At 38.8% G+C, this 144,179-nt stretch overlaps 1 protein-coding gene and 1 long non-coding RNA gene across 3 annotated transcripts; one reads left to right on the top strand and one right to left on the bottom strand.

The window, feature by feature from the left end:
* The first annotated feature begins 955 nt into the window (after nucleotides 1-955).
* Nucleotides 956-2,216, top strand: LOC130612399 (uncharacterized). Its single transcript, XR_008975450.1, has 2 exons — nucleotides 956-1,376; nucleotides 1,478-2,216. It is a non-coding gene; the product is annotated as an uncharacterized LOC130612399 (long non-coding RNA).
* A 3,595-nt stretch (nucleotides 2,217-5,811) lies between these two features.
* LOC130612442 (NADH dehydrogenase [ubiquinone] 1 alpha subcomplex subunit 9, mitochondrial-like) lies at nucleotides 5,812-74,594 on the bottom strand. Of its 2 annotated transcripts, XM_057433753.1 has the most exons (12): nucleotides 74,437-74,593; nucleotides 59,731-59,780; nucleotides 42,506-42,632; nucleotides 42,257-42,354; nucleotides 42,084-42,175; nucleotides 8,934-9,075; nucleotides 8,366-8,468; nucleotides 8,224-8,294; nucleotides 7,805-7,881; nucleotides 7,129-7,224; nucleotides 6,751-6,817; nucleotides 5,812-6,054 (listed from the first exon to the last, which is right to left on the bottom strand). In XM_057433753.1, the coding sequence occupies exons 1-12, from the start codon at nucleotides 74,471-74,473 to the stop codon at nucleotides 5,878-5,880; spliced, it is 1,137 nt and encodes a 378-aa protein (XP_057289736.1). In that variant the 5' UTR covers nucleotides 74,474-74,593; the 3' UTR covers nucleotides 5,812-5,877. The 2 variants fall into 2 exon arrangements, with proteins under 2 accessions (XP_057289736.1, XP_057289737.1); XM_057433754.1 differs by lacking the exons at nucleotides 5,812-6,054; nucleotides 6,751-6,817; nucleotides 7,129-7,224; ... (2 more) ...; nucleotides 8,366-8,468; nucleotides 8,934-9,075 and adding an exon at nucleotides 9,082-14,560 and having other exon boundaries at nucleotides 74,437-74,594.
* Between the last annotated feature and the right edge of the window lie 69,585 nt (nucleotides 74,595-144,179).

Below are 144,179 nucleotides of genomic sequence, written 5' to 3' on the forward strand. Positions count from 1 at the left end.
TAATTTATGGATATGCTTGAAATAAATCGGTTATTATTATAATTATTATTATGTGTAACATTAAATTTGCTTAGGTCAGTCATTTTTTACCGCGCTGGAAACTATGGATGGGTAAGTTTCCCAAACCTGGGTCTCCGAATCTGTTTTGGAATGGACGGGTTTATGACGTCATCAAAAAAATCTATAAACCACAATATTTCCGTAACCGTTTGTCATAAGTACATGATCCTCCTATACATTTTCTTGACCAGCGTTTCAAGCTCTATACAATAAAGGCAACGTAAATACACATTTAAAAACTTTTTTTCTAGTTTTGGTAAGGATTTGCTGACGTCAGCAAAATTTCTAAACCTGTATATCTTCTTAACCGTTTGTCAATAGCACATGATACTGTACAATTTTCTGATCAGCGTTTTAATCTCTGCACATTTTTTCCGCCAAATTTTTTTATATGCACTGCTCACGTCAGTAAAACACCTATTTTTCTTTCTACCGTAATGCTACCGTAACCCCTCCTTTTCAGTCATTTTTTAAATAAACACCCCTCTCGAATAGACGCTCCCCTCGAAAAGACTCCCCTCCCTCATAAGGGGAGTTTATGCGAGACAATAGTAAAAGTATAATTACTTACTTACTTTTTCCTAAACCTTAGGTTTAAGGTTGGAAATTCAGCTTTTCGCTTTTGAAGTTCATTCTCTAAAACATGTGAATCTATATATTAGTACGCCTTGTGTGTGTGTGCGCACGGTGAGGCACACAAATCACGGGTCACTTTCTTACGACATGGCGTTACACTAAAATTTACCAAGTTAAAGGAACCCCAACTAGGGGGTTACTATTTAAATATTTAATTCTCTTTTGTTATTACTTTAAAAAATAAAATAAATAAAAATAAATAAATAAATAAATAAAATATTTTATTAAAGCTAATTTTTATTTTATTTTTAAGTGTCTTTATTTGTTTTTTTGTTTTAAAAGCCCCGTTGGTCGTTATAGATAGAATGATTTAATTTCACCCCCGGTTTACCATGTGCGCGCCGTATCACACGGAAACAAAGTTTATCAACTGAAAAATGAAAACCGAAGCGAAGAAGGTTTTCTCTTTTTCAAAGTAATCCTGAAAAAAGTTATTTCAAACAATGTTTACTCATCATGAGGTTAGATTAAAGCTTATTTGTTTCTTCTATCATTTTTGTGTTCTGGGACCGAGGTTGGTTTCTTTTTTAAAAAAACTATCGAATTCGAATGATAATTCAAATCTAAAATGTAAATAACAAAACTGTTGTTGTAGAGCTTGTACTTTTAATTTCTTTTTGTACAATAAAGGCAACTTAATATATCCTAGGCTGTAATTAGTAATTAATGCTTGGTTAAAGGTAATTTCATTTTATATTTAAATATTTAAAATTGTGTAGCTGCTTTGTGAATTATAAAGATATTGGCATTGGATTTTAAACTTGGATTATACTTACTTTAGTGAGAAATTTTTGATTTTGGAAATACCTTACTGGATTTGGATTTGGACTTGAACTTTGTTTTTGGAGTTGTAAAGAAATGTTTAGATTGTAATATTTGTGAAGATCTAGAGAGTTATAATCCATTGTCAAAATACTTGTCAAAACTCTACAATGTTATCTATTCCTAAAGTGAAACTTAAGCTCGCAAAATAATCTGGCTTTTTCTCTATAATGGGTGTAAAAATTTTCAATACACTGCCCATAGAGATACGGTGAGCAGATTCAGTCGCAGATTTTAGGAATAGAGTCAGTAGTCATTTTAATTGCAAAAAAATTTTATTATTTTGATATTTTTATAATTTTGTTTTTCGGTGATAATTAAACTAATCTGTATGTATGTTTGTCCCTTGATTCGTCTTAAACACTCCTATCTTTGAGTCTTTCAAGAGTGGTATTAGAAAGAATACCTGTCTCTCTTCCCTGCTTTTGCTATTGCCCTATAATTTTTTTGTACGCTTCCCTTATTGAAAAATATGAAAAAGGGAAAAATGATGAGTTTAGTTTACTAGACTAAAGTGGTATTCGATTTTTTGTTTTTCTGTGTTATTTCTTTCAGTCACAATGTATATTTTACATGATTTTTTGTTATATTTTGTTATATATGTCTTTATCGGTTTCTTTATCAGGACACGCAATTATAGCAGTAATTTATTACTAAAGTGTAAATCTTTATGATGAATAAATAAATTACTCTGTGAAGCTTGTTTGAATTATTGGCATAATAAGTTCCATTGCAGAAAAAGCTCTGGCGATTAACTCGACTATTACTCAGTCCACAAGAAGTCAGTCAGCTGCCTCACACTAAGTTCTAAAAAATCCTCATACGTTGTAAGAGGCATAATTCGATCGTAAAAATATGTTTAAATTTGAATAAATATCCACTTTAGCGTTAAATAATAATAAAACACACTCAGTATCCCTACGTCCTACACGTGTATTTAATTGCTATTTATAATTCATTAATAAATCAAAGCAATACGCTTAAATAAATGTTACTTAGATAGAAAACATTACGAAGACCTAAACACGCTAAGAGTGTATACAAAACTCGTTTCTTTTTGTGTGTTTTAAGAGAGTTTTCTACTACGGCATATAGGGTTCAAAGTTCAACTTGCACTACCGGCTTCGAAAATCCATAATGGCGCATAATCTCCGAAATGGTCTATAACTTTGGTAAAAAAGTAAAGTTATTGACTTGAAACTTGTTATGGAGTACTTTTAGGCCAATCCGATAAAAGATAATTTTACATGAGGCATAAAAAAATTACACAGCCATTTTAAGGAAGAGAAAAGGTAGGAAGATTTTCTTAAAGCTTACCTCCCGTGATACTTTCTGAGTTTCAGAATTTAACCCTTTTCAGAGACACCGATAAGCCGTTTTTGACAACATATCAATTTTGACTAAGATACAGGTTCAGAAAATTTTAAAAGCTATTCTAACCTCAGAAATAGGTCAGATAAGATTTAACCTAAAATTATGCCAGTAAACGAAAAATTAAGTTGCAAAGAATTTCTTTTTGCTAATATATTTTGTGATAGGATGCTCTTATGAGAATACTGAATTAATCTTCACGGTTAGCTAGTTTAGCATTTTAAATATTTCCCAAGCAGAATGATACAAATAGATGTATATATCAATTAAAAATCGTTTTTTGAACAAGAGCAAAATTTTAATGAGCTCTAAAAAGCTTTATGGAACTAATTTTGGTCCAAAATCCCCGAAATAATTTCCTCAAATATATAATTATTCCCCAAACATTTTATTCTTTTCCGGTAACAATGCTTTGCTGTTGGTAAAGTTGTATACCAATTGTTTCTAAACTATTAAGGCAGTGATACATTGCATCGACATAACATATCACATGCGGACTTGTTGATTTCAATTTTTGATAAACTTTTTGGATTATTTATATATGTCATAAAGAAAAAAAACCTTGTTTTAGTATATCTGTGTGTGCAATAAAATGTGAGCTTGTTGAGTAAAAAATAAAAAGGCTGTAAGGCGTTTTATAAACATCTCATTAGGAAATGAAAAAGCAGAATTTATAAGTAATGGGTGGCTTTTTGGAAATGTTAAGGCCACAAAATGTAAAAGCAAAAAAGACTTCTAAAGTAAATACTTTTTTGAAACCTTTTTCACACAATATAACTGCAAGCAGTGAGTCCACCATATACGAATTCAGTTTCAGTTAACTATTGTTTAAATAAACTTTGTGCAAAAAATTAATAAAAAGCAACTTTGGGATTTGTACAGCAAAATCTTGATCATCATAAAAGCAGTAATGCAGACACAAATATGAACTTACAGTAAATGAGAATTCTAAAGTTCAGCCAAAATGAATAAAAAATGTAAATGTTAATATGAAGTTAAATTTCTGCCTAGCTACTTTCAGTCAGGCACCTAGAATGACACGACCATTTGAAAATTATGTAGCCGTATTTGCACCTTAGAGGACCAACGAAGTGCTATGGTCAGGTGGGTAAATCATTGACCAATTTCCAAGTTTCCCCTAGCTACAAGTTTTGCAACCCAGTGCTTGCTAGCCAACCAATTCAGTAAAATATACATAACTAAATTGCTTGCATTTCTTCAAGCAGCCTAAATAACATGGTTGTATATTTATACATTTAGAAAACAATCAAGGGCAATATGCTTGTAGTTTGTGTGTTTCGTATGAGAGGAATCAAAACAAACTCACCGCACGTATCTGTTACGTAAAACGCCGAGCTCAAGGGTATATATAAAACTTTGGTTAATTGAGACAAATCTCATTAAATATTACACACAGAAAAACTGTGTATTTAAGGGTCACGTGACGAGGCCTCCTCCAGGGCCATATTCGTATCGCCGTCCCAGGGTCAGAAAAGATACAAGATGCCCTGGGGACGAGGTTGGGTTTTACTGACAGTTTAACTGACTTTGTTTTGACCGCTCGCACGTGTATACCAATTAAAACACCTGATTCTTTGAAAAACCAATCCAAGACTTTCGCGGACTAGACATGCCAACGAAGAAACATGATGGCCATTTTAGTTTTTAAAAAGTAATGGTGGTCAGTGTTGTTTCTAAGTCTGTTTCCCCTTTTGTCTTCTATTAGCTTTTTATATTTGTAATTTTTGTTTTTTTATGTTCTAAAATGTGAAGATAAATATATTGTCACGTTTTTTAGCTACGTACAGATCTTAAACGCACAAGTTTTAGGATTTTTGGCTAGAAACGAATATTTTGAAGGCTAGCTAGCTAATAGCCTTACTTTTTGCTAATTTTGTTTGGTATAAGAGGTTTTTCTCCAACCCAACATTTATTTTTATGTCGAGGATGTAGCCATTTAGCTAGCTAATATATTTACCTAAAAATTGAGAGTATAAAAATTCAATTTGGCTATCAATATGGCAATATTCTCAGCAATAAATCTTATGCTAAATGCAGTTTAGCTAGGTAGCTACATCTATAATTATTTTCCTTAAAACTTTTTTTGCAAATAAAATGGCTAAGCAATTGCTTTAGCTGGAGGGGTAACGACAGGCTGTTTCCTGTGTTTTCATTTAAATCGAAGTTGTGATAAAGTTTTTTTGGAAAAGGGTACTGTTCAAGTCTGTTTAACTGTACTAAGCGGTTAGCTCAATGTTAACAATAGACTGTTTTTTGGAAAAGGCTGCTACGCCTATAATGGTGTGTGCGCTTCACTTGATTTACGACATACTGCATACCTGTACTAAAGCGCTCCACCTGACTGTGTCGCACAGTTTGCAGTTCTTTTTAAGCGCTCCTTAGGGCGTTCAAAAACAGTTACTTGTGGCTCATCCCGGCTCGTCTATATAATAATACGCCAGTTCTGTCTGTCACTTTTGCAAAGTCGATTATATTTTACCGGTTGGTTACCTCATAAAAGGAGCTAAAAAAATGGCCGCCCTTTCTTTCATATCATATTTACAAAGTTTTTGAAGAGGAGGTCTCGAAAGGCTGTTTACTTTAAATATCACCTCCTTCTGGGGAAAAGGATGTATTAAAAGCTGGTTGTATTTCTTTTTTTTTCAATTTCGCGATTTTTTTGTATTTCGTGCCTCACTGTTTCTAAGCTCTACTATAAGAATACATTTTTATCGTTACTACTCAGCAGACAGCAGCAAGATTGTATTATTTCCTCTTTAAATTAACGGGTTAGCGAGAACAGACAGAATTGAAAAACAGCTTCTACTCAGACCAACATTCATCTGAAGGGTTCTTCTATGCCTATGATATGCTGGCGGGCGGCAGACTTTGGTAAAAAGTTGCACACAGAAGGAACAACGATTTAAAGTATACAAGCATTTATCATCATATATATTTACACATATCTCAGAAAAAAATGTTACAATTTTATTCATACGCTGAGACAGGTTTGCAATATTCAGATTCTTCAACGATTTGGTCAAAGTGATAATAATCGCGGTGTCGACGTAGAATTTCTGGTGCTACAACATTCATATTTGCTGGTGTTATACCAAGATCTTCGAACGTGTACGCATCGTCATTTACCTCCTCACTTAAAAATTGCTAAAAAAGCGGAAAATAAATACTTCTTACAAAAATCTTAACCTAGCCGAGCTGAAAAAGAAGGGATTTCGCTCACTCCTTCATCTTTTTTTTGCTAAAGGCTATCTAAGCTAAACGGAATATTTCGAGCATGACGATTTTGAGCATTTTTATCAATTGTCAGAAATTTCCGCCGTTAAAAAATAGAATTGATTTTTACTTCCGAACGGTGGAAACTTTCGCCAATCAATCAGAATCATGGATCATCTCGCTCTGCGCGTATATTGCGCCTAGTGATGAGCCTTTACATTTAAATTGTTTGAATTCTTAACTGTGGTAGACTCAAAAATGAAAGGTTGTTTTTTCGTGGTGATCAACTAAAATGATAAATCTTAATTGAATTGAAATCTCAATTGTAGCTCTTGCTATCTCTAAAATTATAGCAGCATTTGTTTGTTTGCCCTTACCGACACATAAAATAGATACTATGATATTTTTATCGACTTTACTGAATTCCCGTGGATTATTCTAGATCGAAAGGCTAGTAAAAATTTAACATACGACATTGACCGAAAGGAAGGGTATTGTATACAGCGTGTCAGGGCAAGGGATCACTAAGAAAAAGAGAGTGGTCGTGAAGCACTACAATCAACACACAATAAGTCAACACCAGTCCTTTAGCAAATTAAAATCTCGAGTAACCTAAACAAAACGTACTCTGACAACCATATCGCGAGTTAACTTTGGACTAAAAAAAGTCATTTCACCGGCCCAACCAGCCAAACTAAAATAAAGAAATAAATATAGATTGGTATTTGTAAGGTTGATAAGCTATAAGCTGTTGCGAAACTATGCTTAGCATAGTAATTTCCATGTGTAGATAATTTGGTCATGATAATTTGGTCTTAGAAATCTTTGTCTAAATCCGCGAAAATGATTGTAGTTTTGTTTTACTTTCCGTCGACTAATTCATTACAATGCCAAACTTCGATAAGCAATCACCGAAACGTATTCACTCAATTCCAACCGTTTTCACCACTTACAAAATATTAAACACACGCAAAAACTTTAAAAGGAAGTCATTTATAAACCAACCTAAACGCTTGCTCGGGTACTGGAATAACTCGCAACGGTTTTCTGATCATACGGAAGATATAGCTTAGTATATCATGGAGATAATACTCTTCAGGTCTAAAATATATAAGATTTTACAAATAGAATAATTTCTATTAAAAACTGAATTTGTTAGAGTTAACTAAAATTCAACTTAATCGGGGTGCTCGATAACTAAAAGGTTAAGTGATTTCAAGACGAACGTGCTTGGAGTATGAGAACAGAACATAATTTAAGGGCTTTTTGTATGTCCTTATCCATTGGTATCAATTTAGGGGTCGTATTTAAAGGCAAAACACGAGATTTATCGACCTCAGATCGTTAATAGGATGTTACGAGCGGACAATTCTAGTAATAACATTGAAAAAGTTATCAAAAGAAACCTACTTAAAAGAGATAAGAATTTGAAGTAACAAGATGTTCCAGTCATACAGTATTTTAATTAACCGGAGCTTATATAAGAAGTTTTAAAGGCTGAATACATATGCTAATATTTTTACTAAACCCAAGCTTAAATTTGCTAATAAGTCTTAACCTGATAACAAAACAAGTCTTTTACACGAAAATAAACCGAATGAGTAATGGAGCCGCATGTTAAAGCTTCGTACAAATGCGGCTTTATTTTGGGTTTATGTATCTTGAAAACCGTATGGCCTACCCATAGAGTTCATATGTTTTTCCTTTAGTTGTCCAATCTCCAGTTGCTTTCACAACGCCTCGAGCCACATCACTCACCTAAGCACAGAAAGTCATCACCGATAATGTACTAATGCTTTATTGAGAGAAAACAATGCAAAAGAAATTTACGCGCGAGTTTAAAGAAACTTTCATACGCATGGAGAAAAAAAAATTTAACTAGATAAAAATTAAAGTCAAGGTTATTCGGAAATATAGAAACAAAAACATAAAATCCCTGACTGGCTATTTTTCACAGAATGGGATTTTGCAAAAAACTGCACGGATTACTTTCGCAAATCAAATTTAAAATTATCGCGAGATTTATTTTTGGGAAAAAGGTTAAAAATTTCACTTTGATTTCAATGTAGGGAAACAGGCGAAAAAGTGATAAAAGCGTACAAAAACAGGTCTTCTAGTTGTCTGCCAGCCACCTTTCACTAGCGGAACACCGAGTGGAAGCTTTCTCAAATCTAAACAATAAACAGGCTATACATATAGGAATTAAAAAAAAAAAAAATTGGCAGGAAAAAGAGGGACTTACATGCGTATTTGTTAAAGTATCGATCTTCGTGCCCGTAAAATTCAGCTGGTCGCATGATAGTGGCATCATGAAACTGCTCAGCTACCTTTCTTTCACTTCGCGCCTGAAGTTAAAATGTGAAAATAAATGACGGGTTTATTACTTAAATATAAACGGAATGCATTTTAATAAAAAAAACTCTCCATGGCGGTGTGTACTGTGCTAAAAATTCTTGAAAATAAGTCCCTTAAAAAGTAACGTCTGCCTAACAGCGAAAATAAATCCTCGCTAAAATATTTTTTACCGCCAACCACCAAAAGAAAATGTTGAAGGTACATCCTACTTTGTTTTGATGCGATGTTTTAGGTAGAATATTTGTGAAAGGGGTTAAACATGTCAAATCAATCCACCTCGAGTTCTGCTTTAAATTTAAAACCAGATAAACAATCGCGGGCTCCAGCCGCAATAATTTTCCTTCATAAAGTATAATTATTAAAAAAAAAATGTCAAACATTTCAATACTCTAATTACAAGCTTACTGCAACACTTCTGCTAATTCAACAAGCATATCACATAAACAAGGTCAAACCTTCGCTTGTAGAAATGTTGAAGGTGAGCTCCCTTTAGCATTCAGTGCAGACATATGAATAAGTTGTTTCACTTCGCTCTCTGCTGCAGCATTCGCAATTCTTTCCGCTCCATATACTAAACATTCTTCCATAGAGAAATTTCTTAAAAAAATAAAGAGACACATGCTTTTAAAAATTATAATATAAAAGAATTATTCTCGTGTGAATATAATACTAAATGCTAATACGATGTTAATCAACCTCTTTATTTGTACTAATCTTCACGCGTATTAGCCGAAAGTCCACTTTTATCTTTTAGCAAGTCGGTTCAAGGCGCACGCACTGAAGTGCTCAATATTGCGCGATATTAAAGAGCATTTTTGCACGCGCTGACCGTTTCGTAATTTAAAATCATTTTGACATTTTTAAGAGCGCTTATTTTACATGAAATTCTTGCTAGGGAATTTCCAAAAAAAAATTATCAAACTTCGCTTCTTTAGCATATTAATATTTGCACATATCCCTATCGCACGTATAGGCCTACTACCCCTGCACTTTATCATAATATAAAATTTGGCTCAAAATTATGAAAGGTTGTAATGAAATCCATATATTTGTTTAAAAAATTATAAGATAAAGTTTCTTTTATAATGTGAAATTTGCCAAGTTGATTATATTTTTCATAATCTTCTTAAACAGAATCTTTAAAACATCACCTATAAAATTGTTCTGTAATTTACCAAACAAAAACCCTAGCCCAATATCTCTTCAAACGTTCGTTAAAAAAACATGATCCTATAATTTTCTTGATCAGCGTTTTAAGGTCTATACCATGGAAGTTGGAAGTAACTGTGAATCAAATTTATAAATTTTTTTTAGTACTTTGGTGGGTCTTTGCTGACGTCAGCAAAAGTTTAAAACCCTCAGATCTCCTTAGTCGTTCGTCAAAAGCACATGATTCTCTACATTATTTTGATCAGCGTTTTAACCTCTGCACATTAGAGGTAACGGGTATACAAATTTCCGAAACTTTCAAGTGATGGTTTTCTTTTCCATTGTTCTCCTGCCTAAGTGGATTTTTTCACAGGCCTTATCTCTTATAATATTCCGACTGTGTCTGTGTGTCTGTGACAGGCAAAGTGGGTTTGTTCACTATTCTTTAAAGTCGCCCAAATTTTCTTGAAGTCGCCGATAAAATATGTCTATTTTGCCAGAATTAACACCGCGGGTTTACTTTATGTCACGCGATTAAAACGACTCAAAATTCAATTTGCTGAATAAATTTTAACAGCTGACTTTCAAACACACAAAAAAAAACAGTCCCTTCATTTTCAAAAAAGTGCAAACAGTGAAAAAGTCCAAGTGAAGAATTAGAAGTAGAAAAGTGAAGTTGAAAGCCACGAAAAGTTACTTCGGAAGCAAAGAGTGGAGCTGGAAGTAGTAATGAAGGCTGGAGTTTGAAGGCTGGAGTTTGAAGGCTGGAGTTTGAAGTGAATTGGAATTCTATAAAAAGTAAGAACTTTGTTATTTGACATTCGGTTTCTATGTCGCTACAGCTACGTGCTACTTTTTTATGTAGCACACTTAAAATTGTCAAGGAAAATCGCATTCTCAGAAAATAGTCATTAAAGCTTCAAATTCTTAAAGTTTTATATTCTACCGAGTTTTTTATAAAATAAAAAAGCTAGCGTATTAGTTTTCATTTTTTTGCATAATTAAAGTGACCCCTGGTGCGTAACTAATGTTTTTTACCTAAAATTTAAAATGATACACTAGGCTGTTAGCTGGCTACCAAAACAAAAAAAATTTTGGTTTGGTGAACTCTGCAACTTCATAATTTTTACATTACTATTGTTCTCTTTATATGTGGTTTACTACGCATAAACAGCTGCCTAGCTGTATACGTCTCCCAAGTTTACCTATATTAAACTGTGTGTCTTAGCTGCTGTAGTTAATGTTAGCGTTAAGCTCCATAGCTAACTAGCTAACCCATGAGTTATGTTGTTATTCAATGTTTTATAGAGGTTAAGTTGGTCATGTGTTATCGTCTGCACTGCCAGCTCGGACACCATGGGCACTTTTTAACATTGAATGTCATAGAGGGGGTGGAAGCCATATTTTTGTGGACGATTGTAGCTATATATAATGTGAGAATAATTCCTAATAAATGCACCACGTTCTAAAAAAATATATCACTGGTCCATGGAATACTGCTACACCTTTTATTACTGTTATGAAAACTTATTCTATAAAATAAAATTGCTGAGTGATTTTTTTAGCTGGACAGTGTAACAACGGGCTCTTTCCAGTATTTTTATTTAAACAGAAGTTAGGATAGTTTTTTAAAACAGGGCATAATGACTAAGGCTATTAAACCTATATGGTTGTACGGCATTGTTTATCTGTAATAAGCGCTCACCCTGGATTAAAATTCATTTTTGACCAGGAAAATTTTGTGAAAAATAAAAAAGTTTTCCGACTGTTTTCTATACAGAAGCAGAACATGTGAACTGTATTTTTATTTTAGGTAAAGTTGCATTTGAAAAATATATTCACCCGAAACACGTTAATGTTGCTACCCTTGATTTACGACATACTGCATACCTGTACTTAAGCGCCGTGTGGACAGCGCCGTGTGGTTTATTTTACCTGAAAGTTTTGTATTTACATTCAAGCCCTGTTGGTCTAATGGTTATGAGACGCAGCTAGAGTAGGGAGTGATTATATACACAACGAGGAGTCACGTTGAGCAAAACCCTTACTCAAGCAATGCTCCTTTCACATCCTTAAAAATCTGTAGCGACACAACTGTATCATCCAGCAAATGAGTAAAATTCGCGCATGCGCAGCAACGCGGAACAAGTTCCAAAAAAAAAAAATCCGACAAATCCGCCGGCATCCGACATAATTCGACGACGTCATCATGTTGAGTAAAGGTAGGTTTCCATACGACTGCATTTTCCGCTCGAGCGTAGAAAGCTCGGGAGCATTTTTCTCTTGAGTTTAAACTTAATGGAAATCAATTTCCCGCCTGAGAGAAAAGATGTTTAGAATAAAATGGCTGCCGGAAACAGAAAAACCTTTGGCTACGAAATTTAAAAAAAATAACAACACTCTTTTTATGGCAGCGAATTAAAAGAAAACATAACAGGAAACAGCAACTAAGAAAGACTTCTTCATGAAAAAGGGGAAAGGTATTATTTATTGTTAGTTTATGAATTTAACTTCCAATGGCCCCCAACAAGCAGTTGATTTTTGTGGTTGTTAAGCCGAATTTCCACTAGGCGTTCCAGAACGCGCTGAGCGTGGCGGCTATTGTTTTTTCAGACCCAAACCCGCTAAAAGCGGTCCGCTCAGCGCGGTTTCAAAAGTTGAATTTATTTTCGTATGTATGGCCAAGGCCGGTCACGTGGTTTTTTAAGTGTTTAAAGGCACGTTCAAGGCATGGAAGCGCTCAAATGTCAATTAGTTCTTGAACCGTACACGTTAAAACTGTTTGATTACCTATAAGATAAGCACTTTAATTTTTAATAGTTTATGTTGTTGTTAATAACAGTGTAATTTTTTAATGATACCCTTAACCTTGGAGGGTTAGTGGCTGTAGCACTGGGGTCTAAGGATATGTTTCCCCATAGATTTGGTTTTTTCGCATCCGGCTTAGCCACGATTTCGGAAACGTTTCGAATGTAAATTAGTGGTTGTAATTTACGTAGGAGATGTAGATGTATTATATTGTGTTATGACAACCGATAGCACACGGTTCCTAACTAAGATGACACTACTCAAAGTTCTTTGAGTCTTCCCTGTCACAAAAAAAAAAAGAAAATAAATAAGGTTATTTTCGGTTGAGCGCGGCGAATTAGAAAATAATCGACTCTGCTTCGACTTTTACGTGCGTTTTCATAGCGCTATCCAATTAAACTGCTCCAAGGCCACGTGATATAAACAACTTTTTGCGATAGCCATCAAAAACATCACCTGTGACTAGATATCTCATCGTGACATAAGGCCTTTCATTTGCACTTATCGGCTCTCTCATCTTTGTTTCGCTTTTCGTAATTAAGGGCGCAACCAAAGATAAAAGAGTTTCAAGTTTATTGGGTGAAAAAAAAGTTGACTGTCATACAATTTCATATCTTGAACGAGAAGATTGAATTCTCCTTTTAGTTTTCCTTCTTGATACCGTTAAAACCGTTTTGCATACTTCTTTGTTTTGTTTTCTTTTTTTTCATTCAGCAACAACAATAGTTTGAGAAGATTTATTTTCTTAAACAGCAATAATTCTCTACGTAGAAACGTTCATGTTTACAATTTTTTGTCGTTTAAAAGTTTACACGCTCTTTTTGTTGCTTTTAACCAGTGGAAATCATAAAAAACATTCGAAGCGGATTTACAAGCGTCTATTGTTTTAAAACAATAGCCGCCTACGCTCAGCGCGTTTTAGACCGCCTAGTGGAAAATCGCCTTTAGGAAGATTTGAAAAGAATTTGTGAATCCATAACTTTTGTTCACAAATTCAATGCTAACAGGTCTCTGCTGTACTTAACACCAAACACTTTTTTAAAAGGTGTTTTTATTTTGTGAATAAAGAAGTGCAGAAGAAATTGTTTTTTATATTTTTCCTGCATAAAATGGATTGCACAATTGTTTACATTTTCTTGAATTTCATTTTCTTGAATTTTCGTTAAAAAGCTCGAGAGAAAAAATACGCGCTGAAAAAGTTGAATGAGTTCAACTTTTTGAGAAAAGCTCGGGAGCATCTTTTTACGTCAAGTCTGCGGTCATTCTACTTCATTGCGCATGCTTGTGGGAAAAGCTCTCAAGATTTTTCCGATGGAGCGGAAAATGCAGTCGTATGGAAACCTACCTTAAGAGGAAATTACCTTAAGGGAAATCCCCTAATTCAAAATTTTCTGTCTATCTAAAAAAAAAAAAAAAATAAATAAATAAATGAATGTCTTAGAATTGCATGAAGCACATAGCCTCTTTAGGTCTACCGTCATTAGCATCAGAGCTGTTATTGAAGATAATCCTTATGTGTTATGGTTATATTAGATAAATTTAAGACACAGGAAATGTGCAATAAAGCAGTTGAGGAAAAGCCCTATATACTCACATATGTTCCGGATCAATTCAAGACCCAAGAAATCTGTATCGGAGCCGTTCAAGGGGATTCCCATGTGCCATGTGCTCCAATATGTTCCAGATCGATTCAAGACCCAGGAAATGTGTAGCAGGGTCGTTAAAGAGAAACCTCGTATGATCGTGGTTGTTCCAGTTCGATTCAAGATGCAGGACATGTGTAGTAGAGTTGTTGAATATGACCCCTACATTAACGCGGCTGTTCTTAATCATCTCATGACTCAGTAAATGTGCAATAAGGTAGTTGAGGAGGATCCCTGTTGCCTCAAATATGTTCCAGATCAATTCAAGACCCAAGTGTTGTGTGCTAAAGCCGTTGAAAAGAACCCATGGATGCTCGAGTATGTTCCAGGTATATTCAAGACCGAAGGTATGTGCAACAAAGCTGTGGAAAAATGCATGATAAATGAGCACCAAACAGAAATCACCATTCGAAATATTTGAAGATATTGTGGAAATATTTTTTACCAGCATTGGGATCTCTCCCGATGATGGCCACGGCATGCTAGAAAATAAAAGAGAGGAGTTGATTGAAGAACTAAAGGCTAGGGTCCGTGATTTAGAAAAGCAGAAGATTGAAACATAAGATAAAACGACGAAAGAACAATGCGATGATTGAAATGTATACTTGATGTATATGATAGGTGTAAATGTGGTAGAAAACTTGTGGTGGAAGGAAAAATTTTATGTTGGCGTTGTTATCAGGAATACCTTATTTAATGGTGGTATTTGTACGGGCAAATAGAATTTATTGATAAAATATTTTCGTATAAATAAAATAGCATGTTGAAATTTGGAGACAAAATTGTTAAATCAAAAGAATTTTACAGTAATATAACACCGTACAATATCGAAGATGTAAATATCGAAAACCTGGTGCTGAGTGATTCAATCCCCGCAAACTAAGGCAAAGACGAAAGACTCGTGATTGGATATCATGACCAAGACAGCCTATCACCATTACTGATAAAAACCCCTAAAAATATCTACTCCCAGGGTGTCTCTCAATACAGTGGGAATTCCGCGTTCGCCATGTCGTTTGATCTTGGTGATTCTGAGTGGTTAGAAAAATATACTGAAATCCTGAAGAAAGTGGAGGTTTTGGAGGAACATTGCTTCACCAACATAAAGTGTGAAGAAAGATCGATATATAAATCCAAAATTGAAGGAGTGGGAAGGTAAAATTAGAACAACTTCCATAAGAAAAAGATACCCCGGGAATCTTGTGAATGTACGGCAATCATTAATTTGGGAAGCATTTATAAACAAGGGCCCAACTATTACGTACAGACTTACCTGGAAGAGTGTAAGTATAAGGAGGTTGAAAGGTATGGCGCTAGTTATCTTTCTGAGGATGATCTCGACGACGAGTTTTACAGAGTACTAGTTTTTATTGCATCACCTGGATGTAAAGGTTCGTATAGTTGATAAGAACTATATAAATAAAATAAATGAACGTTCGAAAGAAAGCCAAATTAATGAAAATTCCTCGCTATTCTACAATGAATAAGGACGATCTTGCTGAAGCAATCCGAAAAATAAAATATAAGGATGCTTCAATTCAAACAGATGGTCCTTATTGCAAGTCCTGTGTTGAAATTGCATACAAAAAAATCTTGAAAAATATTTGCAACAACTCGCTAAAAAATCGCGATGTATAGTACGTGATGGAGATCTACTGATCGATGTAGAGACTGGAGTTGTGAGTTGCGACATTGATGAGCAACGCATGCAGTTTCGTGGGATTATTTTCCTATAAAATTTATGCTCCTGCGGAGCCGCTAGGTGATATCGATTTCATACCATCAAGGAAGCAATCATCCTCATCCAGCTGAGGGCAAACAAGTGATAGACGTCAGTCCTGTAGTATCCATTATAGTCACCCTTTATATAGTACTTTCCACCTGGAGGATCAGGTAAACCCATGAGATATTTCAGTGCCCTGTGAATGACAATTGTAAAACCATCCGGCACACGGAGCCTGCAGAGCCCATCTTTCAGCACAAAGACCATAGCACTTCCCCCAGCTTGCTCGTTGATAAAAGCTGCCAGATCCTCGATCTTATACAAACCGTTCATGATCTCAATCCGGGTAACCTTCTGGTCAGGTTCCACTTTCCGAATGGTGAAATCATTATTACTGTAAATGTTCAACCACGTGGGTCGAATGCTGGTCGACTTTAGAGCGATCCTCGTACACTGCCCTAGGTAATCGTCAAAAATGGTAGCCTTGTCGATATCTGTGATATACAATTGCTTCATCTTTTATTGTAGAAGAAAAGATGAATATTTACTCATACAACCCGAAGGGAAAATACAAATCAAACAGTAGAGAATGGCCTATGGGTATAACAAATCTTGAACATCAGGATTTGTATCTATGAGCAACGCATGCAGTTTCGTGGGATTATTTTCCTATAAAATTTATGCTCCTGCGGAGCCGCTAGGTGATATCGATTTCATACCATCAAGGAAGCAATCATCCTCATCCAGCTGAGGGCAAACAAGTGATAGACGTCAGTCCTGTAGTATCCATTATAGTCACCCTTTATATAGTACTTTCCACCTGGAGGATCAGGTAAACCCATGAGATATTTCAGTGCCCTGTGAATGACAATTGTAAAACCATCCGGCACACGGAGCCTGCAGAGCCCATCTTTCAGCACAAAGACCATAGCACTTCCCCCAGCTTGCTCGTTGATAAAAGCTGCCAGATCCTCGATCTTATACAAACCGTTCATGATCTCAATCCGGGTAACCTTCTGGTCAGGTTCCACTTTCCGAATGGTGAAATCATTATTACTGTAAATGTTCAACCACGTGGGTCGAATGCTGGTCGACTTTAGAGCGATCCTCGTACACTGCCCTAGGTAATCGTCAAAAATGGTAGCCTTGTCGATATCTGTGATATACAATTGCTTCATCTTTTATTGTAGAAGAAAAGATGAATATTTACTCATACAACCCGAAGGGAAAATACAAATCAAACAGTAGAGAATGGCCTCTGGGTATAACAAATCTTGAACATCAGGATTTGTATCTATGAGCAACGCATGCAGTTTCGTGGGATTATTTTCCTATAAAATTTATGCTCCTGCGGAGCCGCTAGGTGATATCGATTTCATACCATCAAGGAAGCAATCATCCTCATCCAGCTGAGGGCAAACAAGTGATAGACGTCAGTCCTGTAGTATCCATTATAGTCACCCTTTATATAGTACTTTCCACCTGGAGGATCAGGTAAACCCATGAGATATTTCAGTGCCCTGTGAATGACAATTGTAAAACCATCCGGCACACGGAGCCTGCAGAGCCCATCTTTCAGCACAAAGACCATAGCACTTCCCCCAGCTTGCTCGTTGATAAAAGCTGCCAGATCCTCGATCTTATACAAACCGTTCATGATCTCAATCCGGGTAACCTTCTGGTCAGGTTCCACTTTCCGAATGGTGAAATCATTATTACTGTAAATGTTCAACCACGTGGGTCGAATGCTGGTCGACTTTAGAGCGATCCTCGTACACTGCCCTAGGTAATCGTCAAAAATGGTAGCCTTGTCGATATCTGTGATATACAATTGCTTCATCTTTTATTGTAGAAGAAAAGATGAATATTTACTCATACAACCCGAAGGGAAAATACAAATCAAACAGTAGAGAATGGCCTCTGGGTATAACAAATCTTGAACATCAGGATTTGTATCTATAAACAGAATCACATATCCCTGTAGTATTCCACGAGTTTAGCAAGTATCCCATTAAAGTTCCAACGACTTACCTTAAAGACAATTAATTCTGATATATATCACAACCAAATCCCGGTCGGAAAATAGCAAAGTACGGTTTTTTTAGGATTTACGTACAGGGCGCTTTTGTTACACTCATAAGCGCAATAAATGCACACATAAAATTTGGTACTTATTGCAAAATACCACTGGGTTTATTTACAAATGAGAACAGCCTCGACGTTGTTTGAAGTTGTTCTTACAGGTAGCTTAGCTACCCTATAGCTAGATTTAGGATTATTCTAGCATTTATTACTTAATACTCAGTAAAATAGGTCAAGTTTGAATATTAAACTTTTTGGCCCTAGCTAGCTAGACTAAGTATGAAAGGACAAGGCTAAGCTTTTTAGCTTGGTTAAAATTCAAAGCTTAAGAGGAAAATTACATCACAGTTTTTAAAATTATATTACGCATATTTCAGAACACCTACAGGAAAATTCAATGATCACCAATTTACCCCATATAGGTAATATGGAAGATTTCTTCATAAAAAACATCAGAAACTTTTTTATGTGGATTACTTTCACATTAACAAAAATTAAAATTTTTAATATAAACTTTTGCGATTTTGTTATTTATTAGTTTTCAAATTTCTCGCTGGAAATTGTTAAGGTTTAAAACCCATGTCCAACAGTAACTTTTTCATTCTTTTCCTAATGTCATATACGTAAGCTATGCAAAAACTTTTGAAGGAAAATAAAAACACATCAAGAAAAAAAGGTTGGTATAAAATAATATAAATTAATTTCAAACCGATTAGTCCCTGCAGCCATTTTGGTGTCAGCGGTTTGAAAAGCTATACTAAGTAAAAGTCCTATTACTTCAGTAAAAATTGAAATAATGACTTGAAACTTTTAGACCAGTTTTTAGACCAGTTTGATGAAATGAACGCAAAATTTTTTTTTAACTACCATCATAGTTTCTGAGTTCCTGAATTTAGCCATTTTTGGAGACGCCGATAAACTGTTTTTGACAGCATATCAATTTTGACAAGCCATGTGTACAGAAAACATTGAAAGTAATTCTCAGGATTAAAAATAATTCAAACAGATAAAATGTGTCCCAGGTTTAGGAACAAATACCTTATCCAGCTCAAAGAAAGTGGGAACAGTGCCAAATACATAATCTAAATTTTATGCCGTATAAATACAAAGTGGTTAGAAAGTTCTTTTTTGTCCACCTGGATCTGCAACACGTTTACTTGCACTAATCACTCAGCCTAGTGCCACTCAAAATTAATTTTTGAATATCCACAGTAACTTATTATGCAAAATGAAAAATGCTGCAACAACTGTATTTGCTTTGCAGAAGTATCAATAGGCTTCATCATAAGTCCTGTGAATGTTGGTTTATGAAAAATATACTGTATCTTTAATGCGATAAGCGTTTCACTGGATTTGTAACACCTTACACTAAGTATCCTCTGTGTGACACAGTTTACCCTTTACTAAGTCTTAACCTGGACAGAGACTTTAGGTCTTCCCGCTCTAAGCGAATATTACTTCTGGCTATTACTACTTTCCCAAATTTTGTTATTTTATAAAAGTAACCTAAAAATCTTCAAAAATTTATTTATGAAAAATAGGTTCCCGTTCGATAAAAGAAACCTGAACATTTGCAGAAATTTGTTTATGAAATACAGGTTTCTGTTTGTTGCGACAACATATTTAACCAACATGCAATGCCTTACATACCTAACTAGCAATATACTCAAGTCTTGTTCACTGTTATGGGAGGTCCAAATAGCTAGCTAGCTATCTTTAATTAAAATAACAGGATGCCTTAAAAAATCTTTTGTGTAGCTAGCTACATAAAAATAATATATTTAGCTTGTACTTTATCACGTCATTGTTTAATAACAAATGTGCCCCTGGAGTGCTGACATGGTATTAGCTAGGTAGCTTAAAATCACAAAATAAACACTATCCAGATGCGACCATCAGACATCAGAAAGGCGTTTCTGTTCTTTACTTATCATTGTGGGTACCTCAAATTCTTATAAATCCAATGAAAAAAAATTACTTAAGACTTCCTTAGTTACAACTACGTCTCGTTCACAAGTTTCAGCGCTGGCCAATATGATGGGCAACGTCGAGAAACCCTGGGTAATTTTGAAAAAATGTGGTTCTGTCTTATGATTTTCAGATTTTTGCTGCTGATATCAGCATATTTTAGCCTTCGAGTGCCACACCTCGGTATACATAGAAGTTAATTATCTTTAACGATCCTGTTAGAATTGGATGGGGTGGGAAAGCGTCGGATTATTGGAACATTCAGGTGAATTTTGCAGCCCATTGCGCGACAACAGCGCTAGGCATATCTGCCAAACATACGACAGGATCTTTAACCCTTGTCAACTCTATCTTTCGATTTTATGTATACTATCACAGGCGTCGTATACTTGGAAGAATGAAAGTGCCTATGCCCTTTGATGATGGGTTTAGTGAGTACAATAATCCTTATTCGATATCTGCATTTGTACAGTGTGTCGTGAGGATGGTACAGAACCCCACGGTATGTATAAATTCAAGGCAGTAGGTGCTATACTAACCAACGGTCAATGGTAGCCACAGGTTGATGAGGATTACGCAAAGTTTATCATGCCAACAAGCCAGGGTCTTTACCAGCCAAGTAGTTTAAAAATTTACCAAGCTGTTTTCGTATGAACCCTTTACTAGCACTACCACCAGTTCCCGCTGCAGCACCAGCTGCGCCACCTCCTGCCAATGCTAGCACAATGGCACTTGCTATAATAATTCCTTGTTCCTCAAACAAGATCTTGAGTTTTTCAGTGAGCGATGTATCATCTTCTACCATCTTTATTAGCGTTTCCTTAATAGCGGTGAGCTGCCCTTGGGCTTGGAATGATAGTAGGCCATGAGCCGCCCGTGCTGCTTTTTTTTTGATCCTGTAGCTGTTCAATGGCTTTGTTCCAAGTCTCTTGCTGTTCTTCAGATACTCCAGGCTGTGCTTTCTTTACCTCAAGTTTATCTATCTCACCATCATAAAAAATTATTTTACTTTTCAATAGTTACAAGTTCCCCCTCACTGTTTGAAATTCGAGGTTGAGCCCTCTTCTTTCACGTTCGCCACCAAAGGAAGTCTCTGACAGGAGGCTCTCCGTTTTATCTAAAACATCCTCTAGCCACCGTGGTATCATTTCTATATTATTGTCTGCATCATTCTCAATATGAACTAGATAATTCAGGATTTTCTGAGCCTCAGCCTTGCTTCCCTTTTTAGGTGTAGTATAGTTGGGAAACCCCATGCGTATCGGACGCTTTTTGCCTAATTTAGTCTTCATCTGGTCGATTGTACGAAATGTATGTTCCTTTGTCATGATAGCATCATCTATACCATCTGTACCATCTATACCCTTATAAACAAGTTCCTTTCCATGTCGTTCAAATACATCATAGTGTCTCCCATTTGATGGTATAAGCCCCTCCGTGCTAAGATGGTCATAAAAAGAGTCGATCATTAATTTTGTGGTCTCTTTCCCCAGGTCGTCTAGATTTGAAATACTCTCCTGTTTTCTTCAGGTATTTGCGTTGAGCTGGTGCCAGGCTGGGCAAGGTCCTCGGGTCTACTAAAAAATACATCATCAGTATCATCTAGAATATTTTCCTCAGGAGTAAAATCGTCCCCTGGATCTAAACTGGATTAAGAGGCATTTATTTCAACAAAAAAAGTAGTAATGACTAACATATTTGGAAAGACACTTGACCCATACGCAGAAATTAAAACAAAATTAAAGCAGAGTGTAAAGGTGAGCCATGTGCCGAGTACGATCAATCACAACGGGGACTTGTATGTGGATGTCCCAAACATGGGACAGAACGATGTAATTTCTCCTGGAGACTTGTGGTTGCCTAAATTTGAATGCGAAAACAATCTGATCCTGGAGGGCATCAACCCAAATGATGGTACTATCCGCGCCTTGCAAGTGAAAGCTAGCGATTATGGGGTACTCTCGAAGAAAAGGCGATCGTAGCACGCTACGGGAACACCTTTTGTATCTACCATTTTACCAACCTGGTATACACGACATTTTGCAATTCGTTCTCCATTTTGCATCGTATGGAGATGTCATCAAAGATGCAGGTACAGCGGCCTCGGGATCTATGCGGCAAAGCCTGCGAATGCTGCTTACAAGATTAGCCACATTGCACTAGAATTTGATAAAGTAAACCACGACGGGCTTGCAAGTGCTATGGTATCCCCGTACAGTTGTTTCCCTTTGAGAGAGTACTTCAAAGCAAAGTTTTTATGATGAAGAAGGTGAGGTGATGTTGAAGGTGAGCCTAATGAACTCTACTCGCCCGCAATGCTTGGGAAAGATCAGTACGAGCAAATTGTGAAGCTCTTTGGTAGCCAAGACTCGACAGTCACGATAGCGCAATTCGCGACCTGAAAGATAGCGCTTTTTGTCGATTTTCGACCATCTCATGATCATAGTCTGCGTAGAGACCTCTCCAACGCTTGAGTGACGGTATCACGCTACACATGACAAAAGAAGGCTGACAGCATGGAATGTTGAATGCTATGTCTATTTGCTAAGTGACGCCCAGCTGAACATCTCAGACGGGCGATTTCATAGCGTGGAGTATTTAATCCGGTAGGAAGAGTCGTAGATCGCTTTCAAAGAAATGAGCTTAGACGTTGTTTTAGAGACCTATACTGCAATATTTTCAGAACCTACAAGTTGTGGGAAGACTAAGCGTGTCCTTGATCTTCTAGAAGGTGAATACAAAATTTTTTTTCACAATATAGTTATCCTCTGTCTAACAATACGGTTAAATAATACCACCTACCTAGAGAGATCCTCGCTTTGGCGAGATGATTATATATTTTTGATCAACTTAAAGAATCAGCTTTTTGAATGGATGAATAATTTATCATCGCTGATAGCTGGTGAGGAGACACTGTTCATTATCGACGACTGTATAGCAGACGAGAATCTCGATAAAAAAACACAGTCTTTGCTTGAATTAGCGGTTTCGGGTAGACATCGAAAGCATAACCTATGGCTGTTAACACAATCCTATACCGCTTTACCAAAAAATCTTCGAAGGCAAAAAAAGCAGCCGTTTGTGTGGTATCTGCACGTTCAGATATGAAATTGATTGATGAAGAAACCAATATGATCAGCGACTGGGAAAGTATCAAGACTCAACTGAAAAAATCAAAACATGCCTGTTTGTATGTGAGGCTAGAGCACACTAGGAGCTATAGAATTTGGGAGTGATCCGCTAGGCGATTTTAAGGATCAATTTGGTCCACAAAACACAAAGACTGCTCGCGTCGTCAGATAACATTGTAGCGCAGAAAACTACGCTTCTAGGTGTCAATTGACCAACGTGCTTGCGGCAAGCAAGTTGGGTTCTTAAGCTCTTTTTCTAACTTTATGTAAAAGATTGGAGCGATCGAGACTCTGTTCGATGAGCACTCGCAGCCTCGTTTCAAGCGTGCTGAAGATTCTTAGAGATTGAAAATGTTAAAAATATGGCGATAACTTTAATGTTTCTAGCTACCAGGTCCGAAATAGTAGGAGCATATCGGATGGGCCTTCTTGGAAGAGGCAGAAACCCGCACGATGTCTTCATCTCCTTGGATGGTGCTCTGGAGATTACGCACTGCTCGAGAAAACCCAGAGCTGTAGGGTTGATGCAATGGCTTGTAGGGAAGGGTGTAGAAAAGCTGCAGAATGAGGTGAGGGAGCAGCGCCAGCTAAACGAAGAAAAAGACGTAGCCATTGCGATCCTTAAAGATGATCTCGAAGACAGAGATAGTCAAGCTGCAGCCCTGCGCCAGGAGATCGAACACCTCCAACCGCGCTATGTTCCACACCGGGTTCTTATTGACACTGTGCTATGTGAGGTGCCTGTGGTAAAATGTTGTATCCTCTATAAAATTTAAATCACACAACTCACCATGAACCTTTATTCTTATAACACCATTTCGAATATTGTTCACCTAGCTCCAACTTGTTGATATTGCGATTTGTGTTAATTCTGTTGTTATCTTTCAATAACCAATACAATAGTATTAGAGACTGGTGAAGCCTTCAAGTTACCTCATCAAGGTAAGAATCAATTAACAATGGTAGCAGAGTTAAAAGGTACAGATCAACTGGCCTGGTATTTATGATCATTGTGCGAGTGACATTTGAGTTGAAAGAAAGCAATTGAGGGCACACACCCAGATGTGTTCTTGGCGTAAGAGAGATAACTTTCCCTTTTGTTGGCTATTTGTTGACACGTATGTGTGCAAACCAATTGGTGAAGTGGTTTGTGAACAATGGCAACAACAACATTGAAGGCTCCACCAGCGCTTAAAGAGGATGATTACTATAGCAGTTGGAAGAACGATTTGGATATCTGGCAGATGTTTACAGAACTATCAAAGAAAAAGCAAGGTCCCTGACTGGTCGGGCACGGGAGGCAGTACGCGACCTGACACCTGCAGAAGTTGGATCAGATGATGGTTTGGGCAAGATTATATCTAAGCTAGATTCAATATATTTGAAAGATGAAAGCACAAGAGCATTTATTGCTTTTAAAGAGTTTTATGACTATAAAAGGAATAGTGGAGACAAATTTCCTAATTTTATTGTGCAGTTTGAGAAACTCTACAATAAGATATCCAAATATGATATGGCATTGCCTGAAGCTGTCAGGGCATATTTTCTTCTCACAACTGCGAATATGTCTGAAGAAAATGAAAAACTGGTTCGTACAACTTGTGCAGAACTCAAGTATAAGAATATGAAGGACACAATCATGAAGATATTTGGAGAACTGAACACAGCAGAAGACGCTGCACATTTGGGAGCTCTTCCTGTGAAACAGGAATGCTTTTATGGAAATCTTCATGCTGATACCAAGGACCGCTTGTCAAGGAATACACGTTCAAGAATGAATCCTGTTGATAAGGATGGGAAACTCATGAGGTGCCATGAATGTGAATCAACAAGACATTTTGCTGACAAATGTCCTCATAGAAATCAAGAGCAAAAAGGTTTCAGATCACGGAACAATAGACCTACAGAAAAGAAACAAGATGTAAATGAGATCCATATCACCCTTTTTTCAGCCTCTCCAGACCAAAGGCAATATTGTCTTGTTGGAGAATCCTTTGGCAGAGGTGTCTTGGATTCTGGCTGTACAAAGACAGTGGCTGGGGAGAAATGGATGGATGAATATCTTGCGACTCTCTCTGAATCAGATAAAAATGCTGTAGTTTCAAATAGTACTGATTCTATATATAGATTTGGTGATGGAAAGGAAGTGAAAGCTAAGAAATCTAATAATACCAGTTATTCTAGGTGGCAACTAGTATAAATTGTCTGTTGACATAGTAGAGATTGAAATACCACTACTGATTAGTCGTAATACCATGAAGACTCTCAGTATGAAATTATATTTTACCAGTGACTTGGCCATTATTGGGAAGAAAAGTTGACTTAATATGTACCACAACAGGACATTATTGTCTTCCACTAACACATTGTGATCTTGATGCTCAAAAAGGAACAAAAATCATTCTACATGGAGAAAATTTGAAAGATATTAGTAAGACAGAGAAAATGAAGAAAGCTATGAAACTTCACCGCCAATTCGCTCATGCTGGCAAAGATAAGTTACTCAAACTTGTAAAGGATAGTAATTTGTACGACAAGGAATTTTGGTCATGCATCGAAAAATGTTGCAATGATTGTGAAATATGTCACAAATATAAAAGGCAATACAGTAGAGAAGTTGTGGGTATACCTCTGGCAAACACTTTTAATCAAGTAATATGTATGGATTTAAAAGTTTATGAACATAATAAACAACACATCTTACATATCATTGATGCTGCAACTCGTTACTCTGCTGGATGTCTTATCAAATCGAAACATAAAGATGTCATTGTCAGTAAAGTGTTTAGATTTTGGATTGCATACTTCGGATCACCAAGTACAATCTTGACTGACAATGGTGGTGAATTTTCGAATGAGGTTTTACAAGAAATGAATGAAAAGCTCAATATTGAGACAAAAACAACAGCAGGCGAATCTCCTTTCAGCAATGGTATTGTGGAAAGACATAATAAAATTCTGGCAGAGACCATGTTCAAGACAATTGAAGATAAAAAGTGTGAACCAGACGTAGCACTAGCATGGGCCATCAGCGCAAAGAATTCTTTACAGAATCATGGTGGCTACAGCCCAAACCAATTGGTATTTGGCCATAATGTGAACACACCCACTATTCTGACAGATCATTTACCAGCATTGGAGCCAACTACGTCAAGTGAAATAGTGAGAAAAAATCTATCAGCTCTGCATAAGGCAAGGGAGAATTTCATTAAAGCAGAATCTAGTGAGAGAATTAAAAGAGCGCTTAGACATAATGTTAGAACATATTCTGATGAGACGTATTTGAATGGGGAAAAAGTCTTCTACAAGCGCAAAAACACCAAGGGTTGGAAAGGTCCAGGTGTGGTTTTGGGACAAGATGGTTAAATGGTGCTTGTCAGACATAACTCAGACGTAACTTTTACCGTCAGACGTAACTTTTACCGAGTGCATCCATGTCAGTTGATCAAACATAGCCAAAATTATAAAGTTAGTGAATTCAAGTCAGATCATGTCAAGAGGAAGGAAGGCCATTTGAATAAGTTTTATGATATGAACGATAGTGTCAATGATTGTGATAATGATGATGATGGTGATTGTGATGGTGATGATTATGATAATGATGATGATGACACGGCTGATAAGAATGTGAAAGATGTTTATGATGATTCTGAAGATGTAGAGCAATATCATCAAGAACAAGCCAGAAATGTAGACGAAAATGACCAAGAAGATTCTGGCACAAGTGAAAATGATGTTGAGGAAAACAGGGATACTCATAACAATAATAAAACTGAAGAAGACGAAGGTAGTGGTTGTACAAGTGACATTTTCAGAAGACCATCTACATAATCCAAGAAAGTTGAATCGAAACCAAAAGCAAAATCATACATCAAATACAATCTAAATGGAAGATGGTATCGTGCAAGAGTTCTCTCAGCTCAAAGCCAAAAAGCATCAATTGGAATGATGTGTCCAAATGGGTCAAGCTGGAAATACCGGAATTCCCCGTCTATTAGTGTGATGTCGATATGTTTTCACAGGAAGTAGATGATGCGAAGGAGAGAGAATTGCAGAACTTAAAAGAAAATGATGTCTTCGAAGAAATTCCAGACACTGGTCAAACGACTGTATCAATCAAATGGGTCATAACTGAGAAATTTAAAGGTGAAAAAAGGGTTGTGAAAGCTAGATTGGTGGCTAGAGGCTTTGAGGAAAATTCACATTCGTTGAGAACAAATTCTCCAACTTGTGGCAAACAAAGTCTTCGACTTGCTATGGCTATCATAGTTAGCAATGATTGGCAGATCAATTCACTTGATATCACTGCAGCTTTTCTTCAGGGAGATGCTATTGAAAGAGAACTGTTTCTACAACCACCAAAAGACACATTGTCATTGGGAACAGTGTGGAAACTAAAGAGATGTTTGTATGGGTTAAACGATGCATCTAGAGCATGGTACAAACGAGTGAGAAGTGAAATGTTGAAACTTGGTGGTGAAATGTGTACCTACGACCCTGCTGTGTTTTACTGGTATAGAGGCAAGCAAATCACTGGAATTCTTGTTTTGCCATGTTGATGACTTTGTGTATGGTGGTAGTCCAGCTTTCCACAAAGATGTTATTGCTAAACTTTTCGAAACGTTCAAAATCAATACGCAATCGAGCTCAACCTTCAAGTATCTAGGTTTAGATGTGGATCAATTTAAAAGCAAAATTAAGATTAATCAAGTGAGCTATATAGAGTCTTTGATAACTGTTAATATTGAAAATGATGTTAACAATGAACGAAAATTGACTAGCAAGGAAAAGACCATGCTGAGATCGTTGAGTGGGCAAATTGCTTGGGTGGTCGGACAAACCCGCCCTGATGTGGCTTATGATAGTTGCCAAACTTCTAATTATGGCAAGGAACCTACAGTTCAAAATTTTAAAGATGCCAACAAGATTATTCAAAAAATTAAGAGCAAGCATGTTACAATAACCATTGCCAAAATTGCAAATATGAAAAATTGTGAAATTATTTGCTACACAGATGCAACTCATGCCAGTTTGAAGTGTGGATCATCATAAGGTGCATTCATCATATTTGTGAAACACCTAAGCGAAGTTATACCAATCTGCTGGCAATCAAAGAAACTACAAAGGGTAACCAAAAGCCCAATTGCTTCGGAGCACTTGCTCTGAGTGAAGGAGCTGATGCTAGTTTTTATTTGGCCAATGTCATACAGCAAATCTGCAAGTTGATGAAGTTCCAAAGATCACTTGTATTATCGACAACAAGTCATTATTTGAAACCTTGAAAACGACAAATGTCACAAAGGATTTGAGATTACTGTCAAGTGGGTTGAAAGAAAACACCAATTAGCTGACTGCTTGACAAAACATGGAGCGTCTCCAAACAAGTTGCTTGAGGTTTTGAAGACATCCAAAATATCTCTACAATAATTAATTGTAGTGATTACCGTTGTGTTTTTTTTTTTTTTGATAATTTTAATTTGTTTGTCATGTTGATTGTGACAAACAGTTGTAGCATGCAATTTGATATTCTATTTGTGTTGGCTTTAAAATTGTGTTACTGCTGGCAATGTTGATATTGCGATTTGTGTTAATTCTGTTGTTATCTTTCAGTAACCAATACAATAGTATTAGAGACTGGTGAAGCCTTGAAGTTACCTCATCAAGGTAAGAATCAAATAACACAACTGACAGGCATAAGCTGGAAACCTATCCGCAGGTGGAGTGATTAAAACTTTTCGATACACATCAAGACCATGGCTGATCAATGTGTTAAAACTTGGTATAATAGTCTATCGAGTACTAGAATTAATCGTCCAATGCCTAAATCATATTTTTCGCGTAATCCTATAGCCAATTTTGGCATATTATTTCCCATCTTCTTCTTTTTTTGATTTTCTCCGTTTATATTCCTCTTGGACAGCTGAGTGTGGTTGATTGTATGAGCAGCAATGAGAATGGGTGCTATAAATTTACCAAAGGCAGAGTAGGCGAGGATTCCCAAATCCGCCATACTTTCCTTGATAATTGGATCTTCCTCAATATCTCGCTTCAGAACCTCAGCACTATCGAGTTGAACAACATTCCCAACAACATTTGCGTACATACTAATTGCATGAGAAGAGAGTGCCTTGGCCGTTTTTTCCTCCCTTCTCATGAATTTCACGTTGAGGTTATTCCGCATATACCTTTTCGATCGCATCAGCTTTTTCTACGCAGCTTTCAGTACACTTTTTTGGTAAAAGATGCCCTTTCCCTTTGCGTAGAGCATAGAACAAGGGGCCAAAAAAGCTCAGTTATAATAGCGTTAGAGGAACCCTATTATAACTGAGCTTTTTTGGCCCTTGTAACCTTGGGGGGGGGGGGGGCACAAAGCGCCCGAGGGCCAAAAATCCTGAACCACTTGTGCTTAAGTGATGAAACTTGGCTCAATTGGAGAATGTCTTAGTACAAACTCAAACCAGGTAACAAAAGTAATTTGATGAAGTCATAGGAATTTGAAATGACGTCACACATGTGAAAAATGGTCATTTTCCCAATTTTTCAGTACTTTTTGTGTTACTAATGATATGGCCTTGATTCTTGGTAGATTTGTGGAATGAGTACCAAAATATGTGTTTCACATGAAAAAAGTAATTTTAATGACGTCATTGGGATAAAAATGACGTCATTTCGGCAAAAAATTCTTATTTTAACGATAAAGATAAAAGACCCGTTCTACCAGAAATATTGACGCTCATGTCATTAAACTTGGTATATATGTAGAACAGGACATTTAAAGATAATCGAGGTAAAGAAAACAATATAATGACGTCATTGGGGTTCGAAATGACGTCAATTTGCTGGTCTGCTTTTTGTCCCTAGTAACCATATATCACCTTAGCAACACCTTGGTTACCACTTAGTAACCAACATACATGTAATAATAATTATATACCCAATACAACATCTTATAACATTCTTACATGAATGTCAACGGTTTTCAAAATTCCAAAAATTTACCCCCGTCCAAAAAAGCAATACCCCCAGCAAAGTACAAAATTTTTCCAAAAATTTCTTTTTCATCAGAAGCAATAATAAAAGTTAAGAATAGACACAAAATTTTAGCACTTAATCACATGTGTATCTAAAGTTATGCCTAGTCAACCCCCCCCCCCAGGTATAAAGCTTGACGTTTATATACTTTTCCTGCTGTTGTAAGGGTGTCGCTGGGGTATCTACTTCATCAAATATGTTAGCAACCTCGCTCATTCTGTTTATTATATATCGAAAACGTAAAAAACAGAGTAGTACAATCATATCACATAAGGTATAATTATCGCAATACATAGATATATATCCATGTTTTATTTTGAAGAAAAAATATCGCGAAGCTCAGCATAAACACCAAAACTCCCATAGGAGAACCCTCTGGGTTTTTGAATCTTGTTGTTGTTGTTTAAAACCCAGGAGTTTTTTTTGAATGTCTGTGCTGTACCAACGCTTTAATGACCTCGCCTTTTTAAGTGAGAACTTTCAGGGACCGTTCTTGCACAGACATTTTTTACCGGCATTTTGGCACAATTTTCTCGTCATGGCACAACCGACATGGCACTAGTGTGGTACAAACCGGGGTGAGACGACCGCTTTTAAGTAAGGCATGCTCTCGCCCGCGCCTTCCTACCCTTCCGCCAGCACTAAGCCTGGTACCACAATTCTAGTATACTTGAAGTTCGTATATAGCCATTCAGTATTACCTTGAGTATTGCACATGTGGCAAACCACGCATCACTGCGCATCTCATTTGCGCATCATGCAGAAAACTCTCGATTATTCAGAAAGGTGTAAACATTTTTGAATAAATGAGGCAAATGAGGTTTGATCTTGTTTTTACTGCCTTATACTAATGAGGAGGGACTCTCAAAATGGTAAGATACTTTTCTTATCAGCGTGTGTTAGTATTCTTATATATCTACAACTCCAAAGGCTCAGTGTATATACCGTCGTGTGCACATTTCTGTTATCGTAAAATGCTGATAATCCGAGCTTGCTTTGCTCATATGTGACCATCCCTTGATCATAAACTCTATACCCTGTATTTTTTCCAGTGTCTATATGTCCTTTGAAAGCATTCATATATCGTTGCCAAGTCATCTCGTTTTGCTTTTTTGACATACCTTTGCACGAAAAATTTGTACCATTTTTACCTTCTACGAAATAGCATTTTGCTGTCAATGCAACCATTCTTGTGCCGATAAACTCAGGCTTAAACAGACCTCCTGTTCTACTCAAGTAATCGTCTGTCACAAGGCAGTTTTTCACATCTTTGTCATATTCCTCGAGCAGCTAGGGACACCGACATCTCGAAATTCTTCTGCAGAGATAGCAAAATAAGTAGAGTCTGTGTCCACATAGATCTATGATCTACATATTTATCGAGGAAGTCGTAGTAGAACTCCTGTATGCGAACTTTGGCAAGCTGATACACCGTAATGTCACATTGGTAGGCCTTATCAATGGTCACTTTATGCTTCCCTTCCTTGATCTGGTATTCAGCACCGATTTCTTCAAGATCTTCAAGGTACGGCGATCTCATCGCTTGATCAACCTTCTTTCCGTCTCTCGTGAACGTTGTATTTACATGCCTTGCTACATCCTCGATCTTCTTGCCAGGAAATGAGTTTCCTTTAAGTTTTGCCGTGTCCCCTGAAATCTTTTTATCTGGATCTTTATCCGCTTCACGTTGTGTATCGGCAATCTCTTCGGAAAACCAAGCGAACAGCTTACCCGGCTTATACTTAAGAAGTTGGTGAAAGGCTGTCACTTTCAATCCATGATCCAGGTACCATTTCAGCACAGGAGTATATAGCAGGATCTTTTCCGCCTTCATCAACCCAAGGAGCTTGCGTGCACCAGAAATAATCGTGCATGTGCTACGGAATGTGCTTATCTGGTATCTCTCTTACTACAAACAGTGGAGGCATTTCGCTAAATTTTTTACGCAGATTTTCAGGTACTTCGATGTCAGTTTGGATAAGCCCAAACAACTTCCCGTTTTTAATGCCTCGCGTCAATAGTTCGAGGTTGTAGTCAGCTGTTGGTGCATCGATCTTGATGAGATTCTCTTTACTACAGGGGAAGTCGTACATCAGTGTGCTAGGATAGAACATGTTTGCATCTAGCCCCAAGATTGTTTTGCATTGTTTTGCGTTCGTGTAGATGTGTGATCTGATCCCTGTCATGCCATGCTCGTGGTACCTACAAAATACGATTGCTGGCTCACCCACCATACCTGTGACAGGAAAGAAAAATCTGGGAAACTTAAGGAAAAGTGGTACGTAGACGGGTATGAGCCACAGAATAGGACCGTATACGAATGCAATGGATGCAGATGGCATGGATTTCCATGTCAACCTGATGCCAACAAACATTGGTACGAGAAGACCTTGACCAAGGCAAAAAGGATAAGAGAGCTTGGCTTCAATCTTGTCTCTATTTCGGGATGTGAAAATCCTCTCAAGATTAACCGATATTTCAAGAAAAAGTTTAGAGCATCCCCTCACTATATTGTGTTTGATTGTGAGGCCCTCTTGCTGGTTCTGAATATGATAAAAACAGCAGGCTTGATGTATATATCTGAGCATATGTCGTTGAGCATCGCTATTTATGACAGTCTTAACCTTGACCCCACATCGTGCACAAAGATCCAAAAATCTTGATCCAACTATTTGTACAAGAACTAGAAAGAAGGCACGCTTTTATTGTCGTTGAAATGGTGAGAATGTATCCAAAACCTGACGATTTTGACATGCTTCACAAAAAGACCCAGGATGCGTGGAACGAATGATTCAACAGTGGAAAATATGATCTAAATATTATCAAGTGATACTTTGTCGAACAAATTGCTAAAAACGAAAGCGAAAAGATCACGGTTGCGAAGAAAGATAACGACTACATGTTTCTGACAACATCTAAGTTTAAATTTCTTGACATCAAAAACTTTCCTGCGCCAGGGATGAGCTACGATGGATGGTGCAAGTCTCTGGAATGTAAGCTAGAGAAACTCGTGTTCCAGTATGATTGGTTAACAAGTTATGACAAGTTAACCATGTCGGGCCTGTCTCGCACGATGGCTTCTATAACTGATTAAGCGGTAAAATGTGCTATCACCCGAAAAGTACGAAGCCTTCTTCGCAAAATTCTATGATCGAGTTTGTGTGACGATGATGGACTGGTTGCGCAAGTACAATGTGGCAGACGTTGAACCCTTCATCGAAGCGGTTGATAAGACAAGACGTTAATATTACGGAGATGATATCGACATTTTGAAAGATGCAGTCAGTATTCCAGTTGTCTCGATGAGATATGTGCTCAACAATTCGCTCCGCTTGAACCCAAAGATCGAGCTCTATGCGGCCAACCATGTGAACACAAATGTCAAGAAGACTGCTACAGCAAGAGCTGCAAGGCATGTAAGGAAGTGCAAAAAACATGCGAAAAATGCACAAAGAACCGAGGGATTTCCTCTGGTGTCTTCAATATCCACCAGTTTTGTGGCACGCACATCCCTTCGCTTTAGTTTAGGGTCGTTGTAGTACTCGCAGGCTAAATTTACGGCTTCCTTTGCTAGGCGTTCCATTCCATGCTCTACGTTAGCCCTCTTTTCTACCGCGAAACATCTTCAGACGCATAAGTTGTCAGTTCTTGCATCTTTACTGTCCATAGCATAGATACATCTTTTCTTTCGCAGCTGGTCTGGTAATGGTCCACATCCTATAAGAGGCTTCCTTGTGCTTATGATCTTGATCTGAACATGCTTGAAGACAACCTACACCTCGTATGATCCTGGGGTTGATGACTGGTGGTAAATTTGCCTTGATCCAAAACTCGTGATATTCAATATCAAGACGCTGCATTTCACATTGCTCGATAAAGGCCTCTATCTCTGCCAGACTTGCAAGTGACGCCTCAGAGCCTTTGGTCTTATCGTATGGAGATACACCACCTCCACCTTGGTGAATATCACAGCTAAAACTGTAAACGACCTTGGTCCTCATGTCTATATAAAGTTAGTTTTCCGCATGATCGCATCTGTTAGTGGTTGGTTTTCACCTAGTTCCATCTTCCAACACCTTCGTGTTGTGTTCGTCATATATATGTTGGATGTCTTTAAGGCCTTCTTCGGTGTTCTTTTCCTGCGGAAACAGATACTTGATGTCTTTAACTCCCGTGTAGTTTTCTTAGTTGTTTTCAGCATCATGATAGTCTTCTTGTGCTTCAGCTTCGATTTCATCGTGCAACGTCGTTCTCGTCAAAATTTGCTTCTTTGCTCTGTTGTAATAGTCCGTAATAATATCTCGCACACTCTGCAGTCAATCGGCAAGAGCATTGGTAGTTGCTGCCACTGGCGCTGATACAGCGTTGTATAGCTGTGTCAATACATTTCTCAATTAACTCATGTCTCTTTTATTATATACACCTTTTATTTATCAAGAAAATTTTTAGATGGACAGAAAATTTTGAATTAGGGGATTTTCCTTATTCAAGTTTTGAATAATAGGGATTTCCTCTTACTCAACATGATGCCTCTGTCGGATTTTGTCGGATGCCGGCGGATTTGTCGGATTTTTTTGGAACTTGTGCCCCGTGGCTGCTCGTGCGCAGATTTTACTCATTTGCTGGATGACACAGTTGTGACGTCACAGATTTTTAGGGGTGTCAAAGGAGCATTGGTTGAGTAAGGGTTTTGCTCGACGTGACCCCTCTTTGTGTATATATTCACTCTCTACTCTAGCTTATGCAAATGAGAGATTCAGATTCAAATCCTGGACAAGGCATGAAAAACGTAATTATATTGCACCCACAACAACCACTTTCCTTTACATATCACAAAAATGCCATGTTTAGAAAAGGCAGTTATACTTGTTTGTCTTGCAATTTTTCAAGACACCTTTCAAAATAAGGCTTTTAAAATAATTGCTAGCTATATATACATTTAAAAGAATTTGTGAAAACATGAGAATCAAGATAGGAAACTACAGCTAGCTCAGTAGCTATGCCAGCATCATAATAATTTTTTATAAATTTGTAGCTATAAAATAGCTTTCAAGTGACACAAAACCAGATTTGCTAATTTAAATTCCAACAGTACGCTACAGTTGTGACCCTAGCCTGAACCAAAAGGATGCTCTATATACAAAATATTCTTATAAATCAACGGATAAAACTTTTCAGCATCCCCATTGAACGATTTTATAAGGTATATCACAAGAGCATAAGACGGTATAACATCGTCAAAGCCAACAACTTTGAACATAATGAATTCATTGGTGATTTCTGATGGGTAACATTCATCACCAGCTAATTTTAAACCAGCTTTTTCATATTTTTTAAAATACTGTGGATGCATTAGCTGCTCAGCTTCCTTGACATCTGTATCACCTGATCCTGCAGAATCACCTTTGTCGTGGTCACTATGTTTCGCGTTGGTGTGGCGTGTTAATCCTCTTCAAGAAACACAAACTTTATGTCACAAACTAAAGCTAAAGGTGACTTTTGTGTTCTCCTTGTTTATTTCGTTCACAACTGTGGTTAGTTCCACTTAAAAGTCTAAATTACTTTGTAAAATATCTTTATTTATAGCCTCTAATATAGCATCAAGTTTTTGCAATAAAGAAAATCTTCCTTCGTCGCAGCAATTTTACAAAATTCAGTCCCCTGACTTTCGGGCCATCCGCTCTAGGTCAGGTACTTTTGCCGTAGCGGCCTGAAATGGCCAAACGCCCAGACTATCTTTTCTCTTATATCCATACTTACAAAACGATTAAGCTAGTATTTGGAGCTTATGTTGTGTAAATTGTTACCCTGAGATATAATACAATTTTATATCTTGTGGATATTTCTGTATGTTCTCTCCTACCACAGCGTTAGTTAAAAGATTGATAAAACTTTAAAAAAATATTATTGCAGGAGGGGTTGTATGAAGAGCAATTCGTGCCAAAATTATTTTTCGTGTAATTTTTATTTTTCGCAAGACTCATTTTTATTTTTGAGCAGTAAAATTTTTTGTTGTCGCAGATTGATGGTTTTTGTTTTATTTTCGTTTACTATTTGTTATTTGTTTTTTTTTAAATGTTTTTGAAAAAAAATTTTGAGCACAAACATTTTTCGTGTATTATGCAATCGGAAGAATATTTTTGTCAATAATGCTTTGCGTAATACGTCATCAATGCGCAGGGGACATATGCAGGACACAACCATGCCTCCTGCTGTAATTCCATGATGTCGACGGAAGCAGCAGTAAGTGGAATACGTAGTTTGCTTCTGTCTGTTATCAGAGACTTGGAAAAGCATGTAGATGACAACATACTTGATTCTGCACACAGGTTGCTAGACCAAATTAGCCGACAAATGATAAGGCTTGGCAACTTGGGTGATGATGACCTTCTCGGCGTTAATAACACCTTAAATAGATTAGTTGATGGCAGTATTGAAAATAATGAATTTACAGTTGGCTACGAGGTTCCTTTTACATGTGGAGAACGTGGTAGACTGAAGGTAAAAATAAATTACGAGCAGCTATTCAATTTGCTTGACAATCAGTTTTCATGCGTTGACATTGCCCGCATGCTAACTGTTTCTGTAAGGACAGTCAGAAGAAGAATGTCAGAACTTGGACTAACTCAACGTATGTTTTACAGTCATGTGGACGAGCAATCACTCGACGATAAAGTACAACGTATTTGTATTGAAATTCCTAAGATTGGATATAGGAGACTGATGGGTGAATTATCCAGACAAAGAATCAGAGTGAGTAGAACTAAAGCAAGAGAAACTCTCCGGAGAGTTGACCCTATTGAGGTTACTGAAAGGTGTTTACAACCTCCAGTTCACCGACGTAAATATTACATACCACCACCGTTATCCTTGTGGTACATAGATGAAAACCACAAACTTATTCGGTATGTTTTCAGGGAATATACCTACGTATATATACTTGTAACCTTTTTTGTATCACACCGTTGTACAATGTGTGCAATTAATACTAAAAGTTTCTTAACGTTTCCAACACATAATGTACCAATTACTATTTCTTATTTAGATGGCGCATAGTCGTTTATGGTGGCGTGGATGGATTTAGTAGAGTCCCAGTATTCCTAAAATGTTCGAACAATAATAGAGCATCAACAGTTCTTCAGTGTTTTACAGACACAATCCGTAAGTACGGCCTTCCTTCACGTGTCCGTTCAGACAAAGGCGGTGAAAATATAGATGTTGCATGGTTCATGTTAAACCACCCCTTGTGTGGTCCAGGTCGGGAAAGTATGATTTGCGGTAAGAGTGTACACAATCAGAGAATCAAACATCTTTGTAAAGACGCTTTTACTGGCGTGCTGAAACTGTATTACAATTTGTTTTACTATATGGAAGATTGTGATATGTTAGATCCTTCCTGCGACATGGATCTATTCTGCTTACATTACATATTTTTACCAAGGATAAATCGTAATTTGGATATCTGGCGAGAAGGATTGATTCGCCATAAAATGTCTTCTGCTAGAGAAAGAACACCAATGCAACTATTTATTGAGGGGTTAATGAACAAACAAAGCCAAGTCAATTACGACACAGAAATAGCAGCTCTTATTCAAGTAAGTACATATATTTTGCAAACAAAACTAAACGCAAAAAAAAACAAAATATAAAAAGAATAACAAACAACATAACACCTTAATAACAAACAAAATAACAAATAATTTGTTCTCAAAATATAGACTACTATCTTAGAAATGTGAAAAAATGCTTGACTTTTCTACAAGATGACTATGATTTCTACGGGATTGACTGGGATGGTCCCATACCTGACAATAATGATGTGGCTAGAGTAGATGTTCCTGAAGCTTCAACAATATTAACACCTGAACAGATAACAGACTTGAGAAACAGATTCAATCCATTGGAAGACTGCGAGGATTTTGGCATGACCACTTATTTTAATATTTGACGATATTTGTTTTATCAGTAGAATTAAAGCAAAAAAAATTCACATTGGTGCTGAAAAATATTATCCTAATTTATATATATAACTTAAGGTTAAAAAAATCCCTCACATTCAAACTGTGGAGCAGAAATTATGTTGAACTTGAATTCTTCTTTGGAATTGCACTATAGGTAAACAAATTGTGTCAGTGCATACAGATGACTTTGGATAGACACCTTCATTTTCTTCCATGCAGGTAACATAAATTTTCAGGGCTCAAAATTTAGGAATATTATTATATGATGTTGCAAATTTCAATAGCATTTTCAAGTGCTTAGGACTCACATTTTCGACCATAAATTTAAACCATGATAATGTATTTCGTTCTCTCTCTTGCTGATTTGAATATGTTAAAGTTTCTTTTAACTATGTCCATTAAGTTCAGGTATTTTAAGCCTTCATGTATGGCTTTAAGTTGCCTCTCACGCTTCAAGACTAACTCCTCAAAAATTAACATAGATAATAAGGTTTCCCTATTATGCATAGTGACTGGTAAGCTAGCATCCTATTGTGAACTGTTAAATAATTGTTTAAATGCAGGACCTTCTTCCATAACAAACACATCATTGATTTGTAGGTCACTTGTGCATTCTTTAATTTTATTTATAAATTGCAGCAAATTCCCTGTTGCAGCACTAAGGGGAATTATATCAGCAGTGAGGAAGGTGTTGACATCTGCTTCACTTTTTCCACACATTACAGCATAACAATATGGGTGCAAAGCAGAAAATGATGGTCTTTCTTGTAAAATACTATGTGCAATGGCATCACCAACTATTTTAAACAAAACAAGGTTCTCAGCAGATCTCTTTGGGATCGAATACACACCAATTTGCTCAAATAACTCTTTAATGACACTTTCGAAAAATTTCACAAAAAATTCTATTTTAATTGCACCTGCATCTATGCCATCTTCATTTTTAAATTCAACAAAAAAAACTGTCAGTTAGTAAAACCTTTCTGGCAAGGGCACATTTATAAAACGTAAGACTTTCCCTGTAAATATTATCTCTTTCAATTTTCAGATAATAGTTTTCCTCTGTTTGGATACGTTTCTGGTATGTTGATATAATATCAATTAGGGTGGTTTCTTTTCCTTTAACAATCATTTCTACAGCTTCATCCAAACAACTAGACATTACAGCTACAGCCTCTATTCGACTGAGAAAGTAATCTGAAAACATTTCTATTAAGTGACTCTTCACTTCAACTTTTTGGTCTTTTTTCGGTTGCATCAGCATCTCTGGTATAGTTCTTTGTATACCACTGCAACTTCCATTACAAAAATTAGCATGTTGATTCATAGCTTCTATGGAAACTTTGGTGGAGCAATTGAAACAGGTCTAATACAAATACTAAAGAGCAGAAATACATTTGCATTATGAGGAAAATCTACAGATCTTAGATTAGAAATCATAAGGATGCATAAGAAATTTATAACATTATTAACAAGAAATGCTTATTACCATTTTATTAATTTCTTCATTTCCATTATTTGTAACAACACTGCTATTCTCATCATCCAGGAGATTTTGTAGAGTTGGTCGCACAAAAGATTTTGCTTGACCAAAAATTGTCTTTACGAACTGTCCATTATATCCTCCAGCTGGGACAGGAATTGGAATTAATTCTCTACAATTCCTTTGATTTCTTAGCAACTCAAACCCACCACCAATTCTAAGTTTTTCAAAATTCTGGTACAATACTTCAGAAAATTGCCTCGAAGATTCAGTAAGGGGAAATGTTATTAGTTTCTCACCCAAACCAGCTAGTAACAGATTTACTTTTGTTTCTGTGTCTGGAGTACTTGCATCTGTTTTATTCGACAAGCAAACAAATGTCAAAACACCATTTCTTGTTCTTGGTGAGTTGTACCTATTGGCAGGTGTACCTCTCCTGCGGTTGCTGACATGGTTAAACCGTCTTGGAGTTATTGAAAGTCCAGGTGAAACGCTAAAGGGAAGAGTTGAAGTGGAAGCAGTGACTGACATTGATGCTGGTGCCATTGTGGTGATGTTGGTGGTGCTCACAAACCTGGTGGTGGAAGAAGCTGAAGGGTTATTTAACATTCCACTACGAAATAATCGCGAAAACTCTGCACCAGCGTCGTCGTGATATGTTGAGTTTCTTGTAGTTTGGCCATTATTCGGTGGTTGCTGTTAATTGTCAACCATACTCAACAAAGTTTGTGCACATCTTGTTAAAGCCTCTCGGAAGTTGTTGTTTCGTCCGCCATATTTTTTACCAGAATTACGGGGCTTGGCTACAGATTAAAAGAGACTGGGGAAGAAGGCTGTCAAAAATAAAAGCATGGCCTGTTGAAAATAAAAACATACCAACGTGTGCAAAAAATGGTTTCATACGCTTAAAAAATAAATAAATACCAAAGAAAATAATAAGAAAACGACAAAAAAGTAGTTGCTTCCAAAAAACTAAATCTAAACTCGAAAATAAATTTATTATAATATTCTAAAAAAAATGAATCCTGCCAAAAATATTTGCATGGAACGAAAAAAATAAAAATTACACGGAAAATAATTTTGGCAAGAATTGCTCTTCATAGGGTTGCATATTGGTACATATTTCTTTTTTTCAAGGTATTGAATTTTTGGTATAGAATCGGTGTTGGAAAACTATTGTTTCTTTCATAGAACAAAAGAAAATATTAATCATCCGTTACTATCTCTAATTATGCATTTTTCTTTGGGTAATGATTCACTTTTATTTCGTTGCGTTTTAATTTTCCAATATTGTTTTTTATCTTTATGTTACCAGAATTTCCCTCATACTCGGCTGATTTTACTTATTTTCTGCATATACGACCAGAAATGTTTAAAAACTGATTTTAAACAATCAAACTACAAAACAAACGAGTTTTTCCTGCTAGAATTTAATTTATAATTATGGAGAAATAACAATGAGCAACGGTTACTTTTAAAATTTACACGCAAGATTTTAAAAATTTTGTTTACAAAACTGAATTTAAAAACAATGCAGCAACCTGCAAATCGGCATCGGATTGTTTCAATAGAAACTACTGAGATGTATCTCCTTGGTCAAACTTAGGGATCTTTTTTGAGCACGAATTATGATATAACAAGCCTCAAAATCTTTCATACAATTATTGAACTTTTAGGATAGTGTGAGGAATAATTTTCTCACGTTTCCTGTAAACTTAACTTTAAGAGAAACAATTTTTTAAAATTTAAAGTGTGTGTGTTAATTGGGGTAAGTTTTTTTGAACAAATTTTTGAAGAATTAGACTTCACTGTAAGCTGTTGTGTAAGCTGATGTTTTTCTATAGTTTGTGTTATAAACTTTTGTTGCTGAGAATGAAGTGTGTGTGATGTCGGTTTGCTGGGAAAAAGCTCCACTGTTTCACGTTTTTTGAAGAATTTCAATGATAAAAAATTACTGAATGTTTAGACTGAAACTGTTTCTTCCCACTGCGCAGGTAACTAGTGAGCACATGGGATAAAATGGGGCAAGTTTCCCAAACCTGAGATCCCCATCCGTTTCGAAACTGGATCTTTTCGTTTTTTGTTCTTCTGCCTGAGTGGATTTTTTCACGGACTTTCTTTTTTTACATAATAAAAATTATGAGCGTCTTATTACAACTATAAAATCAATGAAAACAAATTTCTGAGCATATCTTTAAAAAACAACACAAAGACCCATGGAATAATTGTGTTGCTATATTTACAAAACCACAAATTATTTATAGTTTCGTATTTTTGCAATAAATAATCCAAAACATACCTACTAAACACACAGAAAAACCTTAACAATAGAAGCTATTAAGAAATTTAGACATATAAGTGAAGCAAAACACGCACGCAATTTGCCATACTGAAATAATAAAGAACTGAAATCCTGAGTATCTCGAGACCAATAGAAAGTAAAATTGTTCCAGGGGAAGGGAAGGAAGTGGCAATGCTACATATCTGGATTGTGTACTACCTAATTGAACTCACAATGAACGGGTTATTTTTGTGCTGCGACTCAATTTATGCAAAAACATTTCTCTTCAAGGTATTATAAGAAATGGGGGAAGCTAAAAAAAGAAGTTGCACTGCATAACTTACCGAGTTGAATAATTTCTGCTTATTAAATTGATTACAGTGTTCGAATGTGACATTGCTTTTAAGATTGATTCATAATCCTTAAGATCGAAATGCTGGAAAGACAAAACAAAAATACGAGTTATTTAACTTGTATACTTGCTGTCAGTGCGCTTCTTTTGGCTCAGCGTACTTACGAGAAAGTTGATCTGTCCAATTTCGCCCATTACACGCAAATGCCGGAAATCATCTTCTACTCCACGATACGCAACAATAACTTGTGCTCCACTACGGGCTAGAAAGGAGAACCCCATAAAAATTTATTTGCGCTTTTCTTTGATGACTATACTGTATCAGTTACTGATTAAAATAATGAGCTATAGATATGGTATACTAAAAACAAGCTTTTAGATACAGCCTTCTCAAAAATGCATATCTCAACTCACCAAGTCTATTTACTACATATCTTCCAAGATACCCAGTGGCACCAAATACGGTAGCTACAATACCATTGAATGAATTTCTGCCACCCTGTCCATATTTCGCTAAGTGATCTGCGGAACTAGCTTGTTTCTAAAAAAAATTATACTTTTACCATTTACCGTAAATGCTCGATTAAGTGCCCATTCTCTAAGCAACTCCTCTTCTCGAATAAGCGTCTACGTTTTCTTAAATTTTTTTTATAATAGCCCCTGTCGAAAAAACGCGCATGGGAAGTTATTTGAATATATTACTATAGCCAAAGGGAGCACTTATTTTTATAATTTGGAAATTAGAATAACGACCTTCTACTGAAAGACAGCTTTTATCTTAAATGTATCTGCGACATAAAATTTTATGTCCACATTTTTCCTGTCTATCATTTTGTTAAAGCAGTTCACTGTTATTTCATTGGCATATTTATATTTAAAACTAGTCGATAAAGCCTGTGGAAAAATCCACTTAGGCAGAAGAGTAATAGAAAAAATAGGTTGTTTAGTCTTTTGCTGACGTCGGCAGCGCATTAACAAAAAAAATTGGCAAAATTTGATTATCCGTGTCATGTAATGTGCAGAGCTTGAAACACAGATGAGAAAAATGTATCATGTGTTATTAACGAAAGGTTAACAAGATATAAAGAATTAAAAATTTTGCTGACGTCAGCAAAAGTACAAATTTTATTTATTTATTCAGAGAAACAATTGAAAAGTCCTGTCACTTTAATTTTGATGACATTAGCAAATATTTCAGTATATCGAATACTGCCTTTTAATTAAAAAAAATAATCTAAAAATGCCCAAAAAAAGAACGTTTGCAAGGAGTAAGTCCTATTTAACAAAAAAGTTCTTAAAATCTTACACAGAACGTCAAATGTCAAATCGCATAAAATCATGCCAACAAAATTTCGAACAAAATATAAAAAACAACGGCTGGTAAGGTGTTAATCTATTTGTAGAAAGTTACAACATTGACAGACACAACACGGAAAGTTACGACACCAATAATAACAATGTCAGAAAACACATCTCAAATATGTATAAACATCTTATATGTGTGATTATGTTGAAAACCTTCGATATTTTAAACTGAAGTGTAGAAAAGAAAGGCTTGCAAGAGTGAGCACAGATGTATGAAAATAAGTTCTTTGTGCATTTTAAACATTGTGCTTATACAACAATATCAAACAGCTACAGTTTTAAAAACATTAATTCAAATTTTAAAAAATAATTTATTTGGTTGCATACCATCCTCTCCCACAAAAATATGCACAGAATGTAAAAATTAACCGCTAACAAATTTTTTGGTCTAATGATCCGTACTGCGCTTTACCAAACATTTAACTGACAAGTCAAAAAAGCAATGAGCAAAGAGTATATTTCAAACCAACAAAAATCATTATTTTGAAAACATTGTATATAATGGTCGCTCATCACACAAGTTCATACTAAATGTAGGTTTCTGAGGAGTATATCTGAATGAACAAAAATCAGTTCCATTTGCATGTCCCATATTGTCTTCACCCATAAAATCTTCCACAAAAAGAATATAAAACACAACAAATTCGACTACGGAAAAAGCAGTCATTTCAGTGCATTGGGAAGTGTAGAATATCAAACTATCTCTTTTAGTACATATACTTGCATATGGTCCTTCCTCCCAAAAGTTAAACATAAAATGTCAAAAAAAAGAAAAGTTTCAGTTCGAACATTCAGTAATTTTTTATGATCACCAAATATTTTTTCACGCAAAATTTTGTGAAATTCTTAAGAAAAACAAAAACGTGTAACCGTGGAATTTTCTTCCAGCAAAACTGACATCACAAACAGTTAGTTTAAAGTTTAAAAAATGTTATAACACAAAATATAAAAACAAAACTTACACAACAGCTCACAGTGAAGTCTAATTGTACAAAAACTTGTTCTTTCAGTATATTGCATGTGGTTTACACAGCATTTTAAAAAACAGCAGTTTGCAATACAAACAATATAAACGGATGTAGAAAACAACCCATGTAGATTTGCCCCAAAATGCCAACAACCTTTGAAAAAATATGAACCACCACCCTTGTAAAAATATATAACCTGGGAATTTACATGCTTGCTCACAAAAGTTTAACAGGATGTCAACAACAGAACAATAAAATTTACTCCAATTAACGCATACACAGTAAGTTTTACAAAAACGTCCTTTTAAAGTAAAGTTTACAGGAAACGTGTGAAAAATTATTCCTCTCAATATCCTAAAAGTTCAATAAGTCTTTGAAAGATTTTGTTGCTTGTTACATCATAATTTGTGCTTAAATAATATGCCTAAGTTTGACCACTAAGGTAGATATAAATAGCTAAAAAGAGGAATAACAACATTAATCATTGCTTAGCTAGCTAGCTATGAAGGTTGAAGGTAACATTAACTAAGACAGATATCCAGTTAAATATAGTTAAAAACACATATAGCCAGCTGTAAAACACATATTTGCAGTAAGTTCAACAAACCAAAATTTTGTTTCGCTAGCACATTCTTTTGGTACCCAGCTTTATGCAGCATTTTGAAGTTTAGGACAAATACATTAGTTACGCATCAGGGGAACATTAATTATGCAAAACATGTAAACAAATATATATGCTATTTTTTATAAAAAACGCGGTAAAATATAAAAATTTAAAAATTTGAAGCTTTTAAGTGATTTTTTGCTTGACATGTAGCTCTAGCGACATAAAACCAGAACGTCTAAAAATATGAAAGTTTTTACTATTTGTGAATTCAGATCGACTTTAAACTCAAGCCTTCATTTTTTACTTCTAACTTAACTTTACTTCTTTTAGCTCAACCCTTCACTTTCGAATTAACTTCTTGTGGCTTCCAAATTCACTTTTCTACTTCTACTTCTTCACTTTGTCTCTTTTTTCTTTTTCATATGCTTTTTTGAACTACTTTACTTTTTCAGTTTTTTCATGACGAAGGGACCGTTCTTTTGTTGTTTTTTGTGTGTCGATGGTAATCCTGTTCCAAATTATATGCTTTTTTAATCTACTCTACTTCTCCACTTTGACTTTCCTTGCTTTTAATATTTAAACTTTTTATGAATAAGGGATCGTCGAAAATAAGACATTTTTATCTGCTTCTTCAGTTCGCCTTTTGTTAAGAACTCTGTCGAGAGATTTTTATATTTGTTTGTTTTTACGCCAAGGAAACTTTCTATTCGAATCCCGTCCTGTCCGAAAGTACGTATTTGGGCGAATCATACTGCTTATTTTCCATCACGTGGTTTCTAACGGTTGCGAGATAAATGTAAACAAAACAAAAAAACTCGACAAATTCGCACATTCAAGTGGTAAAAAATATCGTCTTTGCAACAGTCACAGACAGACAGAAGCTCCGTGGAAAAATCCACTATAGATACCAAATAAAAAACAGCGAAAAAGTGAGCGAAATTAACCATAAAATTTATTGTTCTTTTTGTCAAAACGTTTTGTTGTTAATTTCACTCAAGCGGGAATAAATAAAACCAATATGTTTTTCATAACAATAGACACATGCTTAAGGGAATAATAAAAATTGATTACCCGTGACTTTTGTGTAATAAAGTTTACATCATTACACAAAGGTTTTTATATCAGAGCAATAAAATAAATTAACTGACTTTTTTAAAACAAAAAATTTTAAATCAATTTGTAAAAGCACACAAAGACAGAATAAAAATAAAAGTTTATGTTACAGCGGCTGTTTCTTTAGAAAACACATCCACTTTGCCCGTCACAGACACACAAACTGGCGTATTATTATATAGACTAATTGGTGGCCCGTAGATAAATCCACGGATTTGCCCGTCCTTTATTTATGTCTCGCTACTGCGGTTACCATTTTGCGTGACAGACAGGCAGACGTATACATGTTTTATAATATAGACAGTAACCCGTGGAAAAATCCTTAATATCCTTTATATATCGCATTTCGTGCTTCCGTAACAAATGGACAAATAGACGTAATACGGCTATTATTAAAGAGACTAGCCGGAAGCGTCGAAACGCCGGGTTAAGCAACAAGCTCACGTAACATTTTAGTGTTTCGGTTGTAATGTATTTTTTAATATATATATATATATATATATATATATATATATATATATATATATATATATATATATATATATATATATATATATGAACACAAATTGTAGCTATAGGAATAACCAACAAGATAAATGACTACATCAAGAATTAAGTAAAAAGATTTTATTATTTAAAATTTTCGTCAGTTCATCGACTGACTTCTTCAGTATCGCTTACAATACAGTATTAACAATTAAAATATCTTATATAGTGATAAAAATAAATTATATACAATTAAATACACAAGGGTTTAAAACTGGTTTCCATCACCATCATCCTAATATCAACTTAACACATGGTTTCTACAACTTGCATTTTTCTGTTCTTTTAGTTCTATTCCAGTCATGAGAACCATTAAGTCCCTGATGTTGTGTGACGAGTGTCCCTATCCAGAATTTTTCTTTATCTAATAGCAAACTATCAATTTGCCTGTTTGTTAAATTCTCTTCATTGTTCACAACATCAACTATAATAAACCCAATATTTTGCACGGAGGCATTAGGGCATTCATCAATAAAATGTTTCACAACTTTGCAAGATGGTATCTTCTTTTTAATGTGGGATTTGTAATTCGAAAGTCGAGGCTTCCAAGCAACGGTGGATCCAACACCCTGCTTACCACATAATTTACAAAAAGCAACGTATATAACGTTTTTTGAACTGCAACTGCTTTCGCGACGAATTTTAAATTTCCTGCCAGTTGCTTTTGATACTACAAAAGTGGTTTCAATTACATAATTCTTGCAGGAGTCGCATTTTTTATTTTTACATTTCACATAACCTGCTGCATTGTCGTTTGATAAATCAGACTTGATGTTGTAAGGATCAGCACGTAATATTAAATCCCTTAAGTTATTCTCTCTTTTATATGCAACCAATATACTGTTTTCTGGAAACAGCCGCGACAAGTCTGGATGATTACTAATAATGGGCATGTGGGTCTGGACAATGGTTTTGATGTCGGGTCTTCTAGGGTTGAACTTTGTGGAGAAGATAACTCTTGTTTTAGAATTATTGCGGGTAATCTTTTTCCTAGCATCACAGCGTGATATTGTTCCTATATGTTGAAATGTTTTCTTAATGACACTTTTATTATAACCTCTTTTTGTTAAATAACCACAGCGCGCGCAATAGCTCTAGTTATGTTTAAGAGTTTTCCAGAACGAGATTTATATATCCGTACATTGTTTACAAGGAAAAATGATCGAATTCAATCTATAGAAAGTAGTCAGAAGAAAAAGGGATTGAAAGTAAACCTACAAACTTCACACCATCACCTCCAAACCAAAAAAAATGGCCGTCGTTAGCGTAGCATGTTTCCCTCGTCGGCATGCTGAGACCGCGAAGAACTTGAATTAGTTATAAGTAAAAATAGAGCCTTGTGATTGGTCTATTGCGCGAAAGCAATCAAAACAAAGCTGGTAAAAACGGGGTCTGCCAGAGATCCGAAATAAAGCTGCAGGGTCGCTGGGATTTTCCGTATGTCTCGCTACTTGCGACGCCATGTTGCGCAGAGACAGACAAAATACGGCTATTATAATTGAGAAAGTCGTTACCCGTGGAAGAATCCACGGGGTCGCCGGTCTTTTATATTTCGCAAGAGACTAGTCGTTAGCCCGTGGAAAAATCCATGGTGTCGTCCGTCAGTTTACCCGTCGCAACAAAGTGGACAAAAATATACCGCATTTGAAATTCGTGTTTCTGTAACATCATTTTCTAACTCAGCGGGGGATCCGCGCAGAGACAGACGACGGCTATTATTATAGAGACTAGTCGTTAACCCATGGAAAAATCCATGGGGTCACCCGTACTTTATATTAACCTGTCGCAACAAAGTGGATAAAAATATATCGCATTTAATATTTGTGTTTCCGTAACATGATTTTCTAACTCAGCAGGGGGGTCCGCGCAGAGACAGACAGACAGAATACGGCTATTATTATAGAGATATGAACACGCAAAATTTACAGGATTCTTGGTAGTGGAAGAAAAAAGCCAACAAATATTTAACAGAAAATACCCGAATTTCGAAAATGTTTTTAAATGTTATGATAAAAAAAACTTTTGAAAATAAAGATTTTTATGTTAATTCTGTCTGTTTCTCTGTGTTGACATATGTGATTTTATTGTCCACAATTTCCACGACAACGGCTAATAAACATCTCCATAAAAATGTTCCGATTTTTTTAAACTAAATTTTTAAAAGAAGCTACATACATAAATTAACTACATAATATTCATGGTAAATTATTTTTTGTGCAGCGGAGCAAAACCCTTTTCTCATTATTATAGGCAAATATGTATGGCGAATACATAAGATTAAGAACATTTTTCAAAAATATAAAAATGATTAGTAGTAGATAATGCGTAGTACACATTGCCATGTTGTAGGTCAGGAAATCTACGTTTTTAACCCTGCCAGTGAACATGCGACTCAAGTGACAGAAATGAAAATTATTTCTATATATATCTGGAAACATTTTCTACATCAACATCTATATTTTTTATTTATAAGGCAATTTAAATTCTGACAAGTGGTTGTCGTGAAATCGTCGACACATGCTTAAAATCTTTAAATATATATTATTCATTATTTCTTATTCAATTTCTTGACATATATACAAATAATTTCCTGATAATTTACGTTTCTGAAACTTGACCTGAACTGTACACTAACGCTGTATACCATGCTTAAGTCCAGCTCTAGCTAAGAATCTAGCCTAATTTATTGCTTTTCTTTTAAAGTTTTTTTCAGTTTGGTATGACAACTTTTTATCCTACCCAAAATTATTTATTTTTATGTTGTGGGTTTGTGGTGACTATCTAGCTAGCTGTTTATTTACATCTGGCTAAAAATTAAAAAAAGTATCCACATGCAGTTTAGCTACACCAAAACTCTTAATAATTCTTATGCTAAATGCGGTAAAGTGCTACATTTGTTTTAGAAAAAGTATTACGCCTATACAGATGTGCTACATTGTATACATGTACTAAGCGATTAGCCTGTGTTAACGACAGGCCCTTAACTGCATTTCTATTTAACCGAAGTTGCGCTAAAGTTATGTGAGACATTGTTAACCTGTACTAAGCGCTCACCCTGGATTAAAATTTCAAAGGGAACATTTTGTGAAAAATAAAAAGGGTTGGTCTCTGTTTCTGCTATGACAGGAGCACAACATGTAAACTGTGTTTTTATTTTAGCTAAAGTTGTCGGAAAGTTATTTTTTGAAAAATATATATTACGTCCGAAACACCTTAATGCTGTGTGCGCTTCACTTTATTTATGATATACTGCATTAAAGCGCTCCACCTAAAAGTGTGGCACAGTTTATAATATGTATTAATCACTCCACTGGGCGTTTAACGCTGGGTAACACAGATACTTGTGGCTTAACAAAGCATTTCAATGTCGGGTCCCCCAGCTAGGCAGTATAATACAAAAATTTTGATATCCACAAAAAAAGTTAACTAGGCAATGTGTGCTGTAAATTTATAAGCTTATAATATGCACCTGTAAAGTTTTGTATATATTTTGTATATATATTCCAACCTTGTGGTCTAATAACTACGACACTCATGCAAATGGGAGATCAAGGTTCAAGTCCTAGACAGGGCTAGCAAAAACATAATTATCCTGGATCTAGAACAACCTGGTAATAATAAGTATATAATATGTATATAGCTATTTTGAGGATAATAAGTATCCTTTGAATCATCGAGGGTAGTGTTGCATACATTCATCACTTTCATTAATAGAGCAAAAAATTGCCATGTTAAGAAAAGGCACTATATTTTTTCGTCTTATCTCAAATCATTTAGATTAAGACTAACTACGAATTTTCAACCTAGAGAACCCTGTCCCCAGCACCGCAACCTTATCTATATTGTTGCGGACCTAAGCGATGCCCATTTTCTGATGTCAATAGTCTGGGTATATATAACATTTTGTCCATTTTCCTTGCATATGGGTGAAATTTTTATTGGAGTACCAACTTGTAAGCGTTTGGACTCAAGACACTCAAACTAAAGCCACAGTCAGTTCTTGTGCACGCAGCAATCAATTGAACGAAATTAGCACGTGCCAATCTTATTTCCTAAGATAGTTTTGACAGATCTCCAAAATTAGGGAAATAAAACAGATAAAAGGTCCAGGTACAAAGTTTTGAAAACATAGCTACCAAGCAACAAATTGTTGTGGTTTGGCTTTTCTGTACGCAGTGACTTTTTGTTGCAGGATTTATATTTTAGTTGTCATGAAAATTTGTGTGATATGCGTTAGCTAGCTAAAAAGGACAAAGAAAAATGCTTCAAGACCCAGCATTGAATGTAAATATACAGCATTGTTTATTAAAATGGTATTTCCTATCACAATAAGTTTAGTTACTACAGTAAGAAATAGACTTTCAATGAAAGAACACCAGAAAACGCTATACCCACCTACCATCGGCTATACTTTTTCGACCGATGAAAAACACAAAGCAACACAAATTTAACTTAAAAAATGATCTACTTTTGTTTGAAGTTTTTGATAGAGGTGAGTTCGTAACGTTTTTATTTGAATGATAAAAAAAGAAAGGTTTTTTCATTTTGTTGCATGATATGATAAATAGCTTATGTCTCTGATTTATTTTTTAGATTATGCAACTAGACGTGGCATTTTGTTGGAAAAAAAGTCATTATCACAAATCACAAAGTTTGCTGGATATCAGTCTTTTTTTAAGAAACTAATATATTAATAGCCATGTTCCTGTGGAATAATTAACTGAATGTCTCGTTAAAGACATAGAACACAGTAATTTGAATTTTTAGAACTTAAAATCTGCATTATTCTATATTTATACCCCTTGAAACAAAACATTCAAGAATATAAGCAGGTGCAAGAAAAAATAAATAAAAATAAAAATACAAAATGTCGAAAAAAATCAAAGGTGTCTAACAACTGTTACGTAAAAACCGTACCGAAATCTGATAAAACTATATACTTGCTTTGCCATTCCAGAAGTACACCAGGGAAAAAAGTATACCAGACATTAAAAAAAATCCAACATTTTTTGTTAAGTCATACAAAATCAGCTATTCAGTCTATTGCATACAGCAATCCTTTCAAAGTTATACTCAAAATATAAAAAAATCAATAGTTGAGAACACATAAAAGAGTAATATAAAAACTGGAATCATTTTGGTATATTGTATATCTACCGCAATATTTCAATCCGAAATATTAAAAGAAACAGTTTGCCTTACTGACACGAACTTATAATCAAGAAAATCAATTATTTTGATTTAATGCATCAGAAAAAAGTACAAGCAAGCTGTGCATGATAACAATGCAGCGTTTTCGAATTTCAGAATCGAATATATTTCAAACGATAACGTAACAGATGTAAACATTGATTTAAGTTTGTTTACATTTAAGTTTATTATAACGATAACATCAACACTGAATTCGTAGTGTTAAAAACAGTAACATCGGAAAAATTACTTTTGCTTTTATATAAATTCTTCTCTAGGATATACATGTTGTATTTTATAAGAATAGTGTTTTCTTTGTATTAGACTGAATGTTCTTAACTATCTTGACAAATCCTACCCTCATTATTCTTAATATATTCTTAGCATGGCTATGGCCTGAAAATATATAATGCCTTAAAGCTTGCTATAAGTTGCTATAGCTATTGACAAATTCTTTTTATATTCAGAACAAACAATTGAGGTTGGAAATATTCTTAGGACATTTTTAACTTCTGACTCAATTTTAGAGTACATTCTTAAAAAAAAACATTGCTTAAAGAAAATATGTTCAGGCTCAAGGCACAACAAGGAACTTAATATTTAAGGGAAAGTTTAGCTCTGGTTAAAACGGTTAAAAAATAATTATTTTGTGACTAGGAAATAAGTTTCCACATTTGTAACAACTGGTATCAAATTTGGTCTTGATCTTAATACACATAGCTTTAGAATTGGAAAGCATTTGTAGCAGCACTTTGCAGCGTCCCAGATCTCACCATTAAGGTTATAGGCAGGTGGTCTAGTGCCCATTACTGGAGATATATTTATCTTTGAAGCAAAGTGCTAACACTGGTGTTCTAACATGGTCAACCTCATATAGGACATCCATAGAGAATTTATAAGTGCAATTTGCGTTAATAGTTATAACTAGTCGATAAGGCCTGTGGAGAAATCCACTTAGGCAAGAGGGACAATGTAAAAATTGGTTATTTTAGATCTTTTGCTGATGTCAGCAGTGCATATGCAAAAACAAATTGACGAAATTCAGTTTATCCGTTGTCTCTATTGCGTAGAGCTCGACACGTTCATGAAGAGAATGTATGTGATCATGTGATTTTGATGAACGGTTAATGATATATAAGGGTTTAAAAATTATGATGACGTCAGCAAAGACCCGCAAAAACACACGAAATTATTTTTTAGAAATTTGTATACCTGCTACCTTCGTATAGGTCTTTAAACGCTGATCAAGAAAATGTATAGGATCATGTACTTTTGACAAATGGTTACAGAGATATGGGGGTTTAAATGATTTTTGATGATGTCATCAACCCGTCCATTCCGAAACGGATTCAGGGACCCAGGTTTAAGAAAATTACCCAAATTGGTCCTATCTGGTCCCTATTTACCCATGCGGTGAAAAATCATTGATGTCACCACGTCGTTTCCAAGTTATTTGGCCTCAAATATTTAAGTGCACTGTAATGGCTTTATTAATTTAATATAGGATATTGACGTTAGTAGTAGTGTTATTGACGTCGCGCCGTTACGTCATAAAATTTAACATTTGAGACATGCTTTTTTCGGTGACTTCAGAGAAAATTTCGGCGACATCAAAGGAAAATGACGATATCCACTATGACCGTCACATACACTCCGTATTATTATAAGAGATTTGACAGACATGCTCCTGTGGTTATGCACACAATCCGTGTTTTAATATGGAGACTAAGGGTATTATTATTACTTTGTGTTTATATTTGTGAAGTTCGTTTTGCTTTCTATAGTAACGGTAAAATAGTCGATATCTACTATAGGCATCTCTGTATATATAATGTGTACTCATATAAGTTGCTACTCTCCAAGAAAGTTACAGCTTTTTACGGCTTTTTTTTATAACTTTTTGAGATAAGAATTACCAAAAAATATGAGACAATAAACGCTTTTGATTCACTGATACCAGTATCCAAGAGACTTCGCTTTTCTAATGCTAAAAAGGAGTCTTTGAAATATGGCAGCAAATACATCAAGAAAGAGAAAAACAACAACTTTTATACAAATTGAAAAAAAATTTACATATTTAAAAGATCAATATTCAATAAGATCAATTTGACAATATGCTTTTGTTAAAAATTTTTTGCTGACAGGGAGTTATCATAGCACAAAGTCAAGGGCGTATTTTTTAGTTCAGATTTTTTGTTCCTCTTGGAAATAACATCTTTTAGGCAATTTATGTATCTTTTAGAACACATTTTTTTTAAAAAAAAAAATTGTACTTTTGTCGTGATTTGGAGATATTTTAGATAACTGAGTGTATGTCAAAAGGGGTTACAGTATCCTCAAAAGTTGCTGATATTTTAAAAGTTTGTATTTTTACAGACTAAAACCTTAGGGTGAATTTTAGGAGATTTAAGGAGAAATTAGGAGATTTTGAAGTCACATTTAAGAAAAAAACACACTAAAAAAACATAAAAATTATTCCATATTATAAGAGATTTTGTTGAAATTTTTGAAGTTACTAATATATAATCAAGCCTTATCTCTTTTGAGTGTCAGGAGGCTGTTCCTTTGAAATTAGAGTAACTGTATTTTATTATAATAAGCTGAGTGTGTGACAGGATAGTGTGTGTGTTCATATTTCTTTGAATTTGCCAAAAAGGCATGTCTCAAATGTTAAACGCAACGAAGTCAAATAATTTAACGTATTTTATTTTGTGAGTCCACATCCAGTAGTAGCAGTAGTAGTAATATTTATATGCCTTTATGCTTCTCCACATGGCCCCTTAGTGTTTCCTTTGCTCCTTCATGCTTCCAAAAGGGGATGCAGGAAGGCCACAAATGCGTCTTCATGTTTCCCATGGCCTGTTATGGGCTGTGGACTTATATTTTTCACCACTATAAATGAGGCGATAGGCGAAGTGTTACTTTGTGAATTTGCTAAAGAAGGCTTAGCTTAAAAGTTTAGATTACCTGGTAGTCTGAGATTTATTTTATCGCTAAGTTTAAAATTGTATATTTGTCTTCAAAATACTACTTTTTGTATGAAATAATTGGTTATCTTTGTCTCAAACGCTCCAACAATCCTATAATTATTTTCAAGACATAGTTGTGTGAGGCTAAATTTAAGTTGGGCTATATATGATTCTTTTGTATATAAAGATATGTACACTACCTAATTTTGTTTTGTTTTCCGCCATAGGTAAAAGGTGCCAACATAACTTTCTGTCTTAATGAGCTAAAGCAGTCAAAACAAAAGGTATACATCTTTTATTATTATTACTAAAGGAATTTATTCAGTTTTTATAATCATAGTAATATTAAATTTTTTTACTTTCTTTTTTCAGACTAATAAAAATTCTGCACCTGATTCAGTTAAAGAAGACCTTGGAAGGTAAATAATTAAGGTCATCCTGAATTAATGACAATTTTTGTTTTTTTGCAGTATTAAGACAAATAAGGTTTTTATTTATGTACACATGATTATGAGTCTTTTAGCTTGTGGAAATTAAAATTCTTAACAAAAGGGGGTTTTACATCTTTTTTAACATTGTTATTCATAGATATTGAGTTCTGCACCATTGAACATGTTCAGATGGAAGCAGGAATAGCAACAGTTACTATGGACCCAAGTGTCGAAAAGGATATGACTACAACTGTGCAAATTGATTCCAGTCGTCGCAGTAACTGTTATGGGAGATGGTAAGGTCTTAAATATATGTGTTATAAAAAATGCATTCAAACCTTTTTGCATACGTCTTTTCCTACTTCTGTGATTAATAAGGTTAAGACTTTATTGATAAACAAATTATATGGCTTGAAGAGAAGGGACTTTACGAAGAGAAGGGATTACGAAGGGATTTTCCATGCTTGAACTATATTGCTGTAGTGTTTATTCAAACCAGTCATACATTTTTTTACAGGATGCTACAGGAACAAGATATAGAGGCCATGAGGGAAACTCTTCTACTAATGGATAATGCTGTTTGGGTTAAACAAGTCAACCTTATTGTTGACTATTTAAATAAAGTTTTCTCTGGTCAAGTATTCTCAAAGAGACAGAGTATATTTTATGGACCTGGAGCATTATCATTTGAATATGGAAAAATTAAAATTTCTAAACCCTTCAGAATGTGTTGTGCCAGGTGATGAGAGCCATACTTTAGACATTGTGAAAACTATCCTGAAAAAATTTGTTGACGCTTCTAATGATTATGTGTGGAATGTAAGTTATGTATTTTATATTAAATGCCACTTTTTTGAAAACTGCTCCTTACATCTTAATGCTTAAAGAACAATATGCCCTTTGCATTTACATACGCTCCTGACATGTAAATTACGAGCACAACTTCACAAATATTAAATTGTGCTTAAAACTGATATCCCAGAAACACCCTGTTAGTCACATATTTTTGCACAAAAAAATAAGGCACGAAAAGCTGCTACATTCAATTTTTTTTAAGTCTTTTTATAACATTTTAAATAACGTTTTATATTATCTCATCTTCTTTTATTGGTAAATACGGTATAAAGGCATCATATTTCTTCTTCAACCACAATTGGATTGACAACTACAGTGTATATATTTTGATATTACGTTTTTATAAGTTCTTCTTCCAGAAACTGTGAAGTATGTTATAAAAAATAAATTTAAAATAGATGACAAAACTTTTATTATTTTTCTGAAAGTAATGTCAATGAAGAACTTCTGGGATTTCATAAATATTCCAGTGATGTATATGATTATGCCTGTTTGGATGGCGAAGACAATGTTAGCATAGTATTGAGTGCCTACTTCAATTATGCAGTGAAATTAAATTTGATATATTCGGAAAACATTGCAAAACCCAGTCTGAGGAGCAACACACACAAAATTTTAGCGAGCAGTAGACCGTCTGAAAGCTATAAGAGGAGTCAAAGTTTGCATGTCTTTTTGTTTGTTTGAGAGGATAGTTAAGATAAGGAGGATTATAACTAAACATTTGCAAACCAGGCAATAGACCTCCACCAACAAATTATTGTCGAATCGTACTTGAATTAAATTTAACTTCTGTTACAATGATAGTGTTCTTTCTGCATGCTGCCAACCAATACATTAAGTTCATGTCCAGCTACACAATGCATTATAAATGATGCTTGGTACTGTGACAGCTCTATTGGGAACTATGCCTGTGTAGAGAGCGACGGAGAGGTACTGTTTTTTCTATATTTAGACATGCAAAGTGCTGAGGTAGAAAGGCGTTACTTTGTCACAGTTTAGTGCGACTATGTTGGATATTTTGGTTCTTTTAGTCAACAGACAATCTTGTATCAAATGAAGAAAAAAGTCAAGTCAAGCCAACAATTCAGCTAAAACAGAAACGATGGCAAATAGTTTGCCCTGTGTGTGGCAGGTAACAAATTAGTACTTTTAAAAATATGCTGAGAAAGTAAAATTTATTACAAATTAGAACAGAAGAAAGGCATAAAATTATTTATTGTATTATTAATTTTGTTGTTTGTACTTTCTAGTTCACGCATGATGTTAAAAAAACATTTGATGAAAGTCCACAACTGGTCGGAATATAAAGCTGCTGGAGCAAGGTTGGAATTCGGTTTTAAATCGAAAGAGAAAGAGAGTGGGAGAGTTCGAAAGAAAGCAAGCTAAAAGAATTTATTTGCCACACCACTGCTCATTTGTTATGGTCAAAAAGTGGTTCTCAGAATGGACAATCATTTAAGGGAATTCCATCATCTAGTCGGTGACATGTTTAAAAGAAAATTACAGGAATCGGTATTGGTAAATGTGGATGAACTGGGACAGGAGACAGAGTAAACAATGAGGAGGAAAATGCGCCTGTTTGTCGAGGAGAAGAAGAAATGGCTTGTCAGACGAAAGAGGAGGAAAATGACCTGTTTGTCAAGAAAAAGAAACGCCTTGTCAGACAGAAAAGGATCTTGACCAAGCGCACGAAACTACTCAGAGGGAGGACGATTCCCGTGGAAAGAAAATTTTAGCAGAAATAGAAATTTTGGAAGAAACAACTGAATTATGGTAAGTGTTTATCACTTAGGATTTTTTATTTTGAATTTCGTAGTCTAAATTTCCAATTGTTTTAACTGCCTTCAATCTTTACTCTATATAATTTTTCGTTAAACTGAGGTCATATTTCTACTATATTACTATTATAGTGACCAGACATCGTCTGACGACATTGATGATGAAATTGACTTCCACTACGAGGATTATAATGAGAAAGTCATCCTGGCATCTAAGGAAGAGCAGGACCACATGAAGGAATTCTATGAGTGGTTAAAAAGCATGGATGGTGGATTGAGACCAGTGCGATCAGCTCTGCAGTATCGAGATGTAGTTATGAACATTTTACATTTTTTGGATCCATCTGGAAAACATTATGAACAAATTGTTTTTCTTCGAAAAGAACTAAACACTTGGGTCAGTTATTTTGAGGCAAAAGGAAGAAAACCTGGCACCATAAAAACAAATTTGGGCTCTGTGATGATATTTTACGACTATGTAATAATAACTCAGCCTGAATTTGTTAAAGGAATCCCAAGGTACAAAATGATGTTGGACTTATATTATAGAGCTTAAAAAATTAGCTAACAAGTCTTTTTAAATTTTTTAAAAAGCTCTTTTCGTTCTCAAGATATTCACATTTAAAGAATTTCAGATTTAATTATGCTGCAATTATGATGTCATATTTCAGTAATAGCAAATTTGGACATTTTCTTTCATCAGCAAATTTAGACCTGTTAAGGGGTATGCATTCAAACTTTACCAATGCATAGATATTATAAAGGTTAATTGATTACTATAATTTTTTTTGCCAAAATGACACTCGTTTGCTCGTTCCAGGCCTCCTAATCTTTTGCTGACGAACTAATAACTTGGGATCTGTATGTCGGTTTGCAATCAAATTTTGTGGGTAAGCTTGTGTAAGCCCCATATGTTAAATTTAAAAAGACTTGTTAGCTAACTTCGGGTTCCCTTTAAGGTGGCCACGAGCAAAGATACTTTCATGCGAAGTGGGATTAATTAGTGGTGTCGCAACTATCACAATCATGATTGAAAAACATGGCAAACAGCTGGAAGACCTTACGAAGTTGCCCACTCCGCAGAAGATTGTCAAAGTGGACAATTCAGACCACAAGAAAGAATCAATAAAGATCTTATTGAGTGCGGCTTGTAGCAGGTTACCTCCAAGTCGCAGGTCATATTGTCATGTGCGTGATTATCTCATAACGTACATTGTGTTGGGAAATGCGAGCAGAGCAGGAGCCATCAGCAACATGACGATGAAAGAGGTACAACCAGATGGTTTATACATTATCTTGGTTAAAGACCATAAAACTGCAGCGACTGCTGGGCTGCTGGACCTGCAATGTTGTCCATAGAGAAAGTAGTCATGCCTCATCTGCGCATTTTTGTCCACCACATGCAAAATTGCTTGAGTGGCATCATTCTTCATGCTGAATGTCAAGTGTTTGTGAGCTGGAGTGGCAAGAAAATGGCTGGATCAAGTTTTGAAAGGCCAGCGTTGGTGTTCACCTGGAAAGAAACATCACTACCACTCTGTTAAGAAAGGTGACGGCAACCACAGTGCACCAAAATGCACCAGAGTTCAGACAGCCTGTTACTGATTTGATGAATCACGACATCAAGACAGCAAAAAAAGAATATTTTCTTGTTGAAAAAAAGAAGTCAATTTTAGAAGGAATCAATATTTGGGTGCAATTTTGGAGGGTCTTTGTATTTTTAGGCGGTAAGGAGAATTAAGGTGTGATTACCCTGTAACTTTTTTCACATATAAATATACATAAAAATGAATTTGTTAACTAAATGTAAGACATACCTGTTGAAATGTACAAAGCTTGTTAATAACCGGCAACTGTCCCTTGAGAACTAAAATGTAATAATATAAATAATAAATATGTATCCATTTACTAATCATCAGTGTTTGACTTAAATATTGAAAGTGATCTGCGAAAATGACGATAATTTTTTCAGCATTTCTTCTCATTTTTTTTTGGCTTGGATCGCATCTTTTTGCAAGCGAAATACGCTTTAGGAATTGTTTTCAAACCTAGGAACTCATTAAGTATTGAGGTAAAAATGAAACTATCTTGAAGAGAAAAAAAAACTTGTAAAATGAAGGAAACTTTTCTTTCTTCCTTTTAGAGATTTAATTGATTTTGAATTCTTGTTTACACATTTAAACAATAGGTGCTTATGTGAGTTTTTTTACCTGTTGAATATTTCGCAATAATTAAAAAAAACTTTAAAACACCGAAAATAAAATTTATGAGTAATGCACGTTTTTAAATATTGAATTTTGATCAGCGAATTTCTTGTTTGTCACGCAAATTTGATCTGCAAAAAAAAGTGGAAACAAAACAGTGGAAGCATTTAACAGCTCTATCTTGACTGTTATGCAAATATAAGTATAAAGATAGACTAAAATTTTTTAAAGACATATAACATAAATAGTAGTTATCGCACAGTGTCGTGAATAGTATTGACATTATTCTATTTAAATTTTTATATTCGAGTTTTCCTATTTCAGTCTTGAGGTGAGTAAAATATATGAAAAAAAAAATGACAATATTTTTTGCGAACAAGTGCAAAAACTAGTTTATCATATAAACCGGGCAAAATTCATTGTATTCAGTAGACTTGGTGTTTAAGATGTTTACTATCTTTACTATTGTTATATTTTAGATTAGTTTATAATTGTTTTGTATGACTGGGGGTTTTACCTATCTCAGTAAATATATTGAAGTTAACAGTGGTAGCACAATTACAAGATACCCCCAGTCTTTAATAACAAGAAGCCATATAATCGTTATGTTGATGAATTGAAAGCATGGACATTATTAACAGATTTAGAGAAGGAGAAGCAAGGCATCGCAGTGGCCTTATCTTTACCAGAAGAAGTTTCAACACAAGTACGAGATAAAGTGTTCAGTGAGATTAATATTGCTGATTTGGATAAAGAAAATGGAATAGACACTTTGATAGCGTTATGGACAACTTGTTTAAGAAAGATGAATTAACTGACATGTATGAACATTACACAAACTTTGAACATTATAAAAGAAAAAGTGATGAAACTATGGAGTCGTATATAATAGAATTTGAAAAGTTGTACAATAAAACAAAAAAATTTGATATGGCATTACCAGAAAGTGTTTTAACATTCAAATTACTTGATGGAGCTTGTTTAAAACATTCGGACAGACAGTTTGTACTTACTGGTGTAAACTATGAAGAAGTAAATACTATGTTACAAATGGAAAGTGCATTAAAAAAGTTTTCGGAGAACAATCATTACCCACTAATAGCAATGAGAGCATAAAAGTTGAACCATCTATTACTAAAGCAGAACCTGTTTTATTACTGGAACTCATGGAAATCCAGTTAGACCTTGAAACGAACATTTCAGATATATGGTAACAGAAATAATTATGATTGAAACAATCAACAACCATTACATAAAAGAAATAATCCACTCGATGAAAAGGGTGAACCACTTAGATGTCACATTTGTCAGTCAGTTCACTTTGCTCGGTTTTGTCCTCATGGGAATAAAACCTTTGACAAGACAGTGTTCCAAGCAAGTGGTGAAAATGATATGGTGGAAAAAGCAGTTCTTTTTATGGGCGCAGTGATTGAAGATAAAAGTGTTTTATTGTAAGAAGCTCTTAACTGTGCCGTACTAGATAGTGCTTGCTCAGCTACTGTTACGGGAGAAGATTGGCTTAAGTGCTATTTGGATTCACTGACAACAAAACAAAAGTGTAAAATACAACGATCTCCCAGTGCCACTGTTTTTCGATTCGGTGGTGGGAAAAAATTAAAAGCCAATGGCAAAGTTAAAATACCATGTAATATGGCTGGCATGGAATGTGAAATTGTGACAGACAGTTGAATGTGATATACCTCTTCTTCTTAGTAAAATAGCTATGAAGAAATCGGACATGAAATTAGATCTGGTAAACTACACTGCTGAAATATTTGGTACATTAGTTGATTTGCAGAATACAACATCATGCCATTATTGCGTACCCTTGAAAGAGGATGAAGTCTGTTTATTCAACTTAATATTGATAAATGAGTTGTTTAAAGAAAATGAAAAGAAAGTTGTAAAACTGCACAAGCAATTTGGACATACCACTGCGAAATGGTTAGCAAGTTTGTTGGTTGATGCAAAACTATATGCATATATATGTATACAGCCCTTAAAATTAGAATTTTTTTACGTCAGCAAATAAACTACCGACGTGACATACATTTTAACTGATTTGCGTTGGCATTGCATCAGCAATATTTTTTTGTAGTAAAATTATATTTCAGCTGGCAATAACTTTTGTTATTCACCTTTTATTAGGGCTAGACCTCTCATAAATTCGATGCATTGATCTCCTAAGATGATGACAAATGGGAATGGAGTACAAGTCTTATTGACATACAGTACAGGAAAAAGGTTGTTTAACATATCGAGCGCGCAATATGAGCAGACTCCCTCAATACACAATGTACCGCATTTATAATAATAAGAAACAAAATAAATTGTCACAATCTATTGTGAATCTAGTATCATGACAAAATCCGTCTTGATGTGTCGCGATGGTAGGTGTTAATGAAAATAAAGAAAAAGTTTTTTTGTTTAAAACACCGCTGATTTATCTTTTATTTTATTTTAAATAAGTCTATTTTATAAGAAATTTTTTAACTTTCGTATTTATTGAAATAAACCTAGCGCATTGCTTTTTCAACATATTTTTTTCTGTTACTGAGAAAATCAGACAAAGATAATACTCAACTTATGATCCCGAACACAATCTTCTTTCTTTCCACGTGCAATACAAATAATATTCAGGGGCGCGCCTTTCTGATATACTGAAGTGACCAGGCTGTTTAAATTTCTGGTTGAGTTTACTTTAGGTCGCGTGTAAATAGACTTTTACTAAATTCCATACCAAGCACTGTTCAGCCTTACACTTTGCTTTATTATTTTTAAGCAAGTGTGTTTTTTAAAACAGACACTTTCGATGAGCCTAATAAAAGCAAAAGCATACAGCAAGCATACAAGCTTTATATTTTAAACTTGTTTATTTTATTTTGAACTCATTTTCGTTTCGATCCCATCGCGTGACTGTACTCAAGCTAATAAAAAACACGATCATGGTCGTGTTTTTCAGTCTTTACATTACAACTTCAGACATATGTTCTCTTTTATGAACTAGAAGGTTTAGCTAGGGAATGGAACTTGGGGATGAGTTTGGTAGCGCTTTCAAATACCTAGGATTAGATTTACATGAGATAACAACCATTTATATTTTTTTCAAAAAAAGATAAAAAATACAATGTTTTAAATTGAAAAGAATAAAAATTTCGGTATGATAATAGGGAAATAAAATACTTTGATCAGCCCCGCTTTTTTATTTATTTATTTCATAAAAGCGAGTCTAACTATCATGAGACAGTTAAGCAAAAACATCTCAAGCAGGAAATATGGCTCCATCACTGTCTTTATATACAAAACAGAAAATAACCGCTTTATATAAATTTCATAAAAAACACGCTGACATTGTCAGAGTTCTCGCTGATGAGAATATAGTTGTATTGAGACAGACAGTTTCGAAAATTATTTATAGAATTAATACAACAGGCTCAGTTGACTAGCAGAGTCTTGTCAATTGAGTTAGAAGCTATGAAACCTGTGTATGAAGTGTTATGTTGTACAGTAGTGAGATATGGGCAGTGAAGCTGGAAGATCTTGACCTTTTAGAAAGGAATGATATGAGAATGGTTAGGTGGATGTGTAACGCCAGTCTGAGAGACAGAAAGAGTTCAGATGAGCTAAGAAGCATGCTAAGTATCCGTTGAATTAAAGATGTTATCCAGATAAGAAGATTGAATTGGCTGGGGCACTTGGAAAGAATGGAGGGGGATAATTGGGTAAGAAAGTGTGAGACTTGATAGTTCCTGGGACAAATCCCAGAGGAGACCGAGAAAGACTTGGTAGGAGATAATAAGGACAGACTTGATACAAAGGAAGTTGAGTTTAGATCTAACACAGCCTAGATCATATTGGAAGAGGGTCATTAATATATCCTGTCCAACCCATGCTAGCATGGAAAACGGACATTAAGCCGAGAATGATGATGAGACGGAAATTAGGCTGGGTAGAGTGGAATCAAGTACTGCCAGCTAATACGTATTCCCAACCAAATTGCATGACTGGAGTTTGTCCAAAAATGTGTCGAATGTAAAGACGACTTTGCCAATGTAATCTTCACTGATGAATCGACAATAATGTTAGACAAACATGGGAGGTTATGCTTTAGAAAAAGAGGAGAACTATCAAAATTGAAGCCCACCCTAAAGCAGCCATATAAGGTACATGTATGGGCTGGAATTTCGAAACGGGAACCCACGAATACTTTGATTTTACAGAATTGTTATTATAAAGACATAAGTCTAACGCATCCATAATACATTCTGTCGATGGTTTCTTAAATATTCTTTTATCCATGATTTTTTGCACGGAATCTAAACCATTTCTATTGTCAATGCTAGGAAACATGTTAACAATATCAAAAGATACCAATTGAGTGTGATCAGGTATGCCTTTTTCGTTAATTGAATCAATAATGTCCAGTAAGTGAGACGTGTTCTTAATTCTACTACGCATATTTTCAGTAAACGGTGCACATATAACTTCAAGAAATCTAGCTAAATTCTCGATAGCAGTGTTACAACCAGAAGTAAGTAATCGTACTGGAGTACCAGCCTTGTGAGTTTTGTAAAGAGTGGAGTTTTTGCCTGGACAGGCATTCTCATTCACTATATATTCTTTCCATTGCTTTGATATTTCACCATTTTTAAACCATTTTTCAGCCCAATCTTTCACCTTTTGGATGTGTTGTAAAGTTGGATCATGTTCTAACGTTACGAAGGAACTCCTTTGTATCTGTTGTTTTGCCTTTTCCTTGTCAGTTACTTTGTCTACAATTACGAAACGGTTTCCTTTGTCCTGTGTCCTAATTATTAAATCACCATCTTTATTATAAAGTTGTTGTTTTCTCCATGTGTTTAAATACATTCTCTGATCCTTAGTCAAATTATCTTTTACTGTTCTCCTAGAAGTATCATTAAAAAGAGATCTTTCAATGTTTGATATGAAAGTCTCGAGTTTCGGCGAATTTGTTTTTGGAGCAATCCATGTAGACGGCTTTGTCGGGCGATTCTTTATCTCTATATTGGATGTATCATTGTTATTTGAATTTTTGTTTCTAAATATATATAGTGCTCTAATACGGTTTTTGAAAGAGTCGAAGTCTTTTTGGAGTTGAAGCCAATCGTAATTCAATGGCGTTGGAACAAATGAGGGCCCCTTAGCGCAAAGTTCTTTCATAGGAGTAGATATCCGTTTAGAGTCAACATTAATAAGGATAGGATGATGATCATTCATAACAGTTTCTAAAGTTACCACCTCAGGTGCAGGACTTAGTTGAATATCTTGGAAACTATTCAGAAGCCGTGATATATTATTTTTAAAAAGAGAGATATTAACTCCATCTCTTACCAACTTTTTATCTCGTCGCTTTTCTAATATAGATTGAATTCGATCATTTTTCCTTGTAAACAATGTACGGATATATAAATCTCGTTCGGAAAACTCTGGAAAACATAACTAGAGCTATTGCGCGCGCAGCATCTTCATGTTTGCATATTGATCGTCTGTAATAAGAAATTGTTTTTTGTAAAAGCTTAATGGAACATTTTTTCAATATGCTGAAATACTCACAGCCTTTGATATTAGAATGGAAACGCAACATAAAACGATGTCATCACATCGTATTCATGTCAACCTACATTTAATACAGTGTACCGAAACTCGAGACTTTCATATCAAACATTGAAAGATCTCTTTTTAATGATACTTCTAGGAGAACAGTAAAAGATAATTTGACTAAGGATCAGAGAATGTATTTAAACACATGGAGAAAACAACAACTTTATAATAAAGATGGTGATTTAATAATTAGGACACAGGACAAAGGAAACCGTTTCGTAATTGTAGACAAAGTAACTGACAAGGAAAAGGCAAAACAACAGATACAAAGGAGTTCCTTCGTAACGTTAGAACATGATCCAACTTTACAACACATCCAAAAGGTGAAAGATTGGGCTGAAAAATGGTTTAAAAATGGTGAAATATCAAAGCAATGGAAAGAATATATAGTGAATGAGAATGCCTGTCCAGGCAAAAACTCCACTCTTTACAAAACTCACAAGGCTGGTACTCCAGTACGATTACTTACTTCTGGTTGTAACACTGCTATCGAGAATTTAGCTAGATTTCTTGAAGTTATATGTGCACCGTTTACTGAAAATATGCGTAGTAGAATTAAGAACACGTCTCACTTACTGGACATTATTGATTCAATTAACGAAAAAGGCATACCTGATCACACTCAATTGGTATCTTTTGATATTGTTAACATGTTTCCTAGCATTGACAATAGAAATGGTTTAGATTCCGTGCGAAAAATCATGGATAAAAGAATATTTAAGAAACCATCGACAGAATGTATTATGGATGCGTTAGACTTATGTCTTTATAATAACAATTCTGTTTTCGCAAATGAGCACTTATTACAAACGAATGGCACAGCAAGTTCGTATGCAGATATAGCTGTATCTTCCATAGACGACACTGTTTTTGAAAAAATGCATTCTTCTTATCCTGAAATATTGTATTTTGGTCGTTATAGAGATGACTGCCTATCTTTATGGTGTGGTAGCAATGACAAGTTACAAGAATTCTTTGTTTTTATGAATTCTATTAACCAAGATTTGAAATTCACAATGGAAATTGGAGGTGATAAACTCTGTTTCCTTGACCTGCAAATGTCATTGAAAGATAACAAAATCAGTACAACTGTTTACAGTAAACCCACAGATGCTCATTTATATCTTCACGCAACATCCTGCCACAATAAAAGTTCTATTAGAGGTATACCAAAAAGTATTGCATTACGTCTTCGTCGGATCTGCAGTAACAATACTGATTATAATGAGAAATCAAACAAGTACTGTGGTTATTTAACAAAAAGAGGTTATAATAAAAGTGTCATTAAGAAAACTTTTCAACATATAGGAACAATATCACGCTGTGATGCTAGGAAAAAGATTACCCGCAATAATTCTAAACAAGAGTTATCTTCTCCACAAAGTTCAACCCTAGAGGACCCGACATCAAAACCATTGTCCAGACCCACATGCCCATTATTAGTAATCATCCAGACTTGTCGCGGCTGTTTCCTGAAAACAGTATATTGGTTGCATATAAAAGAGAGAATAACTTAAGGGATTTAATATTACGTGCTGATCCTTACAACATCAAGTCCGATTTATCAAACGACAATGCAGCAGGTTATGTGAAATGTAAAAATAAAAAATGCGACTCCTGCAAGAATTACGTAATTGAAACCACTTTTATAGTATCAAAAGCAACTGGCAGGAAATTTAAAATTCGTCGCGAAAGCAGTTGCAGTTCAAAAAACGTTATATACGTTGCTTTTTGTAAATTATGTGGTAAGCAGGGTGTTGGATCCACCGTTGCTTGGAAGCCTCGACTTTCGAATTACAAATCCCACATTAAAAAGAAGATACCATCTTGCAAAGTTGTGAAACATTTTATTGATGAATGCCCTAATGCCTCCGTGCAAAATATTGGGTTTATTATTTGTAACATTTATTGGCGACTTCGGTTTCCTTAGAAGATTTGCGATAGAATGATGCTTGGCCCACTTTTGAAAAAGACGATATATCGCTGACCTTCCAACATTATATCCTTCACTTTTAAGTCTTTTCTTAATTTCGGTGACACCAAGGTTTTCATTTTTTAAATTGATAATTCTTTGACGAACATGATCAGGTTATTGTTTCCCTATTTCGAGTGCTTCTTCTTTTTGGTTTGTTGATAAGAAATAAAAAAACGAAAATCAAATTCCCTATTAATCACTTCTGTTTTTTCACTCCCGAGTACAGTTAGAGTAAGAAATAAAAGAGCCGAAAATTTCATTCATCATTTAATAACCTTTGTTTTCGTACTCCCGAGTATAGTTAGAGTAAGGGATAAAAAAGCCGAAAATCGAATTTCTTATTTAATGACTCTGTTTTTGCGCTCCCGAGTACAATGAGAGTAAGAAATGAAAAAAGCCGAACATTTTATTTATCATTTAATAACCCTGTTTTTGTACTCTCGAGTATAGTAAGAGTATAAAACAAAGCAGGTAATTAAGTTTCTATTATAATGACTTGTTTTTGCACTCCCGAGTAAAATGAGAGTAGGAAATAAAAAAAACCCGAACATTTCATTTATCATTTAATAACCTTTGTTTTTGTACTCCCGAGTATAGTTAGAGTAAGAAATTAAAAAGCCAAAAATCAAATTCCTTATTTAATGACTCTGTTTATGCACTCCCGAGTACAATGAGAGTAAGAAATGAAAAAAGCCGAAAACTAGCTATAAAAGAGTTTGCTTCTTTAGGAATTCATTTTAAGTGTCTTTATTTATCTGAGTTCACTATGGCATCATCATTTTTCAGTCAAACAAGAGTTAAAACATACAAATATGCATGCGTCTTCTTCGATGAAGATATATGTATTGGTTCTGTCAAAACTAAAGATAGTGTAAATAGGGAAGAAAAGTTACTGAGCGTTGACGACAATGTATTTGTGCGATGGGGTAGCGGAAAGAATGTACAAAATCACAAAGCTACAATTTTATTTCTGTTAGTAATAATGATTTTTTTCTGTCTTTTTAGATGAATGGTCAAATTGCACACAGTTTGAAAGAGATTGGTTGAACAACAAGAAAACATTTATCATCGAAGAGGTCGGAGAAAAAAAAAAGAAGAAAAAATAAAAAACATTAAAAACAATAAAAAACGGACAACAGGCGAAACATCAGTAAAACCTCAGAAGAAGTTCGTCAAAAAGGATGTTAGTTTATAAAAAATTTGTTGTAAGAATCAGCACAGAAATTTTATTTCTTATCTAATTTATGTACAGTACAGTCTGAATGTAATCTACTGTGGACGCGAAACTCGCATGAATAGTTACACAGAACAATAGCTTTTGTTTTTTTAAGAAAATAATTGCCTCGCTGATAAACAATGACCGCACGCGATCAATTGTTTAATCACAATAGGTTGCAAGTTCAATTTTGGCAATCTATTTTGCGCGAACTCTTTTGAAAATTTTAATTGCAGTAATTAAGCGTTTTTTTAAAATCGCATTTTAAAAGTTTAAAAACGAATAGCGGCGATAGAAATGTTTTTTTAGATCGCATTTTAAAAGTTTAAAAACGAAAAGTGGCAATAGAAATGTTTTTTAGATCGCATGTTAAAAGTTTAAAAACTAATAGCGGCGATAGATATGTTTTTTTAGATCGCATTTTAAGTTTAAAATCGAATAGCTGCAATAGAAATGTTTTTTTAGATCGCATTTTAAAAGTTTAAAATCGAAAAGCGGCGATAGATATGTATTTTTAGATCGCATTTTAAAAGTTTAAAATCGAATAGCGGCAATAGAAATGTTTTTTTAGATCGCATTTTAAAAGTTTAAAAACGAAAAGCGACGAAAGAAATGTTTTTTTAGATCGCATTTTAAAAGTTTAAAAACGAAAATCGACGATAGAAATATATTTTTTTAGATCGCATTTTAAAAGTTTAAAATCGAAGAGAGGTGATAGAAAGGTTTTTTAATCGCATTTTAAAAGTTTAAAAACGAAAAGCGACGAAAGAAATGTTTTTTAGATCGCATTTTAAAAGTTTAAAAACGAAAAGCAACGATAGAAATATATTTTTTTAGATCGCATTTTAAAAGTTTAAAATCGAAGAGAGGTGATAGAAATGTTTTTTAATCGCATTTTAAAAGTTTAAAAACGAAAAGCGACGAAAGAAATGTTTTTTATATCGCATTTTAAAAGTTTAAAACGAAAAGCGACATTTAATAGTTGTGAACAATGCTTCTCGTATGTTTCTTAGATTAAACGCGCTGGAATATTTCTAAGTAATTAAATCAACATTACATTCTCACGCAATGTATTATAAAACTTTGCGAAAGATTTTTATTATTTAATTACTTCACGCTAATACTTAAGGGAATAGCTTATCAATACATTTACACAATGCATCTCGCTATTAGAAAAAATATAATTGCTCCGATATTTCTTCGCAAGCGCATTGTTTTTTAACACGGAAATATAAACTCGCAAAACGCTCAAGGGATTTAATTATAACAAAAGACAAACAACTGCCGTCCTCCACGCAAAGGCGTGATATTAGCGTGTACGCGGTAGATTACATTCAGACTGTACTGTATTATAAACTTCTTTGTAGAGTGCAGCTGTTGATAAAAGACAACCTTTATTAGTAGAAATAAATTACGAAGTCCCACCACTAAATTACCAAGTTGATTTTAGTGATGTTTTACGAGAACCGCGGAAGGCACAAAATGGTAAAGTAGAAAACACCGCCAAAGAACCGCCAAAGGATAAAGTGGAAAACACCGCCGAAGAAACGCCGAAAACGCAAAACGATGAAGTTGAAAACACATTCTCCTTTCTAAAGTTATTGGTTTCACCTGGAAAACCACTGCCATCGTTTTCGACACCTACTTCGACACTATCCACTTCTATTCTTCCCGACCTACCTTTTTCTCCGCCTTCACCAGCCAGACCTCTGCAATCAACACCTACCGTTAGAACAACACTTTTTCCGCATTATCCTGAGCAAACAAAGCAGTGCACGTTCGATTGTGCTGCTATGCGACAAATCATTGAAAGACTAGAAAAGCAAATAGCTGCGTTGGAAGGGAATGCAATTGCCTTATCCGCAAACTTTATCGACGACAGTGACGAAGCATTACCTTCAGTCCAGGGTTGTCTCCACTAAAGGCGATGCAGAGGACGAATATTGGTGATGACGATTTTCAAATAAATGAAAGATTAAATAGAAAAAAAATACAAGGTGGACACAGCTCCTACTATAGAAATTCCGACCGAACTCTGGCCGATAGCCAATGAAGTGAGACAAGGGGCGACATCTTTCAAAAACTTTAGCTATCTGTTGCTGGCTAAATTATTTGACCACAAGGAGCTTGTAGGAAGAAATTGTGGAGGAGTTAAAAAACCTGCGATTGATGGCTACAAACAAGATATTGTTAAAGCTTTTTGTTGGAAGTTTTATCCAACCAACATGGCTGCACCTGGTGCATGGAGGGACTGTCAACGTGCAATTGATGAATTTATACGACGTAGCAACAGAACGAAGAAAAATTATAAATCATGCATGTTGCAGTCATAAAACTCTTTCAGTTAATACCTTTTTTGTAAATATTTTTTTAGATGTAAATATTTTTTATTTTTAGATTTTTTTAAAAAAATATATCATTAAACATTAAACTGTTTTTTTATAAAAAAAATCCCTCACATTATTTTGTTGCATCGATCTTTAAACATCCCAACAAAAACATAACAATAATTTTAAAATTATACAGATTGTTGTCAGAGTTATAAAGCAATGTTTGTTAAAAAATATTCAGAAAGCAAAGTCTGCATGTGGCAATTGATCACCATAACTATAATTAGATATCATTCTGTCTCTGTTTCCGAAAGAACATGCTGGAAGTGATTTCACATAACGAAAGTAGCGAAAGCATTTAAAGAAGAGACGAAAAAGTTGAACTTAAAAATTTATTTTTTAATTATAAACTAAATTAAAAAAAAATTAAATAGTGAATTAAAATTAATGTCTTATGTTTTTCGTTAATATAACTCGCAAGTAACATGATATATTTTTTTAAAGATTTACTCGCGGGTAGTTTAATTATTGCGTACTCGCGTTATTAAAAAGATTACTCTTGTTTATTTTACTCGCACTCACATTGTACTCTCACTCTGAACTATTTTACTCGCATTTATTTGTACTCGTACTCTCAAAGATGTGTAGCTTTACTCACGATCGGCACTGTATGGTGTATTGACACCATTCCAGCGAATTTCAACAAAACCTCAGCAGATAAAATTAAGACGTCTAATGATCTTCTCATCCCAGCAGACAAGACAACAAATCTGTACATGACCGCAGAAGGCTATCAGAAATTACTCTCCGACAACATCACCAAGACATACCGTAAAAGTGAACCTAACGCCAAATATATGATCGATATGGAATCAAAAGTTGTAGCAAAACTGTTACACATCGAGAAAAAAATGGAATGCTATGCTGAAAGGCCAGCCTTCATTACACTAAAAGATCACAAAGAAAACATCAAAGAAAAGCTGCCATGCAGATTAATAAACCCTGCAAAGAATGAAAAAACACATCTTGGAGAAAATCAACAAAAAGTTGTTGGAACGATACAATTTTAACCAATGGCGCAATACATTGTCGGCAATTGAATGGTTCAAGAGCATCGAAAACAAAAAGACATGCCGCTTCATAAAATTTGACATCGTGGAGTTTTATCCCTCGATATCTGAGACATTGCTAGAGAAGGCAATATTATTTGCTCGACCTGTTGCTCATATCTCATCAAAAGAGCTAAAGGCCATCAAACTCGCAAGAAAATCCTTACTGTTCGAAAACAACAAAACCATGCGGGTTAAAAAAGGTGATAATCCCACATTCGACGTAACAATGGGTGGCTTCGACGGCGCCGAGATCTGCGAACTAGTAGGAAGAATTTACCTTCTAAACAAACTCACTGAAATCATTAACATCAGCAGCATAGGTTTATATCGGGATAATGGACTGGCCGTAATTAAAAACGCTATTGCCCCAAAAATGGATAAAATCTGAAAAGATGTTATTGACGCTTTTAAGCAAGAGAACCTTTCTATTACAACCAAGACAAACTTAACAGCGATGGATTTCCTCAATGTGTAGTTCGACCTATCCACAGGCAAATACTTCCCACACAGAAAACCTAACAACCCACCGCTTTACGTCAACAAGCATTCTAACCATCCTACCAACATTTTGTCAGAGCTCCCTGTGATGATTAACCAACGGCTAATAGATCTTTCTTGCGATAAAGGTGAATACGAAAAAACGAAACCAATTTACCAAACAGCATTAAAAAACAGTGGCTTTGACGCAAAGCTTGAATACAGCCCTCGAAATAACCCCAGGACGAACAGAAACCGTGGCAGAAAAATTATATGGTACAACCCTCCGTATAACATGGACGTAAGCACAAACATGGGCAAGAAATTTTTACACCTTGTACAGAGACATTTCCCCCAAAAAAACCTACTTCACAAGATTTTTAACACTAACACCTTAAAACTCAGTTATTCATTCACTCCTAACATGCAGAACATCATTACGCAACACAACTCGACACTGCTGAACAGTAAAGTTAAACAAGAACATCGCTTATGCAACTGTCAATCAAAGCCAGCGTGCCCGATAAAGGCAAGTGCCTTACACAATGTATATAAAGCCGAAGTAAATCTGTCTATTTTGGTGCCAGTGAGGGCGAGTTTAAAACGCGTTATAGGAACCATGTAAAATCCTTCAAACACAAGAAATACCAGAATGAAACCGAGTTGTCAAAGTTTATATGGCATTTAAAGGACACTTCTACTCCTTTTGACCTGACATGGACCATCGCTACAAGGGCATTCCCGTACAGATGTGGAACGAGAAGATGCGACCTTTGTCTCTCTGAAAAAGTGTGCATTATCCGTGCTGAACCCAAAGGACTCCTTAACAAACGCACTGAGTTACTTTCAAGATGTCGTCATAGGAATAAATTTATTATAGGAAATTTAAAATAGGTTTCATATTTGTATTCCCTATTGTATTATGAGACTGTATATAAGGACATGTGTTTAGTGTAACCAATAGTTGTAACCTGTTGATTGTTAAAAACATGAAACTCAGAGTTGTTACACAGTTGTAATTTGTTGCTTGTTCATCCACTTTATAAACGCTCTGTTTGCGCATTGAGCACTCTGGAACAACAAGAACTTTACTACGTATATATATATTTAGGATCATGTCCTCTAGACTAATGGTTAAGGAGATATAAGGGCTTAAATGTTGCTGGCAACAGCAGAATCATCAAAGTACAAAAATTTGTGTATCTGTTGCCTCTATTTGAAACGCTGATCAAAAAAGTTATAGATAGGATCACGTATTGATGAATAGTTCAAGAGATATTGGTGTTTAAAGGTATTTTGATGATGTCATTAACCTGTCTGTTTCGAAATGGAGTTACCTTTGAGGAACTTACCCAATTTCGCATTTATTTAACACTAAACTAAAAAGTGTAATGCAATGGCTTTGCCAATTGTACTTAACATATTAACATCAATCTAATGTACTAATGTTAAAGTTTTGAAAATGACAAAACAGTTTTAAAACAGTTTTATAGTGAATGTTTTATGAAGTCCTTAAGGGAAATTTTAAAAATATTATCCACTTGGGGGCGTTACAGATTTTCTAATTTTATGCTGAGACAGCCGTACCTTGAGATTTCTTCAGAATAGATTTGAAGGATAACATTATGCTATAAGTTTTATTTTACAAACACAACATCTCCAGGTACAGCACAGCAATTGCCAAATACGATGGTAACGTGGAGAATCCTTGACTCGTTTTGTCTGGATTATGAACGCGGCCCGGACTATGTATAGCACTTTGCCCCGTTTATAAACAGGGTAGAAAATACATAATCAGGACAACATAATCGCGGCAGGCCAGCTTATCTACGACAATTAAAAATATTGAGACTGATAGAACGAACATAATCGGGTATAATCGGCTCCGATTATGTTCGTTCTATAAGCGAGGAAACTTATAGAACGAGCATAATCAGGGCCGACCGGCTTTTATATCATTGGTCATCACTTCTGACAAGATAATAGCCCTGGTGGCAAAGTTGTTGTTGTTCTCAAATGAAACGAAACTTCGTGGAAACTAAATTTTGGAATTTGAAAGTTTAATAACTTTTCACCAAACTTAATTCCCTAACAACCAATAATTCAGGTCATCCCTAGAATTCAACTCATGCGAAGAAAAGTTCGTAGAAAATGCCAACCACAGACTGCGCGGCCAACCATTATATCGGCGTTTATAATACGGTCACCACGACATAATCAGGGCAAGAAAAACAAAATCGGGCCAGCGTACATAATCGGAACGTCCTGTGTGTATACAGAGGTCTTTTTGGCTATCCGGGAGAACAGGGTTTTGACCCAACTTAGAACACGGCCCGTCTATGGACGGGACGGACCATTGCGGCCTTTATGTGCAGGAGGAAAATATCTTATACTAGTTATTTTAAAGCCCGTGGAAGAATCAACTGAAATCAGTGTGCTTCTTATGACAATAAGGTTTGTTGATAATTTCATTAAGAACGCTGAAAAAAAACCATTTTAAACAAAATCCCGTTGAGTAGCTAGAGTAGTACACCCTTATAAACAGGTTTTAGGTTTTCGACGGTCAAACACCTTTTAAAAACGCTGCTTTTAGACCCCTAAAAAAATCTGTGACGTCACAGATTTCATCATGCCTCAAATGAGTAAACAAGTCACGTGACATCATGACGGCACTCGACAAAACTGCTGACATCAACAAACGCGCAAATCTGTTTGAATAGAAAGGGAAATAAAAAGTCTCAAAATTGTTGCGGATAGCGACAAAAACAAACGTATTGCTGGTATAATAAATGTCAAGCAACGATAAAAAGACAGCGCTAGATTGGTACACAAATTTTATGCTTTTCACGCTTTTTGGAGGTGTGGGATTTGCCCTAGCCCTCACCTCTACCGCACTTGTGATGAAAAGTGCGAAAGAAGAAGAGTGCGAGAGTGCTATCAACGCTCTAGTAGAGAGAATTAAAGAACTAGAAGAAACTGAATAATCTTTGGTGGATCATAAAATAAATGCGAGAAATCTGCGCTGACTGTCAAAGAACTCTAGATGCCTACGATAGATGTGGTATATGTCAAAGACGTCTGCGCGTGGGAGAGAAGGTGCTTTGTTGGTATTGCCACCAAGACTACGTTACTTACAATGGTGGCCACTGCCCTTGTGAGACTTTTTTTGTCCATGAGGCAAAGCAGGTTAGACCCAAAATAAATGACAACGTTTAAGTTTGATGGTGAAACAGTAAAGGTGGAAGTGTTATGTAGAATGTAGAATGTAGCCTGGCGCTGTTCACATAAACAAATGGACAAACTGCGACAAGAAGCTAAAGCCTTAGGTCTCAAAGGGTACTCTATGTTAAAGCGAATAGACCTTGTCGAAGGCATACGCAAAGTCAAGTATAAGGATGCGTCGACACAAACGGATGGACCGTACTGCGAGCTTTGTGCTAAAATTGCATGGGAGAAAAATCTTGAACAATATTTGAGAGATCTCGCTAAAAAACAGCGACGTGTCGTACATGATGGCGACTTGCTCATAGATCAAGATACGGGAGAATTGATCGAGATTGTGTAGGTGATCTGGCGTTTTGAATAATACACTAGATCTACGAATAAGCAGGTGGAGACTCTAAGTATCGCTGAAATACTGCGCAGATTGAAGTTTTTTCATAAGCTTCTCTTTGGCCTCCTCACGCCCCTTTGCGACAAGCTGCTGTCGCTCCCGATCATTGATGGAATCTACGATCTTTCTCGTTCGTTGTCGGACCTGCTCCTTCAGCAACATGTAGCGTTGCTTCTCCTGCATGATTAGGCTGAACTTATAATCACTAATCACACCGTTCTCCACAGCCTTTAATATGAGGTCGACAACGAAGTTCAACTTAGTCTCTGCTAAGAGTCTGATGCCCTCATGCTTCTTTGACTTAACGTCTAGCCTCTTTTCCGCCTTCCGTAAACCTGCCTGTCCTAGTCCTACAGCGATCGTGATACCACCCATCCCCACAGCTAGTGGTACACCTATTCCGGACAGCATACTACCAATCCCAACACCTGAAGTTATAATACTTACAGCTAGCAATCCATGATCAGTGAATCTAACCCACGTACCATGCATCTTGAACTTTTTGGCGAGTTTGTCACGCTCTTTGATCTCACCACGCAAGTACTGTTCCACCTCCTCGATCTTCTTGAGTCTGTATACCTGACTGTAACATGGCTTTTAACCGCGTAATAAAGGCCTTACACGAATATCAAGTGGTTTCACGTGTCTGCACAGTTTACCATTGGTCTAGTCCTTCCACTCCCAATGGACTACGACGTCCCAAGTCGTTTTCCAGAACAACATGGCGTTATAACACCGTCAAATACATGTAGCCGTCTCTAAAGGCTGTTTTATGACCTTTCGCTGCCTAATAAAAGCGTTACATGTAATTCACGTGACTGCACGTGTCTGCAGAGGTTACCATTGGTGTAGTCCTTCCACTCTCAATGGACTACGACGACCCAAGTCTTTTTCCAATGCTCCATGGCCTTATAACTTCGTGAAATACTTGTACAAGTCTATAAAGACTGTAACATGGCTTTTAACCACGTAATAATGGCCTTACACGTAAATAACGTGGTTCCACCTGTCTCCACAGGTTACCATTGTCTAGTCCTTCCACTCTCAACGGACTACGACGTCTCAAGTCGTTTTCCAATGCTCCATGGCCTTATAACTTCGTGAAATACTCGTACGCGTCTATAAAAGCTGTAATATGGCTTTTAACAGCGTGATAAAGGCCTTGCACGTAAATCACTTGATTTCACCTGTCTCCACAGGTTACCATTGGTCTAGTCCTTCTACCCTCAATGGACTACGACATTTCAGGTCTTCTTCCAATGCTCCATGGCTTTATGAGAACGTCAAGTACTCGTACAGGTCTATAAAGTCTGTAACATGGCTTTTAATCACGTACTAAAGGCCTTACACCTAAATCACGTGGTTCCACGTGCCTGCAGAGGTTACCATTGCTCTATTCCTACCACTCTTAATCGACTATGACGTCCAAATTCGTTGCCGATTGCACCATGGCGTTATAACACCGTCGGCTACGTGCACAGTCCTATAAAGGCCGTAATATGACCTTCCGCTGCCTAATAAAGGCCTTACCTGTAATTCACGTGACTGAACGTGTCTGCGGAGATTACCATCGGAGTAGTCCTTCCACTCTCAAAAGACTACGACGTCCCAAGTCCTTTTGCAATGCTCCATGGCCTTATAACGCCGTCAAACACTCGTACAGGTCTATAAAGGCTGTAATGTGGCTTTTAACCGCGTAATAAAGGCCTTGCACGTAAATCACGTGGTTTTACGAATCTGCGGAGGTTACCATTGGTCTAGTCCTTCCACTCTTACTCAACTATGACGTCCCAATTCGTTTTCCATTGCACCATGGACTTATAATTTCGAGTACAGGTCTATAAAGGCTGTAATATGGCTTTTAGCCGCGTAATAAAGGCCTTACACGTAAATCACGTGGTTCCACGTGACTGCGGAGGTTACCATTGGTCTAGTCCTTCCACTCTTATTCGACTATGACGCCTAATTCGCTTGCCATTGCACCATGGCGTTATAACACCGCCAACTACATGTACCCGTCTCTAAAGGTTGTTTTATGACTTTTCGCTGCCATGGAGCATTGGAAGACGACCTGAAATGTCGTAGTCCATTGAGGGTAGAAGGACTAGACCAATGGTAACCTGTGGAGACAGGTGAAATCAAGTGATTTACGTGCAAGACCTTTATCACGCTGTTAAAAGCCATATTACAGATTTTATAGACGCGTACGAGTATTTCACGAAGTTATAAGGCCATGGAGCATTGGAAAACGACTTGAGACGTCGTAGTCCGTTGAGAGTGGAAGGACTAGACAATGGTAACCAGTGGAGACAGGTGGAACCACGTTATTTACGTGTAAGGCCTTTATTACGCGGTTAAAAGCCATATTACAGCCTTTATAGACCTGTACTCGAAATTATAAGTCCATGGTGCAATGGAAAACGAATTGGGACGTCATAGTTGAGTAAGAGTGGAAGGACTAGACCAATGGTAACCTCCGCAGATTCGTAAAACCACGTGATTTACGTGCAAGGCCTTTATTACGCGGTTAAAAACCACATTACAGCCTTTATAGACCTGTACGAGTGTTTGACGGCGTTATAAGGCCATGGAGCATTGCAAAAGGACTTGGGACGTCGTAGTCCTTTAAGAGTGGAAGGACTACTCCGATGGTAATCTCCGCAGACACGTTCAGTCACGTGAATTACAGGTAAGGCCTTTATTAGGCAGCGGAAGGTCATATTACCGCCTTTATAGGACTGTGCACGTAGCCGACGGTGTTATAACACCATGGTGCAATCGGCAACGAATTTGGACGTCATAGTCGATTAAGAGTGGTAGGAATAGACCAATGGTAACCTCTGCAGGCACGTGGAACCACGTGATTTAGGTGTAAGGCCTTTAGTACGTGATTAAAAGCCATGTTACAGACTTTATAGACCTGTACGAGTACTTGACGTTCTCATAAAGCCATGGAGCATTGGAAGACGACTTGGGACGTCGTAGTCCATTGGGAGTGGAAGGACTAGACCAATGGTAAACTGTGCAGACACGTGAAACCACTTGATATTCGTGTAAGGCCTTTATTACGCGGTTAAAAGCCATGTTACAGTCTTTATAGACCTGTGAGAGTATTTCACGAAGTTATAAGGCCATGGAGCAATGGAAAACAACCTGAGACGTCGTAGTCCATTGAGTGTTAAGGTTCTAGACCAATGGTAAACTGTGGAGACAGGTGGAACCACGTTATTTACGTGTAAGGCCATTATTACGTGGTTAAAAGCCATGTTACAGTCTTTATAGACTTGTACAAGTATTTCACGAAGTTATAAGGCCATGGAGCATTGGAAAAAGACTTGGGTCGTCGTAGTCCATTGAGAGTGGAAGGACTACACCAATGGTAACATCTGCAGACACGTGCAGTCACGTGAATTACATGTAACGCCTTTATTAGGCAGCGAAAGGTCATAAAACAGCCTTTAGAGACGGCTACATGTATTTGACGGTGTTATAACGCCATGTTACTCTGGAAAACGACTTGGGACGTCGTAGTCCATTGGGAGTGGAAGGACTAGACCAATGGTAAACTGTGCAGACACGTGAAACCACTTGATATTCGTGTAAGGCCTTTATTACGCGGTTAAAAGCCATGTTACAGTCTTTATAGACCTGTAAGAGTATTTCACGAAGTTATAAGGCCATGGAGCAATGGAAAACAACCTGAGACGTCGTAGTCCATTGAGTGTTAAGGGTCTAGACCAATGGTAAACTGTGGAGACAGGTAGAACCACGTTATTTACGTGTAAGGCCATTATTACGTGGTTAAAAGCCATGTTACAGTCTTTATAGACTTGTACAAGTATTTCACGAAGTTATAAGGCCATGGAGCATTGGAAAACGATTTGAGACGTCGCAGTCCGTTGAGAGTGGAAGGACTAGACAATGGTAACCGGTGGAGACAGGTGGAACCACGTTATTTACGTGTAAGGCCTTTATTACGCGGTTAAAAGCCATATTACAGCCTTTATAGACCTGTACTCGAAATTATAAGTCCATGGTGCAATGGAAAACGAATTGGGACGTCATAGTTGAGTAAGAGTGGAAGGACTAGACCAATGGTAACCTCCGCAGATTCGTAAAACCACGTGATTTACGTGCATGGCCTTTATTACGCGGTTAAAAGCCACATTACAGCCTTTATAGACCTGTACGAGTGTTTGACGGCGTTATAAGGCCATGGAGCATTGCAAAAGGACTTGGGACGTCGTAGTCCTTTGAGAGTGGAAGGACTATTCCGATGGTAATCTCCGCAGACACGTTCAGTCAGGTGAATTACAGGTAAGGCCTTTATTAGGCAGCGGAAGGTCATATTACCGCCTTTATAGGACTGTGCACGTAGCCGACGGTGTTATAACACCATGGTGCAATCGGCAACGAATTTGGACGTCATAGTCGATTAAGAGTGGAAGGACTAGACCAACGGTAAACTGTGCAGACACGTGAAACCACTTGATATTCGTGTAAGGCCTTTTATTACGCGGTTAAAAGCCATGTTACAGTCTTTATAGACCTGTAAGAGTATTTCACGAAGTTATAAGGCCATGGAGCAATGGAAAACAACCTGAGACGTCGTAGTCCATTGAGTGTTAAGGGTCTAGACCAATGGTAAACTGTGGAGACAGGTGGAACCACGTTATTTACGTGTAAGGCCATTTTTACGTGGTTAAAAGCCATGTTACAGTCTTTATAGACTTGTACAAGTATTTCACGAAGTTATAAGGCCATGGAGCATTGGAAAACGACTTGAGACGTCGCAGTCCGTTGAGAGTGGAAGGACTAGACAATGGTAACCGGTGGAGACAGGTGGAACCACGTTATTTACGTGTAAGGCCTTTATTACGCGGTTAAAAGCCATATTACAGCCTTTATAGACCTGTACTCGAAATTATAAGTCCATGGTGCAATGGAAAACGAATTGGGACGTCATAGTTGAGTAAGAGTGGAAGGACTAGACAAATGGTAACCTCCGCAGATTCGTAAAACCACGTGATTTACGTGCATGGCCTTTATTACGCGGTTAAAAGCCACATTACAGCCCTTATAGACCTGTACGAGTGTTTGACGGCGTTATAAGGCCATGGAGCATTGCAAAAGGACTTGGGACGTCGTAGTCCTTTGAGAGTGGAAGGACTATTCCGATGGTAATCTCCGCAGACACGTTCAGTCACGTGAATTACAGGTAAGGCCTTTATTAGGCAGCGGAAGGTCATATTACGGCCTTTATAGGACTGTGCACGTAGCCGACGGTGTTATAACACCATGGTGCAATCGGCAACGAATTTGGACGTCATAGTCGATTAAGAGTGGAAGGACTAGACCAATGGTAAACTGTGCAGACACGTGAAACCACTTGATATTCGTGTAAGGCCTTTATTACGCGGTTAAAAGCCATGTTACAGTCTTTATAGACCTGTAAGAGTATTTCACGAAGTTATAAGGCCATGGAGCATTGTAAAAAGACTTGGGTCGTCGTAGTCCATTGAGAGTGGAAGGACTACACCAATGGTAACATCTGCAGACACGTGCAGTCACGTGAATTACATGTAACGCCTTTATTAGGCAGCGAAAGGTCATAAAACAGCCTTTAGAGACGGCTACATGTATTTGACGGTGTTATAACGCCATGTTACTCTGGAAAACGACTTGGGACGTCGTAGTCCATTGGGAGTGGAAGGACTAGACCAATGGTAAACTGTGCAGACACGTGAAACCACTTGATATTCGTGTAAGGCCTTTATTACGCGGTTAAAAGCCATGTTACAGTCTTTACGAACCTGTACGAGTATTTCACGAAGTTATAAGGCCATGGTGCAATAGAAAACGAATTGGGACGTCATAGTCGAGTATGAGTGGAAGGACTAGACCAATGGTAACCTCTGCATTCACGTGGAACCACGTGATTTACGTGTAAGGCCTTTATTACGCGGTTAAAAGCCATGTTACAGTCTTTATAGTCCCGTACGAGTTTTTGACGGTGTTATAAGGGCATGGAGCATTGGAAAACAACCTGAGTCATCATAGTCCTTTGAGAGTGGAAGCACTAGACCAATGGTAACCTGTGGAGACAGGTGGAACAACGTGATTTACGTGTAAGGCCTTTATTAGGCAGTTAATAGCCATGTTACAATCTTTATAGACCTGTGCATGTAGTTGACGGTGTTATAACGCCATGGTGCAATGGCAAACGAATTAGGCGTCATAGTCGAATAAGAGTGGAAGGACTAGACCAATGGTAACCTACGCAGTCACGTGCAACCTCGTGATTTACGTGTAAGGCCTTTATTACGCGGTTAAAGCCATGTTACAGATCTTATAGACTCTACGAGTACTTGACGGTGATTTAAGGCAATGGAGCATTGCAAAACGACTTGGGACGTCGTAGCCCATTGAGAATGGAAGGACTACACCAATGGTAAAATGCGCAGACACGTGCAGTCACGTGAATTACATGTAAGGCCATTATTAGGCAGCGAAAGGTCATAAAACATCCTTTAGAGACGAGAGAGATAGGAAAATGCCGATGTTAGTGCAATCATGTCAAATCATAAATCATATCCGTTAAATCAACGTAAAAAGGTCCATAAAATCCCTTAGCACTTTACCATTTTACGTCAAATAAGCGGGCATATCCGTTAAATCAACGATAGAAGAGTCACAAACCCCCCAATACCCGCCGTGTACCCTCGGGCCCCAACCCCCCATTACGGTGATAGGATTCAACCCTGTCTATAATGGCCTCTAGCGTACGTGGTAATACCATCTTCCACAATTATGCGCTTATCATCATCCGCATTGAGTGCGAGTTTATTTGTTTTTGTGGTGTGAATATCATGCTTAATGGATCGAAAGGTCATTTGGGTTCTGTAAACATTTACACCCTCGAACAGACAGCTCTTGTAGTTATCAAAACCCAAGGTCTTCCTCACCACACACCTCTTGACCCTATTACACCTTTTATCCTCCCTACCACATAGCTGTTTGTAAGCGTAGGTCTTCGCTCTTAGGGCGACAAACGATCTTTTTATTCAAACCTAATGGTAGAGGTCTACCATCTTTCTTATCGTACCCTGATGTGTCAAATCTCAAAGATACATCGTCGGAGATATCTTTGTAAAAGTCGTAGGTTTTGATATGGTAAACGAATGAATCTGTATCCATGTAGCAAAGCTTTACATCATTACCATATTTCGGTCTCATGTAATCATAGTGGAACTCATACATAACTATCTTGGACAAGTCGAGAATTGCCAGTCCCAGGTAGATTGGTTTATTCAGTTTGATCTTGATCTTGGACATCTCTATGCCCATCAGTGTTTCCGAGAAACAGATAGCACCCTTGAAGTTTGGCTTCATCACCAGCTTCTCATATTGTTTTTTCTTGGTAGCCAAACGTATATCCTTTTGCTTGCGTTGGTTTTCCATAGTTTTACCAAAGACTGAATTGTTCATCAGCTTGAAAAAGTCCTTTTCGAAGTCATTCGTTGATTTGGTACGCAGATCGGTATTAAAATCGATATAAGGTTTCAACCATGCGCTTTGCTTAAACCTCAGTACTCTATGAACCTTCTCAAGAATGAGACCGTGATTCAAAGCTTGAGCAAGCGCACGGATGTGAATGACAGTTCTTCTTGTCCAAAAGACACGGTGTCAGCTTTTCGACGCCATTAATCACCTTCCTCTCGGGCATGAAAGGAAGATCGTTATGAGAATCGTAAAGCTGCTGTGGATAGCTCACATCGACCTAAAGGATGTACCCCTCTTCACCGTTTTCCACAGCTAATTGCGAAATTAGTTCAGGTGTGAAGTGCGAAAGTTTACCGGTGTCAACCCACTCAAACCCTCCAGTCGGCAGCTTCTGAATCATGGCCCATCCATACAGATTGTTAGAATCCAGGTATTGTAGATAGGTGGTCTCTTCAGAAGTATTATACATCTCACCCATATATGGGTTATTGGCCTTCGCGTGTCTATGAACAGCCTGACAGAGACCACCCCTAATACCCCTCTCAATGAACAGGAGCATCTCCATATCCGACAATAAATCTAGACTAACCTTGGTCTTTTTCAAACACGCCTTCCAGGCTAATCCCGGAGAAGTGTAAAAGTGAGCCGGGTCTAGATCGTAGTTTCTTAAGCATGTTTCCCTAAAAGTCTCAAAAACATCAGAAAGCAATAGAACGTCTGTCTTGAGATAGATATCATGATAAACACCCATATTTTCAACTTTCATGTCTTTCCATACCTTTTGGGCATGCGCATAGTCAGCATCACTGATACCACTCATGTTCAACTTGCTATAAAAATCATCCTTCGACGGAAGCTTAGTTTCATTAAACCTATCGAATGAATCAACATATTCATATGGGTATACACCCTTTCTTCTCATTATGTTGAATTGCTTATCATCATTAAAGAATTTTCGAAGATTTTTACACTGATCATCAGAGAGATTGTTTGCCAATTTATCCAGGCTACTAGCCATGAAACGAATCGAATCAATGAATCTTAATTTTATCTTTTTGGCTTTAGTCTCTCTCTTTTTGACAATGTATTCACCAACCTTAACATCCGTCGAGAAAGAGATATATTTCTCCTTATTTTCGGCAATGACGCTTATACCTTCCTCTCCATGCTGTTTAGCAAGCTCTTTGATGAATAGATGTGCGTCATATCCACTCAGGTTATGGAAGACAACTGGAATATAATTAGGCACTTTGTATCGGATATTACATTCTCGATGGGCAGCCCCGCGAAACTTACCGGTGAAATGGCAGTGATCCCTAACCTTGATTTTATTCTTGTCATCAAATTCTTTCATGCAAATGTGGCACACCCTGGCTCTCTTGAAACTGTCACGCTCCTCCTCCGTCAGTGGATCCATTGCTTTCTGAGGAAACATGTTATATAACCTTTTCGCCTCAGAAACTACATGATCTACAAAGCGCGGAACACAGTCCTCACCGCGGTAAAGCTTCAGAGGGTCCGGCACTTCACCATGAGCATATTTACTATAACAACAGAAACCTGTGGGAACATGTTTACCAACTTTATCGGTGGATGATCCGCATTTTCTCTCTTCTTCGGGCAATTCTTTTGTGAAAGCTTCGAAATCGGCATACATGATGAATGGAGCTTTGAGCTGAAACTTACCATCAGTGAAGGTTAAGGTGCTATTCTCCTTAGGGAGTTGAATCTTAGCAGCATCGTTATTCTTGCAATACTCAAAGTGCTCATCCCTTTTCTGTTCGCTTGGAAAACCAGAGAGACAATTCAAGCAATAATACTCCTTATGTTCATGCTTTGAGTTGGCCTTGCTAAGGACACCGCTCAAGTTCTTAACGGCGATGTAATGTCTCTTCTCCTCCTCATGTAGCAAGAACAAAACAACCGTCTCCTTACGATAAAGATGCTTCGACTTGCGACACAAGTAGATACCTTCTCTCCCATTCTTTGTCAAAACATGCACAGCGACATCGGGGTTCCTTCTCTCAAACAAATCTATTTTATTTAGCGCCATTGGGAAAGTTAGACCATCCCAATTATACCTATCATGCTTCTTAAGAATTGAGATACGCTCAGGATTACTTTTGATCAGATTGTGGTTAAGCGCGGCGATAATAGCCCATCTGAAACATTTATCATCCTCGTTATGAGGGTTAATCACAGATCGCTTTCCACTGAAATTCTTGGGTAGCGGCAAATAAGAGCTACCTCTCGTTAATTTTAGCTTATGAAAGTCCACATGAATATGTAGGATCCTTTCGGTTGTGAACCCGCTGGCGGGTAGAGCAGGGTTTTCAATCTGCTCGATTATCTTATTACACATCCTATCGAAAACATCAGAAATGTCATCGTGGGCGTGCAGTATCTCCATATAGCTATTGAAAGCTTTATCAACATGCATTACTATGGATTCAGGATTGGATAAATCCTCATTGGATAAATCATCCCTTACCCACCTCACCCACAAGGTCGCCTGAGTCTTCAAAGACTTCTTCTGCCCGAGCACGTCACTCATCAACCTCTTGACGATAGGATGAACCTTTTTCCCCTGACATTCTTCTCACCGTCAGGGTTTATCTTGAACCTTTTGTAGGAACCTACAAACGCTTCTTCAATAGGAGTATAGGGGTTTTCCTCTTTCACCTCTTCCTCTTCTTTCTCTCCACTACCCTTTTTATACAAACTCATGATCTTATCCTTCATGGTTTTGAAAGCTTTTGTTGTTTTATCCTTAATAGCCCTAGGTACATGATTTATCAACCATTCCATCCATTCATTCAACTTACTTTTCACAATAGGTCTGGTTTTAATCATTTCTTGCAGCTCAAACAAATCCATGTCTTGTTGGCTAGTACCGGATCTCGAGGGTCTTGGTGCCGGTACAGGTCTAGGCATCGGTATTGGTCTATTTGGTCTCGGCGCCGGTACTGGTCTGGTGGGTCTTGGCACGGGTACCGGTGCTGACACTGTATTGGGTGTTAATAATTCGATCAGCTCAGCCTTGAGTAGCCTTGAGTATCCATGTAGACCGCGTTCTCTAGCGAGATCTTTTAATTCGGAAACTGTATTTCTCGAAGTCATATCGGGTTGTGATATACTATATGTGGACATTTAATATGGTTTTATACAATCGTGAAACCAAAAAAAAGATTCATAACATTTGTTACTCGCGTGAGTAACAAAAAAAAAATCTGACCCCCAACAAATCAATTATATTGTCTAATGACAAGATCGATGGATGCGCGACATATGGGGCATTTATCTCTCCTCTTTTTCAATATATATGCACATGATAGACAGCAGCAAAAATGCCCGTTGTTCCCATGAACAATAGTTGCTTCCTTTCGTTTCGAATAGCAAATTATACATTTTTCCGATTCATCCAAGGTATCAATGTCATAGTCCAGGATAGCCGGCCGATGCGGCTCAACATTATCCTCATCGATTGGATCCATGGGTATCGGTGCTGATCCATTTGGTCTCGGTACGGGTCCCAAAAATTCGATCAGTTCGAGACCCCGCATACCTAGGACGAGTGGCGCTGGTACCGGTCCGGTGGGTCTCAAAAATTCGATCAACTCAGCCATTTTGAGCCTTGAGTATCCATGTAGACCGCGTTCTCTAGCGAGATCCCTTAATTCGGAAACCGTTCTCAAAGTCATATCGGGTTCTCTAGTGGGTACTGTTGATAGCAATAATTCGATAAGCTCGGACCTTCCGAGCCTCGAGTATCTACGTATGCCATGGAACCTCGCTCGGGCTCTTAAATCGGGGACCGTGAAAAGATCAAAGTCATCAATGTATTCTCTACTGTATATCAAATCGAGAACGATTCCTGAAGACATGCCTGGTTGTGATATACGATTTTATGAACCTTTAAGATCTTTTTATAATCGTGAAACCGGACGAGGATCGCGAGGGGTTTCGTCCGCATAACCACCATGGTGGTCACCGGAATTTTCCACATGGTAAACCGCGGTTTATGATACCAACATCACACCACCATGGATCGTTTCCCGGGGGAAATGTGGGTGGGTACTCCCCCATGAAAAAAATCGGGACGCGAGAGCATCACCTTCATAACATTTGTTACCCTAGCGAGTAACAAAATCCGTTCCGGATCAAGATCCAGATCTAGATCTAATCACTTTTTGGAAGATCTCTCATCGTTATAACGTTTTTGAGATCTTAGATATGCTTCTCTGTTGTTTACCCTCCAGTTGGAACAGTATCCATACCATTCTTGTCTGGTTTCTAGGTCGATGGTGTAGGATGGATCAATATCATTCCTCGCAATCACCTCACGCAATTTAGCTTTATTCATTCCATAAATATACTTAATCCCACGGGATTTAGCCACTTCTCTCAACTCTTTGAGTTTCATTAATTTGTAGTCGGGTACACCACCATCGGTGGTATCACAATGTAGATCAGTTTGAGTAGCCACGTCAGACATCTTTATATATAATCAGTAAAAATACTTTTAAGAACTTTTATCGTGCTACATAATAACAAAAAGGAGATAAATAAAGGTGTGCATAAATAAAACATGTCAAAACTTCAAGAGACTTACTATCAACCTCAAAATTTATGGAAAGGACAAAAGGCTGTTCAGAATTTAAGAGGATTCGGTTTCAAGCCAAAGGAGATTAAGAAGTGGCTATCAAAACAAGCATTGTGGCAAGTACATTTACCCGCCCCAAAACATGTTGAAAGACCACATTATGAAGTTACCACCCCTAATGATTTACATCAATTCGATTTATTGTACATGCCCGGTGACATACTGTATGGTAAAAAATATAAGTACATTTTGTCGGGAATCGATGCTGCCTCCAGATACAAAGTAGCCCGACCTTTGAGGAGTAAGAAAGCCAAAGAGGTTGCCGCCATGATTGAGGACATCTACAAGGCAGAACCATTAACTTATCCGAAAACTTTCCAATGTGATAACGGTTCAGAATTCAAAGCAGATGTATCAAAATTGTTGGATAAGCATAAGGTTGAAATTAAAATGGCGACTACAAAATATAAGCATACGCACACAGCTTTTGTTGAGGCGTTGAACAAGATACTCGCGGAAAATTTATTCAAAATACAAGATGCCCAAGAACTGAATGATTCGGAAAAGGTATCATCTACATGGGTTAAGTATCTGTATAAACTGATTGATAGGCTAAACGATACAAAGACGCAGATGATTGGTATGAAACCAAAAGATGCTATTATAATGAAAGAGGTGCCTTTGGTTAATCAAGAGAGTTATCCACCTGAAGTAGAATTACCTAAAGATGGCTTGTATAGATATCTACTGCAACCCGGTGAAGAGCATGATGATGGGCGGAGACGGGCAACCGATAGAATATGGTCGAAAAACACATATAGATTGCGTGAGGTAATAGCGAAACCCGGTAACCGTGTAATGTACTATATTCAGGACGGACCTAGACGGGCTTTTGTAAAAGAGGAATTGATGTTAATACCTGAAGATACAGATTTACCTCCCGATTATGTGCAAGTTTGGTGAGGGTGACGAAGTCATGACAATGAAAAAAAGTATCTTTACCTGTCCGGTAAAGATGATTGTGCCGGGGATCGCGCGGGGCGGCTGGCAGGTAAGGCCGCATAATGTCATAAACCGCCTTCCTTTTTCAAATAGCACATGAAAAATGTGAGTGGTATACAGGCACACATTACTAACTTTGTTCCTGATTTAACGCCTTTTTTAGACTTTGAACTTCCGCCATTAAACTTTTTTCAAACTGATAGCGTGTTTCACTCTACATCTTTCTATCTGTTTTGGTCATCTTTTCCAGAGCTTCGTAGTATATACCACACAAAGTTTGAAATTCCATGTGGCTAATATTATCATTACTCAATGCTCGTGAGAAAGGGTTTTCAAACACAGCAATAGCAGATGTTACAACATCACATAATTTCATGACTTTGTTGAGTTTATTTTAATATCTCTTAATCGATGCTGAGATTATGGTACACGATATAGCTCCACCTATCGATACACTGGAAAGTGCTATAGAAATGGGAATTCCAACAAGGGTAGCACTGGTTGCTATCATACCAATACCAGTGGAAATGGCCAAGCTTTCCGATATGTAGAGTGAAATCGCTAATCGGTCTAGTGCTTTGTTGTATTTATACTCCTTGTCCAGGAATTTCTTTTGTAATTTTACCAACTCTTCAAGTTGGGAATTAACTGTATTTGTGTTAAACTTGTCTTGCTCACTCGAATACTCGGGAGCGGTGGGTAACTTTGGATAAATCTTAAGATCGGCCATTTTAGTTATTATCTTAGAAAAAAACTATCCTCTAAATAATAAAAAATGGCAGACATTGACATTGACCCTTTTGGAGATCATGGGAGACCGGATGAAGGTACCGATGAAACTTTACCACTCATACCCACTGGGGACCGTACGCATGTGCAAATACATACACCGGATGAAGAAACATCATTCGGAGGAGGTTCCACTCAACGTACCAGATTTTTGCGGGAAATGGTTGATGTGTTGTATAATAGATTATCTGAAGGATCCCTGTCAAAACCTGAGGTGCTACATACAGACCTTTTTGAAATTAAGGATGGTGAATTATACTACAGAGGTAAAAACGACCCTTTGACAAACAATGGAAGACTAAGGGCCACCGGTACTATATCAGATATATTAGGCAAGAAAAGGCTGCGTAATTTAGGCTTTGACATACCAAAAGGTAAGATTACAGCCCGACAAGCTGCTAAGCTAAACAAAATACAAGAAGAACTACCCTCGTCATCTAAAATAAAAACAGCAAGTGATGTAGAATTAGAAGCTATATCCAGGGATGTGGTGGACAGTACGGAAGATTTAATTTCATTGGTCAAACAATCTGTAGACCATGAAGCAACCCAGACCGGTGATCTATTTGAATATCCTATGCGTGAATTGCTAGGATTGGATAGATCATTGAGAAACATACGGGGAAGTCTTCAGGATGAAGTTGCAAAAAAGGTTCGGCTCGAACAGCATATTGACAGAGAAAAAAACAAGTTGGAAGAGATAGAAAACACACCAAATATGACCGAGGAACAACAAAATGAAGCGAAAGAAAGGTTGAAAGGTTTGCAAAATGAGTTGAAAGGCCGGCAAGAGATTATCGATATTCTCAAAGGTAAACTTAACAGTCAAATAAAAAGCATCAGGGAGACGATTACCAAAGTACTTGACAAAGATACCACACTGTCTGAGAAGATACGAACCCTATTCCGTGAGCAGGGTATCACTGTTGTCAGCGTACTAACGGCATTTGGTATGGTTATCGGCCTTCTCGTAAAAGCTTTGTCACCTGGGGGTGGGGGGTCATCCACTGGTAACGCACACAATCATGAAAAGGGTGGTGCAAAGGACCTCCGGTCCTGGATAAAAAACAAGTTGAATGCGTTGGGATCTCTCTTGGGAAGGTTGGCGGGTACGGCCGCTGCGGCTCTACCAGGTATATTAGGATCCATAGTATCATGAATACTCAATCGGGCGAAAGAAGCGGTTGGTTGGTTGAGTCAAAACTTGTGGGCTTTGATAGTTGGAATAGGAGGTCTGATATACACCTATCTCGTGACAAAGCGTTAGATCCTTGTATAGATTATATATGTTACACGCATCATGTAACATAGAGTACCGGTAGTACTAGGAGTACCGGTAGTACCGGTAGTACTAGGAGTACTGGGAGTACTAGGAGTACTATCTTTCGAAATACCACACAGCACCACCGACACCGATCATACTTAGCGCGATAAAGGCCAATTCCCTTTCATGTTGATCCTGACTCGGTGTATAAAAGTCGCTCAATACAGGCTCCCTTGGTAGATCCGTAAGATCTGATCTATCCCCAAAAACTTTTTTATATTCACGCATTGCATCGTTTAGCTCTATGAATTTTCCTTCGGCCTTCTTTTCAAATCTGAGCTGCTTATTGATAAAGTCTATTCTCTCTTGTCTTTTACGTTGCCACAAACCTGGGCTTTTTGTAATTGTTCTATGGCCAGATCATGACGCTTTCTTTCCTTATCAATTCTGTCCTTTGATAAGCTTGAAAAGAGATAGCTGGAGCCTGTAAAAGCCAAAGCATTGGCTAGGGCCCCTCCCAACATCATTGCAATTGAAGCCATGCTTAGATATTGATAGTTTCAGGTATAATCTTTTGCTTAATTAAGTATTCCCTTGACATTTCACTAGCGGCGACGATGGCGACTAGCTTTCCGGTATCTTCCAAGTCAAACTTTTGAATTGATGGTGGTGACATTTTTAACACCTTTTTTCCTAACATTGAATAGCCGACAGCGAAAACACAGACGACCGATGCGTGATATAAATCGTTGACGATACTTTTCTTGTCCATGTTATTTCTATACTGTTAGATTATTATATCGCGATATTATCCCTTTATTCCATTTCAAATTTACTTATTCTCACAGGTATTTTGGATTTTTGTGGTGGGGTACCCTTCGGCCCAGTTATAGAAAATAGTACATTGTCTTTCTGTTTATACATAAAATAAGCAAATCCACCAACCAAACTGATGGCTATTATCCCCCCTATAGCGTAGTTCATAGGCTTTTCATTTGGGACGATGGTAGGTTCTACCTCTACGGCATTGTCTTCTTGAGATGGCTGTGTCTGGGGCGTCTGCTTTGCCATGACCGCTTTATATTCTTCCCTCCGTTTACGGTTGTATTCCGCCAACCGCTTCAACCTTTTTAGGGTCCTTCGTTGTCACCCGAATTGGAGTCTGTTCCTCTGACATCTTTATTATCTGTTTTACTACTACTACTAGTAGTATTATTATTTGCGTTTAAATTTCTTCCGGCGATATAATGCCTACCCGTAATGAGACCAACACTGAGTGGTGCTAACAATGAGCCGAATTTATAATACAAGTCACATGTGAATCTTTGAAGGGCAGAGTTTAGGAAAGGGTCATTTTCCAGGTCATTGCTCAATGCATTTTGAGAATTTATTCCCAAGACTGTACAGGCCCCCATGGAATACATGTGAATGATTGATTGCCCTAAGGACTTCACCATTTGACCCGATAGTTTAGCTTCATATATACTAAATAGTTTATTCACCTCATCATCTTTGAGCTTTTAAATTTGATCGTCCGTATACATTTTACCCAGGTATAGCTTGCTATTTCCGGTTAACACACACTCCAGCAATTTTTCCCTCTTACCATCATCGGATGGCGGACCCGGAGGAGCAATTAAGTTATCAATTGCCGCTTCAGCCATTTTCAATAGCGATAGGTATTTTTTAACACAAAAATAGCAAAAACTAAGTACTACTAGTAGAACTAGTAATACTAGTACTAGTATTATGAAATTTATATATTCTATCATTTTGTTGTGGTCCTATAGGAGATTTCAAGAAATCTATAGGAGTCTTATAGGAGAGTCTTATAGTAGATTTCAAGAAATCTATAGGAGATTTCAAGAAATCTATAGGAGATTTCAAGAAACCTATAGGAGTCTATAGGAGTCTTATAGGAGAGTCTTATAGGAGATTTCAAGAAACCTATAGGAGTCTATAGGAGTCCTATAGATCTGTTAGATTCTTCTTATACTTTTGTTACAAGAGTCTTGTAACAAAAAACGTCCAATCTAGCAAATCACGTAAGTTCTTGGATGTTCCATTCTCATGACTAAATGTGTGTATTTACCATCTTTTAGCCTTTCCTTAACCGTCTGGATCTCTGATCGTGATTCAATGACATCATTCTCTTCATGAATAGTTGCGAGATCTTGTCTGTCTTTTGGATACCACACATATAACATTTTAGCTTGCCTTCGTAAATTTTTTGGTATAGCGGTGTATGATTGTGTGAGTAGCCACATAGTGTGGTTTCGATGTCGTCCGCTAATGGCCAACTCTAGCAATGGCTGTCTCTTTTTGTCTAGTTTCTCATCTGCGATGATATCGTCGATCAGGAATAAGGTTTTGTATCCGGCACAGAAATCTGTTATCTTTTGAATACATTCATATAACTTACCTCCCGGATCAATTAGAATCACATATTCGTCGTTCCAAAACCATTTTCGGTCCCTATATGTCTTATTCCATCTTAATGTTGGGCATATAATCACGATGCAATCGAAGTGATAAAAGTATTCATTCTCTAATAATTTTACAACACGTTTGGATTTTCCGCAGCCCGTAGGACCAACGAATAATGCTGTGTGGAGCTCTTTCATGTAAAGTGTGTTTTTCGCCATTCTATGTTAATACAGGACAGACATAATTTCACCGTTTTGAATGTTTAATTGGGCGTCCATGATTAGATATATATAGGCGTTTAAGGATCCTGCGGTTTCGGCAGTCTTTTCAATTTGTAGGGTGATTCCCTCACTTGCATTTTCAATCCGTCGACCGGTCCCATGCAGGGCGTTTTCATCTATGGTTCTGAAATCTAACCATAGAGCATATTTGTTTGTTAAGTAATCGGAGACTTTTACATCATGTAATTGCAGATGTTTTTTGATTTCGCTGGCATTGCCATCCTTTGGTTTACCTTCGGCAAAATACTTACAAATTTCATTGTAATGTTCAAACGGCTGCATCCCTTGAGCAAAAAGTTGGTTAGGCTTACCCTCAACTATGGCGGATACCTTTTTAATTTTCGGATTGTAGAACTTACCGGTATCTCGTTTGTAGGCTTGTTCGTCTTTAAACAAAACCAATATACCCTTCAAAGATTTACAAGGTGTATTGAATGACCAATTCCACGTTGTGTCCGACTTATCCACTCTAATTTGTCTATGTCTCAAAAACCTGTCGTATGGTAAAGCCATGTTTTCATATTCATTTGAAATGAATCTGGCTAAGGTTGGGTGTGTCACAATCTCATATTCGAGAGATATGTTAGTTACTTTGTATTTAGCATCTGGTGCTGGTGCCGTGGCAGAACCGGAAGGTTTGGTTGGAGTTGATAATACAACACTGTCGTAATTATTGAATGTGATCTCATAACATAACCTATTACCTAATCCAGCTTGATAATATGGGATCATGCTATCTAACATTTCAAAATCTAGTGGTATGGTGAACTTGTTTTTGTATGCATCGGCAATGGCTTTGTCTGAGACATCAGATGCGTCTTTATCCGAAGCGCTTACCCTCAATTTCATCCAGTTTTCCGTACACCCATCATTGGATATGATGCCTTGTCTGATTGCATTTCTCTTTTCATACTTGGTTAGCCATAAATCTCTGTAGCATCCTAAAAGATCAAAGTCATCAATGCTCAAAATCTCGGTACCCTCAAACTTGATGGCCAACTTTTTAACAATAGCTCTTCCAATGTTAGAGACTAATGTTCTTTTCGTGTCGGCTTTTGACTCGAGTTCAACGTCGAAACTTATTTTTGAAGTCCCTGGAACAATAACATCATCGCTACCTAAATTAGGAAACCTAATCAAAAGTAACTGGTTTTGATCAATCTCACTTGGATTGTGTGTCACAATTACTTTTTGGTGTGATCCTTTTACACCATGAGCAGGTATAAGAGAACGTTCAGGATTTAACCTTTTTCCGTATTCCATGTCTGTTATTACTTTTATTTTATTTTTACTTTTATCTCAGTTAGCGTATACTTCATTGGACCTATGGCCTTTTATTCAAACCTATTGTCTGCCATCTCTCTTATGTGAAGGACAACTGTTGTTCCCAGATCTTTTACCAGATCTCCATTTTAATCAGTTATTTTAAAAGTAAGTGATTGACCCCTTTAGTTTCTTATATTGCGGGTTTTTGGGCTCAATATGTGTAACATCACCATACTCAGATATATGATATGTTAGCAAGTTTTCGCTATATCTACCATTTTTAAGATTTAATGTATTATCCAATTCATTCAGATTGAAATGTAATTCTGTTATGTTGGTTAGCTTATTTGTTTTGATTACTCGAGGGTCTTTGATTAATGGTGTGGATGTGACATCACCCGCTAAAGATGCGTTCAGCTCCCTACCGGTGTATTTTCCTTTCGGTAGCAACTTTTCTTTTTTTCCAATGGTCACTTTTAGTGGAGCTGTGATTTCATATGTAACATTGTCCGAAAACGTCTCTATGATCGCAACTTCTTTTGTGCCAGTCTCGTTGTATATGTTGTGATACAAATAGATTGTCTTTTCACTATGTATGTCATTTATTGTGATATACATTCTTATATTAGAGAGTGGAATTATTTAAATCAAAAAGAATGGATAGCATTTTCAAAAACAATCCCAATGCGGCCTATAAGCCAAATGGAGGACGGGACCTTCAGATATTGGATGGGAAGGATCTATACAAACAGACCATTATTGTCTCTGAAAATGGCTCTTTTCCTGCTGTCTTTCCTAATATTTTTACCAATTACGAACTGAATCAAAACGAACAACGTATGAAAATTTGGAATGAACAACCGTTTAAATTATGGCAAACCCAACTCAATTTTGCCACTTGGTGTGCTTCAAGTGCTTGTGGAGTCAGTTCCAAACACCTTAAAGAAGGTAGATCTATGATCAGATCGGTATATCGTTTTCATGTCTATTATCACATTAGACGAATCATTAAGCGCTTGCAGACAAATCTACCTTTTGAAGATAGTTTTAATCAATATGACAATCCTTATTCAAACGAAGAATTTCTAAAAATATGTGGTGAATATGACGTCGATTCTATTCCTATGAAATACAGAGGTCAATACTTTTTCAGCTCATATCAAAAAAGACGTAAAAACTATCCAACTCCGGGCTTGAGTTATTTCACGAATGACTCCATGACACGATGGATTGTGGAAAAATCTAATGGCTTTACAAAAACAGGCCCTGTAAAGATTTCGAGCAGTGTTAGGGCGTATGCTTATCTTGTTCTTAGTTCGCAAGCCTCATCCCGTTCTTCTATCTTGGGTAATGATTCAAGCGCTTTGACGGCTCAAAGAGTTTTTATGAACAACCTTGAAAACATTGTTAACCGTAGGGTTGATATTCAGGAGGACATTAAACGTTATCAGGATACGTTAAACTACGCTTCAAGTAAGGTTGATTATTCGGTTGGACAAGGTATTTATATGTTACCTAGTGACATGAATCTCAAAATTAAAACAGGGGTGGTAGGTTACAACAACAAGATTTTGATATCGGGTGAAGATCTGACCATTGATTAATCGAAAGGTTAATGTTATTGAAAAAACAGCTGAATCACATAAAAAGATTCCTGATAGGACATCCGGACCTATTCCTATCCATAGTACTATTACTACTAGTACTACTAGTACTACTGATAAACACATTACTGCACCTTACCACAAAGATACTCCTACACATGAAGATGAGAAGATCGCTCTTGTTATTGCTATGACAACAGGTTATTTCATATGGTATTTGTTTAGATAATGACGTCAATTAAATGTCAATCAAACCATAATAATAATAGAGAACAATGCATTCCTTACATACCAAATATCCTTAGCAACGGCTACTTTCGTATTGACTTTTTTCTTATGTAAACAACTTTCTGGTATGTAAAACCCTATTGTTATAAGCGTTTGATTGACAGATGGTTTTACACAAGAGTCTTGTAACAAAAACTGCTTGCGTGTTGTTATTTATGTTTTATTATCATTGATGGTATTACCACGTACGCTAGAGGCCATTATAGACAGGGTTGAATCCGATCACAATAATGGGGGGTTGGGGCCCGGAGGTACACGGCGGGTATTGGGGGGTTTGTGTCTCTTCTATCGTTGATTTAACGGATATGCCCGCTTATTTGACGTAAAATGGTAAAGTGCTAAGGGATTCTATGGACCTTTTTACGTTGATTTAACGGATATGATCTATGATTTGACATGATTGCACTAACATCGGCATTTTCCTATCTCTACGAGTACATGAACTCGGCGGTGTTATAACGCCATGGTGCAATGGCAAACGAATTAGGCATCATAGTCAAATAAGAGTGGAAGGGCTAGACCAATGGTAACCTCCGCAGTCACGTGGAACCACGTAACTTACGTGTAAGGCCTTTATTACACGGTTAAAAGCCATATTGCAGCCTTTATAGACCTGTACGAGTATTTCACGAAGTTATAAGGCCATGGAGCAATGGAAAACGACTTGAGACCTCGTAGTCCATTGAGGGTTGAAGGACTAGACAAATGGTAAACTGTGGAGACAGGTGGAACCACAGCCATGTTACAGTCTTTATAGACCTGTACGAGTATTTTACGAAGTTATAAGGCCGTGGTGCAATGGAAAACGAATTAGGACGTCATAGTCGAGTAAGAGTGGAAGCACTAGACCAATGGTACCCTCCGCAGACACGTGATACCACGTGATTTACGTCTAAGGCTCTTATTACGCGGTTAAAAGCCATTTTACAGCCTCTATAGGCCTGCATATGTAGTTGACGGTGTTATAACGCCATGCAGCATTGCAAAACGACTTAGGACGTCGTAGTCCATTAAGAGTGGAAGGACTAGATCAATGGTAACCTCTGCAGACACGTGGAACCACGTGATTTACGTGTAAGGCTTTTATTACGCGGTTAAAAGCCATGTTACAGTCTTTATAGAACTGTACGACTATTTGACGGTGTTATAACGCCATTGTGCAAAGATAAAGGACTTGGGACGTCGTAGTCCATTGAGAGTGGATGGACTACGCCAATGGTAACCTCGGCTGAACGTGCAGTCACGTGATTTACGTGTAAGGCTTTTAAAACGCGATTGAAAGCCATGTTACAGTCTTTATAGAGCTGTACGAGTGTTTGACAGTCTTATAACGCTATGGAGCATTGGAAAACGACTTGGGACGTCGTAGTCCATTGAGAGTGGAAGGACTACACCAATGGTTCCCTCCGCAGACACATGCAGTCACGTGGATTACATGTAAGGCGTTTATTAGGCAGCGAAAGGTCATAAAACAACCTCTAGAGACGGGTACATGTAGTTGGCGGTGTTATAACGCCATGGTGCAATGGCAAACGAATTAGTCGTCATAGTCGAATAAGAGTGGAAGGACTAGACCAATGGTAACCTCCACAGTCACGTGGAACCACGTGATTTACGTGTAAGGCCTTTATTACGCGGTTAAAAGCCATTTTACAGCCTTTATAGACCTGTACGTGTATTTCAGGAAGTTATAAGGCCATGGAGCAATGGAAAACGAATTGGGACGTCATCGTTGAGTAAGAGTGGAAGGACTGGACCAATGGCAACCTCCGCAGACACGTGAAACCCCGTTATTTACGTCTAAGGCTCTTATTACGCGGTTAAAAGCCATTTTACAGCCTTTATAGACCTGTACGAGTATTTCACGAAGTTATAAGGCCATGGAACAATGGAAAACGACTTGAGACGTCGTAGTCCATTGAGAGTGGAAAGACTAGACCAATGGTAACCTCTGCAGACACGTGAAACCACGTGATTTACGTCTAAGGCTCTTATTACGCGGTTAAAAGCCATGTTACAGTCGTTATGAACCTCTACGAGTACTTCACGGTGTTTTAAGGCAATGGAGCATTGCAAAACGACTTGGGACGTCGTAGCCCATTGAGAGTGGAAGGTCTACACCAATGGTAAAATCCGCAGACACGTGCAGTCACGTGAATTACATGTAAGGCCATTATTAGGCAGCGAAAGGTCATAAAACAACCTCTAGAGACGGGTACATGTAGTTGGCGGGGTTATAACGCCATGGTGCAATGGCAAACGAATTAGTCGTCATAGTCGAATAAGAGTGGAAGGACTAGACCAATGGTAGCCTCCGCAGTCACGTGGAACCACGTAATTTACGTGTAAGGCCTTTATTACACGGTTAAAAGCAATATTACAGCCTTTATAGACCTGTACGTGTATTTCACGAAGTTAAAAGGCCATGGCGCAATGGAAAAAGAATTGGGACGTCATAGTCGAGAAGAGTGGAAGGACTAGACCAATGGTAACCTCCCCAGACACGTGAAACCACGTGATTTACGTCTAAGGCTCTTATTACGCGGTTAAAAGCCATGTTACAGTCTTTATGAACCTGTACGAGTATTTTACGAAGTTATAAGGCCATGGAGCAATGGAAAACGACTTGACACCTCGTAGTCCATTGAGAGTGGAAGGTCTAGACCAATGGTAACCTGTGGAGACAGGTGAAACCACGTGATTTACGTGTAAGGCCTTTATTACGCGGTTAAAGGCCATGTTACAGTCTTTATAGACCTGTACGAGTATTTCACGAAGTTATAAGGACATGGTGCAATGGAAAAAGAATTGGGACGTCATAGTCGAGTAAGAGTGGAAGGACTAGACCAATGGTAACCTCCGCAGACACGTGAAACTACGTGATTTACGTCTAAGGCTCTTATTACGCGGTTAAAAGCCATGTTACAGTCTTTATGAACCTCTACGAGTACTTTACGGTGTTTTAAGGCAATGGAGCATTGCAAAACGACTTGGGACGTCGTAGCCCATTGAGAGTGGAAGGACTACACCAATGGTAAAATCTGCAGACACGTGCAGTCACGTGAATTACATGTAAGGCCATTATTAGGCAGCGAAAGGTCATAAAACAACCTCTAGAGACGGGTACATTGACGGTGTAGTTGGGGGTGTTATAACGCCGTGGTGCAATGGCAAACGAATTAGTCGTCATAGTCGAATAAGAGTGGAAGGACTAGACCAATGGTAACCTCTGCAGACACGTGGAACCACGTGATTTACGTGTAAAGCTTTTATTACGCGGTTAAAAGCCATATTACAGCTTTTATAGACCTGTACGAATATTTCACGAAGTTACAAGGCCATGGCGCAACGGAAAACGAATTGGGACGTCATCGTTGAGTAAGAGTGGAAGGACTACACCAATGCTAACCTCCGCAGACACGTGAAGCCACGTTATTTACGTCTAAGGCTCTTATTACGCAGTTAAAAGCTATATTACAGCCTTTATAGACCTGTACGAGTATTTCACGAAGTTTTGAGGCCATGGAGCAATGGAAAACAACTTGGGACGTCGTAGTCCATTGAGAGTGGAAGGACTAGACCAATGGTAACTTCCGCAGACATGTGAAACAACGTGATTTACGTCTAAGGCTCTTATTACGCGGTTAAAAGCCATGTTACAGTCTTTATGAAACTGTACGAGTATTTTACGAAGTTATAAGGCCATGGAGCAATGGAAAACAACTTGAGACGTCGGAGTCCATTGAGAGTGGAAGGACTAGACCAATGGTAACCTGTGGAGACAGGTGGAACCACGTGATTTACGTGAAAGGCCTTTATTACGCAGTTAAAAGCCATGTTACAGCCTTTATAGACATGTACGTGTATTTCACGAAGTTATAAGGCCATGGCGCAATGGAAAACGAATTGGGACGTCATCGTTGAGTAAGAGTGGAAGGAGTAGACCAATGGTAACCTCCCCAGACACGTGAAACCACGTGATTTACGTCTAAGGCTCTTATTACGCGGTTAAAAGCCATGTTACAGTCTTTATGAACCTGTACGAGTATTTTACGAAGTTATAAGGCCATGGAGCAATGGAAAACAACTTGAGACGTCGGAGTCCATTGAGAGTGGAAGGACTAGACCAATGGTAACCTGTGGAGACAGGTGGAACCACGTGATTTACGTGAAAGGCCTTTATTACGCAGTTAAAAGCCATGTTACAGTCTTTATAGACCCGTACGAGTTTTTGACGGTGTTATAAGGGCATGGAGCCTTGGAAAACAACCTGAGTCATCATAGTCCTTTGAGAGTTAAAGGACTAGACCAATGGTAACTTGTGGAGACAGGTGGAACAACTTCAATTTACGTGTAAGGCCTTTGTTAGGCAGTTAATATCCATGTTACAGTCTTTATAGGCCTGAACATGTAGTTGACGGTGTTATGACGCCATGGTGTAATGGGAAACGAATTAGGCGTTATAGTCAAATAAGAGTGAAAGGGCTAGACCAATGGTAACCTCCGTAGTCACGTGGAACTACGTAATTTACGTGTAAGGCCTTTATTACGCGGTTAAAAGACATATTACAGCCTTTATAAACCTGTACGAGTATTTCACGAAATTATAAGGCCATGGATTAATGGAAAAGAACTTGACACCTCGTAGTCCATTGAGAATGGAAGGTCTAGACCAATGGTAACCTGTGGAGACAGGTGAAACCACGTGATTTACGTGTAAGGCCTTTATTACGCGGTTAAAGGCCATGTTACAGTCTTTATAGACCTGTACGAGTATTTCACGAAGTTATAAGGACATGGTGCAATGGAAAAAGAATTGGGACGTCATAGTCGAGTAAGAGTGGAAGGACTAGACCAATGGTAACATCTGCAGACACGTGAAACCACGTGATTTACGTCTAAGGCTCTTATTACGCGGTTAAAAGCCATGTTATAGTCTTTATGAACCTGTACGAGTATTTCATGAAGTTATAAGGCAATTGCAAAACGACTTAGGACGTCGTAGTCCATTGAGAGTGGAAGGACTACACCAATGGTAAAATCCGCAGACACATGCAGTCACGTGAATTACATGGAAGGCGTTTATTAGGCAGCGAAAGGTCATAAAACAACCTCTAGAGACAGGTACATGTAGTTGGCTGTATTATAACGCCATGGTGCAATGGCAAACAAATTAGTCGTCATAGTCGAATAAGAGTGGAAGGACTAGACCAATGGTAACCTCCGCAGTCACGTGGAACCACGTAATTTACGTGTAAGGCCTTTATTACGCGGTTAAAAGACCTATTACAGCCTTTATAGACCTGTCGAGTATTTCACGAAGTTATAAGGCCATGGAGGAATGGAAAACGACTTGACACCTCGTAGTCCATTGAGAGTGGAAGGTCTAGACCAATGGTAACCTGTGGAGACAGCTGAAACCACGTGATTTACGTGTAAGGCCTTTACTACGCGGTTAAAGGCCATGTTACAGTCTTTATAGACCTGTACGAGTATTTCACGAAGTTATAAGGACATGGTGCAATGGAAAAAGAATTGGGACGTCATAGTCGAGTAAGAGTGGAAGGACTAGACCAATGGTAACCTCCGCAGACAGGTGAAACCACGTGATTTAAGTCTAAGGCTCTTATTACGCGGTAAAAAGCCATGTTACAGTCTTTATGAACCTGTACGAGTATTTTACGAAGTTATAAGGCCATTGCAAAACGACTTAGGACGTCGTAGTCCATTGAGAATGGAAGGACTAGACCAATGGTAACCTCTGCAGACACGTGGAACCACGTAATTTACGTGTAAAGCTTTTATTACGCGGTTAAAGGCCATATTACAGCTTTTATAGACCTGTACGAGTGTTTGACGAAGTTTTGAGGCCATAGAGCAATGAAAAACAACTTGGGACGTCGTAGTCCATTGAGAGTGGAAGGACTAGACCAATGGTAACTTCCGCAGACATGTGAAACAACGTGATTTACGTCTAAGGCTCTTATTACGCGGTTAAAAGCCATGTTACAGTCTTTATGAAACTGTACGAGTATTTTACGAAGTTATAAGGCCATGGAGCAATGGAAAACAACTTGAGACGTCGGAGTCCATTGAGAGTGGAAGGACTAGACCAATGGTAACCTGTGGAGACAGGTGGAACCACGTGATTTACGTAAAAGGCCTTTATTACGCAGTTAAAAGCCATGTTACAGCCTTTATAGACATGTACGTGTATTTCACGAAGTTATAAGGCCATGGCGCAATGGAAAACGAATTGGGACGTCATCGTTGAGTAAGAGTGGAAGGAGTAGACCAATGGTAACCTCCCCAGACACGTGAAACCACGTGATTTACGTCTAAGGCTCTTATTACGCGGTTAAAAGCCATGTTACAGTCTTTATGAACCTGTAAGAGTATTTTACGAAGTTATAAGGCCATGGAGCAATGGAAAACAACTTGAGACGTCGGAGTCCATTGAGAGTGGAAGGACTAGACCAATGGTAACCTGTGGAGACAGGTGGAACCACGTGATTTACGTGAAAGGTCTTTATTACGCAGTTAAAGGCCATGTTACAGTCTTTATAGACCTGTACGAGTATTTCACGAAGTTATAAGGACATGGTGCAATGGAAAAAGAATTGGGACGTCATAGTCGAGTGAGAGTGGAAGGACTAGACCAATTGTAATCTCCGCAGACAGGTGAAACCACGTGATTTAAGTCTAAGGCTCTTATTACGCGGTAAAAAGCCATGTTACAGTCTTTATGAACCTGTACGAGTATTTTACGAAGTTATAAGGCCACTGCAACACGACTTAGGACGTCGTAGTCCATTGAGAATGGAAGGACTAGACTAATGGTAACCTCTGCAGACACGTGGAACCACGTGATTTACGTGTAAAGCTTTTATTACGCGGTTAAAGGCCATATTACAGCTTTTATAGACCTGTACGAGTGTTTGACGGTGTTATAACGCCATTGTGGAAAGGCAAAGGACTTGGGACGTCGGAGTCCATTGAGAGAGGAAGGACTAGACCAATGGTAACCTGTGGAGACAGGTGGAACCACGTGATTTACGTGAAAGGCCTTTATTACGCAGTTAAAAGCCATGTTACAATCTTTATAGTCCCGTACGAGTTTTTGACGGTGTTATAAGGGCATGGAGCCTTGGAAAACAACCTGAGTCATCATAGTCCTTTGAGAGTTAAAGGACTAGACCAATGGTAACTTGTGGAGACAGGTGGAACAACGTGATTTACGTGTAAGGCCTTTGTTAGGCAGTTAATATCCATGTTACAGTCTTTATAGGCCTGAACACGTAGTTGACGGTGTTATGACGCCATGGTGTAATGGGAAACGAATTAGGCGTTATAGTCAAATAAGAGTGAAAGGGCTAGATCAATGGTAACCTCTGCAGTCACGTGGAACTACGTAATTTACGTGTAAGGCCTTTATTACGCGGTTAAAAGACATATTACAGCCTTTATAAACCTGTACGAGTATTTCACGAAATTATAAGGCCATGGAGCAATGGAAAAGGACTTGACACCTCGTAGTCCATTGAGAGTGGAAGGACTACGCCAATGGTAACCTCGGGAGAACGTGCAGTCACGTGATTTCCGTGTAAGGCCTTTAAAACGCGATTGGAAGCCATGTTACAGTCTTTATAGACCTGTACGAGTGTTTGACGGTCTTATAACGCTATGGAGCATTGGAAACCGGCTTGGGACGTCGTAGTCCATTGAGAGTGAAAGGACTACACCAATGGTTCCCTCCGCAGACACATGCAGTCACGTGAATTACATGGAAGGCGTTTATAAGGCAGCGAAAGGTCATAAAACAACCTCTAGAGACAGGTACATGTAGTTGGCTGTGTTATAACGCCATGGTGCAATGGCAAACGAATTGGGACGTCATCGTTGAGTAAGAGTGGAAGGACTACACCAATGCTAACCTCCGCAGACACGTGAAGCCACGTTATTTACGTCTAAGGCTCTTATTACGCGGTTAAAAGCCATATTACAGCCTTTATAGACCTGTACGAGTATTTCACGAAGTTATAAGGACATGGTGCAATGGAAAAAGAATTGGGACGTCATAGTCGAGTGAGAGTGGAAGGACTAGACCAATTGTAATCTCCGCAGACAGGTGAAACCACGTGATTTAAGTCTAAGGCTCTTATTACGCGGTAAAAAGCCATGTTACAGTCTTTATGAACCTGTACGAGTATTTTACGAAGTTATAAGGCCACTGCAACACGACTTAGGACGTCGTAGTCCATTGAGAATGGAAGGACTAGACTAATGGTAACCTCTGCAGACACGTGGAACCACGTGATTTACGTGTAAAGCTTTTATTACGCGGTTAAAAGCCATATTACAGCTTTTATAGACCTGTACGAGTGTTTGACGGTGTTATAACGCCATTGTGGAAAGGCAAAGGACTTGGGACGTCGGAGTCCATTGAGAGAGGAAGGACTAGACCAATGGTAACCTGTGGAGACAGGTGGAACCACGTGATTTACGTGAAAGGCCTTTATTACGCAGTTAAAAGCCATGTTACAATCTTTATAGTCCCGTACGAGTTTTTGACGGTGTTATAAGGGCATGGAGCCTTGGAAAACAACCTGAGTCATCATAGTCCTTTGAGAGTTAAAGGACTAGACCAATGGTAACTTGTGGAGACAGGTGGAACAACGTGATTTACGTGTAAGGCCTTTGTTAGGCAGTTAATATCCATGTTACAGTCTTTATAGGCCTGAACACGTAGTTGACGGTGTTATGACGCCATGGTGTAATGGGAAACGAATTAGGCGTTATAGTCAAATAAGAGTGAAAGGGCTAGATCAATGGTAACCTCCGCAGTCAAGTGGAACTACGTAATTTACGTGTAAGGCCTTTATTACGCGGTTAAAAGACATATTACAGCCTTTATAAACCTGTACGAGTATTTCACGAAATTATAAGGCCATGGAGCAATGGAAAAGGACTTGACACCTCGTAGTCCATTGAGAGTGGAAGGACTACGCCAATGGTAACCTCGGGAGAACGTGCAGTCACGTGATTTCCGTGTAAGGCCTTTAAAACGCGATTGGAAGCCATGTTACAGTCTTTATAGACCTGTACGAGTGTTTGACGGTCTTATGACGCTATGGAGCATTGGAAACCGGCTTGGGACGTCGTAGTCCATTGAGAGTGAAAGGACTACACCAATGGTTCCCTCCGCAGACACATGCAGTCACGTGAATTACATGGAAGGCGTTTATAAGGCAGCGAAAGGTCATAAAACAACCTCTAGAGACAGGTACATGTAGTTGGCTGTGTTATAACGCCATGGTGCAATGGCAAACGAATTGGGACGTCATCGTTGAGTAAGAGTGGAAGGACTACACCAATGCTAACCTCGGCAGACACGTGAAGCCACGTTATTTACGTCTAAGGCTCTTATTACGCGGTTAAAAGCCATATTACAGCCTTTATAGACCTGTACGAGTATTTCACGAAGTTTTGAGGCCATGGAGCAATGGAAAACAACTTGGGACGTCGTAGTCCATTGAGAGTGGAAGGACTAGACCAATGGTAACTTCCGCAGACATGTGAAACAACGTGATTTACGTCTAAGGCTCTTATTACGCGGTTAAAAGCCATGTTACAGTCTTTATGAAACTGTACGAGTATTTTACGAAGTTATAATGCCATGGAGCAATGGAAAACAACTTGAGACGTCGGAGTCCATTGAGAGTGGAAGGACTAGACCAATGGTAACCTCCGCAGACACGTGAAACCACGTGATTTACGTCTAAGGCTCTTATTACGCGGTTAAAAGCCATGTTACAGTCTTTATGAACCTGTACGAGTATTTCATGAAGTTATAAGGCAATTGCAAAACGACTTAGGACGTCGTAGTCCATTGAGAGTGGAAGGACTACACCAATGGTAAAATCCGCAGACACATGCAGTCACGTGAATTACATGGAAGGCGTTTATTAGGCAGCGAAAGGTCATAAAACAACCTCTAGAGACAGGTACATGTAGTTGGCTGTGTTATAACGCCATGGTGCAATGGCAAACAAATTAGTCGTCATAGTCGAATAAGAGTGGAAGGACTAGACCAATGGTAACCTCTGCAGTCACGTGGAACCACGTAATTTACGTGTAAGGCCTTTATTACGCGGTTAAAAGACCTATTACAGCCTTTATAAACCTGTCGAGTATTTCACGAAGTTATAAGGCCATGGAGGAATGGAAAACGACTTGACACCTCGTAGTCAATTGAGAGTGGAAGGTCTAGACCAATGGTAACCTGTGGAGACAGCTGAAACCACGTCATTTACGTGTAAGGCCTTTACTACGCGGTTAAAGGCCATGTTACAGTCTTTATAGACCTGTACGAGTATTTCACGAAGTTATAAGGACATGGTGCAATGGAAAAAGAATTGGGACGTCATAGTCGAGTAAGAGTGGAAGGACTAGACCAATGGTAACCTCCGCAGACAGGTGAAACCACGTGATTTAAGTCTAAGGCTCTTATTACGCGGTAAAAAGCCATGTTACAGTCTTTATGAACCTGTACGAGTATTTTACGAAGTTATAAGGCCATTGCAAAACGACTTAGGACTTCGTAGTCCATTGAGAATGGAAGGACTAGACCAATGGTAACCTCTGCAGACACGTGGAACCACGTAATTTACGTGTAAAGCTTTTATTACGCGGTTAAAGGCCATATTACAGCTTTTATAGACCTGTACGAGTGTTTGACGAAGTTTTGAGGCCATAGAGCAATGGAAAACAACTTGGGACGTCGTAGTCCATTGAGAGTGGAAGGACTAGACCAATGGTAACTTCCGCAGACATGTCAAACAACGTGATTTACGTCTAAGGCTCTTATTACGCGGTTAAAAGCCATGTTACAGTCTTTATGAAACTGTACGAGTATTTTACGAAGTTATAAGGCCATGGAGCAATGGAAAACAACTTGAGACGTCGGAGTCCATTGAGAGTGGAAGGACTAGACCAATGGTAACCTGTGGAGACAGGTGGAACCACGTGATTTACGTGAAAGGCCTTTATTACGCAGTTAAAAGCCATGTTACAGCCTTTATAGACATGTACGTGTATTTCACGAAGTTATAAGGCCATGGCGCAATGGAAAACGAATTGGGACGTCATCGTTGAGTAAGAGTGGAAGGAGTAGACCAATGGTAACCTCCCCAGACACGTGAAACCACGTGATTTACGTCTAAGGCTCTTATTACGCGGTTAAAAGCCATGTTACCGTCTTTATGAACCTGTACGAGTATTTTACGAAGTTATAAGGCCATGGAGCAATGGAAAACAACTTGAGACGTCGGAGTCCATTAAGAGTGGAAGGACTAGACCAATGGTAACCTGTGGAGACAGGTGGAACCACGTGATTTACGTGAAAGGCCTTTATTACGCAGTTAAAAGCCATGTTACAGTCTTTATTGTCCCGTACGAGTTTTTGACGGTGTTATAAGGGCATGGAGCATTTGAAAACAACCTGAGTCATTATAGTCCTTTGAGAGTGGACGGACTAGACCAATGGTAACATGTAGAGACAGGTGGAACAACGTGATTTACGTGTAAGGCCTTTATTAGGCAGTTAATAGCCATGTTACAGTCTTTATAGCCCTAAACATGTAGTTGACTGTTTTATAACGCCATGGTGTAATGGCAAACGAATTATGCGTTATAGTCGAATAAGAGTAAAAAGGCTAGACCAATGGTAACCTCCGTAGTCACGTGGAACCACGTAATTTACGTGTAAGGCCTTTATTACGCGGTTAAAAGACATATTACAGCCTTTATAGACCTGTACGAGTATTTCACGAAGTTATAAGGCCATGGAGCAATGGAAAACGACTTGGGACGTCGTAGTCCATTGAGAGTGGAAGGACTAGACCAATGGTAACCTGTGGAGACAGGTGAAACCACGTGATTTACGTGTAAGGCCTTTATTACGCGGTTAAAGGCCATGTTACAGTCTTTATAGACCTGTACGAGTATTTCACGAAGTTATAAAGCCACTGCAACACGACTTAAGACGTCGTAGTCCATTGAGAATGGAAGGACTAGACTAATGGTAACCTCTGCAGACACGTGGAACCACGTGATTTACGTGTAAAGCTTTTATTACGCGGTTAAAGGCCATATTACAGCTTTTATGAACCTGTACGAGTGTTTGACGGTGTTATAACGCCATTGTGGAAAGGCAAAGGACTTGGGACGTCGGAGTCCATTGAGAGAAGAAGGACTAGACCAATGGTAACCTGTGGAGACAGGTGGAACCACGTGATTTACGTGAAAGGCCTTTATTACGCAGTTAAAAGCCATGTTACAGCCTTTATAGACATGTACGTGTATTTCACGAAGTTATAAGGCCATGGCGCAATGGAAAACGAATTGGGACGTCATCGTTGAGTAAGAGTGGAAGGAGTAGACCAATGGTAACCTCCCCAGACACGTGAAACCACGTGATTTACGTCTAAGGCTCTTATTACGCGGTTAAAAGCCATGTTACAGTCTTTATGAAACTGTACGAGTATTTTACGAAGTTATAAGGCCATGGAGCAATGGAAAACAACTTGAGACGTCGGAGTCCATTGAGAGTGGAAGGACTAGACCAATGGTAACCTGTGGAGACAGGTGGAACCACGTGATTTACGTGAAAGGCCTTTATTACGCAGTTAAAAGCCATGTTACAGCCTTCATAGACATGTACGTGTATTTCACGAAGTTATAAGGCCATGGCGCAATGGAAAACGAATTGGGACGTCATCGTTGAGTAAGAGTGGAAGGAGTAGACCAATGGTAACCTCCCCAGACACGTGAAACCACGTGATTTACGTCTAAGGCTCTTATTACGCGGTTAAAAGCCATGTTACAGTCTTTATGAACCTGTACGAGTATTTTACGAAGTTATAAGGCCATGGAGCAATGGAAAACAACTTGAGACGTCGGAGTCCATTGAGAGTGGAAGGACTAGACCAATGGTAACCTGTGGAGACAGGTGGAACCACGTGATTTACGTGAAAGGCCTTTATTACGTAGTTAAAAGCCATGTTACAGTCTTTATAGTCCCGTACGAGTTTTTGACGGTGTTATAAGGGCATGGAGCCTTGGAAAACAACCTGAGTCATCATAGTCCTTTGAGAGTTAAAGGACTAGACCAATGGTAACTTGTGGAGACAGGTGGAACAACGTGATTTATGTGTAAGGCCTCTGTTAGGCAGTTAATATCCATGTTACAGTCTTTACAGGCCTGAACATGTAGTTGACGGTGTTAGGACGCCATGGTGTAATGGGAAACGAATTAGGCGTTATAGTCAAATAAGAGTGAAAGGGCTAGACCAATGGTAACCTCCGCAGTCACGTGGAACTACGTAATGTACGTGTAAGGCCTTTATTACGCGGTTAAAAGACATATTACAGCCTTTATAAACCTGTACGAGTATTTCACGAAATTATAAGGCCATGGAGCAATGGAAAAGGACTTGACACCTCGTAGTCCATTGAGAGTGGAAGGTCTAGACCAATGGTAACCTGTGGAGACAGGTGAAACCACGTGATTTACGTGTAAGGCCTTTATTACGCGGTTAAAGGCCATGTTACAGTCTTTATAGACCTGTACGAGTATTTCACGAAGTTATAAGGACATGGTGCAATGGAAAAAGAATTGGGACGTCATAGTCGAGTAAGAGTGGAAGGACTAGACCAATGGTAACCTCTGCAGACACGTGGAACCACGTGATTTACGTGTAAAGCTTTTATTACGCATTTAAAAGCCATATTAAAGCTTTTATAGACCTATACGAGTGTTTGACGGTCTTATAACACTATAGAGCATTGGAAAACGACATGGGACGTCGTAGTCCATTGAGAGTGAAAGGACTACACCAATGGTTCCCTCCGCAGACACATGCAGTCACGTGAATTACATGTAAGGCGTTTATTAGGCAGCGAAAGGTCATAAAACAACCTCTAGAGACAGGTACATGTAGTTGGCGGTGTTAAAACGCCATGGTGCAATGGCAAACGAATTAGTCGTCATAGTCGAATAAGAGTGGAAGGACTAGACCAATGGTAACCTCCGCAGACACGTGAAACCACGTGATTTACGTCTAAGGCTCTTATTACGCGGTTAAAAGCCATGTTACAGTCTTTATGAACCTGTACGAATATTTCACGAAGTTTTAAGGCCATTGCAAAACGACTTATGACGTCGTAGTCCATTGAGAGTGGAAGGACTAGACCAATGGTAAAATCCGCAGACACGTGCAGTCACGTGAATTACATGTAAGGCCATTATTAGGCAGCGAAAGGTCATAAAACATCCTTTAGAGACGGGTACGTGTAGTTGGCGGTTATATTACGCTATGGTGCAATGGAAAACGAATTGGGACGTCATAGTCGAGTGACAGTTGAAGGACTAGACCAATGGTAACCTCTGCACACACGTGGAACCACGTGATTTACGTGTAAAGCTTTTATTACGCGGTTAAAAGCCATATTACAGCTTTTATAGACCTGTACGAGTGTTTGACGGTGTTATAACGCCATTGTGCAAAGGCAAAGGACTTGGAACGTCGTAGTCCATTGAGAGTGGAAGGACTACGCCAATGGTAACCTCGGGAGAACGTGCAGTCACGTGATTTACGTGTAAGGCCTTTAAAACGCGGTTAAAAACCATATTACAGCTTTTATAGACCTGTACGAATATTTCACGAAGTTATAAGGATATGGTGCAATGGAAAAAGAATTGGGACGTCATAGTCGAGTAAGAGTGGAAGGACTAGACCAATGGTTACCTCCGCAGACACGTGAAACCACGTGATTTACGTCTAAGGCTCTTATTACGCGGTTAAAAGCCATGTTACAGTCTTTATGAACCTGTACGAGTACTTGACGGTGTTTTAAGGCAATGGAGCATTGCAAAACAACTTGGGACGTCGTAGCCCATTGAGAGTGGAAGGACTACACCAATGGTAAAATCCGCAGACACGTGCAGTCACGTGAATTACATGTAAGGCCATTATCAGGCAGCGAAAGGTCATAAAACATCCTTTAGAGACGGGTACATGTAGTTGGCGGTTATATAACGCCATGGTGCAATGCAAAACGACTTGGGACGTCATTGTTGAGTCAGAGTGGAAGGACTAGACCAATGGTAACCTCCGCAGACACGTGAAACCCCGTGATTTACGTGTAAGGCCTTTATTACGCAGTTAAAGGCCATGTTACAGTCTTTATAGACCTGTACGATTATTTCACGAAGTTATAAGGCCATGTAGCATTGCAAAACGACTTGGGACGTCATCGTTGAGTAAGAGTGGAAGGACTAGACCAATGGTAACCTCTGCAGACACGTGAAACCCTGTTATTTACGTCTAAGGCTCTTATTACCCGGTTAAAAGCTATGTTACAGTCTTTATGAACCTGTACGAGTATTTGACGGTGTTGTAAGGTCATGGAGCATTGCAAAACGACTTGGGACGTCGTATTCCATTGAGAGTGGAAGGACAGACCAATGGAAACTTCCGCAAACACGTGGAACTACGTGATTTACGTGTAAAGCTTTTATTACGCAGTTAAAAGCCATATTACAGCTTTTATAGACCTGTACGAGTGTTTGACTGTGTTATAACGCCATTGTGCAAAGGCAAAGGATTTGGGACGTCGTAGTCCATTGAGAGTGGAAGGACTACGCCAATGGTAACCTGGGGAGAACGTGCAGTCACGTGATTTACGTGTAAGGCCTTTAAAACGCGATTGAAAGCCATGTTACAGTCTTTATAGACCTGTACGAGTGTTTGACGGTCTTATAACACTATAGAGCATTGGAAAACGACATGGGACGTCGTAGTCCATTGAGAGTGAAAGGACTACACCAATGGTTCCCTCCGCAGACACATGCAGTCACGTGAATTACATGTAAGGCGTTTATTAGGCAGCGAAAGGTCATAAAACAACCTCTAGAGACAGGTACATGTAGTTGGCGGTGTTAAAACGCCATGGTGCAATGGCAAACGAATTAGTCGTCATAGTCGAATAAGAGTGGAAGGACTAGACCAATGGTAACCTCCGCAGACACGTGAAACCACGTGATTTACGTCTAAGGCTCTTATTACGCGGTTAAAAGCCATGTTACAGTCTTTATGAACCTGTACGAGTATTTCACGAAGTTTTAAGGCCATTGCAAAACGACTTATGACGTCGTAGTCCATTGAGAGTGGAAGGACTAGACCAATGGTAAAATCCGCAGACACGTGCAGTCACGTGAATTACATGTAAGGCCATTATTAGGCAGCGAAAGGTCATAAAACATCCTTTAGAGACGGGTACATGTAGTTGGCGGTTATATTACGCGATGGTGCAATGGAAAACGAATTGGGACGTCATAGTCGAGTGACAGTTGAAGGACTAGACCAATGGTAACCTCCGCAGACACGTGAAACCACGTGATTTACGTGTAAGGCCTTTATTACGCAGTTAAAGGCCATGTTACAGTCTTTATGAACCTGTACGAGTATTTGACGGTGTTGTAAGGTCATGGAGCATTGCAAAACGACTTGGGACGTCGTAGTCCATTGAGAGTGGAAGGACTAGACCAATTGTAACTTCCGCAGAAACGTGAAACCACGTGACTTACGTCTAAGGCTCTTATTACGCGGTTAATAGCCATGTTACAGTCTTTATGAACCTCTACGAGTACTTGACGGTGTTTTAAGGCAATGGAGCATCGCAAAACAACTTGGGACGCCGTTGCCCATTGAGAGTGGAAGGACTACACCAATGGTAAAATCTGCAGACACGTGCAGTCACATGAATTACATGTAAGGCCATTATTAGGCAACGAAAGGTCATAAAACATCCTTTAGAGACGGGTACATGTAGTTGGCGGTTATATAATGCCATGGTGCAATGGAAAACGAATTGGGACGTCGTAGTCGAGTAAGAGTGGAAGGACTAGACCAATGGTTACCTCCACAGACACGTGAAACCACGTGATTTACGTCTAAGGCTCTTATTACGCGGTTAAAAGCCATGTTACAGTCTTTATGAACCTGTACGAGTATTTGACGGTGTTATAAGGCCATGGAGCATTGTAAAAAACGACCTGAGACGTCGGAGTCCATTGAGAGTGGAAGGACTAGACCAATGGTAACCTGTGGAGACAGGTGAAACCACGTGATTTACGTGTAAGGCCTTTATTATGCAGTTAAAGGACATGTTACAGTCTTTATAGACCTGTACGATTATTTCACGAAGTTATAAGGCCATGTAGCATTGCAAAACGACTTGGGACGTCGTAGTCCATTGAGAGTGGAAGGACTAGACCAATGGTAACCTCCGCAGACACGTGAAACCACGTGATTTACGTCTAAGGCTCTTATTACGCGGTTAAAAGCCATGTTACAGTCTTTATGAACTTGTACGAGCATTTCACGAAGTTTTAAGGCCATTGCAAAACGACTTAGGACGTCGTAGTCCATTGAGAGTGGAAGGACTAGACCAATGGTAACCTCTGCACACACGTGGAATCACGTGATTTACGTGTAAAGCTTTTATTACGCGGTTAAAAGCCATATTACAGCTTTTATAGACCTGTACGAGTGTTTGACGGTGTTATAACGCCATTGTGCAAAGGCAAAGGACTTGGGACGTCGTAGTCCATTGAGAGTGGAAGGACTACGCCAATGGTAACCTCGGGAGAACGTGCAGTCACGTGATTTACGTGTAAGGCCTTTAAAACGCGATTGAAAGCCATGTTAAAGTCTTTATAGACCTGTACGAGTGTTTGACGGTCTTATAACGCTATAGAGCATTGGAAAACGACATGGGACGTCGTAGTCCATTGAGAGTGAAAGGACTACACCAATGGTTCCCTCCGCAGACACATGCAGTCACGTGAATTACATGTAAGGCGTTTATTAGGCAGCGAAAGGTCATAAAACAACCTCTAGAGACAGGTGCATGTAGTTCGCGGTGTTAAAACGCCATGGTGCAATGGCAAACCAATTAGTCGTCATAGTCGAATAAGAGTTGAAGGACTAGACCAATGGTAACCTCCGCAGACACGTGAAACCACGTGATTTACGTCTAAGGCTCTTATTACGCGGTTAAAAGCCATGTTACAGTCTTTATGAACCTGTACGAGTATTTCACGAAGTTTTAAGGCCATTGGAAAACGACTTAGGACGTCGTAGTCCATTGAGAGTGGAAGGACTAGACCAATGGTAACCTCTGCACACACGTGGAACCACGTGATTTACGTGTAAAGCTTTTATTACGCGGTTAAAAGCCATATTACAGCTTTTATAGACCTGTACGAATTTTTGACGGTGTTATAACGCCATTGTGCAAAGGCAAAGGACTTGGGACGTCGTAGTCCATTGAAAGTGGAAGGACTACGCCAATGGTAACCTCGGGAGAACGTGCAGTCACGTGATTTACGTGTAAGGCCTTTAAAACGCGGTTAAAAACCATATTACAGCTTTTATAGACCTGTACGAATATTTCACGAAGTTATAAGGCCATGGCGCAATGGAAAACGAATTGGGACGTCATCGTTGAGTAAGAGTGGAAGGACTAGACCAATGCTAACCTCCGCAGACACGTGAAGCCCCGTTATTTACGTCTAAGGCTCTTATTACGCGGTTAAAAGTCATATTACAGCCTTTTTAGACCTGTACGAGTATTTCACGAAGTTATGAGGCCATGGAGCAATGGAAAACAACTTGGGACGTCGTAGTCCATTGACAGTGGAAGGACTAGACCAATGGTAACTTCCGCAGACACGTGAAACAACGTGATTTACGTCTAAGGCTCTTATTACGCGGTTAACAGCCATGTTACAGTCTTTTTAGACCTGTACGAATATTTCACGAAGTTATAAGGCCATGAAGCATTGCAAAAAGACTTGGGATGTCATCGTTGAGTAAGAGTGGAAGGACTAGACCAATGGTAACCTCGGCAGACACGTGAAACCCCGTTATTTACGTCTAAGGCTCTTATTACGCGGTTAAAAGCCATGTTACAGTGTTTATGAACCTCTACGAGTACTTGACGGTGTTTTAGGGCTATGGAGCATTGCAAAACAACTTGGGACGTCGTAGCCCATTGAGAGTGGAAGGACTACACCAATGGTAAAATCCGCAGACACGTGCAGTCACGTGAATTACATGTAAGGCCATTATTAGGCAGCGAAAGGTCATAAAACATCCTTTAGAGACGGGTACATGTAGTTGGCGGTTATATATGGAAAACGACTTAAGACCTCGTAGTCCATTGAGGGTTAAACGACTAGACCAATGGTAAAATGTGGAGACAGGTGGAACCACGTGATTTATGTGTAAGGCCTTTATTACGCGGTTAAAAGCCATGTTACAGTCTTTATAGAGCTGTACGATTATTTCACGAAGTTATAAGGCCATGAAAAATTGCAAAACGACTTGGGACGTCGTAGTCTATTGAGAGTGGAAGGACTAGACCAATGGTAACCTCCGCAGACACGTGAAACCACGTGATTTACGTCTAAGGATCTTATTACGCAGTTAAAAGCCATGTTACAGTTTTTATGAACCTGTACGAGTATTTGACGGTGTTATAAGGCCATGGAGCATTGTAAAACGACCTGAGACGTCGGAGTCCATTGAGAGTGGAAGGACTAGACCAATGGTAACCTCCGCAGACACGTGAAACCACGTGATTTACGTGTAAGGCCTTTATTACGCAGTTAAAGGCCATGTTACAGTTTTTATAGACCTGTACGATTATTTCACGAAGTTATAAGGCTATGTAGCATTGCAAAACGACTTGGGACGTCGTAGTCCATTGAGAGTGGAAGGTCTAGACCAATGGTAACCTGTGGAGACAGGTGGAACCACGTGATTTACGTGTAAGGCCTTTATTGGGCAGTTAATAGCCATGTTACAGTCTTTATAGCCCTGAACATGTAGTTGACGGTGTTATAACGCCATGGTGTAATGGCAAACGAATTAGGCAGTATAGTCGAATAAGAGTGAAAGGGCTAGACCAATGGCAACCTCCGTAGTCACGTGGAGCCACGTAATTTACGTGTAAGGCCTTTATTACACGGTTCAAAGACATATTACAGCCTTTATAGACCTGTACGAGTATTTCACGAAGTTATAAGGCCATGGAGCAATGGAAAACGACTTGAGACCTCGTAGTCCATTGAGGGTTAAAGGACTAGACCAATGGTAAAATGTGGAGACAGGTGGAACCACGTGATTTATGTGTAAGGCCTTTATTACGCGGTTAAAAACCAAGTTACAGTCTTTATAGACCTGTACGATTATTTCACGAAGTTATAAGGCCATGGAGCATCGCAAAACGACTTGGGACGTCATCGTTGAGTAAGAGTGGAAGGACTAGCTAATGGTAACCTCAGCAGACACGTGAAACCCCATTATTTACGTCTAAGGCTCTTATTACGCAGTTAAAAGCCATATTACAGCCTTTATAGACTTGTACGAGTATTTCACGAAGTTATAAGGCCATGGAGCAATGGAAAACGACTTGGGACGTCGTAGTCCATTGAGAGTGGAAGGACTAGACCAATGGTAACTTCCGCAGAAACGTGAAACCACGTGACTTACGTCTAAGGCTCTTATTACGCGGTTAAAAGCCATGTTACAGTCTTTATGAACCTCTACGAGTACTTGACGGTGTTTTAAGGCTATGGAGCATTGCAAAACAACTTGGGACGTCGTAGCCCATTGAGAGTGGAAGGACTACACCAATGGTAAAATCCGCAGACACGTGCAGTCACGTGAATTACATGTAAGGCCATTATTAGGCAGCGAAAGGTCATAAAACATCCTTTAGAGACGGGTACATGTAGTTGGCGGTTATATAACGCCATGGTGCAATGGAAAACGACTTGGGACGTCATCGTTGAGTAAGAGTGGAAGGACTAGACCAATGGTAACCTCCGCAGACACGTGAAACCCCGTTATTTACGTCAAAGGCACTTATTACGCGGTTAAAAGCCATATTACAGCCTTTATAGACTTGTACGAGTATTTCACGAAGTTATAAGGCCATGGAGCAATGGAAAACGATTTGGGACGTCGTAGTCCATTGAGAGTGGAAGGACTAGACCAATGGTAACTTCCGCAGACACGTGAAACCACGTGACTTACGTCTAAGGCTCTTATTACGCGGTTAAAAGCCATGTTACAGTCTTTATGAACCTCTACGAGTACTTGACGGTGTTATAAGGCCATGGAGCATTGTAAAAAACGACCTGAGACGTCGGAGTCCATTGAGAGTGGAAGGACTAGACCAATGGTAACCTGTGGAGACAGGTGACACCACGTGATTTACGTGTAAGGCCTTTATAACGCAGTAAAAGTCCATGTCACAGTCTTTATAGACCTGTACGATTATTTCACGAAGTTATAAGGCCATGTAGCATTGCAAAATGACTTGGGACGTCGTAGTCCATTGAGAGTGGAAGGACTAGACCAATGGTAAACACGGCAGTCACGTGGAACCACGTGATTTACGTGTAAGGCCTTTATTACGCAGTTAAAAGCCTTGTTACAGTCTTTATAGTCCCGTACGAGTTTTTGACAGTGTTATAAGGGCATGGAGCATTGGAAAACAACCTGAGTCATCATAGTCCTTTGAGAGTGGACGGACTAGACCAATGGTCACCTGTGGAGACAGGTGGAACAACGTGATTTACGTGTAAGGCCTTTATTAGGCAGTTAATAGCCATGTTACAGTCTTTATAGCCCTGAACATGTAGTTGACGGTGTTATAACGCCATGGTGTAATGGCAAACGAATTAGGCGGTATAGTCGAATAAGAGTGAAAGGGCTAGACCAATGGTAAACTCCGCAGTCACGTGGAACCACGTAATTTACGTGTAAGGCCTTTATTACGCGGTTAAAAGACATATTACAGCCTTGATAGACCTGTACGAGTATTTCACGAAGTTATAAGGCCATGGAGCAATGGAAAACGACTTGAGACCTCGTTGTCCATTGAGGGTTAAAGGACTAGACCAATGGTAAAATGTGGAGACAGGTGGAACCACGTGATTTATGTGTAAAGCCTTTATTACGCGGTTAATAGCCATGTTACAGTCTTTATAGCCCTGAACATGTAGTTGACGGTGTTATAACGCCATGGTGTAATGGCAAACGAATTAGGCAGTATAGTCGAATAAGAGTGAAAGGGCTAGACCAATGGCAACCTCCGTAGTCACGTGGAGCCACGTAATTTACGTGTAAGGCCTTTATTACACGGTTCAAAGACATATTACAGCCTTTATAGACCTGTACGAGTATTTCACGAAGTTATAAGGCCATGGAGCAATGGAAAACGACTTGAGACCTCGTAGTCCATTGAGGGTTAAAGGACTAGACCAATGGTAAAATGTGGAGACAGGTGGAACCACGTGATTTATGTGTAAGGCCTTTATTACGCGGTTAAAAACCAAGTTACAGTCTTTATAGACCTGTACGATTATTTCACGAAGTTATAAGGCCATGGAGCATCGCAAAACGACTTGGGACGTCATCGTTGAGTAAGAGTGGAAGGACTAGCTAATGGTAACCTCAGCAGACACGTGAAACCCCATTATTTACGTCTAAGGCTCTTATTACGCGGTTAAAAGCCATATTACAGCCTTTATAGACTTGTACGAGTATTTCACGAAGTTATAAGGCCATGGAGCAATGGAAAACGACTTGGGACGTCGTAGTCCATTGAGAGTGGAAGGACTAGACCAATGGTAACTTCCGCAGAAACGTGAAACCACGTGACTTACGTCTAAGGCTCTTATTACGCGGTTAAAAGCCATGTTACAGTCTTTATGAACCTCTACGAGTACTTGACGGTGTTTTAAGGCTATGGAGCATTGCAAAACAACTTGGGACGTCGTAGCCCATTGAGAGTGGAAGGACTACACCAATGGTAAAATCCGCAGACACGTGCAGTCACGTGAATTACATGTAAGGCCATTATTAGGCAGCGAAAGGTCATAAAACATCCTTTAGAGACGGGTACATGTAGTTGGCGGTTATATAACGCCATGGTGCAATGGAAAACGACTTGGGACGTCATCGTTGAGTAAGAGTGGAAGGACTAGACCAATGGTAACCTCCGCAGACACGTGAAACCCCGTTATTTACGTCTAAGGCACTTATTACGCGGTTAAAAGCCATATTACAGCCTTTATAGACTTGTACGAGTATTTCACGAAGTTATAAGGCCATGGAGCAATGGAAAACGATTTGGGACGTCGTAGTCCATTGAGAGTGGAAGGACTAGACCAATGGTAACTTCCGCAGACACGTGAAACCACGTGACTTACGTCTAAGGCTCTTATTACGCGGTTAAAAGCCATGTTACAGTCTTTATGAACCTCTACGAGTACTTGACGGTGTTATAAGGGCATGGAGCATTTGAAAACAACCTGAGTCATTATAATCCTTTGAGAGTGGACGGACTAGACCAATGGTAACATGTGGAGACAGGTGGAACAACGTGATTTACGTGTAAGGCCTTTATTAGGCAGTTAATAGCCATGTTACAGTCTTTATAGCCCTAAACATGTAGTTGAAGGTGTTATAACGCCACGGTGTAATGGCAAACGAATTATGCGTTATAGTCGAATAAGAGTAAAAAGGCTAGACCAATGGTAACCTCCGCAGTCACGTGGAACCACGTAATTTACGTGTAAGGCCTTTATTACGCAGTTAAAAGACATATTACAGCCTTTATAGACCTGTACGAGTATTTCACGAAGTTATAAGGCCATGCAGCAATGGAAAAGGACTTGGGACGTCGTAGTCCATTGAGAGTGGAAGGACTAGACCAATGGAAACTTCCGCAGACACGTAAAACCACGTGACATATGTCTAAGGCTCTTATTACGCGGTTGAAAGCCATGTTCCAGTCTTTATGAACCTCTACGAGTACTTGACGGTGTTTTAAGGCAATTGAGCATTGCAAAACAACCTTGGACGTCGTAGCCCATTGAGAGTGGAAGGACTACACCAATGGTAACATCCGCAGACACGTGCAGTCACGTGAATTACATGTAAGGCCATTACTAGGCAGCGAAAGGTCATAAAACATCCTTTAGAGACGGGTACATGTAGTTGACGGTTAAATAACGCCATGGTGCAATGGAAAACGAATTGGGACGTCATAGTCGAGTAAGAGTGGAAGGACTAGACCAATGGTTACCTCCGCAGACACGTGAAACCACGTGATTTACGTCTAAAGCTCTAATTACGCGGTTAAAAGCCATATTACAGCCTTTATAGACCTGTACGAGTATTTCACGAAGTTATAAGGCCATGGAGCAATGGAAAACGACTTGGGACGTCGTAGTCCATTGAGAGTGGAAGGACTAGACCAATGGTAACTTCCGCAGACACGTGAAACCACGTGAATTACGTCTAAGGCTCTTATTACGCGGTTAAAAGCCATGTTACAGTCTTTATGAACCTGTACAAGTATTTGACGGTGTTATAAGGCCATGGAGCATTGTAAAAAACGACCTGAGACGTCGGAGTCCATTGAGAGTGGAAGGACTAGACCAATGGTAACCTGTGGAGACAGGTGACACCACGTGATTTACGTGTAAGGCCTTTATAACGCAGTAAAAGTCCATGTCACAGTCTTTATAGACCTGTACGATTATTTCACGAAGTTATAAGGCCATGTAGCATTGCAAAATGACTTGGGACGTCGTAGTCCATTGAGAGTGGAAGGACTAGACCAATGGTAAACTCGGCAGTCACGTGGAACCACGTGATTTACGTGTAAGGCCTTTATTACGCAGTTAAAAGCCTTGTTACAGTCTTTATAGTCCCGTACGAGTTTTTGACAGTGTTATAAGGGCATGGAGCATTGGAAAACAACCTGAGTCATCATAGTCCTTTGAGAGTGGACGGACTAGACCAATGGTCACCTGTGGAGACAGGTGGAACAACGTGATTTACGTGTAAGGCCTTTATTAGGCAGTTAATAGCCATGTTACAGTCTTTATAGCCCTGAACATGTAGTTGACGGTGTTATAACGCCATGGTGTAATGGCAAACGAATTAGGCGGTATAGTCGAATAAGAGTGAAAGGGCTAGACCAATGGTAAACTCCGCAGTCACGTGGAACCCCGTAATTTACGTGTAAGGCCTTTATTACGCGGTTAAAAGACATATTACAGCCTTTATAGACCTGTACGAGTATTTCACGAAGTTATAAGGCCATGGAGCAATGGAAAACGACTTGAGACCTCGTTGTCCATTGAGGGTTAAAGGACTAGACCAATGGTAAAATGTGGAGACAGGTGGAACCACGTGATTTATGTGTAAAGCCTTTATTACGCGGTTAAAAGCCATGTTACAGTCTTTATAGACCTGTACGATTATTTCACGAAGTTATAAGGGCATGGAGCATTGCAAAACGACTTGGGACGTCATCATTGAGTAAGAGTGGAAGGACTAGACCATTGGTAACCTCCGCCGACACGTGAAACCACGTGATTTACGTCTAAGGCTCTTATTACGCGGTTAAAAGCCATGTTACAGTCTTTATGAACCTGTACGAGTATTTCACGAAGTTATAAGGCCATTGCAAAACGACTTAGGACGTCGTAGTCCATTGAGAGTGGAAGGACTAGACCAATGGTAACCTCGGGAGAAGGTGCAGTCACGTGATTTACGTCTAAGGCCTTTATAACGCGATTGAAAGCCATGTTACAGTCTTTATAGACCTGTACGAGTGTTTGACGGTCTTATAACGCTATGGAGCATTGGAAAACGACTTGGGACGTCGTAGTCTATTGAGAGTGAAAGGACTACACCAATGGTTCCCTCCGCAGACACATGCAGTCACGTGAATTACATGTAAGGCGTTTATTAGGCAGCGAAAGGTCATAAAACATCCTTTAGAGACGGGTACATGTAGTTGGCGGTTATGTAACGCCATGGTGCAATGGCAAACGAATTAGTCGTCATAGTCGAATAAGAGTGGAAGGACTGGACCAATAGTAACCTCCGCAGTCACGTGGAACCACGTGATTTACGTGTAAGGCCTTTATTACGCGGTTAAAAGCCATATTACAGCCTTTATAGACCTGTACGATTATTTCACGAAGTTATAAGGGCATGGAGCATTGCAAAACGACTTAGAACGTCATCGTTGAGTAAGAGTGGAAGGACTAGACCAATGGTAACCTCCGCAGACACGTGAAACCACGTGATTTACGTCTAAGGCTCTTTTTACGCGGTTAAAAGCCATGTTACAGTCTTTATGAACCTGTACGAGTATCTCACGAAGTTATAAGGCCATTGCAAAACGACTTAGGACGTCGTAGTCCATTGAGAGTGGAAGGATTAGACCAATGGTAACCTCTGCACACACGTGGAATCACGTGATTTACGTGTAAAGCTTTTATTACGCGGTTAAAAGCCATATTACAGCTTTTATAGACCTGTACGAGTGTTTGACTGTGTTATAACGCCATTGTGCAAAGGCAAAGGACTTGGGACGTCGTAGTCCATTGAGAGTGGCAGGACTACGCCAATGGTAACCTCGGGAGAACGTGCAGTCACGTGATTTACGTGTAAGGCCTTTAAAACGCGATTGAAGGCCATGTTACAGTCTTTATAGACCTGTACGAGTGTTTGACGGTCTTATAACGCTATAGAGCATTGGAAAACGACATGGGACGTCGTAGTCCATTGAGAGTGAAAGGACTACACCAATGGCTCCCTCCGCAGACACATGCAGTCACGTGACTTACATGTAAGGCGTTTATTAGGCAGCGAAAGGTCATAAAACAACCTCTAGAGACAGGTACATGTAGTTGGCGGTGTTAAAACGCCATGGTGCAATGGCAAACGAATTAGTCGTCATAGTCGAATAAGAGTGGAAGGACTAGACCAATGGTAACCTCCGCAGTCACGTGGAACCACGTAATTTACGTGTAAGGCCTTTATTACGCGGTTAAAAGACATATTACAGCCTTTATAGACCTGTACGAGTATTTCACGAAGTTATAAGGCCATGGAGCAATGGAAAACGACTTGAGACCTCGTTGTCCATTGAGGGTTAAAGGACTAGACCAATGGTAAAATGTGGAGACAGGTGGAACCACGTGATTTATGTGTAAGGCCTTTATTACGCGGTTAAAAGCCATGTTACAGTCTTTATAGACCTGTACGATTATTTCACGAAGTTATAAGGGCATGGAGCATTGCAAAACGACTTAGGACGTCATCGTTGAGTAAGAGTGGAAGGACTAGACCAATGGTAACCTCCGCAGACACGTGAAACCACGTGATTTACGTCTAAGGCTCTTATTACGCAGTTAAAAGCCATGTTACAGTCTTTATGAACCTGTACGAGTATCTCACGAAGTTATAAGGCCATTGCAAAACGACTTAGGACGTCGTAGTCCATTGAGAGTGGAAGGACTAGACCAATGGTAACCTCTGCAGACACGTGGAACTACGTTATTTACGTGTAAAGCTTTTATTACGCAGTTAAAAGCCATTTTACAGCTTTTATAGACCTGTACGAGTGTTTGACTGTGTTATAACGCCATTGTGCAAAGGCAAAAGACTTGGGACGTCGTAGTCCATTAAGAGTGGAAGGACTACGCCAATGGTAACCTCGGGAGAACGTGCAGTCACGTGATTTACGTGTAAGGCCTTTAAAATGCGATTGAAGGCCATGTTACAGTCTTTATAGACCTGTACGATTGTTTGACGGTGTTATAACGCTATGGAGCATTGGAAAACGACTTGGGACGTCGTAGTCCATTGAGAGTGAAAGGACTACACCAATGGTTCCCTCCGCAGACACATGCAGTCACGTGAATTACATGTAAGGCGTTTATTAGGCAGCGAAAGGTCATAAAACAACCTCTAGAGACAAGTACATGTAGTTGGCGGTGTTATAACGTAGTGTAGTGTCTTCCGAAGATGGCGGACGCTTTTCTGTAACGGAAAATTTGTAAAACTTAAAAACCATGAAGGATTTCTGAACCTGATCCTGATTATCATTTATCTTGCGAAAAATTGCATGTGACGATAGAAGTAATTGGATTTGGTCAGTTTTCAGAAAAATAATTATGGCAGAAATAAGAATTAGTGAGAATGAACGTAACGAAAATCGGAATATTAATGATGTGGATGAAAATGAAAGTCATGAAAACGAAGATCAGGCGCTATCATACTGCGAAAGGTGTGGAAAAAGATGCAAGTCTATCCGTGGGGTCCTGCAACATCTACGTTTCTGTAAATCAAACGAGGTGAATGAAGACGAAGTTAGTCAACCTCCACCACAAGCTCCAAACAACTCGTTAGCAGTGGCAGACCAGCGAAACAATTTCGAGATTACTGAAAAATTCTATTGGGGAGATGTGAGAGGAAGCATTGCTAAAGAAAACCTTAAAACGTGTTATGAGAAAATCGTGTATTGGAGACGCAACTTGTTCATGTTGCCAAACGGTGCGGTCGGTAAATCGTTCATTCGTGAAATCACCCGATTGTTAAACTCCTGGTGTGAGAATAGTCCACTAAAAGAATGTGTAATGACAGCTATACACGTTATGCCAGCATTGCTGTTACAAAAACCAACAAAGACCTCAAAAAGTCGTGATCACGTCAATGCTCTTGAGCGGAGGTTAGTATACTGGCGAAATGGAGACTTTCTAAAGCTACTTGCTGAGGCAGCGGCTATACAGTCAAGAATGTCAAGCAAAAACACAAAAAGGGACATCAACACTATATCTCGGAGGTTTAAAGATTTAATGCAGAAAGGTAACGTTAATGGAGCGATTAAACTGATAACGAACAACATGACAGGTGGGGTATTGCCATTAAATAATCAGACTATCGATCTGCTACGGATGAAACATCCCGAAGCAAAAGAGGCTGACGAAGACGCGATAATGCAAGGACCAACGAAAACAGTCGAGCCGATTATCTATGACGTGATAGATGAAGCCATGGTTTTAAAAGCTGCACTATTGACGAAAGGTGGTGCAGGACCCTCTGGTATAGACGCCGATGGCTGGAGAAAGATCCTCACATCCAAAATGTATGGTGAAGGTGGAAAAGATCTTCGAACTGCATTTGCAAATGTAGTCAAGAAGATGTGTATTGAAGAATTTGATGATGGTACATTGGAAGCTTTGTTAGCATCAAGACTTGTACCATTAGACAAAAACCCAGGTCTAAGGCCAATTGGAGTTGGAGAAGTTTTGAGGCGAATTGCGGGGAAAATTGTTATGAGTGTTGTTAAACAAGATGTCGTTGCTGCATCATCTAAATCTCAAATGTGTGGACAAAAAGCAGGCAGTGAAGCAGCAACCCACGCAATGAAAGTGATGTTTGAAGATGATAACTCAGATGCAGTTTTACTTGTAGATGCAGCGAATGCTTTTAACAGCTTGAATAGATCGGTATTACTACACAACATCGGAATTATCTGTCCTGAAATATCGACTTTTGTAAAAAATTGCTATACGCGACCAGCACGACTCTTCGTCATTGGAGGTGCTGAATTGCTATCTAAAGAAGGTACAACACAAGGCGACCCTGTTGGTATGGCGATATATGCAATAGGAATTACACCCCTTCTCGATTCTCTGGTGTATCTCAATGGTACAGATCATAACAAGACAGTGGCTTTTGCTGATGACCTCACCGCATCCGGCAATCTTGAGTCAATACGAAAATGGTGGGACAATCTGACGCGAATCGGTCCCAGTTTTGGATACTTCCCACAACCAGTAAAATCTTGGCTGATCGTGAAATCAAGTAAACTTGAACAAGCCAGAAAGCAGTTCGAAGGTACATGCATTCAAATTACTGTTGAGGGTGAAAGACACCTGGGTGCTGTAATAGGAAGCGTTGAATACAAAGAGACGTATGTAAAAGCGATGGTGACCAAATGGGTCAGGGAGATCAATCTACTGTCAGACATAGCAGTAACGCAACCTCAAGCTGCATACATGTGCTTTGTAGATGGCTACAAGAACAAATTTACATACTTTCTAAGAACGATCTTTGGCATAGAAGAGTTCCTGACACCTCTCGATGAAGTTATTCGACACAAGTTTATCCCTGCGGTAACTGGTGGTCACATTGTTAACGATAACGAAAGGAAACTTTTAGCACTCCCTCCGAGGCTTGGTGGATTGGGAATTGATGTGTTTTGTAAAAATGTAACGATCGAGTATGAGAACTCGAGAAACATGACAGCCTCGCTGAGAAGTCAAATTCTCATGGTGAACAATGAAGAAGGTGACAAGTCCAAACAACAAATTCAATCAGAACGACGCAGACGCTATCAACAAGATCTTGAAGCATTGCGAGCTGAGATGACAGACGAGGAGAAACGAATTAATGAATCTAATATGCGAACGGGAGTCTCAAATTGGTTGACAACGCTTATAGAGTGGGGGTACGATTTGACAAAGCAACAGTTCTGGGCTGCAATCAAGATTCGATACAACTGGCAACTGGAACGATTGTCCTCCAACTGCATATGTGGTGTTCGGTTTGATTTAAGCCATGCATTGTCATGTAAAAAGGGTGGACTAGTCACACTTCGACACAACGAGATTCGCAACATAACTGCAGACCTTCTCAAGGAAGTATGTAAAGATGTAAGAGTAGAGCCGAGTCTTCTTAAAATCAATGGCGAAAGATTCCAACAACGCATGGCAAACGACGGAAATGAATCAAGACTGGATGTGAGTGCACGCAGTTTCTGGATTCCTGACCAAAGAGTATTTTTAGACATAAGGGTATTCAATGCCTACGCTCAGAGGTACAGGGATATGGAAATAAGCAGAACCTTCCAGAAAAACGAAACGAAAAAGAAGAAGCAGTATAACGAGCGCGTACTTCAAGTGGAGAATGGTTCCTTTACACCTCTTGTATTTGCGACAAATGGTGCGATGGGCGATGAGTGCAAAGCCTTTTTTAAACGTTTAGTCGATATGATTGCTGAAAAACGGTCCATTCCGGTATCTTTAGCGACGAATGTCATACGAACAAAGATATGTTTCTCGTTGCTACGGTCGACAATTCGATGTGTTCGGGGTTCTAGATCGACGCTAGATAGGGATATTAATCTCAATGACTTTGCGTTGGCGAATAGAGCTTCAATTTACGATTGCATCTAAATGTACTGTTAAATCAATATTAGTTATATGTCGTTTCGTATTGTAATGTCACCCTTTTAATGTTCAAAGTGTTATCTTTCCACGTATAATGTCTTTAGTCATTTGTGTTTTATATTGTAAATTCTAGGTTGGTTTATGTTAATATATTACTAATTGTTATAACGCCATGGTGCAATGGCAAACGAAATAGTCGTCATAGTCGAATAAGAGTGGAAGGACTAGACCAATGGTAACCTCCGCAGACACGTGGAACCACGTAATTTACGTGTAAGGCCTTTATTACGCGGTTAAAAGACATATTACAGCCTTTATAGACCTGTACGAGTATTACACGAAGTTATAAGGCCATGGAGCAATGGAAAAAGAATTGGGACGTCATAGTCGAGTAAGAGTGGAAGGACTAGACCAATGGTAACCTCCGCAGACACGTGAAACCACGTGATTAACGTCTAAGGCTCTTATTACGCGGTTAAAAGCCATGTTACAGTCTTTATGAACCTGTACGAGCATTTCACGAAGTTTTAAGGCCATTGCAAAACGACTTAGGACGTCGTAGTCCATTGAGAGTGGAAGGACTAGACCAATGGTAACCTCTGCACACACGTGGAATCACGTGATTTACGTGTAAAGCTTTTATTACGCGGTTAAAAGCCATATTACAGCTTTTATAGACCTGTACGAGTGTTTGACGGTGTTATAACGCCATTGTGCAAAGGCAAAGGACTTGGGACGTCGTAGTCCATTGAGAGTGGAAGGACTACGCCATTGGTAACCTTGGGAGAACGTGCAGTCACGTGATTTACGTGTAAGGCCTTTAAAACGCGATTGAAAGCCATGTTACAGTCTTTATAGACCTGTACGAGTGTTTGACGGTCTTATAACGCTATAGAGCATTGGAAAACGACATGGGACGTCGTAGTCCATTGAGAGTGAAAGGACTACACCAATGGTTCCCTCCGCAGACACATGCAGTCACGTGAATTACATGTAAGGCGTTTATTAGGCAGCGAAAGGTCATAAAACAACCTCTAGAGACAGGTACATGTAGTTGGCGGTGTTAAAACGCCATGGTGCAATGGCAAACGAATTAGTCGTCATAGTCGAATAAGAGTGGAAGGACTAGACCAATGGTAACCTCCGCAGACACGTGAAACCACGTGATTTACGTCTAAGGCTCTTATTACGCGGTTAAAAGCCATGTTACAGTCTTTATGAACCTGTACGAGTATTTCACGAAGTTTTAAGGCCATGGAGCAATGGAAAACGACTTGAGACCTCGTAGTCCATTGAGGGTTAAAGGACTAGACCAATGGTAAAATGTGGAGACAGGTGGAACCACGTGAGTTATGTGTAAGGCCTTTATTACGCGGTTAAAAGCCATGTTACAGTCTTTATAGACCTGTACGATTATTTCACGAAGTTATAAGGCCATGGAGCATTGCAAAAGGACTTGGGACGTCGTAGTCCATTGAGAGTGGAAAGACTAGACCAATTGTAACTTCCGCAGAAACGTGAAACAACGTGAATTACATGTAAGGCCATTATTAGGCAACAAAAGGTCATAAAACATCCTTTAGAGACGGGTACATGTAGTTGGCGGTTATATAACGCCATGGTGCAATGGAAAACGGATTGGGACGTCGTAGTCCATTAAGAGTGGAAGGACTAGACCAATGGTAACCTCCGCAGACACGTGAAACCACGTGATTTACGTCTAAGGGTCTTATTACGCGGTTAAAAGCCATGTTACAGTCTTTATAAACATGTACGAGTAATTGACGGTGTTATAAGGACATGGAACATTGGAAAACGACCTGAGACGTCGGAGTCCATGAGAGTGGAAGGTCTAGACCAATGGTAACCTGTGGAGACAGGTGGAACCACGTGATTTAAGTGTAAGGCCTTTATTACGCAGTTAAAAGCCATGTTACAGTCTTTATAGCTCCCGTACGATTTTTTGACAGTGTTATAAGGGCATGGAGCATTGGAAAACAATCTGAGTCATCATAGTCCTTTGAGAGTGGACGGACTAGACCAATGGTAACCTGTGGAGACAGGTGGAACAACGTGATTTACGTGTAAGGCCTTTATTGGGCAGTTAATAGCCATGTTACAGTCTTTATAGCCCTGAACATGTAGTTGACAGAGTTATAAAGCCATGGTGTAATGGCAAACGAATTAGGCGGTATAGTCGAATAAGAGTGAAAGGGCTAGACCAATGGTAACCTCCGCAGTCACGTGGAACCACGTAATTTACGTGTAAGGCCTTTATTACGCGGTTAAAAGACATATTACAGCCTTTATAGACCTGTACGAGTATTTCACGAAGTTATAAGGCCATGGAGCAATGGAAAACGACTTAAGACCTCGTAGTCCATTGAGGGTTAAAGGACTAGACCAATGGTAAAATGTGGAGACAGGTGGAACCACGTGATTTATGTGTAAGGCCTTTATTACGCGGTTAAAAGCCATGTTACAGTCTTTTTAGACCTGTACGTATATTTCACGAAGTTATAAGGCCATGGAGCATTGCAAAACGACTTGGGATGTCATCGTTGAGTAAGAGTGGAAGGACTAGACCAATGGTAACCTCGGCAGACACGTGAAACCCCGTTATTTACGTCTAAGGCTCTCATTACGCGGTTAAAAGCCATGTTACAGTCTTTATGAACCTCTACGAGTACTTGACGGTGTTTTAGGGCTATGGAGCATTGCAAAACATTTTGGGACGTCGTAGCCCATTAAGAGTGGAAGGACTACACCAATGGTAAAATCCGCAGACACGTGCAGTCACGTGAATTACATGTAAGGCCATTATTAGGCAGCGAAAGGTCATAAAACATCCTTTAGAGAGGGGTACATGTAGTTGGCGGTTATATAACGCCATGGTGCAATGGAAAACGACTTGGGACGTCATCGTTGAGTAAGAGTGGAAGGACTAGACCAATGGTAACCTCCGCAGACACGTGAAACCCCGTTGTTTACGTCTAAGGCATTTATTACGCGGTTAAAAGCCATATTACAGCCTTTATAGACCTGTACGAGTATTTCACGAAGTTATAAGGCCATGGAGCAATGGAAAACGACTTGGGACGTCGTAGTCCATTGAGAGTGGAAGGACTATTCCGATGGTAATCTCCGCAGACACGTTCAGTCAGGTGAATTACAGGTAAGGCCTTTATTAGGCAGCGGAAGGTCATATTACCGCCTTTATAGGACTGTGCACGTAGCCGACGGTGTTATAACACCATGGTGCAATCGGCAACGAATTTGGACGTCATAGTCGATTAAGAGTGGAAGGACTAGACCAACGGTAAACTGTGCAGACACGTGAAACCACTTGATATTCGTGTAAGGCCTTTTATTACGCGGTTAAAAGCCATGTTACAGTCTTTATAGACCTGTACGAGTACTTGACGGTGTTATAAGGGCATGGAGCATTTGAAAACAACCTGAGTCATTATAGTCCCTTGAGAGTGGACGGACTAGACCAATGGTAACCTCCGCAGACACGTTAAACCCCATTATTAACGTCTAAGGCTCTTATTACGCGGTTAAAAGCCATGTTACAGTCTTTATGAACCTCTACGAATACTTGACGGTGTTTTAAGGCAATGGAGCATTGCAAAACAACTTTGGACGTCGTAGCCCATTGAGAGTGGAAGGACTACACCAATGGTAACATCCGCAGACACGTGCAGTCACGTGAATTACATGTAAGGCCATTACTAGGCAGCGAAAGGTCATAAAACATCCTTTAGAGACGGGTACATGTAGTTGACGGTTAAATAACGCCATTGTGCAATGGAAAACGAATTGGGACGTCATAGTCGTGTAAGAGTGGAAGGACTAGACCAATGGTAAACTCCGCAGTCACGTGGAACCACGTAATTTACGTGTAAGGCCTTTATTACGCGGTTAAAAGACATATTACAGCCTTTATAGACCTGTACGAGTATTTCACGAAGTTATAAGGCCATGGTGCAATGGAAAACGACTTAAGACCTCGTAGTCCATTGAGGGTTAAACGACTAGACCAATGGTAAAATGTGGAGACAGGTGGAACCACGTGATTTATGTGTAAGGCCTTTATTACGCGGTTAAAAGCCATGTTACAGTCTTTATAGAGCTGTACGATTATTTCACGAAGTTATAAGGCCATGGAGCATTGCAAAACGACTTGGGACGTCGTAGTCTATTGAGAGTGGAAGGTCTAGACCAATGGTAACCTGTGGAGACAGGTGGAACCACGTAATTTACGTGTAAGGCCTTTATTACGCAGTTAAAAGCCATGTTACAGTCTTTATAGTCCCGTACGAGTTTTTGACAGTGTTATAAGGGCATGGAGCATTGGAAAACAACCTGAGTCATCATAGTCCTTTGAGAGTGGACGGACTAGACCAATGGTCACCTGTGGAGACAGGTGGAACAACGTGATTTACGTGTAAGGCCTTTATTAGGCAGTTAATAGCCATGTTACAGTCTTTATAGCCCTGAACATGTAGTTGACGGTGTTATAACGCCATGGTGTAATGGCAAACGAATTAGGCGGTATAGTCGAATAAGTGTGAAAGGGCTAGACCAATGGTAACCTCCGCAGTCACGTGGAACCACGTAATTTACGTCTAAGGCTCTTATTACGCGGTTAAAAGCAATGTTACAGTCTTTATGAACCTGTACGAGTATTTGACGGTGTTATAAGGCCATGGAGCATTGGAAAACGACCTGAGACGTAGGAGTATATTGAGAGTGGAAGGTCTAGACCAATGGTAACCTGTGGACACAGTGGAACCACGTGATTTACGTGTAAGGCCTTTATTAGGCAGTTAATAGCCATGTTACAGTCTTTATAGCCCTGAACATGTAGTTGACGGTGTTATAACGCCATGGTGTAATGGCAAACGAATTAGGCGGTATAGTCGAATAAGAGTGAAAGGGCTAGACCAATGGTAACTTCCGCAGTCACGTGGAACCACGTAATTTACGTGTAAGGCCTTTATTACGCGGTTAAAAGACATATTACAGCCTTTATAGACCTGTACAAGTATTTCACGAAGTTATAAGGCCATGGAGCAATAGAAAACGACCTGGGACGTCATCGTTGAGTAAGAGTGGAAGGACTAGACCAATGGTTACCTCCGCAGACACGTGAAACCCCATTATTTACGTCTAAGGCTCTTATTACGCGGTTAAAAGGCATATTACAGCCTTTATAGAACTGTACGAGTATTTCACGAAGTTATAAGGCCATGGAGCAATGGAAAACGACTTGGGACGTCGTAGTCCATTGAGAGTGGAAGGACTAGACCGATGGTAACTTCCGCAGAAACGTGAAACCACGTGACTTACGTCTAAGGCTCTTATTACGCGGTTAAAAGCCATGTTACAGTCTTTATGAACCTCTACGAGAACTTGACGGTGTTTTAAGGCAATGGAGCATTGCAAAACAACTTGGGACGTCGTAGCCCATTGAGAGTGGAAGGACTACACCAATGGTAAAATCTGCAGACACGTGCAGTCACGTGAATTACATGTAAGGCCATTATTAGGCAGCGAAAGGTCATAAAACATCCTTTAGAGACGGGTACATGTAGTTGGCGGTTATATAACGCCATGGTGCAATGGAAAACGAATTGGGACGTCGTAGTCGAGTAAGAGTGGAAGGACTAGACCAATGGTTACCTCCGCAGACACGTGAAACCACGTGATTTACGTGTAAGGCTCTTATTACGCGGTTAAAAGCCATGTTACAGTCCTTATGAACCTGTACGAGTATTTGACGGTGTTATAAGGCCATGGAGCATTCTAAAAAACGACCTGAGACGTCGGAGTCCATTGAGAGTGGAAAGACTAGACCAATGGTAACCTGTGGAGACAGGTGAAACCACGTGATTTACGTGTAAGGCCTTTATTACGCAGTTAAAGGCCATGTTACAGTCTTTATAGACCTGTACGATTATTTCACGAAGTTATAAGGCCATGTAGCATTGCAAAACGACTTGGAACGTCGTAGTCCATTGAGAGCAGAAGGACTAGACCAATGGTAACCTCCGCAGACACGTGAAACCACGTGATTTACGTGTAAGGCCTTTATTACGCAGTTAAAAGCCATGTTACAGTCTTTATAGTCCCGTACGAGTTTTTGACAGTGTTATAATGGCATGGAGCATTGGAAAACAACCTGAGTCATTATAGTCCTTTGAGAGTGGACGGACTAGACCAATGGTCACCTGTGGAGAGAGGTGGAACAACGTGATTTACGTGTAAGGCCTTTATTACGCAGTTAAAGGCCATGTTACAGTCTTTATAGACCTGTACGATTATTTCACGAAGTTATAAGGCCATGTAGCATTGCAAAACGACTTGGAACGTCGTAGTCCATTGAGAGCAGAAGGACTAGACCAATGGTAACCTCCGCAGACACGTGAAAACACGTGATTTATGTCTAAGGCTCTTATTACGCAGTTAAAAGCCATGTTACAGTCTTTATGAACCTGTACGAGTATTTGACGGTGTTATAAGGCCATAGAGCATTGGAAAACGACCTGAGACGTCGGAATCCATTGAGAGTGGATGGTCTAGACCAATGGTAACCTGTGCAGACAGGTGGAACCCCGTGATTTACGTGTAAGGCCTTTATTACGCAGTTAAAAGCCATGTTACAGTTCTTATAGTCCCGTACGAGTTTATGACAGTGTTATAATGGCATGGAGCATTGGAAAACAACCTGAGTCATCATAGTCCTTTGAGAGTGGACGGACTAGACCAATGGTCACCTGTGGAGACAGGTGGAACAACGTGATTTACGTGTAAGGCCTTTATTAGGCAGTTAAAAGCCATGTTACAGTCTTTATAAACCTGTACGAGTATTTCACGAAGTTATAAGGCCATGGAGCAATGGAAAACGACTTGGGACGTCGTAGTCCATTGAGAGTGGAAGGACTAGATCAATGGTAACTTCCTCAGAAACGTAAAACCACGTGACTTACGTCAAAGGCTCTTATTACGCGGTTAAAAGCCATGTTACAGTCTTTATGAACCTCTACGAGTACTTGACGGTGTTTTAAGGCAATGGAGCATTGCAAAACAACTTGGGACGTCGTAGCCCATTGAGAGTGGAAGGACTACACCAATGGTAAAATCTGCAGACACGTGCAGTCACGTGAATTACATGTAAGGCCATTATTAGGCAGCGAAAGGTCATAAAACATCCTTTAGAGACGGGTACATGTAGTTGGCGGTTATATAACGCCATGGTGCAATGGAAAACGAATTGGGACGTCGTAGTCGAGTAAGAGTGGAAGGACTAGACCAATGGTTACCTCCGCAGACACGTGAAACCACGTGATTTACGTCTAAGGCTCTTATTACGCGGTTAAAAGCCATGTTACAGCCTTTATGAACCTCTACGAGTACTTGACGGTGTTATAAGGCCATGGAGCATTGGAAAAGACCTGAGACGTCGGAGTCCATTGAGAGTGGAAGGTCTAGACGAATGGTAACCTGTGGAGACAGGTGGAACCACGTGATTTACGTGTAAGGCCGTTATTACGCAGTTAAAAGCCATGTTACAGTCTTTAAAGTCCCGTACGAGTTTTTGAGAGTGTTATCAGGGCATGGAGCATTGGAAAACAACCTGAGTCATCATAGTCCTTTGAGAGTGGATGGACTAGACCAATGGTAACCTGTGGAGACAGGTGGAACAACGTGATTTACGTGTAAGGCCTTTATTAGGCAGTTAATAGCCATGTTACAGTCTTTATAGCCCTGAACATGTAGTTGACGGTGTTATAACGCCATGGTGTAATGGCAAACGAATTAGGCGGTATAGTCGAATAAGAGTGAAAGGGCTAGACCAATGGTAACCTCCGCAGTCACGTGGAACCATGTAATTTACGTGTAAGGCCTTTATTACGCGGTTAAAAGACATAATACAGCCTTTATAGACCTGTACGAGTGTTTCACGAAGTTATGAGGCCATGGGGCAATGGAAAACGACTTGAGACCTCGTAGTCCATTGAGGGTTAAAGGACTAGACCAATGGTAAAATGTGGAGACAGGTGGAACTACGTGATTTATGTGTAAGGCCATTATTACGCGGTTAAAAGCCATGTTACAGTCTTTATAGACCTGTACGATTAGTTCACGAAGTTATAAGGTCATGGAGCATTGCAAAACAACTTGGGAAGTCGTAGACCTTTGACAGTGGAAGGACTACACCAAGGGTAAAATCCGCAGACACGTGCAGTCACGTGAATTACATGTAAGGCCATTATTAGGCAGCGAAAGGTCATAAAACATCCTTTAGAGACGGGTAAATGTAGTTGGCGGTTATATAACGCCATGGTGCAATGGAAAACGACTTGGGACGTCATCGTTGAGTAAGAGTGGAAGGACTAGACCAATGGTAACCTCCGCAGACACGTGAAACCCCGTTATTTACGTCTAAGGCACTTATTACGCGTATAAAAGCCATATTACAGCCTTTATAGACCTGTACGAGTATTTCACGAAGTTATAAGGCCATGGAGCAATGGAAAACGACTTGGGACGTCGTAGTCCATTGAGAGTGGAAGGACTAGACCAATGGTAACTTCCGCAGACACGTGAAACCACGTGACTTACGTCTAAGGCTCTTATTACGCGGTTAAAAGCCATGTTACAGTCTTTATGAACCTCTACGAGTACTTGACGGTGTTTTAAGGCAATGGAGCATTGCAAAACAACTTTGGACGTCGAAGCCCATTGAGAGTGGAAGGACTACACCAATGGTAACATCCGCAGACACGTGCAGTCACGTGAATTACATGTAAGGCCATTACTAGGCAGCGAAAGGTCATAAAACATCCTTTAGAGACGGGTACATGTAGTTGGCGGTTATATAACGCCATGGTGCAATGGAAAACGAATTGGGACGTCGTAGTCGAGTAAGAGTGGAAGGACTAGACCAATGGTAACCTCCGCAGTCACGTGGAACCACGTAATTTACGTCTAAGGCTCTTATTACGCGGTTAAAAGCAATGTTACAGTCTTTATGAACCTGTACGAGTATTTGACGGTGTTATAAGGCCATGGAGCATTGTAAAAAACGACCTGAGACGTCGGAGTCCATTGAGAGTGGGAGGACTAGACCAATGGTAACCTGTGGAGACAGGTGAAACCACGTGATTTACGTGTAAGGCCTTTATTACGCAGTTAAAGGCCATGTCTCAATCTTTATAGACCTGTACGATTATTTCACGAAGTTATAAGGCCATGTAGCATTGCAAAATGACTTGGGACGTCGTAGTCCATTGAGAGTGGAAGGACTAGACCAATGGTAAACTCCGCAGTCACGTGGAACCACGTAATTTACGTGTAAGGCCTTTATTACGCGGTTAAAAGACATATTACAGCCTTTATAGACCTGTACGAGTATTTCACGAAGTTATAAGGCCATGGTGCAATGGAAAACGACTTAAGACCTCGTAGTCCATTGAAGGTTAAACGACTAGACCAATGGTAAACTGTGGAGACAGGTGAAACCACGTGATTTATGTGTAAGGCCTTTATTACGCGGTTAAAAGCCATGTTACAGTCTTTATAGAGCTGTACGATTATTTCACGAAGTTATAAGGCCATGGAGCATTGCAAAACGACTTGGGACGTCGGAGTCCATTGAGAGTGGAAGGTCTAGACCAATGGTAACCTGTGGAGACAGGTGGAACCACGTAATTTACGTGTAAGGCCTTTATTACGCAGTTAAAAGCCATGTTACAGTCTTTATAGTCCCGTACGAGTTTTTGACAGTGTTATAAGGGCATGGAGCATTGGAAAACAACCTGAGTCATCATAGTCCTTTGAAAGTGGACGGACTAGACCAATGGTCACCTGTGGAGACAGGTGGAACAACGTGATTTACGTGTAAGGCCTTTATTAGGCAGTTAATAGCCATGTTACAGTCTTTATAGCCCTGAACATGTAGTTGACGGTGTTATAACGCCATGGTGTAATGGCAAACGAATTAGGCGGTATAGTCGAATAAGAGTGAAAGGGCTAGACCAATGGTAACTTCCGCAGTCACGTGGAACCACGTAATTTACGTGTAAGGCTTTTATTACGCGGTTAAAAGACATATTACAGCCTTTATAGACCTGTACGAGTATTTCACGAAGTTATAAGGCCATGGAGCAATGGAAAACGACCTGGGACGTCATCGTTGAGTAAGAGTGGAAGGACTAGACCAATGGTTACCTCCGCAGACACGTGAAACCCCATTATTTACGTCTAAGGCTCTTATTACGCGGTTAAAAGCCATATTACAGCCTTTATAGAACTGTACGAGTATTTCACGAAGTTATAAGGCCATGGAGCAATGGAAAACGACTTGGGACGTCGTAGTCCATTGAGAGTGGAAGGACTAGACCGATGGTAACTTCCGCAGAAACGTGAAACCACGTGACTTACGTCTAAGGCTCTTATTACGCGGTTAAAAGCCATGTTACAGTCTTTATGAACCTCTACGAGTACTTGACGGTGTTTTAAGGCAATGGAGCATTGCAAAACAACTTGGGACGTCGTAGCCCATTGAGAGTGGAAGGACTACACCAATGGTAAAATCTGCAGACACGTGCAGTCACGTGAATTACATGTAAGGCCATTATTAGGCAGCGAAAGGTCATAAAACATCCTTTAGAGACGGGTACATGTAGTTGGCGGTTATATAACGCCATGGTGCAATGGAAAACGAATTGGGACGTCGTAGTCGAGTAAGAGTGGAAGGACTAGACCAATGGTTACCTCCGCAGACACGGGAAACCACGTGATTTACGTGTAAGGCTCTTATTACGCGGTTAAAAGCCATGTTACAGTCCTTATGAACCTGTACGAGTATTTGACGGTGTTATAAGGCCATGGAGCATTGTAAAAAACGACCTGAGACGTCGGAGTCCATTGAGAGTGGAAGGACTAGACCAATGGTAACCTGTGGAGACAGGTGAAACCACGTGATTTACGTGTAAGGCCTTTATTATGCAGTTAAAGGCCATGTTACAGTCTTTATAGACCTGTACGATTATTTCACGAAGTTATAAGGCCATGTAGCATTGCAAAACGACTTGGAACGTCGTAGTCCATTGAGAGCAGAAGGACTAGACCAATGGTAACCTCCGCAGACACGTGAAACCACGTGATTTACGTGTAAGGCCTTTATTACGCAGTTAAAAGCCATGTTACAGTCTTTATAGTCCCGTACGAGTTTTTGACACTGTTATAATGGCATGGAGCATTGGAAAACAACCTGAGTCATCATAGTCCTTTGAGAGTGGACGGACTAGACCAATGGTCACCTGTGGAGAGAGGTGGAACAACGTGATTTACGTGTAAGGCCTTTATTACGCAGTTAAAGGCCATGTTACAGTCTTTATAGACCTGTACGATTATTTCACGAAGTTATAAGGCCATGTAGCATTGCAAAACGACTTGGAACGTCGTAGTCCATTGAGAGCAGAAGGACTAGACCAATGGTAACCTCCGCAGAGACGTGAAACCATGTGATTTATGTCTAAGGCTCTTATTACGCAGTTAAAAGCCAGGTTACAGTCTTTATGAACCTGTACGAGTATTTGACGGTGTTATAAGGCCATGGAGCATTGGAAAACGACCTGAGACGTCGAAATCCATTGAGAGTGGAAGGTCTAGACCAATGGTAACCTGTGTAGACAGGTGGAACCACGTGATTTACGTGTAAGGCCTTTATTACGCAGTTAAAAGCCATGTTACAGTCTTTATAGTCCCGTACGAGTTTTTGACAGTGTTATAATGGCATGGAGCATTGGAAAACAACCTGAGTCATCATAGTCCTTTGAGAGTGGACGGACTAGACCAATGGTCACCTGTGGAGACAGGTGGAACAACGTGATTTACGTGTAAGGCCTTTATTAGGCAGTTAAAAGCCATGTTACAGTCTTTATAGTCCCGTACGAGTTTTTGACAGTGTTATAATGGCATGGAGCATTGGAAAACAACCTGAGTCATCATAGTCCTTTGAGAGTGGACGGACTAGACCAATGGTCACCTGTGGAGACAGGTGGAACAACGTGATTTACGTGTAAGGCCTTTATTAGGCAGTTAAAAGCCATGTTACAGTCTTTATAAACCTGTACGAGTATTTCACGAAGTTATAAGGCCATGGAGTAATGGAAAAACGACTTGGGACGTCGTAGTCCATTGAGAGTGGAAGGACTAGATCAATGGTAACTTCCTCAGAAACGTGAAACCACGTGACTTACGTCAAAGGCTCTTATTACGCGGTTAAAAGCCATGTTACAGTCTTTATGAACCTCTACGAGTATTTGACGGTGTTTTAAGGCAATGGAGCATTGCAAAACAACTTGGGACGTCGTAGCCCATTGAGAGTGGAAGGACTACACCAATGGTAAAATCTGCAGACACGTGCAGTCACGTGAATTACATGTAAGGCCATTATTAGGCAGCGAAAGGTCATAAAACATCCTTTAGAGACGGGTACATGTAGTTGGCGGTTATATAACGCCATGGTGCAATGGAAAACGAATTGGGACGTCGTAGTCGAGTAAGAGTGGAAGGACTAGACCAATGCTTACCTCCGCAGACACGTGAAACCACGTGATTTACGTCTAAGGCTCTTATTACGCGGTTAAAAGCCATGTTACAGCCTTTATGAACCTCTACGAGTACTTGACGGTGTTATAAGGCCATGGAGCATTGGAAAACGACCTAAGACGTCGGAGTCCATTGAGAGTGGAAGGTCTAGACGAATGGTAACCTGTGGAGACAGGTGGAACCACGTGATTTACGTGTAAGGCCGTTATTACGCAGTTAAAAGCCATGTTACAGTCTTTAAAGTCCCGTACGAGTTTTTGAGAGTGTTATCAGGGCATGGAGCATTGGAAAACAACCTGAGTCATCATAGTCCTTTGAGAGTGGATGGACTAGACCAATGGTAACCTGTGGAGACAGGTGGAACAACGTGATTTACGTGTAAGGCCTTTATTAGGCAGTTAATAGCCATGTTACAGTCTTTATAGCCCTGAACATGTAGTTGACGGTGTTATAACGCCATGGTGTAATGGCAAACGAATTAGGCGGTATAGTCGAATAAGAGTGAAAGGGCTAGACCAATGGTAACCTCCGCAGTCACGTGGAACCATGTAATTTACGTGTAAGGCCTTTATTACGCGGTTAAAAGACATAATACAGCCTTTATAGACCTGTACGAGTGTTTCACGAAGTTATGAGGCCATGGGGCAATGGAAAACGACTTGAGACCTCGTAGTCCATTGAGGGTTAAAGGACTAGACCAATGGTAAAATGTGGAGACAGGTGGAACTACGTGATTTATGTGTAAGGCCTTTATTACGCGGTTAAAAGCCATGTTACAGTCTTTATAGACCTGTACGATTAGTTCACGAAGTTATAAGGTCATGCAGCATTGCAAAACGTCTTGGGACGTCGTAGTCCATTGAGAGTGGAAGGACTAGACCAATGGTAACCTCCGCAGACACGTGAAACCCCGTTATTTACGTCTAAGGCTCTTATTACGCGGTTAAAAGCCATGTTACAGTCTTTATGAACCTCTACGAGTACTTGACGGTGTTTTAAGGCAATGGAGCATTGCAAAACAACTTGGGACGTCGTAGCCCATTGAGAGTGGAAGGACTACACCAATGGTAAAATCTGCAGACACGAGCAGTCACGTGAATTACATGTAAGGCCATTATTAGGCAGCGAAAGGTCATAAAACATCCTTTAGAGACGGGTACATGTAGTTGGCGGTTATATAACGCCATGGTGCAATGGAAAACGAATTGGGACGTCGTAGTCGAGTAAGAGTGGAAGGACTAGACCAATGGTTACCTTCGCAGACACGTGAAACCACGTGATTTACGTCTAAGGCTCTTATTACGCGATTAAAAGCCATGTTACAGTCCTTATGAACCTGTACGAGTATTTGACGGTGTTATAAGGCCATGGAGCATTGTAAAAAACGACCTGAGACGTCGGAGTCCATTGAGAGTGGAAGGACTAGACCAAAGGTAACCTGTGGAGACAGGTGAAACCACGTGATTTACGTGTAAGGCCTTTATTACGCAGTTAAAGGCCATGTTACAGTCTTTATAGACCTGTACGATTATTTCACGAAGTTATAAGGCCATGTAGCATTGCAAAACGACTTGGAACGTCGTAGTCCATTGAGAGCAGAAGGACTAGACCAATGGTAACCTCCGCAGACACGTGAAACCACGTGATTTACGTGTAAGGCCTTTATTACGCAGTTAAAAGCCATGTTACAGTCTTCATAGTCCAGTACGAGTTTTTGACAGTGTTATAATGGCATGGAGCATTGGAAAACAACCTGAGTCATCATAGTCCTTTGAGAGTGGACGGACTAGACCAATGGTCACCTGTGGAGAGAGGTGGAACAACGTGATTTACGTGTAAGGCCCTTATTACGCAGTTAAAGGCCATGTTACAGTCTTTATAGACCTGTACGATTATTTCACGAAGTTATAAGGCCATGTAGCATTGCAAAACGACTTGGAACGTCGTAGTCCATTGAGAGCAGAAGGACTAGACCAATGGTAACCTCCGCAGACACGTGAAACCACGTGATTTACGTGTAAGGCCTTTATTAGGCAGTTAATAGCCATGTTACAGTCTTTATAGCCCTGAACATGTAGTTGACGGTGTTATAACGCCATGGTGTAATGGCAAACGAATTAGGCGGTATAGTCGAATAAGAGTGAAAGGGCTAGACCAATGGTAACCTCCGCAGTCACGTGGAACCATGTAATTTACGTGTAAGGCCTTTATTACGCGGTTAAAAGACATAATACAGCCTTTATAGACCTGTACGAGTGTTTCACGAAGTTATGAGGCCATGGGGCAATGGAAAACGACTTGAGACCTCGTAGTCCATTGAGGGTTAAAGGACTAGACCAATAGTAAAATGTGGAGACAGGTGGAACTACGTGATTTATGTGTAAGGCCTTTATTAAGCGGTTAAAAGCCATGTTACAGTCTTTATAGACCTGTACGATTAGTTCACGAAGTTATAAGGTCATGGAGCATTGCAAAACGACTTGGGACGTCGTAGTCCATTGAGAGTGGAAGGAATAGACCAATGGTAACTTCCGCAGACACGTGAAACCACGTGACTTACGTCTAAGGTTCTTATTACGCGGTTAAAAGCCATGTTACAGTCTTTATGAACCTCTACGAGTACTTGACGGTGTTTTAAGGCAATGGAGCATTGCAAAACAACTTGGGACGTTGTAGACCTTTGACAGTGGAAGGACTACACCAAGGGTAAAATCCGCAGACACGTGCAGTCACGTGAATTACATGTAAGGCCATTATTAGGCAGCGAAAGGTCATAAAACATCCTTTAGAGACGGGTAAATGTAGTTGGCGGTTATATAACGCCATGGTGCAATGGAAAACGAATTATGACGTCATAGTCGAGTAAGAGTGGAAGGACTA

The sequence above is a fragment of the Hydractinia symbiolongicarpus genome, chromosome 10 (genome assembly GCF_029227915.1).
Source record: "Hydractinia symbiolongicarpus strain clone_291-10 chromosome 10, HSymV2.1, whole genome shotgun sequence".
NCBI lineage: Eukaryota > Metazoa > Cnidaria > Hydrozoa > Anthoathecata > Hydractiniidae > Hydractinia > Hydractinia symbiolongicarpus.

Coding starts and splice junctions, on each gene's coding strand:
- LOC130612442 (XM_057433753.1), bottom strand. CDS start 74,473: ATGTTATCCTTCAAATCTATTCTGAAGAAATCTCAAG. Junction 8,469..8,933: donor CAACATTTCTACAAGCGAAG/GTTTGACCTTGT, acceptor TTTTAACTTCAG/GCGCGAAGTGAAAGAAAGGT. Junction 7,882..8,223: donor CAACTAGAAGACCTGTTTTT/GTACGCTTTTAT, acceptor TTCTGTGCTTAG/GTGAGTGATGTGGCTCGAGG.